We start from the raw sequence: 137692 nt of genomic DNA, 5'->3' as shown, positions 1-137692 counted from the left end.
ATTGGTACTGACTGATCTAAAAAAAACTTGGTGCCAAAAAAAGAAAAACTATGTCAAATTTACTCTGTAATGAAAGAAGTGCTCTTGATGCCCTATCGGAAAAGAAGGATTTAGTGTTCAAACCATCTGACAAGGGGGGTAACCTGGTAATTTTGGATCATGGTAACTATAGAGATATGTGTCTTAGGATACTGAGGGATGAGTCAACATATGGGCTATTACGTAAAGACCCCACTGAGAAATTCAACTCTGAGTTGGGCTGTATACTGGATGAGGCTTTGGAATCTGGGTTGATATCCAAGAATGAGAAGGACTTTATGACACAAAAAATACCAACAATACCTGTGTTTTATGCCCTTCCGAAGGTGCATAAAGGACTAGTACCCTTGAGGGGACGACCGATAGTTTCGGGAAATGATTCCATCACACAGAATTATGGCATATACATTGACAAAGTCTTAAGGGAATTCGTGACAGCCCTGCCATCCTATATACGTGACACCTCTGATTTATTGTTAAAAATAGAGGATATTACAGTTGGGGAGGATACCTTGTTGGCATCGATAGATGTGGAGGCCTTGTATAGCAGCATCCCTCATGACGCGGGTCTACGAGCTGTTGACTTTTTTCTAAAATCCAGGGGGATCCAGTTTGCTGAACATAATCAGTTTATAGGTCACCTTCTTCATTTTATACTAACCCATAATTATTTTCTTTTTGACGGGAAGTTCTACCACCAGCTCAGGGGCACGGCTATGGGCAGTCTATGTGCCCCCACATATGCCAACTTGCTCCTGGGCTAGTGGGAGGACACCGTGCTTTTTGATGAAGAGAGGTTGTCCTGGTGGTGGCCCCAGATATTATTCTGGGGGCGCTATATTGATGTTTTGATCCTATGGACAGGTGATGTCACCTCCTTCAATACCTTTTTTCAAGACCTAAATACCAATGATATTGGGCTTAGGTTCACATCAGAAATTGATAAAAATACCATCAATTTCTTGGATGTTACAATCAGCAAGGATAGTGAAGGTCGCCTGGGGACCACTATATATATAGAAAACCTACTTCTACAAATAATTTGATTAGATGGAACAGTCATCATCCTTATGGGCTCAGGAGGGGGATACTCAAGGGGCAATATATGAGGGCTAGGAGAAATTGCTCCTCAGACTCGTCCTTTTATGTGGAAACATGGGATCTAAGGAATAGATTTTTGGAAAGGGGTTATCCGAAAAACATTCTTCGGGACACATTTAAGTAGGTGGAATCAATTCCAAGAACTAGCCTCCTGCAGCCCAAGAGTAAGGAGGAATCAGACCCCCTTGTGAGACTCATTGGTAATTTTGATGACTGTTCCCAGGAGGTGAGGGACATTGTCAATAGATATTGGGACATATTAATGGCGGATTCAGATGCAGCGTCCCAGGGTCCTGGTCGTTGCAGTAATATTCTTCTCCACTAGGGGGAGTGATGTTACGTTTGGAGGCAATAAAGGAGATCTTACTGCCAGGTAACACCAACACACAACACATTTCACACTCCAGTCCACCACCAGGGGGAGCTATGCTCCTATTTATTAGGGCACTCTTCACAATTAGGTAAAACTGGTGGTCTGGATAGGAAGTTAGTCAGAAGTTGGCTGGGCTTCTCCCAGACAGTTGCTATCTGAGCTCCGCTCAGGTAGTTGGTCCCTGACAGGGACAGGGGTGGGATCCTGTCAGAGGCCTAGACAGAAGGCCACAGAGCTGTGCCTGCCCCACGTGTGGCAGCCCCTAAGAAAGAGACACAAACAGAGAACTGTATTGTAAAGCGTGAGAAGAAGTCATAGCAAGAGGAGAGGAAACCAGAAGGAGTTCTGCCCTGCACAGGCTGCCTCCTTCTGAGGCGCAGGATCCGGTAGCCGGAACACCGAGGGAGCAACAGTCCTTTATGCCTTGCTCCGGAGATCGGCAGGACAACTAATTTCAAGTTACTGATCCGCCCTATACCCAGGAGGCACAGTGGCAACTTGTAGGGGCCGGGGCGTGCTAGAGTCCCTGTAAAAAGCCTCAGGCCACCAGTCATATGGGTTTGTCCTATCCATCTGGGGGACAGAGAGTAAGACATAACATCTAGAACACCACCAATAGTTGTGAGGACCTTATGAGAAGCTCAGCAGTAAGGGACTACAACATCCAGGCGCTAGAGGAAGGCTACTGATTTAAGGGGACTCTGGATTTGCCCCCAAACCAGCCGGACTCTGCCTGCCCTGTGATCTGGTGCTCTGGACTGTGGATGCTGAAGCCTTCAGTAAAAGGTAAAGAGACTGCAACCTTGTGTCCTCGTTCTTCACTGTGCCTCACACCATCTACACACTGGAAAGCCCTGGGGACACACTTAACCTGTGGGAAGGTATACCATCTAGCTGCCATAACATAACCCCAGCGGACCCCTAAGCAGTGTCGGTCACCCTGACCAAATACCAAAGGTGGCGTCACGAACATTTTCCCTTTAAAGACCTTTCCCCCCCTTTTACAACGGACCTCCCGAGGGCCACCGTGACATCCCCCTTGAGAACCGAAGGACCCGGTACCGAGTACCCCACGGCCCATGGGGGCGCTCCACAGACATAAAGGAATTCCTGTCTGAAACACCCACAATCACCTATAAAAGGGGGAGGTCCCTAAGAGATCAACTTGTACATAGCACCTTTACTCCCCCCAATAAAGATTGGCACTTGGCTTGACAGAAGACAGCTGGGTACATTCCATTGTGGCGGCTGTTCTTTCTGTGGTTATATATCAACAGGAAATTGTTTTTCCAGTGTGAGTACAGGCCAAGTGTTTGAGAATAGACACTTTGCCAACTGTTAGACAAGTGGTTTGATATATCTGCTTAAATATACTTGCCCTATGAATTATGTGGGAAAAAAACAGAAGGGAATTGAGGAGGATAGGGGATCACCTGGGGGAGATCAGGCATGCCAGGGACACTCCTATATTGAGACATGTCCGTGGTGTGCACCAAGGAGACTTCAGCTCCTTCTCCTTTTGTGTTATAGAAGTGGTGGCCCCATCAATTCGGGGTGGGACTTGGGACAGAATTCTACAAAAGGAACTAAAATGGATCCATAGATTGGACACGGTCTCCCCAAGTGGGTTGAATGAGCAAATGAACTTTGGCTGTTACCTATGAGTTGTCCTCTGTTGATAAAAGATCGGCAATAGGTTTACCTGCAACATTGACCCGAATGGGTTAAATATTGTGGTGAAATATGTATATATATATATATATATATATATATATATATATACATATATATATATATATATATATATATATATGTGTGTGTGTGTAGTGACATATGTCTAGGGTTATATGTGTGACTAGTGATAATGTAACATCTGTCCTGAAGGCAAGTCGCACCTAGGTGTTAATAGGTACTTCCTTGAGACTAGTAGAAATTGTGTCTCCATATCTCACCAGGAGGTCTGGCTAGGGCCAAGAAGAAAGGAACACTTGAAACCTCCTAGTGCTTGGAGGGGAGCTGGTAATTGCGGCCTGAGGTTAGCTATTCCTGGGAACCATCTCACAAGTGTCTCCAGAGGAAAATAATATATATTCATTAGTAGAGCGGCCGTGCCAAATCAAACAGAGCGCAATTATGATATTAACCTGGGGGGCCGGTCTAGAAACCTGACCTCCAGACCAAAGTTACAAATTTAGGCTGCAGACAGAGAATTGTGTTCACATGATGGGGGCAGCCTGAGAAACTGGTGTGATCCAATCTAAAAAGAGAAAGAAATGTCCAGCTTCACCGAGTCCGTAAAAAAGCGTTTTCTTTATTCACAAACTTTAAACATGGAGGATACAGACTTCAGCACAACCATATGGGTAAGAATCTCAACGCGTTTCTGGAGACTAGGCTCCCTTAATCATGACATTCTAAAAGACCCATGTATCCCACTTAAATAACCCTACACCAGAAAGCACACCGGTGGGATAAGTGATTGACGTAACTGATTTAAAAAGTGGGCGTGAGATGAACATGTATTGAATGTTGCCCAACACAGTAATCTATCTGAACAACATACATATATAAAACAAAAAATGACAACAAAGCAAAAATATACAAATGATTGTACAAATTTAAAAAGATTTACACAATGAAATCTATAAAAAATAAAATGTACATGAATAAAAAATTATTATTGTAAATTTGGACAATTATGCCTACATTTGTACATAAACCAATAACTTTATTACAGCAGCAAATGTAAACTAGCAAAATTACAAAAGAAAAAAGAATAAAAAAATTTAGTACAAGAGGCAAGAGCAAAAATGTTCATGAGTAAATATAATCGCAGGCTAGAGACGCAACAAGTGTGCTTGTGGCACTGAAATAATAGGTACTTGTATGTTTTGACATATACTAAGCTTACTCAGCTGGATCAATACAGAAATGATTTATTGACCGAGAAGGAGAGAGAACCACGGACTATTCTGAAGTGCGAAGATTTGCTTGAGGAGCACAAAGCAGAAAGAACACTGAAGATTGCGGTATTGTAAGACTGCATGTTATTGTCGGATCATTGCAAGCAGGGATTAGTGCAGAGACTCTATCCAAACAAGATGAATAAAGGCCCCTTCACATTAAGCGACGCTGCAGCGATACCGACAATGATCCGGATCGCTGCAGCGTCGCTGTTTGGTCGCTGGAGAGCTGTCACACAGACAGCTCTCCAGCGACCAACGATGCCGGTAACCAGGGTAGACATCGGGTTACTAAGCGCAGGGCCGCGCTTAGTAACCCGATGTTTATCCTGGTTACCATCCTAAAAGTAAAAAAAACAAACACTACATACTTACCTACCGCCGTCTGTCCTCCAGCGCTGTGCTCTGCACTCCTCCTGTACTGGCTGTGAGCACAGCGGCCGGAAAGCAGAGCGGTGACGTCACCACTCTGCTTTCCGGCTGACCTACGCTCACAGCCAGTACAGGAGCAGTGCAGAGCACAGCGCTGGAGGACAGACGGCTGTAGGTAAGTATGTAGTGTTTGTTTTTTTTACTTTTAGGAAGGTAACCAGGGTAAACATCGGGTTACTAAGCGCGGCCCTGCGCTTAGTTACCCGATGTTTACCCTGGTTACCAGTGAAGACATCGCTGGATCGGTGTCACACACGCCGATCCAGCGATGTCCACGGGAGATCCAGCGACGAAATAAAGTTCTGGACTTTGTTCAGCGACCAACGATCTCCCAGCAGGGGCCTGATCGTTGGTCGCTGTCACACATAACGATTTTATTAACGATATCGTTGCTACGTCACAAAAAGCAACGATATCGTTAAGAATATCGTTATGTGTGAAGGTACCTTTAGTCCACAGACACAGTACAAATAGTTGCTGAACATCAAAAGAAAGAGGAGATAAGAATCAAACTTCCCCTGCTCCGAAGCGCAGCCACAAGTAATACTAATAATAATAATAATTTTTATTTATATAGCGCCAACATATTCCGCAGCGCTTTACAAATTATAGAGGGGACTTGTACAGACAATAGACATTACAGCATAACAGAAATACAGTTCAAAACAGATACCAGGAGGAGTGAGGGCCCTGCTGCTCGCAAGCTTACAAACTATGGGGAAAAGGGGAGACACGAGAGGTGGATGGTAACAATTGCTTTAGTTATTCGGACCGGCCATAGTGTAAGGCTCAGGTGTTCATGTAAAGCTGCATGAACCAGTTAACTGCCTAAGTATGTAGCAGTACAGACACAGTGGGCTATTAACTGCATAAAGTGAATGAGAACATGATGCGAGGAACATGATTGTTTTTTTTTTTTTTAAATAGGCCACACAGGGATTGTTAGGTTAATGCATTGAGGCGGTAGGCCAGTCTGAACAAATGAGTTTTTAGGGTACGCTTAAAACTGTGGGGATTGGGGATTAATCGTATTAACCTAGGTAGTGCATTCCAAAGAATCGGCGCAGCACGTGTAAAGTCTTGGAGACGGGAGTGGGAGGTTCTGATTATTGAGGATGCTAACCTGAGGTCATTAGCGGAGCGGAGGGCACGGGTAAGGTGGTAGACTGATACCAGGGAGGAGATGTAGGGTGGTGCTGAGCCATGGAGAGCTTTGTGGATGAGGGTAGTAGTTTTGTACTGGATTCTGGAGTGGATGGGTAGCCAGTGTAATGACTGGCACAAGGTAGAGGCATCGGTGTAACGGTTGGTGAGGAATATGATCCTGGCAGCAGCATTCAGGACAGATTGGAGCGGGGAAAGTTTGGTAAGAGGGAGGCCAATTAGTAGAGAGTTACAATAGTCCAGACGAGAATGAATAAGTGAAACAGTAAGAGTTTTTGCAGAATCGAAAGTAAGAAAAGGGCGAATTCTAGAAATGTTTTTGAGATGCAGGTAAGAAGAGCGAGCCAGTGATCGGATGTAGGGGGTGAATGAAAGGTCAGAATCAAGGATGACCCCAAGGCAGCGGGCATGTTGCTGGGGAGTAATGGTCGAACCGCACACGGAGATGGCAAAGTCAGGCAAAGGTAGGTTAGTAGAGGGAGAGAACACGAGGAGTTCAGTTTTTGACAGGTTTAGTAAGCCGCTTGAGGGAAGAGTAAAAGAAACTGACAATGAAAGTAGAAAAAAGGTAGTCAATATATTGTGCAATATAAGCTTGGGATTTTAATAATCACAAAAGTGAAATAGTCTCATTCTAAAAATGAATTCCTGCAACTAAATGGATGTAAGTGGTATGTGCCAAACATGTAAAATAACAGAGTCAAACCTAAAAGAAGCCGTATGAAGGAAAACTCTGTGCACAATGTATGTATATTGAGTGAATATAAAACTAACAGTGTTACATAAATTAAATTAGACATGAAAATGAAAATAAATATCTATGATATAAATGTATGAATATATGAATGACCTTTTGTGAGGTATATATATATACAATATGTCTATTCTTTATTAAAATTTAAACTATTTATAAAAATAAAGTGTAAATAATAAAGAAAAAAGTGATGATTAATAAAATAACATCATGTCTTTTCTTTTATTTAAACCTGCTGGAACCCTGGTATTTAATTTTAACATCCACCAAGCTTCCCTGCTCCTCAATAAGGTTTCAACATCCCCCCCTCTTTGTGGTTTACCGTATATACTCGAGTATAAGCCGAGATTTTCAGCCCATTTTTTGGGGGGCTGAAAGTCCCCCTCTCGGCTTATACTCGAGTCATATACCCGGGTGTCGGCAGGGGAGGGGGAGCGGGGGCCGTGTAATCATACTTACCTGCTCCCAGCGCGGTCCCTGCAGTCCCTGGCTTCTCCGGCGCTGCAGATTCTTCCTGTACTGAGCGGTCACATGGCACCGCTCATTACAGAAATGAATAGGCAGCTCCACCCCCATAGCGGAGGAGCCGCATATTCATTGCTGTAAATGATCGGTGCCATGTGACCGCTCAATAACAGGAAGAAGCTGCAGCGCTGGAGAAGCCAGGGACTGCAGGGACCGCGCCGCAGCAGGTAAGGGGAGCGCAGCGCTATAATTACCTGCTCCTCGCTCCGGCTCCGTCTGCAGCGTCCTCTAGCAATGACGCTCAGGTTAGAGGGCGCTGTGACGTAGTCAGTGCTGGAGACGGAGCCGCAGAGGAGCAGGTAATTATTGAAAGCGCCGGCGTCCTGAGAAGAGAGGTGAGTATGTGATTTTATTTTTTTTTTATGGCAGCACCAGCAGCATTCTAAGGAGCACCTATGGGGCCATAAAGGTGCAGAGCATATAAGGGGCACAGCATTATAAGGAGCACCTATGGGGCCATAATGAACGGTGCAGAGCATATATGGGGCACAGCATTATAAGGAGCACCTATGGGGCCATAAAGGTGCAGAGCATATATGGGGCACAGCATTATAAGGAGCATCTATGGGGCCATAAAGGTGCAGAGCATATATGGGGCACAGCATTATAAGGAGCACCTATGGGGCCATAAAGGTGCAGAGCATATAAGGGGCACAGCATTATAAGGAGCACCTATGGGGCCATAAAGGTGCAGAGCATATATGGGGCACAGCATTATAAGGAGCACCTATGGGGCCATAAAGGTGCAGAGCATATAAGGGGCACAGCATTATAAGGAGCACCTATGGGGCCATAAAGGTGCAGAGCATATAAGGGGCACAGCATTATAAGGAGCATCTATGGGGCCATAAAGGTGCAGAGCATATAAGGGGCACAGCATTATAAGGAGCATCTATGGGGCCATAAAGGTGCAGAGCATATATGGGGCACAGCATTATAAGGAGCACCTATGGGGCCATAAAGGTGCAGAGCATATAAGGGGCACAGCATTATAAGGAGCACCTATGGGGCCATAAAGGTGCAGAGCATATATGGGGCACAGCATTATAAGGAGCACCTATGGGGCCATAAAGGTGCAGAGCATATAAGGGGCACAGCATTATAAGGAGCATCTATGGGGCCATAAAGGTGCAGAGCATATATGGGGCACAGCATTATAAGGAGCATCTATGGGGCCATAAAGGTGCAGAGCATATAAGGGGCACAGCATTATAAGGAGCATCTATGGGGCCATAAAGGTGCAGAGCATATATGGGGCACAGCATTATAAGGAGCACCTATGGGGCCATAAAGGTGCAGAGCATATATGGGGCACAGCATTATAAGGAGCACCTATGGGGCCATAAAGGTGCAGAGCATATAAGGGGCACAGCATTCTAAGGAGCATCTATGGGGCCATAAAGGTGCAGAGCATATATGGGGCACAGCATTATAAGGAGCATCTATGGGGCCATAAAGGTGCAGAGCATATATGGGGCACAGCATTATAAGGAGCACCTATGGGGCCATAAAGGTGCAGAGCATATATGGGGCACAGCATTATAAGGAGCATCTATGGGGCCATAAAGGTGCAGAGCATATATGGGGCACAGCATTATAAGGAGCACCTATGGGGCCATAAAGGTGCAGAGCATATAAGGGGCACAGCATTATAAGGAGCACCTATGGGGCCATAAAGGTGCAGAGCATATATGGGGCACAGCATTATAAGGAGCACCTATGGGGCCATAAAGGTGCAGAGCATATATGGGGCACAGCATTATAAGGAGCACCTATGGGGCCATAAAGGTGCAGAGCATATATGGGGCACAGCATTATAAGGAGCACCTATGGGGCCATAAAGGTGCAGAGCATATAAGGGGCACAGCATTATAAGGAGCACCTATGGGGCCATAAAGGTGCAGAGCATATATGGGGCACAGCATTATAAGGAGCACCTATGGGGCCATAAAGGTGCAGAGCATATATGGGGCACAGCATTATAAGGAGCACCTATGGGGCCATAAAGGTGCAGAGCATATATGGGGCACAGCATTATAAGGAGCATCTATGGGGCCATAAAGGTGCAGAGCATATATGGGGCACAGCATTATAAGGAGCACCTATGGGGCCATAAAGGTGCAGAGCATATATGGGGCACAGCATTATAAGGAGCACCTATGGGGCCATAAAGGTGCAGAGCATATAAGGGGCACAGCATTATAAGGAGCACCTATGGGGCCATAAAGGTGCAGAGCATATAAGGGGCACAGCATTCTAAGGAGCATCTATGGGGCCATAAAGGTGCAGAGCATATATGGGGCACAGCATTATAAGGAGCATCTATGGGGCCATAAAGGTGCAGAGCATATATGGGGCACAGCATTATAAGGAGTACCTATGGGGCCATAAAGGTGCAGAGCATATAAGGGGCACAGCATTATAAGGAGCACCTATGGGGCCATAAAGGTGCAGAGCATATATGGGGCACAGCATTATAAGGAGCACCTATGGGGCCATAAAGGTGCAGAGCATATATGGGGCACAGCATTATAAGGAGCACCTATGGGGCCATAAAGGTGCAGAGCATATATGGGGCACAGCATTATAAGGAGCACCTATGGGGCCATAAAGGTGCAGAGCATATATGGGGCACAGCATTATAAGGAGCACCTATGGGGCCATAAAGGTGCAGAGCATATATGGGGCACAGCATTATAAGGAGCACCTATGGGGCCATAAAGGTGCAGAGCATATATGGGGCACAGCATTATAAGGAGCACCTATGGGGCCATAAAGGTGCAGAGCATATAAGGGGCACAGCATTATAAGGAGCACCTATGGGGCCATAAAGGTGCAGAGCATATATGGAGCACAGCATTATAAGGAGCACCTATGGGGCCATAAAGGTGCAGAGCATATATGGGGCACAGCATTATAAGGAGCACCTATGGGGCCATAAAGGTGCAGAGCATATATGGGGCACAGCATTATAAGGAGCACCTATGGGGCCATAAAGGTGCAGAGCATATAAGGGGCACAGCATTATAAGGAGCACCTATGGGGCCATAAAGGTGCAGAGCATATATGGGGCACAGCATTATAAGGAGCACCTATGGGGCCATAAAGGTGCAGAGCATATATGGGGCACAGCATTCTAAGGAGCACCTATGGGGCCATAAAGGTGCAGAGCATATATGGGGCACAGCATTATAAGGAGCACCTATGGGGCCATAAAGGTGCAGAGCATATAAGGGGCACAGCATTATAAGGAGCACCTATGGGGCCATAAAGGTGCAGAGCATATAAGGGGCACAGCATTATAAGGAGCACCTATGGGGCCATAAAGGTGCAGAGCATATATGGGGCACAGCATTATAAGGAGCACCTATGGGGCCATAAAGGTGCAGAGCATATAAGGGGCACAGCATAATAAGGAGCACCTATGGGGCCATAAAGGTGCAGAGCATATATGGCATAGCATTATAAGGAGCACCTATGGGGCCATAAAGGTGCAGAGCATATATGGGGCACAGCATTATAAGGAGCACCTATGGGGCCATAAAGGTGCAGAGCATATATGGGGCACAGCATTATAAGGAGCACCTATGGGGCCATAAAGGTGCAGAGCATATAAGGGGCACAGCATTATAAGGAGCACCTATGGGGCCATAAAGGTGCAGAGCATATATGGCATAGCATTATAAGGAGCACCTATGGGGCCATAAAGGTGCAGAGCATATATGGGGCACAGCATTATAAGGAGCACCTATGGGGCCATAAAGGTGCAGAGCATATATGGGGCACAGCATTCTAAGGAGCACCTATGGGGCCATAAAGGTGCAGAGCATATAAGGGGCACAGCATTATAAGGAGCACCTATGGGGCCATAAAGGTGCAGAGCATATATGGGGCACAGCATTCTAAGGAGCACCTATGGGGCCATAAAGGTGCAGAGCATATATGGGGCACAGCATTATAAGGAGCATCTATGGGGCCATAAAGGTGCAGAGCATATATGGGGCACAGCATTATAAGGAGCACCTATGGGGCCATAAAGGTGCAGAGCATATATGGGGCACAGCATTATAAGGAGCATCTATGGGGCCATAAAGGTGCAGAGCATATATGGGGCACAGCATTATAAGGAGCACCTATGGGGCCATAAAGGTGCAGAGCATATAAGGGGCACAGCATTATAAGGAGCACCTATGGGGCCATAAAGGTGCAGAGCATATATGGGGCACAGCATTATAAGGAGCACCTATGGGGCCATAAAGGTGCAGAGCATATATGGGGCACAGCATTATAAGGAGCACCTATGGGGCCATAAAGGTGCAGAGCATATATGGGGCACAGCATTATAAGGAGCATCTATGGGGCCATAAAGGTGCAGAGCATATATGGGGCACAGCATTATAAGGAGCACCTATGGGGCCATAAAGGTGCAGAGCATATAAGGGGCACAGCATTATAAGGAGCACCTATGGGGCCATAAAGGTGCAGAGCATATAAGGGGCACAGCATTATAAGGAGCACCTATGGGGCCATAAAGGTGCAGAGCATATATGGGGCACAGCATTATAAGGAGCACCTATGGGGCCATAAAGGTGCAGAGCATATAAGGGGCACAGCATTATAAGGAGCACCTATGGGGCCATAAAGGTGCAGAGCATATAAGGGGCACAGCATTATAAGGAGCACCTATGGGGCCATAAAGGTGCAGAGCATATATGGGGCACAGCATTATAAGGAGCATCTATGGGGCCATAAAGGTGCAGAGCATATAAGGGGCACAGCATTATAAGGAGCACCTATGGGGCCATAAAGGTGCAGAGCATATAAGGGGCACAGCATTATAAGGAGCACCTATGGGGCCATAAAGGTGCAGAGCATATAAGGGGCACAGCATTATAAGGAGCACCTATGGGGCCATAAAGGTGCAGAGCATATAAGGGGCACAGCATTATAAGGAGCACCTATGGGGCCATAAAGGTGCAGAGCATATATGGGGCACAGCATTATAAGGAGCACCTATGGGGCCATAAAGGTGCAGAGCATAAATGGGGCACAGCATTATAAGGAGCACCTATGGGGCCATAAAGGTGCAGAGCATATATGGGGCACAGCATTATAAGGAGCACCTATGGGGCCATAAAGGTGCAGAGCATATATGGGGCACAGCATTATAAGGAGCACCTATGGGGCCATAAAGGTGCAGAGCATATATGGGGCACAGCATTATAAGGAGCACCTATGGGGCCATAAAGGTGCAGAGCATATATGGGGCACAGCATTATAAGGAGCATCTATGGGGCCATAAAGGTGCAGAGCATATAAGGGGCACAGCATTATAAGGAGCACCTATGGGGCCATAAAGGTGCAGAGCATATAAGGGGCACAGCATTATAAGGAGCACCTATGGGGCCATAAAGGTGCAGAGCATATAAGGGGCACAGCATTATAAGGAGCACCTATGGGGCCATAAAGGTGCAGAGCATATATGGGGCACAGCATTCTAAGGAGCACCTATGGGGCCATAAAGGTGCAGAGCATATAAGGGGCACAGCATTATAAGGAGCACCTATGGGGCCATAAAGGTGCAGAGCATATATGGGGCACAGCATTCTAAGGAGCACCTATGGGGCCATAAAGGTGCAGAGCATATATGGGGCACAGCATTATAAGGAGCACCTATGGGGCCATAAAGGTGCAGAGCATAAATGGGGCACAGCATTATAAGGAGTACCTATGGGGCCATAAAGGTGCAGAGCATATATGGCACAGCATTATAAGGAGCACCTATGGGGCCATAAAGGTGCAGAGCATATATGGGGCACAGCATTATAAGGAGCACCTATGGGGCCATAAAGGTGCAGAGCATATATGGCACAGCATTATAAGGAGCACCTATGGGGCCATAAATGTGCAGAGCATATATGGGGCACAGCATTATAAGGAGCACCTATGGGGCCATAAAGGTGCAGAGCATATATGGGGCACAGCATTATAAGGAGCACCTATGGGGCCATAAAGGTGCAGAGCATATATGGGGCACAGCATTATAAGGAGCACCTATGGGGCCATAAAGGTGCAGAGCATATATGGGGCACAGCATTATAAGGAGCACCTATGGGGCCATAAAGGTGCAGAGCATATATGGGGCACAGCATTATAAGGAGCACCTATGGGGCCATAAAGGTGCAGAGCATATATGGGGCACAGCATTATAAGGAGCATCTATGGGGCCATAAAGGTGCAGAGCATATAAGGGGCACAGCATTATAAGGAGCACCTATGGGGCCATAAAGGTGCAGAGCATATAAGGGGCACAGCATTATAAGGAGCACCTATGGGGCCATAAAGGTGCAGAGCATATAAGGGGCACAGCATTATAAGGAGCACCTATGGGGCCATAAAGGTGCAGAGCATATATGGGGCACAGCATTCTAAGGAGCACCTATGGGGCCATAAAGGTGCAGAGCATATATGGGGCACAGCATTATAAGGAGCACCTATGGGGCCATAAAGGTGCAGAGCATATAAGGGGCACAGCATTATAAGGAGCACCTATGGGGCCATAAAGGTGCAGAGCATATAAGGGGCACAGCATGATAAGGAGCACCTATGGGGCCATAAAGGTGCAGAGCATATAAGGGGCACAGCATTATAAGGAGCACCTATGGGGCCATAAAGGTGCAGAGCATATATGGGGCACAGCATTATAAGGAGCATCTATGGGGCCATAAAGGTGCAGAGCATATAAGGGGCACAGCATTATAAGGAGCACCTATGGGGCCATAAAGGTGCAGAGCATATAAGGGGCACAGCATTCTAAGGAGCACCTATGGGGCCATAAAGGTGCAGAGCATATAAGGGGCACAGCATTATAAGGAGCACCTATGGGGCCATAAAGGTGCAGAGCATATAAGGGGCACAGCATAATAAGGAGCACCTATGGGGCCATAAAGGTGCAGAGCATATATGGGGCATAGCATTCTAAGGAGCACCTATGGGGCCATAAAGGTGCAGAGCATAAATGGGGCACAGCATTATAAGGAGCACCTATGGGGCCATAAAGGTGCAGAGCATATATGGGGCACAGCATTATAAGGAGCACCTATGGGGCCATAAAGGTGCAGAGCATATATGGGGCACAGCATTATAAGGAGCACCTATGGGGCCATAAAGGTGCAGAGCATATATGGGGCACAGCATTATAAGGAGCACCTATGGGGCCATAAAGGTGCAGAGCATATATGGGGCACAGCATTATAAGGAGCATCTATGGGGCCATAAAGGTGCAGAGCATATAAGGGGCACAGCATTATAAGGAGCACCTATGGGGCCATAAAGGTGCAGAGCATATAAGGGGCACAGCATTATAAGGAGCACCTATGGGGCCATAAAGGTGCAGAGCATATAAGGGGCACAGCATTATAAGGAGCACCTATGGGGCCATAAAGGTGCAGAGCATATATGGGGCACAGCATTCTAAGGAGCACCTATGGGGCCATAAAGGTGCAGAGCATATAAGGGGCACAGCATTATAAGGAGCACCTATGGGGCCATAAAGGTGCAGAGCATATATGGGGCACAGCATTCTAAGGAGCACCTATGGGGCCATAAAGGTGCAGAGCATATATGGGGCACAGCATTATAAGGAGCACCTATGGGGCCATAAAGGTGCAGAGCATAAATGGGGCACAGCATTATAAGGAGTACCTATGGGGCCATAAAGGTGCAGAGCATATATGGCACAGCATTATAAGGAGCACCTATGGGGCCATAAAGGTGCAGAGCATATATGGGGCACAGCATTATAAGGAGCACCTATGGGGCCATAAAGGTGCAGAGCATATATGGCACAGCATTATAAGGAGCACCTATGGGGCCATAAATGTGCAGAGCATATATGGGGCACAGCATTATAAGGAGCACCTATGGGGCCATAAAGGTGCAGAGCATATATGGGGCACAGCATTATAAGGAGCATCTATGGGGCCATAAAGGTGCAGAGCATATATGGGGCACAGCATTATAAGGAGCACCTATGGGGCCATAAAGGTGCAGAGCATATATGGGGCACAGCATTATAAGGAGCATCTATGGGGCCATAAAGGTGCAGAGCATATAAGGGGCACAGCATTATAAGGAGCACCTATGGGGCCATAAAGGTGCAGAGCATATAAGGGGCACAGCATTATAAGGAGCACCTATGGGGCCATAAAGGTGCAGAGCATATAAGGGGCACAGCATTATAAGGAGCACCTATGGGGCCATAAAGGTGCAGAGCATATATGGGGCACAGCATTCTAAGGAGCACCTATGGGGCCATAAAGGTGCAGAGCATATATGGGGCACAGCATTATAAGGAGCACCTATGGGGCCATAAAGGTGCAGAGCATATATGGGGCACAGCATTCTAAGGAGCACCTATGGGGCCATAAAGGTGCAGAGCATATATGGGGCACAGCATTATAAGGAGCACCTATGGGGCCATAAAGGTGCAGAGCATATATGGGGCACAGCATTATAAGGAGCACCTATGGGGCCATAAAGGTGCAGAGCATATATGGGGCACAGCATTATAAGGAGCACCTATGGGGCCATAAAGGTGCAGAGCATATAAGGGGCACAGCATTATAAGGAGCACCTATGGGGCCATAAAGGTGCAGAGCATATAAGGGGCACAGCATTATAAGGAGCACCTATGGGGCCATAAAGGTGCAGAGCATATAAGGGGCACAGCATTATAAGGAGCACCTATGGGGCCATAAAGGTGCAGAGCATATATGGGGCACAGCATTCTAAGGAGCACCTATGGGGCCATAAAGGTGCAGAGCATATATGGGGCACAGCATTATAAGGAGCACCTATGGGGCCATAAAGGTGCAGAGCATATAAGGGGCACAGCATTATAAGGAGCACCTATGGGGCCATAAAGGTGCAGAGCATATAAGGGGCACAGCATTATAAGGAGCACCTATGGGGCCATAAAGGTGCAGAGCATATATGGGGCACAGCATTATAAGGAGCACCTATGGGGCCATAAAGGTGCAGAGCATATAAGGGGCACAGCATAATAAGGAGCACCTATGGGGCCATAAAGGTGCAGAGCATATATGGCATAGCATTATAAGGAGCACCTATGGGGCCATAAAGGTGCAGAGCATATATGGGGCACAGCATTATAAGGAGCACCTATGGGGCCATAAAGGTGCAGAGCATATATGGGGCACAGCATTATAAGGAGCACCTATGGGGCCATAAAGGTGCAGAGCATATAAGGGGCACAGCATTATAAGGAGCACCTATGGGGCCATAAAGGTGCAGAGCATATATGGCATAGCATTATAAGGAGCACCTATGGGGCCATAAAGGTGCAGAGCATATATGGGGCACAGCATTATAAGGAGCACCTATGGGGCCATAAAGGTGCAGAGCATATATGGGGCACAGCATTCTAAGGAGCACCTATGGGGCCATAAAGGTGCAGAGCATATAAGGGGCACAGCATTATAAGGAGCACCTATGGGGCCATAAAGGTGCAGAGCATATATGGGGCACAGCATTCTAAGGAGCACCTATGGGGCCATAAAGGTGCAGAGCATATATGGGGCACAGCATTATAAGGAGCATCTATGGGGCCATAAAGGTGCAGAGCATATATGGGGCACAGCATTATAAGGAGCACCTATGGGGCCATAAAGGTGCAGAGCATATATGGGGCACAGCATTATAAGGAGCATCTATGGGGCCATAAAGGTGCAGAGCATATATGGGGCACAGCATTATAAGGAGCACCTATGGGGCCATAAAGGTGCAGAGCATATAAGGGGCACAGCATTATAAGGAGCACCTATGGGGCCATAAAGGTGCAGAGCATATATGGGGCACAGCATTATAAGGAGCACCTATGGGGCCATAAAGGTGCAGAGCATATATGGGGCACAGCATTATAAGGAGCACCTATGGGGCCATAAAGGTGCAGAGCATATATGGGGCACAGCATTATAAGGAGCATCTATGGGGCCATAAAGGTGCAGAGCATATATGGGGCACAGCATTATAAGGAGCACCTATGGGGCCATAAAGGTGCAGAGCATATAAGGGGCACAGCATTATAAGGAGCACCTATGGGGCCATAAAGGTGCAGAGCATATAAGGGGCACAGCATTATAAGGAGCACCTATGGGGCCATAAAGGTGCAGAGCATATATGGGGCACAGCATTATAAGGAGCACCTATGGGGCCATAAAGGTGCAGAGCATATAAGGGGCACAGCATTATAAGGAGCACCTATGGGGCCATAAAGGTGCAGAGCATATAAGGGGCACAGCATTATAAGGAGCACCTATGGGGCCATAAAGGTGCAGAGCATATATGGGGCACAGCATTATAAGGAGCATCTATGGGGCCATAAAGGTGCAGAGCATATAAGGGGCACAGCATTATAAGGAGCACCTATGGGGCCATAAAGGTGCAGAGCATATAAGGGGCACAGCATTATAAGGAGCACCTATGGGGCCATAAAGGTGCAGAGCATATAAGGGGCACAGCATTATAAGGAGCACCTATGGGGCCATAAAGGTGCAGAGCATATAAGGGGCACAGCATTATAAGGAGCACCTATGGGGCCATAAAGGTGCAGAGCATATATGGGGCACAGCATTATAAGGAGCACCTATGGGGCCATAAAGGTGCAGAGCATATAAGGGGCACAGCATTATAAGGAGCACCTATGGGGCCATAAAGGTGCAGAGCATATAAGGGGCACAGCATTATAAGGAGCACCTATGGGGCCATAAAGGTGCAGAGCATATATGGGGCACAGCATTATAAGGAGCATCTATGGGGCCATAAAGGTGCAGAGCATATAAGGGGCACAGCATTATAAGGAGCACCTATGGGGCCATAAAGGTGCAGAGCATATAAGGGGCACAGCATTCTAAGGAGCACCTATGGGGCCATAAAGGTGCAGAGCATATAAGGGGCACAGCATTATAAGGAGCACCTATGGGGCCATAAAGGTGCAGAGCATATAAGGGGCACAGCATTATAAGGAGCACCTATGGGGCCATAAAGGTGCAGAGCATATATGGGGCATAGCATTCTAAGGAGCACCTATGGGGCCATAAAGGTGCAGAGCATAAATGGGGCACAGCATTATAAGGAGCACCTATGGGGCCATAAAGGTGCAGAGCATATATGTGGCACAGCATTATAAGGAGCACCTATGGGGCCATAAAGGTGCAGAGCATATATGGGGCACAGCATTATAAGGAGCACCTATGGGGCCATAAAGGTGCATAGCATATATGGGGCACAGCATTATAAGGAGCACCTATGGGGCCATAAAGGTGCAGAGCATATATGGGGCACAGCATTATAAGGAGCACCTATGGGGCCATAAAGGTGCAGAGCATATAAGGGGCACAGCATTATAAGGAGCACCTATGGGGCCATAAAGGTGCAGAGCATATATGGGGCACAGCATTATAAGGAGCACCTATGGGGCCATAAAGGTGCAGAGCATATAAGGGGCACAGCATTATAAGGAGCACCTATGGGGCCATAAAGGTGCAGAGCATATATGGGGCACAGCATTATAAGGAGCATCTATGGGGCCATAAAGGTGCAGAGCATATAAGGGGCACAGCATTATAAGGAGCACCTATGGGGCCATAAAGGTGCAGAGCATATAAGGGGCACAGCATTATAAGGAGCACCTATGGGGCCATAAAGGTGCAGAGCATATAAGGGGCACAGCATTATAAGGAGCACCTATGGGGCCATAAAGGTGCAGAGCATATATGGGGCACAGCATTCTAAGGAGCACCTATGGGGCCATAAAGGTGCAGAGCATATAAGGGGCACAGCATTATAAGGAGCACCTATGGGGCCATAAAGGTGCAGAGCATATATGGGGCACAGCATTCTAAGGAGCACCTATGGGGCCATAAAGGTGCAGAGCATATATGGGGCACAGCATTATAAGGAGCACCTATGGGGCCATAAAGGTGCAGAGCATAAATGGGGCACAGCATTATAAGGAGTACCTATGGGGCCATAAAGGTGCAGAGCATATATGGCACAGCATTATAAGGAGCACCTATGGGGCCATAAAGGTGCAGAGCATATATGGGGCACAGCATTATAAGGAGCACCTATGGGGCCATAAAGGTGCAGAGCATATATGGCACAGCATTATAAGGAGCACCTATGGGGCCATAAATGTGCAGAGCATATATGGGGCACAGCATTATAAGGAGCACCTATGGGGCCATAAAGGTGCAGAGCATATATGGGGCACAGCATTATAAGGAGCACCTATGGGGCCATAAAGGTGCAGAGCATATATGGGGCACAGCATTATAAGGAGCACCTATGGGGCCATAAAGGTGCAGAGCATATATGGGGCACAGCATTATAAGGAGCACCTATGGGGCCATAAAGGTGCAGAGCATATATGGGGCACAGCATTATAAGGAGCACCTATGGGGCCATAAAGATGCAGAGCATATATGGGGCACAGCATTATAAGGAGCATCTATGGGGCCATAAAGGTGCAGAGCATATAAGGGGCACAGCATTATAAGGAGCACCTATGGGGCCATAAAGGTGCAGAGCATATAAGGGGCACAGCATTATAAGGAGCACCTATGGGGCCATAAAGGTGCAGAGCATATATGGGGCACAGCATTCTAAGGAGCACCTATGGGGCCATAAAGGTGCAGAGCATATATGGGGCACAGCATTATAAGGAGCACCTATGGGGCCATAAAGGTGCAGAGCATATATGGGGCACAGCATTCTAAGGAGCACCTATGGGGCCATAAAGGTGCAGAGCATATATGGGGCACAGCATTATAAGGAGCACCTATGGGGCCATAAAGGTGCAGAGCATATATGGGGCACAGCATTCTAAGGAGCACCTATGGGGCCATAAAGGTGCAGAGCATATATGGGGCACAGCATTATAAGGAGCACCTATGGGGCCATAAAGGTGCAGAGCATATATGGGGCACAGCATTATAAGGAGCACCTATGGGGCCATAAAGGTGCAGAGCATATATGGGGCACAGCATTATAAGGAGCACCTATGGGGCCATAATCAACGGTGCAGAGCATATATGGCACAACATTATAAGGAGCATCTATGGGGCCATAATCAAAGGTGCAGAGCATATATGGCACAGCATTATAAGGAGCACCTATGGGGCCATAAAGGTGCAGAGCATATATGGGGCACAGCATTATAAGGAGCACCTATGGGGCCATAATCAACGGTGCAGAGCATATATGGCACAACATTATAAGGAGCATCTATGGGGCCATAATCAAAGGTGCAGAGCATATATGGCACAGCATTATAAGGAGCATTTATGGGGCCATAATCAACGGTGCAGAGCATTATATATAGCACAGTTGTATATGGAGCATCTATGGGGCAATAATGAACGGTATGGAGCATCTATTTTTATTTTTGAAATTCACCGGTAAATGCTGCATTTTCTACCCTAGGCTTATACTCGAGTCAATAAGTTTTCCCAGTTTTTTGTGGCAAAATTAGGGGGGTCGGCTTATACTCGGGTCGGCTTATACTCGAGTATATACGGTATATATTTTTTCTATAGCATAAATTTTTAATGATTCCAGATTGCCACTGTGGCAGTCTAAAAAGTGCTTGGAAACTTGTGAAATATTCCTATCAGAACTGGCATTTTCTACATCGTAGATGTGTTCCCTGATTCTGGTTTTGAGCTGACGCTTAGTGCTGCCGACATATTTCAAGCGGCAAAGTACACATTCCATTATATAGATTACATTGCAAGTATTGCAGTTCAGAAAGGTTTTTATGGGAAATGTGTGTTGTTCACTAGTATCCATAAAACTAGAGCATTTTAAAGAAAATTTACAAGTCTTGCAAACTTTATGTCCGCATTTAAAAAAACCTTTTGTGTGAAGCCAGCTCTGAGGATTAGACTGTGGAGATTTTAAACAATTGGGTGAGAGTGTTTTAGGAGTCTTTGCGTGATGAAGGGACCTGTGTAGTCTCGAAATCTTGCAATTTGTTACCATCTTATCAGTTAGCCATTAAAAGGTATCAACCACTGAGGACTCTCAATTCTAAATATTTACCTAAAGAAGGCGCTCTTCTTGAAACGATTCGAAAGCCTTTATTTAAGACATTTGCTATTTCGGGATCCTCTCTCAAAATATATAGATTATTTTGAAAGATTTTCCTAATCGCAGTAAACTGATTGTTATATTGTAAGACTAATGTAACTGGACCAGTATTAATTCGTTCTTTTCTTTTTGGTTTTGAATAAAAACGCGGTCTCCCCTCCACTATTTTCTCAGCTCGATTTAAATTCCAGTTGGTGTACCCTTTCTGTTTCAATCTTGCTTTAATTTGGATTACCTCAGTATTATAATCTGTTTGTAAGCTACAGTAAGGGTACCGTCACACTATACGATTTACCAACGATCACGACCAGCGATACGACCTGGCCGTGATCGTTGGTAAGTCGTAGTGTGGTCGCTGGAGAGCTGTCACACAGACAGCTCTCCAGCGACCAACGATGCCGAGGTCCCCGGGTAACCAGGGTAAACATCGGGTTACTAAGCGCAGGACCGCGCTTAGTAACCCAATGTTTACCCTGGTTACCAGCGTAAAAAAAAACCAAACAGTACATACTTACATTCTGGTGTCTGTCCCTTGCCGTCTGCTTCCCGCACTCACTCACTGCCGGCCGTAAAGTGAAAGCACAGCACAGCGGTGACGTCACCGCTGTGCTCTGCTTTAACTTTACGGCCGGCAGTCAGTGAGTGCGGGAAGCAGACGGCAAGGGACCTGACGGACACCAGAATGTAAGTATGTACTGTTTGTTTTTTTTTACTTTTACGCTGGTAACCAGGGTAAACATCGGGTTACTAAGCGCGGCCCTACGCTTAGTAACCCGATGTTTACCCTGGTTACCAGCGAACGCATCGCTAGATCGGTGTCACACACACCGATCTAGCGATGACAGCGGGAGATCCAGCGACAAAAGAATGTTCCAAACGATCTGCTACGACGTACGATTCTCAGCAGGATCCCTGATCGCAGTAGCGTGTCAGACACAGCGATATCGTATGGATATCGCTGGAATGTCACGAATCGTACCGTCGTAGCGATCAAAATGGCACTGTGTGACGGTACCCTTACGTTTAGCTCTAATTATTTTGCCCACCGGAATGCTTTTGATTGCGTGTTTAGGGTGATAACTATGGGCATGTAAGATAGTGTTACCTGCAGTGCTTTTTCTAAAGGTGGAAGTTGTGACTACATCTCCATGAATACCTCTTAATCTCAAATCCAAAAAATTAACCTCATTGAAATCCTGGCACACCGTAAATCTTAGATTGAAAAAATTACAGTTTAAATAAAATTCAAATGTGTCTGTAACAGAAAAATCAGGGCCACAAATTAAGATGACATTATCAATATATCTACCATACCACAATATGTGGTCTTTAAAGGGATTGTCAACAGTATAGATATATAATTCTTCCCACCAGCTCATAACGAAATTGGCGAGAGACGGGGAATACTTAGCCCCCATAGACACACCATTAGTTTGTCTGTAGAAGATGTCATTAAAGCAAAAATAATTGTTGGAAATGAGAAAAATTACAACATCACAAATATAGTCCTGAAGTTCTTGTGTAAAATTACTATATTTCTGTAGATGAAATTTTAATGCATGTAAGGCCACTTTGTGAGGTATAGATGTGTAGAGAGAAATCACATCTGTGGTGATCCAAGAAAACCCACTACACCAAGTGAAATCCTGTAAGGCATTAAGTACATCGGAACTGTCCCTTAAATAACCTGGAATCCTTTGAACAAAAGGCTGGAGAAGTGAATCCAACCACTCACCTAGTTTCTCACCCAAGGAACCAATTCCTGAGACAATTGGTCTCATAGGAGGGGGATTGATACCTTTATGGGTCTTGGGTAAGGCATATAGGATGGGAATTACAGGATTTTCCACTTTAAGGTATTCCATTTCTTTTTATAAAAATAAACTGACTATATGGAAGGGCTCTTTTCGTGTGCATAGGGTGAAAACTATTATAATGTAAGCCCCCCGCTCAGACAGCAGAAATATAGCGGGGATCCCATGTCCTCATAGGCCTGGCACATTCATTAATGCTATGTATATTGGGGGTCAAGTTGAGGTCAGGTTATTTACTGTTACTGTATGTAAAAGCAGTCAGATCTGGTTCTGACTGGCTTTTTGCCCGCCTAAATTTTTGATTGATGATTGGTTGTCAATCAGTTGCTGGGCAGGATTTGTTATTATATATACCTGAGCGCCGGCGTTGGATACTCAGTTCGCCGGCGCTTGAAGAAAAGAAGAGACCTCACCGAGTGATGGAGAAGCTCCTTCAGGAACTCCTATCAAGAGCCGGCGGGGAGGACGGAGAGGATTGGCTGAAGAGCTGCTTGGCTATGAAACCTCCATTAGCAGCCTCCGAAGCCGTCGCTCCTCCTCCTGTTCCGGAACTTGCGGTGCCAGCTGCGGGTCAAGAAATGGGAACTCCGGCTGCTGTGAGCCCTCCGGTGAGGACCAGAAGACAGAAGGCGGCTTCCTCCCCTGCTCCGTCTCCTGCGGCGTCCAGGCCCGGTCTGTCGGAAGCACGCGGGAAGTCACGCCGCCGCTGCGCTTCGAAGTCTCGCAGCCCTCTGCGAGATTTCGGTGGCCATCAGCTGGGTGAGCCGTCCACGTCATCAGGAGCGGCCGGAAGAGCCAGAAAGGGCACCGGCCATAAAAGCGCTGCGGTGCCCCTCTCCGCTGGCGCCCGGTCGGCTCCTGCAGCTGCTGCATGGGGCTCGAGGTCCGCTCCGCCCCCCCCCTGTCATCTGATGAAGAGGAGGATTGTGATCCAAGACTCGCCAGGCAGCTGCGCTCTCGCCCCATTCTGCGGGCTGGAGTGCAGGCTGTGAAAGAGGAGGAAGACCGGACGACCGACCTGCGAGGGGTGAGACTTGTAATGCCCCCTTGTCTGTCCCTCAGAGCCAGTTAAGAGATTTAATTAAGTCTGTAGTAGCTGAAGCGTTAAGCGAGGCTAATAACTCATCTCGGGCAGCAGCTTCTCCTGCTCCTTCTCGCTCAGAAGCTCCTGCCCTTAGTATGCCTCCTTTGAACCCTTTCAAGGAGGCTTTACCTTGTGAGCTTTCCCCACTGGGATTCCATCTGAGCCCCTCTGTGAAGAGGCTCATTTGGAACAATCAATTTGTCGATCTGTTTTCATTGTTACCAAGTAGGGATCATCCCCCTAAGTCAGAGAAGAAAGATGACAAATCTGAGCATGATGACCCTAAACGTGGTGTTAGGTCCTTTAATAACTGGGTCCAGGCGTTTGCCATCTATGCTGCCGTGTTGGGAGAGAAATCACCTAACCTTTGTAGTAGTCTCTTCCAACACGTTGACATTATTTTGGAGGCTTATAAGAATTTTGGTGGCTCCGCATGGCTCAGTTATGATGAGGCATTTAGACATAAGCTGTCAGTTCACCCAGAAGTAAAATGGGGCTCCAAAGATATTGGGCTATGGATTAATCTCATGCTTCCCATGAGGAATGCTGGTACTAGGCAGCCTTCTGTTTCAGTCAGCAAAAAAGGTGTTTGTTTTGCTTACAATGATTCTTTCTGTAAGTGGAACAATAGTTGCCGTTTTCGGCATGAATGTTCTTTCTGTGGGAATTCCCACTCAATGTCCAAATGCTTTAAAAAGCAGGCTGCCCAGCAATCCTCTAAGGAATCAATTTCAAAGGGCTCAATCGCCAGTGAGGCTGGAAAAAATGGTCCACTGGTTAAGCAAATACCCAGACAGGGAGATCAGTAGTTTACTATATGACGGTTTTTCTTTAGGTTTTCGTGTTCCTCAATTCAAAGGCTCTGGCTGTGTTTTAGTTAAAAATCTCCCGTCCATTTCCGACTTCCCTGATGTCGCTAGGGAAAAATTTTTTTCTGAAATTGAATTAGGCAGAGTCGCCGGCCCCTTTTTGTCCCCCCCATATTTAAATTTTCGCTTATCCCCCCTGGGTATTGTTCCCAAGAAGGAGCCTGGTTCTTTCCGGATGATTCACCACTTATCTTATCCAGTCGGCCGGTCACTGAATGATGAGGTGGATAAAACAATGTGTTCTGTCACCTACTCTTCCTTTGATGGCGCTCTGGATATGCTTAGAAAATTCGGCCCTAATGCCCTTATGTCCAAATCAGACATTAAATGTGCCTTCAGACTTCTCCCAGTTCATCCGGAGGGGTTTAATTCGTTGGGTTTTCATTTTGACAACTGCTTCTTTTTTGACAAATGCCTTCCTATGGGTTTTTCCCTGTCCTGTTTCTATTTTGAGAACTTTTCCCGTTTTTTGCATTGGGTCCTGGAATCTAGCGGTTGTGAAGCAGGTATTTTACACTATTTAGATGACTTCCTTTTTGTTGGCCCATCCCAATCTATGTCTTGTGAAAATACCCTTTCTAGGTTTCTTGATTTGTGCGCATTTTTTGGAGTCCCGATTGCCCATGAGAAAACAGTAGCCCCTTCTTGCTGCATAGAATTTTTGGGCATCACAATTGACTCAGCAAAAATGGAAACCGTCCTGCCTCAAGAAAAAATTGATAAGCTTCGTAGTTCCCTGGAAAACTTATTGGCGAAAGACAAAATCACTCTTAAGGAGCTTCAGTCCCTGCTGGGGCTACTGAACTTTGCTTTAGGGTTATTCCGATTGGCAGGGTTTTTTCCAGGTCGCTTTACGAAGCTACTAAGGGTTATTCTTCCCCTAATTCTCATATCAGATTGTGTTCTGATGTAAAGGAGGATGCCGGAATCTGGCTGTCGTTTTTAGCGGTTTTTAATGGCAGATCAATAATCCAATCTCCTTTTGTCTCTTCGGATTCTATTCCCCTCGTTTTTTCTGCAGATGCCACTCTACGAGTAGCTTGTTTGTTTCAATCTCACTGGGTGTCTCTGGAATGGCCTGTCATTTGGGTTTCTAGAAAATTAAACAAGAACCCTTTTATTACTGAGCTTTTATCAATCCTCCTATGTACTTTCTTATGGGGCCGTGAGTTGCGAAATTCCAGAGTTGTACTACATTCCATGAATCAGGCAGTAATTTTTTCAATCAATACCCTATCATCCAAAAATGCGAATGCAGCAAAAATTTTGAGAAAATTGGTTTTGGAATGTTTAAACTGCAATATTTGGTTAAAGGCAGTTTCGGGAAGTAGTAAATTTAGTTATTTAACTGATCTTATATTGCATCGTCAGTGGCTTGATTTTTATCTACAGGTCCCAATGGCAGACAAAGAGGCGTACGATTGCCCCCTTTCAATTCAGGATCTGATTCCGATATAATTCCTTATTTTATTCAGAATTCTTTATCAAACAGATCATGGGCTGATTACTCAGCTGCATGGAAGAAGTGGGTTGATTTTTCTGTGCTTTTCGGTTTTGATGCCTCTGTTCCTGACCCGACTTCGGCTTTGAAATTCGCAGGGTCTCTGGTCAAGCAAGGCTTATCTTACTCCGCAATAGCCAAAAGCTTTGCGGGAGTCTCTTTCTTTTTGAAATTGCATGGCGGTACTGCGTTAACGGAATTTTTCGTAGTTAAGCAATTTTTGAAGGGCCTGAAAAGGGAGAGGTTTTTTCCGGATTCAAGGTGCCCTATTTCTATTTCTTTGTTAATTGACATTTGTTCAGCTCTTGCGCATGTTTGTAAGAACTATGAGGAAGCGCTTCTGTTTAACTCCGTATTTTCTATCTCCTTTTTTGGGGCACTGAGGGTTAGTGAGGTAGTATCAGCCAAGAAATCTGTTTCATCCGGGCTCATGCTCTCGGACCGTCAGAATTTTTTAATCATTTCTTCTTTTGTTTATTAGGAAGTCTAAAACGGATCAGCTGGGGAGAGGATCTGAACTAAGATTGAATTCGTTCCCTGACTCTAAAATTTGTCCTGTGGCTAATCTGTCCAAATGGATTACATTTAGGCCTCCGGCTGAAGGCTCCCTATTTATTCATTCATCCCCAGTGACGGTTTTTCAATTTAATTTTATTTTGAAGAAGTGTTTGTCATTTTTGGGTAAAGGTCATCTCAAAATTACTTCCCATTCTTTCAGAATAGGAGCGGCTACAGAAGCCTCAAGAGCCGGCTTATCTGATAATAGAATTAAGAAAATGGGAAGATGGGAGTCGAAAAGATTCAAAATTTATGTTCGTCCTGATTTATATCCCGATTAATTTTCATTTCTCTTATACCCTGCAGTTATTTGGATCGTTGGGCATTCATTTGTCTTCTGGGCTCAGAAGAGGGCCAGCCTTCGATCATATTCTGAAAATCTGTCGTTCCATTCTTCTAAAGTTCAAGTCTTTTGGCACGGCATTCGCGGCCTGAATTGGCCTTCTTTGGTGTCCGAGGTAAAGAGTTGTTTGGAGAGGTTCCCTTATCCGGATTTAATTATAGTGCATCTCGCTGGGAATGATTTAGGAAGAATCAACACTTTGAATTTGCTGGCCATTATGCGGTCAGATCTTACTTATTTAAGACAGACTTTTCCGTTGTCTGGTGTCGTTTTTTCAGAAATCATTCCCAGGCGTGCTTGGCACTGTAATCAGCTTTCATTTTTGGATAAAATCCGGAAGAGGGTTAATTTCTCCATGAAGAAGTTTTTACCTCTTATCTCTGGGTTTTCTTTTAGACATACAGACTTAGAAGGTTTTTTTACCAGGAATGTTCAGAAATGATTTGGTTCATTTGTCCGATATCGGACTTGATATATTTAATCTTAACATGGGCAATATAATCGAAAAATGGCTGTGTGGTTTGGGGGGGGGCCTCAGCTCTTTGAACCTTGGCCTTTTGGGTAAAAATCACTCAACTTTGGGTGGATTTGGTTTCTGGAAGTTTATGGACATTTAGACTTATGAACTTATGGATATTATTTATTGGTTATTTATTTAATTAATTGGATTTTGTAACCCAAAATAAAACCTCACGGCCATTTTATTCCAACCATTAAAGGTGTCTTGTGATTATTATAGTTATAGGCCTTATGGGGACATGCATCATTGTGTTAGCTGCTACCGGCTTCCGATAAAGTGGCGTACAGATCTTACCTTCTCTTATCTCCACTAGGACGTCCAGGAATTCTAGCCTTTGACCTCCGAACACGGAGGTAAAGGCCATATTCATATTATTGACCTGATTTAACTCTGTCACAAATTCCTGGAAAACGTCCACCGTGCCATCCCAAATCACTACTATGTCATCAATATATCTTTGGTGAAATTTGATGTGCTGCAAGAAGACATTTTTACTAGAATAGATGTATTTTTCCTCAAACATACCCAAAAATAAATTGGCGAAAGGCTAGAATTCCTGGACGTCCTAGTGGAGATAAAAGAAGGTAAGATCTGTACGCCACTTTAACCATGTCTTATATCCTGTCGGGTTTGTGAACATGACAGATCACGTTTTACACATGGGGGCTGTGGAACACACGGTCAATGGTTTTATCACATGTAGAACAAACCATGTGGTACATGTCATATTTTGCCCATGTAGATTGTATTATATCGGGAAGACAATTCGGCCACTGCATATACGTTTCTGCGAGCATTGCCGGTCTGTAGTGACAGGGAAGGGAGTCCCTCGGCTGATTGCACATGTTAGGGAGGAGCATAGCAGCGACGCACAATGTCTTACCTTCGCTGTGATAGAAAGGGTCGGCCTGCCTGCTCAGGGAGGTGATTGGAACAACTTACTCCTGAGACGTGAGGCAAGATGGATCATGCGCAGTAACGCGCTGGGTCCACTTGCCTTCAATGATCGAATAGACATGTCCATTTTTCTATAGGGATAAGTTGAGTGCCCTGGAGCCTGGTAGGTTATAGTCTCGGGTACATGTCAGTATTGTGGGTAGCGATATTATCATGATCATGGCTGTACTGATCTCTGTTATAGCTTTAGGAGTAATCTCGGAAATTTATGTGGATGTTTTTAAGTGTGCTTTTTATATTTTGTGTATTTCGTGATTTGTGGGAGGGTTTTGGTAGTGGGAGGTGTCATGGCCGGTACACTATTTCCGCTGTCTAACCTGAGCACAGATTGACCCGTAGAAGGCACAGCACGAAACGGCCGTCGTCCCCCTCTGCTCACACGAGCTTCGGCTCCCTCTCCCCCGGCCATGAATTTTATCTGGAGTTGGTATCAATAAAAGAACTATTTTGAAGACCGGTGAGTGCCTTTGCTTTTCTCTTTTCAAGATTTTTGTGGACAATAGACTGTTGTTTCTGAAGAGCACCCGAAGTCCCATGTTATAACGGTGTATGAGAGTGACATCTAGCAACACATTTGTGAACACCTGAAGTTGGTCTAGAAGAAACCTGAATGTTAGGGGCAGTGCCGCTCATTTCTCTTCTTTTTGGACTGTACTATATATATATATATATATATATATATATATATATATATATATATATTTCATACAGCACTAGATAGCAGAAAAGCCAGTAATTCAATTGTCAGCTTTTCCTATCTCCTTCACAAACCCGACATGATATGAGACCTGGTTACATACAGTAAACCATTTCATAATCCTTATTTTATTACATGTCCCTGACTATTAATATTCCAAGTGTCTGTGTGTAAAATTTGGGGGCTCTAGCTGTTAAAATGAAGGGTTAAATCACGGAAAAAATTGGCGTGGGCTCCTGCGCAATTTTCTCCGCCAGAGTAGTAAAGCCAGTGACTGAGGGCAGATATTAATAGCCTGGAGAGGGTCCATGGTTATTGCCACCCCCCCGGCTAAAAACATCTGCTTCCAGCCACCCCAGAAAAGGCACATCTGGAACCTCAGATGAACTCGAGCGTGGGAATTTTTCTGAATATTTTCTCACGCTCGAGTTCATATGAGTTTATACCAGCAGGGGGTGCAGCAGCGCAAGTCTAGGCAGCTACGTTCCCCTTCTTCCCATTCATTCCCCAGTTTTTACAGGCAGGGGCAGCTGCATTAGCAGAGCTCCTGCTTGTAAAATTATTTAACCCCTTCAGATGGAGTTACAGCGTGGGAAAAGACTGAATGCCGGAGAGGTATGGGATATTGTTGTTTTTTTATTTTAACTTTGTTTCAGGTGACAAGGGTCTTCAATTGGATTAACCATGGACCCTCTCCAGGCTATTAATATCTGCCCTCAGTCACTGGCTTTACTGTTATGGCTGGCAATCAGGCAACACAGCGTGCAGTAATCAGCGCACATACAGAGATCTGGCAATAACCAAAAACAATAGGACGAGCTCTGAGACGTGGAATCTCTGTAGACTGCAGTACCTGATCTATCCTCACACAACTATAAGCAGCAGTGGATTGCGCCTATCACTACCTATGCAACTCGGCACTGCCTGAGGAGCTGACTAGCCTGAAGATAGAAATACAAGCCTGACTTACCTCAGAGAAATACCCCAAAGGAATAGGCAGCCCCCCACATATAATGACTGTTAGCAAGATGAAAAGACAAACGTAGGAATGAAATAGATTCAGCAAAGTGAGGCCCGATATTCTAGACAGAGCGAGGATAGCAAAGAGAACTATGCAGTCTACAAAAAACCCTAAAACGAAAACCACGCAAAGGGGCAAAAAGACCCACCGTGCCGAACTAACAGCACGGCGGTGCACCCCTTTGCTTCTCAGAGCTTCCAGCAAAAGTTAATAGCAAGCTGGACAGAAAAAACAGAAAACAAACTAGAAGCACTTATCTAGCAGAGCAGCAGGTCCAAGGAAAGATGCAGTAGCTCAGATCCAACACTGGAACATTGACAAGGAGCAAGGAAGACAGACTCAGGTGGAGCTAAATAGCAAGTCAGCCAACGAGCTCACCAAAACACCTGAGGGAGGAAGCCCAGAGACTGCAATACCACTTGTGACCACAGAAGTGAACTCAGCCACAGAATTCACAACAGTACCCCCCCCTTGAGGAGGGGTCACCGAACCCTCACCAGAACCCCCAGGCCGACCAGGATGAGCCACATGAAAGGCACGAACAAGATCTGGGGCATGGACATCAGAGGCAAAAACCCAGGAATTATCTTCCTGAGCATAACCCTTCCATTTGACCAGATACTGGAGTTTCCGTCTAGAGACACGAGAATCCAAAATCTTCTCCACAATATACTCCAATTCCCCCTCCACCAAAACAGGGGCAGGAGGCTCCACAGATGGAACCATAGGTGCCACGTATCTCCTCAACAACGACCTATGGAATACATTATGTATGGAAAAGGAGTCTGGGAGGGTCAGACGAAAAGACACCGGATTGAGAATCTCAGAAATCCTATATGGACCAATAAAACGAGGTTTAAATTTAGGAGAGGAAACCTTCATAGGAATATGACGAGAAGATAACCAAACCAGATCCCCAACACGAAGTCGGGGTCCCACACGGCGTCTGCGATTAGCGAAAAGCTGAGCCTTCTCCTGGGACAAGGTCAAATTGTCCACTACCTGAGTCCAGATCTGCTGCAACCTGTCCACCACAGAATCCACACCAGGACAGTCCGAAGACTCAACCTGTCCTGAAGAGAAACGAGGATGGAACCCAGAATTGCAGAAAAATGGAGAGACCAAGGTAGCCGAGCTGGCCCGATTATTAAGGGCGAACTCAGCCAACGGCAAAAATGACACCCAATCATCCTGGTCAGCGGAAACAAAACATCTCAGATATGTTTCCAAGGTCTGATTGGTTCGTTCGGTCTGGCCATTAGTCTGAGGATGGAAGGCCGAGGAGAAAGATAGGTCAATGCCCATCCTACCACAAAAGGCTCGCCAGAACCTCGAGACAAACTGGGAACCTCTGTCAGAAACAATATTCTCAGGAATGCCATGTAAACGAACCACATGCTGGAAGAACAAAGGCACCAAATCAGAGGAGGAAGGCAATTTAACCAAGGGCACCAGATGAACCATTTTAGAAAAGCGATCACAGACCACCCAAATGACCGACATTTTTTGAGAAACGGGAAGGTCAGAAATGAAATCCATCGAAATATGTGTCCAAGGCCTCTTCGGGACCGGCAAGGGCAAAAGCAACCCACTGGCACGTGAACAGCAGGGCTTAGCCCTAGCACAAATTCCACAGGACTGCACAAAAGCACGCACATCCCGTGACAGAGATGGCCACCAGAAGGATCTAGCAACCAACTCCCTGGTACCAAAGATTCCTGGATGACCGGCCAGCACCGAACAATGAAGTTCAGAGATAACTTTACTAGTCCACCTATCAGGGACGAACAGTTTCTCGGCCGGACAACGATCAGGTTTATTAGCCTGAAATTTCTGCAACACTCTCCGCAAATCAGGGGAGATGGCAGACACAATGACTCCTTCCTTGAGGATACTCGCCGGCTCAGATAACCCCGGAGAGTCGGGCACAAAACTCCTAGACAGAGCATCCGCCTTCACATTTTTAGAGCCCGGAAGGTATGAAATCACAAAATCAAAACGAGCAAAAAATAACGACCAACGGGCCTGTCTAGGATTCAAGCGCTTGGCAGACTCAAGATAAGTAAGGTTCTTATGATCAGTCAATACCACCACGCGATGCTTAGCACCCTCAAGCCAATGACGCCACTCCTCGAATGCCCACTTCATGGCCAGCAACTCTCGGTTGCCCACATCATAATTACGCTCAGCAGCAGAAAATTTCCTGGAAAAGAAAGCACATGGTTTGAACACTGAGCAACCAGAACCTCTCTGTGACAAAACCGCCCCTGCACCAATCTCAGAAGCATCAACCTCGACCTGGAACGGAAGAGAAACATCAGGTTGACACAACACAGGGGCACAGCAAAAACGACGCTTCAACTCCTGAAAAGCTTCCACGGCAGCAGAAGACCAATTAACCAAATCAGCACCCTTCTTGGTCAAATCGGTCAATGGTCTGGCAATGCTAGAAAAATTACAGATGAAGCGACGATAAAAATTAGCAAAGCCCAGGAATTTCTGCAGACTTTTTAGAGATGTCGGCTGAGTCCAATCCTGGATGGCCTGAACCTTAACCGGATCCATCTCGATAGTAGAAGGGGAAAAGATGAACCCCAAAAATGAAACTTTCTGCACACCGAAGAGACACTTTGATCCCTTCACGAACAAGGAATTAGCACGCAGTACCTGGAAAACCATTCTGACTTGCTTCACATGAGACTCCCAATCATCAGAGAAGATCAAAATGTCATCCAAGTAAACAATCAAGAATTTATCCAGATACTCACGGAAAATGTCATGCATAAAAGACTGAAAAACAGATGGAGCATTGGCAAGTCCGAACGGCATCACCAGATACTCAAAATGACCCTCGGGCGTATTAAATGCCGTTTTCCATTCATCTCCCTGCCTGATTCTCACCAAATTATACGCACCACGAAGATCAATCTTAGTAAACCAACTAGCCCCCTTAATCCGAGCAAACAAGTCAGAAATCAATGGCAAGGGATACTGAAACTTAACAGTGATCTTATTAAGAAGGCGGTAATCAATACACGGTCTTAGCGAACCATCCTTCTTGGCTACAAAAAAGAACCCTGCTCCCAATGGTGACGACGATGGGCGAATATGTCCCTTCTCCAGGGACTCCTTCACATAACTGCGCATAGCGGTGTGTTCAGGTACGGACAAATTAAATAAACGACCCTTAGGGAATTTACTACCAGGAATCAAATCGATAGCACAATCACAATTCCTATGCGGAGGTAGGGCATCAGACTTGGACTCTTCAAATACATCCTGAAAGTCAGACAAGAACTCTGGGATGTCAGAAGGAATGGATGACGAAATAGACAAAAATGGAACATCACCATGTACTCCCTGACAACCCCAGCTGGTTACCGACATAGAGTTCCAATCCAATACTGGATTATGGGTTTGTAGCCATGGCAACCCCAACACGACCACATCATGCAAATTATGCAGTACCAGAAAGCGAATAACTTCCTGATGTGCAGGAGCCATGCACATGGTCAGCTGGGCCCAGTACTGAGGCTTATACTTGGCCAAAGGTGTAGCATCAATTCCTCTCAACAGAATAGGACACCGCAAAGGCTCCAAGAAAAATCCACAACGTTTAGCATAATCCAAATCCATCAGATTCAGGGCAGCGCCTGAATCCACAAACGCCATGACAGAATACGATGACAAAGAGCACATTAAGGTAATGGACAAAAGGAATTTGGACTGTACAGTACCAATAACGGCAGAGCTATCGAACCGCCTAGTGCGTTTAGGACAATTAGAAATAGCATGAGTAGAATCACCACAATAGAAACACAGTCTGTTCAGACGTCTGTGTTCTTGCCGTTCTACTTTAGTCATAGTCCTGTCGCACTGCATAGGCTCAGGCTTACTCTCAGACAATACCGCCAGATGGTGCACAGATTTACGCTCGCGCAAGCGACGACCGATCTGAATGGCCAAGGACATAGACTCATTCAAACCAGCAGGCATAGGAAATCCCACCATTACATCCTTAAGAGCTTCAGAGAGACCCTTTCTGAACAAAGCCGCTAGTGCAGATTCATTCCACAGAGTGAGTACTGACCACTTCCTAAATTTCTGACAATATACTTCTACATCATCCTGACCCTGGCATAAAGCCAGCAGATTTTTCTCAGCCTGATCCACTGAATTAGGCTCATCGTAAAGCAATCCGAGCGCCAGGAAAAATGCATCAACATTACTCAATGCAGAATCTCCTGGTGCAAGAGAAAACGCCCAGTCCTGTGGGTCGCCGCGCAAAAAAGAAATAATAATCAAAACCTGTTGAATAGGATTACCAGAAGAATGAGGTTTCAAGGCCAAAAATAGCTTACAATTATTTCTGAAGCTCAGGAACTTAGTTCTGTCACCAAAAAACAAATCAGGAATCGGAATTCTTGGTTCTAGCATAGATTTCTGATCAATAGTATCTTGAATCTTTTGTACATTTACAACGAGATTATCCATTGAGGAGCACAGAGCCTGAATATCCATGTCCACAGCTGTATCCTGAAGCACTCTAATGTCTAGGGGAAAAAAAAGACTGAAGACAGAGCTAAGAAAAAAAAATGATGTCAGGATTTCTTTTTTCCCTCTATTGGGAATCATTGGTGTGGCTCCTTGTACTGTTATGGCTGGCAATCAGGCAACACAGCGTGCAGTAATCAGCGCACATACAGAGATCTGGCAATAACCAAAAACAATAGGACGAGCTCTGAGACGTGGAATCTCTGTAGACTGCAGTACCTGATCTATCCTCACACAACTATAAGCAGCAGTGGATTGTGCCTATCACTACCTATGCAACTCGGCACTGCCTGAGGAGCTGACTAGCCTGAAGATAGAAATACAAGCCTGACTTACCTCAGAGAAATACCCCAAAGGAATAGGCAGCCCCCCACATATAATGACTGTTAGCAAGATGAAAAGACAAACGTAGGAATGAAATAGATTCAGCAAAGTGAGGCCCGATATTCTAGACAGAGCGAGGATAGCAAAGAGAACTATGCAGTCTACAAAAAACCCTAAAACGAAAACCACGCAAAGGGGCAAAAAGACCCACCGTGCCGAACTAACAGCACGGCGGTGCACCCCTTTGCTTCTCAGAGCTTCCAGCAAAAGTTAATAGCAAGCTGGACAGAAAAAACAGAAAACAAACTAGAAGCACTTATCTAGCAGAGCAGCAGGCCCAAGGAAAGATGCAGTAGCTCAGATCCAACACTGGAACATTGACAAGGAGCAAGGAAGACAGACTCAGGTGGAGCTAAATAGCAAGGCAGCCAACGAGCTCACCAAAACACCTGAGGGAGGAAGCCCAGAGACTGCAATACCACTTGTGACCACAGAAGTGAACTCAGCCACAGAATTCACAACACTTTACCACTCTGGCGGAGAAAATTGCGCGGGAGCCCACGCCAATTGTTTCTGTGATTTAACCCTTTATTTTAACAGCTAGAACGCCCAAATTCTGCACATACACACTACTAACATTAGTAGTGTGGAACATGCAAAAAAAATGGTGATATGAGATGGTTTACTGTATGTAACCATGTCTCATATCATGTCGGGTTTAGGAAGGAGAAAGCAAAAGCCGGCAATTGAATTACCGGCTTTAAAGCTATCTAGCGCTGTATTAAATATAAATATATATATAGATGTCTCAGTGACATAGAATACGTATATATATATATATCTATAATATAACGCTGGGAGCGTCACTCTGTCCGAAGCCTCTATAGACTGCGCAAGCGCAAGCGCCGGCGCAGTCTGGGCCTCACAGAGCGACGCTCCCGGGAGATCGCGGTATGCGTAAGCACTGAACGCATACCGCGATCTCCACCGGAGAGTCAGGGACCGCCAGGAGGGAGGGTAAGTATACTCACCTTTCCCGGTTCCAGCGCTGCTTGCGGCTCCGTCTCCCGGCTCCTCTGCTCCCGGCTCCGGAGGGCGCGGACTGCGCAGGCGCCGATTCCTGCTGCCGGAATCGGCGCCTGCGCAGTCCGCGCTTTCCGGCGCCATTTTCTTGAAGACACACTCCGGCTCCACTGCAGGTGTGTCTTCAAGAAAATGGCGCCGGAAAGCGCGGACTGCGCAGGCGCCGATTCCTGCTGCCGGAATCGGCGCCTGCGCAGTCCCTGCTTTCCGGCGCCATTTTCTTAAAGACATACCTGCAGTGGAGCCGGACGATAGGTGAGTATGGTATTTTTTTTTTTTTTATATGGCAGCAGCATTCGGGGGCATACACACTGGAGCGGGGGGCATATAATACAATGGTGGCGCAGGATGGGAGCAGCACATGACAGAACGGGCGCAGGATGGCAGCAGCACATGACAGAACGGGCGCAGGATGGCCGCAGCACATGACAGAACGGGCGCAGGATGGCCGCAGCACATGACAGAACGGGCGCAGGATGGCAGCAGCACATGACAGAACGGGCGCAGGATGGCCGCAGCACATGACAGAACAGGCGCAGGATGGCCGCAGCACATGACAGAACGGGCGCAGGATGGCAGCAGCACATGACAGAACGGGCGCAGGATGGCAGCAGCACATGACAGAACGGGCTCAGGATGGCCGCAGCACATGACAGAACGGCCGCAGGATGGCCGCAGCACATGACAGAACGGGCGCAGAATGGCCGCAGCACATGACAGAACGGGCGCAGGATGGCCGCAGCACAAGACAGAACGGGCGCAGGATGGCCGCAGCACAAGACAGAACGGGCGCAGGATGGCCGCAGCACATGACAGAACGGGCGCAGGATGGCAGCAGCACATGACAGAACGGGCGCAGGATGGCAGCAGCACATGACAGAACGGGCTCAGGATGGCCGCAGCACATGACAGAACGGGCTCAGGATGGCCGCAGCACATGACAGAACGGCCACAGGATGGCCGCAGCACATGACAGAACGGGCGCAGGATGGCCGCAGCACATGACAGAACGGGCGCAGGATGGCCGCAGCACAAGACAGAACGGGCGCAGGATGGCCGCAGCACATGACAGAACGGGCGCAGGATGGGAGCAGCACATGACAGAACGGGCGCAGGATGGCAGCAGCACATGACAGAACGGGGGCAGGATGGCAGCAGCACATGACAGAACGGGCGCAGGATGGCAGCAGCACATGTCAGAACGGGCGCAAGATGGCCGCAGCACATGACAGAACGGGCGCAGGATGGCAGCAGCACATGACAGAACGGGCGCAGGATGGCAGCAGCACATGTCAGAACGGGCGCAGGATGGCCGCAGCACATGACAGAACAGGCGCAGGATGGCAGCAGCACATGACAGAACGGGCGCAGGATGGCCGCAACACATGACAGAACGGGCGCAGGATGGCAGCAGCACATGTCAGAACGGGCGCAGGATGGCCGCAGCACATGACAGAACGGGCGCAGGATGGCAGCAGCACATGACAGAACGGGCGCAGGATGGCCGCAGCACATGACAGAACGGGCGCAGGATGGCAGCAGCACATGACAGAACGGGCGAAGGATGGCAGCAGCACATGACAGAACGGGCGAAGGATGGCAGCAGCACATGACAGAACGGGCGCAGGATGGCAGCAGCACATGACAGAACGGGCACAGGATGGCAGCAGCACATGACAGAACGGGCGCAGGATGGGAGCAGCACATGACAGAACGGGCGCAGGATGGCAGCAGCACATGACAGAACGGGCGCAGGATGGCAGCAGCACATGACAGAACGGGCGCAGGATGGCAGCAGCAAATGACAGAACGGGGACGCAGGATGGGAGCAGCACATGACAGAACGGGCGCAGGATGGCAGCAGCACATGACAGAACGGGCGCAGGATGGCAGCAGCAAATGACAGAACGGGGACGCAGGATGGGAGCAGCAAATGACAGAACGGGCGCAGGATGGGAGCAGCAAATGACAGAACGGGTGCAGGATGGGAGCAGCACATGACAGAACGGCGGCACAGGATGGGAGCAGCACATGACAGAACGGGGGCGCAGGATGGGAGCAGCACATGACAGAACGGGCGCAGGATGGCAGCAGCACATGACAGAACGGGCGCAGGATGGCAGCAGCACATGACAGAACGGGTGCAGGATGGAGCAGCACATGACAGAACGGGGGCGCAGGATGGGAGCAGCACATGACAGAACGGGGGCGCAGGATGGGAGCAGCACATGACAGGATGGGGGCGCAGGATGGAGCAGCACATACCAGGATGGAGACCATATACCAATATAAATGCTCGCCACCCGGGCGTAGAACGGGTTCAATAGCTAGTATATATATATATATGTGTGTATATATTTATTCTATCTTTTCTATTCTAATCTGTCAGTGTGATTTTACTGTACACAGCACTGATTTGCCGGCTTTTCAAAGGACACCGCTGCGTAAAAATCGGACAGCAATTCAGATGTCATACGGATGTTGCGATAAAAAAAAGCATTAAAATCGCACGGCAATCGCATGTTTTACCTCCGTTTTATTGGTCCGTAAATCGGACCGTTTTTTTCTCTCAAGTGGAAAAGAGCCCTTAGGGTTATAGCTAGAGTTCGGATTAGGGGTGTGTTGGGGATAGGGTTGCAGTTAGAATTGGGGGGGCTCTACTGTTTAGATACATCAAGAGGTCTCCAAACGCGACATGGTGCCACCATTAATTACAATTTTGCGTTCAAAATGTCAAATGGCGCTCCATCCTTCCCTTCTGAGCTCTCCCGTGCGCCCAAACAGTGGTTTACCCCCACATATGGGGTATCGGTGTACTCAGGACAAATTGCACAATAACTTTTGGGGTCCATTTTCTCCTGATACCCTTGGTAAAATAAAAACAAATTGGTTCTAAAGTACATTTCTTGTGAAAAATGGTCATTTTTTCCTTCCACATTGCTTTAGTTCTCATGAAGCACCTGAAGGGTTAATAAACTTCTTGAATGTGGTTTTGAGCACCTTGAGGGGTGCAGTTTTTAGAATGGTGTCACACTTGGGTAATTCTATCATATAGACCCCTCAAAATGACTTCAAATGAGATGTGGTCCCTAAAAAAAAAATGGTGTTGTAAAAATGAGAAATTGCTGGTCAACTTTTAACCCTTATAACTCCCTAACAAAAAAAAATTTTGGTTCCAAAATTGTGCTGATGTAAAGTAGACATGTGGGAAATGTTATTTATTAACTATTTTTCGTGACATATCTCTCTGATTTAAGGGCATAAAAATACAAAGTTTGAAAATTGCAAAATTTTAAAAATTTTCGCCATATTTCCGTTTTTTTCATAAATAATCGCAAGTAATATCGAAGAAATGTTACCACTAACATGAAGTACAATATGTCACGAAAAAACAATCTCAGAATCACTGGGATCCGTTGAAGCGTTCCGGAGTTATAACCTCATAAAGGGACAGTGGTCAGAATTGCAAAAATTGGCCCGGTCATTAACGTGCAAACCAACCTCGGGGTTTAAGGGGTTAAGCATTAAAAATGTAACGCTCAGGCCTTGTTCACATGTAGCATACACGCTGCGTTTGATCTGCAGAGATTCTGGGGATAGGGGACCGTGATTACCTCCATGCAGAGCAGTGCTGAAGCCCCGTCATGGAGGATCGCAGCTTCACGTCCCCTAAAGGGACTATAAAATACAGAGTAAAGTGGGAAAAAGTTTTTAAAAATATGAAAAAAAAACCCCACAACTTCTAGTGGCACAGGACAGCAATGAGGAGTCATAGCACTGCTGCTTGCTGTTCACTATTGTCACCAGCAGATGGCGAGCTGTACTTATTATATCAGCAAGAGGCCGCGCCCACCAACGTCATACGCCACGCCCACCGACGCAGGCCTAGCTCGTCTCTACCTAATGACGTCATCACGTCACTGCTGCCAGCACTAGGACGCAGGGCTACGAGGCACCGTACATCCGGGACACCGCACCGAGGCCGGACAGCCGGTCCCAGAGGGTCGTACAGCCTCACTCCTCACATGGGGATCTCAGGGAGTGACGACGTCACCGCCCAGGAGGAGGAGGAGCCCAAGACCGCAGCCAGGGTAAGGAGCTCGGAGCGCGGACACTTCCGGTGTGTCAGTGACGTCATTCAGTGCGCCGGAAGCTGGCGCCGTGTGGCCTTATGGAGCTAATCTGAGCACGTGACACAGAGGAGGAGTGCTGGGACTTGTGGTTCCGCCTCACTAGAGCAGTGTGTCAGCTGGATCTGCTCCTGGCAGCATGAGGGAATGGAAACTCCACGTTTATTAACCTCTTCACCCCCGGGCACTTCCCGTTTTTTGCTCCCCTCCTTCCCAGAGCCATAAGTTCTTTATTATTCCGTCAATAAGGCCGTGTGAGGGATTATTTTTTGTGGGACGAGCTGACGTTTTTAGTGACACAATTTTGGTGCAGATACGCTCTGTTGATCGCCTGTTATTGCATTTTACTGTAACCAAAAATCCGTAATCCTGGTGTTGTGACTTTTTTTTCATTCTGCCTTTTACCGATTGCATTAATTCTTCTTAAATGTTGGAAGATCGGGCGATTCTGAGAGGGGCAATGCCAGATACCTCCATGGCAGATTAGAGGCCGCGCTCAGCCCTGCTGTGTGTAACAAAGACACTTCTGAACGCCGGCCACAGGGTGGCGCTCACAGCAATGACAACCATAGAGGGCTGCGGCAAAGCTGGCATGGGACACGGGCACCGGTGGGCAGGAGGGGACGCACTTATGGCACTGCCATAGTCACTGCTGCATACGGAGACTGACAGCAGCATTTAACATGTTAACTGCGCCCCCTCTTTTATAGCTGTAGTGCACATATTGGGGTCGCTCCGCTGTTGGGGGACACTGCGTCCCCTCTTTTATAGCTGTAGTGCACATATTGGGGTCGCTCCTCTGTTGGGGGACACTGCGCCCCCTCTTTTATAGCTGTAGTGCACATATTGGGGGCGCTCCTCTGTTGGGGGACACTGCGTCCCCTCTTTTATAGCTGTAGTGCACATATTGGGGGCGCTCCGCTGTTGGGGGACACTGCGCCCCCTCTTTTATAGCTGTAGTGCACATATTGGGGGCGCTCCTCTGTTGGGGGACACTGCGCCCCCTCTTTTATAGCTGTAGTGCACATATTGGGGTCGCTCCTCTGTTGGGGGACACTGCGCCCCCTCTTTTATAGCTGTAGTGCACATATTGGGGACGCTCCTCTGTTGGGGGACACTGCGCCCCCTCTTTTATAGCTGTAGTGCACATATTGGGGGCGCTCCTCTGTTGGGGGACACTGTGCCCCCTCTTTTATAGCTGTAGTGCACATATTGGGGGCACTCCTCTGTTGGGGGACACTGCGCCCCCTCTTTTATAGCTGTAGTGCACATATTGGGGGCGCTCCGCTGTTGGGGGACACTGCACCCCCTCTTTTATAGCTGTAGTGCACATATTGGGGGCGCTCCGCTGTTGGGGGACACTGCGTCCCCTCTTTTATAGCTGTAGTGCACATATTGGGGACGCTCCTCTGTTGGGGGACACTGCGCCCCCTCTTTTATAGCTGTAGTGCACATATTGGGGGCGCTCCTCTGTTGGGGGACACTGCGTCCCCTCTTTTATAGCTGTAGTGCACATATTGGGGACGCTCCTCTGTTGGGGGACACTGCGCCCCCTCTTTTATAGCTGTAGTGCACATATTGGGGACGCTCCTCTGTTGGGGGACACTGCGCCCCCTCTTTTATAGCTGTAGTGCACATATTGGGGGCACTCCTCTGTTGGGGGACACTGCACCCCCTCTTTTATAGCTGTAGTGCACATATTGGGGGCGCTCCTCTGTTGGGGGACACTGCGCCCCCTCTTTTATAGCTGTAGTGCACATATTGGGGGCGCTCCTCTGTTGGGGGACACTGTGCCCCCTCTTTTATAGCTGTAGTGCACATATTGGGGACGCTCCTCTGTTGGGGGACACTGCGCCCCCTCTTTTATAGCTGTAGTGCACATATTGGGGGCGCTCCTCTGTTGGGGGACACTGCGCCCCCTCTTTTATAGCTGTAGTGCACATATTGGGGGCACTCCTCTGTTGGGGGACACTGCGTCCCCTCTTTTATAGCTGTAGTGCACATATTGGGGGCGCTCCTCTGTTGGGGGACACTGCGTCCCCTCTTTTATAGCTGTAGTGCACATATTGGGGACGCTCCTCTGTTGGGGGACACTGCGCCCCCTCTTTTATAGCTGTAGTGCACATATTGGGGGCGCTCCTCTGTTGGGGGACACTGCGTCCCCTCTTTTATAGCTGTAGTGCACATATTGGGGGCGCTCCTCTGTTGGGGGACACTGCGCCCCCTCTTTTATAGCTGTAGTGCACATATTGGGGGCGCTCCGCTGTTGGGGGACACTGCGCCCCCTCTTTTATAGCTGTAGTGCACATATTGGGGGTGCTCCGCTGTTGGGGGACACTGCGCCCCCTCTTATAGCTGTAGTGCACATATTGGGGACGCTCCTCTGTTGGGGGACACTGCGTCCCCTCTTTTATAGCTGTAGTGCACATATTGGGGGCACTCCTCTGTTGGGGGACACTGCGCCCCCTCTTTTATAGCTGTAGTGCACATATTGGGGACGCTCCTCTGTTGGGGGACACTGCGCCCCCTCTTTTATAGCTGTAGTGCACATATTGGAGGCGCTCCGCTGTTGGGGGACACTGCGCCCCCTCTTTTATAGCTGTAGTGCACATATTGGGGACGCTCCTCTGTTGGGGGACACTGTGCCCCCTCTTTTATAGCTGTAGTGCACATATTGGGGACGCTCCTCTGTTGAGGGACACTGCGTCCCCTCTTTTATAGCTGTATTGCACATATTGGGGACGCTCCTCTGTTGGGGGACACTGCGCCCCCTCTTTTATAGCGGTAGTGCACATATTGGGGACGCTCCTCTGTTGGGGGACACTGCGTCCCCTCTTATAGCTGTAGTGCACATATTGGGGACGCTCCTCTGTTGAGGGACACTGCGTCCCCTCTTTTATAGCTGTATTGCACATATTGGGGGCGCTCCTCTGTTGGGGGACACTGCGCCCCCTCTTTTATAGCGGTAGTGCACATATTGGGGACGCTCCTCTGTTGGGGGACACTGCGTCCCCTCTTTTATAGCGGTAGTGCACATATTGGGGACGCTCCTCTGTTGGGGGACACTGCGTCCCCTCTTTTATAGCTGTATTGCACATATTGGGGACGCTCCTCTGTTGGGGGACACTGCGCCCCCTCTTTTATAGCGGTAGTGCACATATTGGGGACGCTCCTCTGTTGGGGGACACTGCGTCCCCTCTTATAGCTGTAGTGCACATATTGGGGACGCTCCTCTGTTGGGGGACACTGCGTCCCCTCTTTTATAGCTGTAGTGCACATATTGGGGGCGCTCCTCTGTTGGGGGACACTGCGCCCCCTCTTTTATAGCTGTAGTGCACATATTGGGGGTGCTCCTCTGTTGGGGGACACTGCGTCCCCTCTTTTATAGCTGTAGTGCACATATTGGGGACGCTCCTCTGTTGGGGGACACTGCGTCCCCTCTTTTATAGCTGTAGTGCACATATTGGGGGTGCTCCTCTGTTGGGGGACACTGCGTCCCCTCTTTTATAGCTGTAGTGCACATATTGGGGACGCTCCTCTGTTGGGGGACACTGCACCCCCTCTTTTATAGCTGTAGTGCACATATTGGGGACGCTCCTCTGTTGGGGGACACTGCACCCCCTCTTTTATAGCTGTAGTGCACATATTGGGGACGCTCCTCTGTTGGGGGACACTGCGCCCCCTCTTTTATAGCTGTAGTGCACATATTGGGGGAGCTCCTCTGTTGGGGGACACTGCGTCCCCTCTTTTATAGCTGTAGTGCACATATTGGGGGCGCTCCTCTGTTGGGGGACACTGTGTCCCCTCTTTTATAGCTGTAGTGCACATATTGGGGGCACTCCTCTGTTGGGGGACACTGCGCCCCCTCTTTTATAGCTGTAGTGCACATATTGGGGACGCTCCTCTGTTGGGGGACACTGCGTCCCCTCTTTTATAGCTGTAGTGCACATATTGGGGACGCTCCTCTGTTGGGGGACACTGCGCCCCCTCTTTTATAGCTGTAGTGCACATATTGGGGACGCTCCTCTGTTGGGGGACACTGCGTCCCCTCTTTTATAGCTGTAGTGCACATATTGGGGTCGCTCCTCTGTTGGGGGACACTGCGCCCCCTCTTTTATAGCTGTAGTGCACATATTGGGGACGCTCCTCTGTTGGGGGACACTGCGCCCCCTCTTTTATAGCTGTAGTGCACATATTGGGGGCGCTCCTCTGTTGGGGGACACTGCGTCCCCTCTTTTATAGCTGTAGTGCACATATTGGGGGCGCTCCTCTGTTGGGGGACACTGCGTCCCCTCTTTTATAGCTCTAGTGCACATATTGGGGGCGCTCCTCTGTTGGGGGACACTGCGCCCCCTCTTTTATAGCTGTAGTGCACATATTGGGGGCGCTCCTCTGTTGGGGGACACTGCGTCCCCTCTTTTATAGCTGTAGTGCACATATTGGGGGCGCTCCTCTGTTGGGGGACACTGCGTCCCCTCTTTTATAGCTGTAGTGCACATATTGGGGGCGCTCCTCTGTTGGGGGACACTGCACCCCCTCTTTTATAGCTGTAGTGCACATATTGGGGGCGCTCCTCTGTTGGGGGACACTGCGTCCCCTCTTTTATAGCTGTAGTGCACATATTGGGGGCGCTCTGTTGGGGGACACTGCGCCCCCTCTTTTATAGCTGTAGTGCACATATTGGGGGCGCTCCTCTGTTGGGGGACACTGCGTCCCCTCTTTTATAGCGGTAGTGCACATATTGGGGGCGCTCCTCTGTTGGGGGACACTGCGCCCCCTCTTTTATAGCTGTAGTGCACATATTGGGGGCGCTCCTCTGTTGGGGGACACTGCGCCCCCTCTTTTATAGCTGTAGTGCACATATTGGGGGCGCTCCTCTGTTGGGGGACACTGCGCCCCCTCTTTTATAGCTGTAGTGCACATATTGGGGGCGCTCCTCTGTTGGGGGACACTGCGTCCCCTCTTTTATAGCTGTAGTGCACATATTGGGGGCGCTCCTCTGTTGGGGGACACTGCGTCCCCTCTTTTATAGCTGTAGTGCACATATTGGGGGCACTCCTCTGTTGGGGGACACTGCACCCCCTCTTTTATAGCTGTAGTGCACATATTGGGGGCGCTCCGCTGTTGGGGGACACTGCGTCCCCTCTTTTATAGCTGTAGTGCACATATTGGGGGCGCTCCTCTGTTGGGGGACACTGCGCCCCCTCTTTTATAGCTGTAGTGCACATATTGGGGGCGCTCCTCTGTGGAGGGACACTGCGTCCCCTCTTTTATAGCTGTAGTGCACATATTGGGGACGCTCCTCTGTTGAGGGACACTGCGTCCCCTCTTTTATAGCTGTAGTGCACATATTGGGGACGCTCCTCTGTTGGGGGACACTGCACCCCCTCTTTTATAGCTGTAGTGCACATATTGGGGGCGCTCCTCTGTGGAGGGACACTGCGTCCCCTCTTTTATAGCTGTAGTGCACATATTGGGGTCGCTCCTCTGTTGGGGGACACTGCACCCCCTCTTTTATAGCTGTAGTGCACATATTGGGGGCACTCCTCTGTTGGGGGACACTGCACCCCCTCTTTTATAGCTGTAGTGCACATATTGGGGGCGCTCCTCTGTTGGGGGACACTGTGCCCCCTCTTTTATAGCTGTAGTGCACATATTGGGGGCGCTCCTCTGTGGAGGGACACTGCGCCCCCTCTTTTATAGCTGTAGTGCACATATTGGGGGCACTCCTCTGTTGGGGGACACTGCACCCCCTCTTTTATAGCTGTAGTGCACATATTGGGGGCGCTCCTCTGTGGAGGGACACTGCGTCCCCTCTTTTATAGCTGTAGTGCACATATTGGGGTCGCTCCTCTGTTGGGGGACACTGCACCCCCTCTTTTATAGCTGTAGTGCACATATTGGGGGCGCTCCTCTGTTGGGGGACACTGCGTCCCCTTTTATAGCTGTAGTGCACATATTGGGGGCACTCCTCTGTTGGGGGACACTGCACCCCCTCTTTTATAGCTGTAGTGCACATATTGGGGGCACTCCTCTGTTGGGGGACACTGCGTCCCCTCTTTTATAGCTGTAGTGCACATATTGGGGACGCTCCTCTGTTGGGGGACACTGCGCCCCCTCTTTTATAGCTGTAGTGCACATATTGGGGACGCTCCTCTGTTGGGGGACACTGCGCCCCCTCTTTTATAGCTGTAGTGCACATATTGGGGGCGCTCCTCTGTTGGGGGACACTGCGTCCCCTCTTTTATAGCTGTAGTGCACATATTGGGGGCACTCCTCTGTTGGGGGACACTGCGTCCCCTCTTTTATAGCTGTAGTGCACATATTGGGGGCGCTCCTCTGTTGGGGGACACTGCGTCCCCTCTTTTATAGCTGTAGTGCACATATTGGGGGCGCTCCTCTGTTGGGGGACACTGCGTCCCCTCTTTTATAGCTGTAGTGCACATATTGGGGGCGCTCCTCTGTTGGGGAACACTGCGTCCCCTCTTTTATAGCTGTAGTGCACATATTGGGGGCGCTCCTCTGTTGGGGGACACTGCGTCCCCTCTTTTATAGCTGTAGTGCACATATTGGGGACGCTCCTCTGTTGGGGGACACTGCGTCCCCTCTTTTATAGCTGTAGTGTACATATTGGGGGCGCTCCTCTGTTGGGGGACACTGCGCCCCCTCTTTTATAGCTGTAGTGCACATATTGGGGACGCTCCTCTGTTGGGGGACACTGTGCCCCCTCTTTTATAGCTGTAGTGCACATATTGGGGACGCTCCTCTGTTGGGGGACACTGCGTCCCCTCTTTTATAGCGGTAGTGCACATATTGGGGACGCTCCTCTGTTGAGGGACACTGCGCCCCCTCTTTTATAGCTGTAGTGCACATATTGGGGGCGCTCCTCTGTTGGGGGACACTGCGCCCCCTCTTTTATAGCTGTAGTGCACATATTGGGGGCGCTCCTCTGTTGGGGGACACTGCGCCCCCTCTTTTATAGCTGTAGTGCACATATTGGGGGCGCTCCTCTGTTGGGGGACACTGCGCCCCCTCTTTTATAGCTGTAGTGCACATATTGGGGGCGCTCCTCTGTTGGGGGACACTGCGCCCCCTCTTTTATAGCTGTAGTGCACATATTGGGGACGCTCCTCTGTTGGGGGACACTGCGTCCCCTCTTTTATAGCTGTAGTGCACATATTGGGGTCGCTCCTCTGTTGGGGGACACTGCGCCCCCTCTTTTATAGCTGTAGTGCACATATTGGGGGCGCTCCTCTGTTGGGGGACACTGCGCCCCCTCTTTTATAGCTGTAGTGCACATATTGGGGACGCTCCTCTGTTGGGGGACACTGCGTCCCCTCTTATAGCTGTAGTGCACATATTGGGGGCACTCCACTGTTGGGGGACACTGCGTCCCCTCTTTTATAGCTGTAGTGCACATATTGGGGACGCTCCTCTGTTGGGGGACACTGCGTCCCCTCTTATAGCTGTAGTGCACATATTGGGGGCGCTCCACTGTTGGGGGACACTGCGTCCCCTCTTTTATAGCTGTAGTGCACATATTGGGGACGCTCCTCTGTTGGGGGACACTGCGCCCCCTCTTTTATAGCTGTAGTGCACATATTGGGGGCGCTCCTCTGTTGGGGGACACTGCGCCCCCTCTTATAGCTGTAGTGCACATATTGGGGACGCTCCTCTGTTGGGGGACACTGCGTCCCCTCTTTTATAGCTGTAGTGCACATATTGGGGACGCTCCTCTGTTGGGGGACACTGCGCCCCCTCTTTTATAGCTGTAGTGCACATATTGGGGGCACTCCTCTGTTGGGGGACACTGCGCCCCCTCTTTTATAGCTGTAGTGCACATATTGGGGACGCTCCTCTGTTGGGGGACACTGCGTCCCCTCTTATAGCTGTAGTGCACATATTGGGGGCGCTCCGCTGTTGGGGGACACTGTGTCCCCTCTTTTATAGCTGTAGTGCACATATTGGGGTCGCTCCTCTGTTGGGGGACACTGCGCCCCCTCTTTTATAGCTGTAGTGCACATATTGGGGACGCTCCTCTGTTGGGGGACACTGCGTCCCCTCTTTTATAGCTGTAGTGCACATATTGGGGACGCTCCTCTGTTGGGGGACACTGCGTCCCCTCTTTTATAGCTGTAGTGCACATATTGGGGGCGCTCCGCTGTTGGGGGACACTGTGTCCCCTCTTTTATAGCTGTAGTGCACATATTGGGGTCGCTCCTCTGTTGGGGGACACTGCGCCCCCTCTTTTATAGCTGTAGTGCACATATTGGGGTCGCTCCTCTGTTGGGGGACACTGCGTCCCCTCTTTTATAGCTGTAGTGCACATATTGGGGACGCTCCTCTGTTGGGGGACACTGCGTCCCCTCTTTTATAGCTGTAGTGCACATATTGGGGGCACTCCTCTGTTGGGGGACACTGCGTCCCCTCTTTTATAGCTGTAGTGCACATATTGGGGACGCTCCTCTGTTGGGGGACACTGCGCCCCCTCTTTTATAGCTGTAGTGCACATATTGGGGGCGCTCCTCTGTTGGGGGACACTGCGCCCCCTCTTTTATAGCTGTAGTGCACATATTGGGGACGCTCCTCTGTTGGGGGACACTGCGTCCCCTATTTTATAGCTGTAGTGCACATATTGGGGGCACTCCTCTGTTGGGGGACACTGCGCCCCCTCTTTTATAGCGGTAGTGCACATATTGGGGACGCTCCTCTGTTGGGGGACACTGCGCCCCCTCTTTTATAGCGGTAGTGCACATATTGGGGGCGCTCCTCTGTTGGGGGACACTGCACCCCCTCTTTTATAGCTGTAGTGCACATATTGGGGGCACTCCTCTGTTGGGGGACACTGCGCCCCCTCTTTTATAGCGGTAGTGCACATATTGGGGGCGCTCCTCTGTTGGGGGACACTGCGTCCCCTCTCTTATAGCTGTAGTGCACATATTGGGGACGCTCCTCTGTTGGGGGACACTGCGTCCCCTCTTTTATAGCGGTAGTGCACATATTGGGGACGCTCCTCTGTTGGGGGACACTGCGCCCCCTCTTTTATAGCTGTAGTGCACATATTGGGGGCGCTCCGCTGTTGGGGGACACTGCGTCCCCTCTTTTATAGCTGTAGTGCACATATTGGGGGCGCTCCTCTGTTGGGGGACACTGCGCCCCCTCTTTTATAGCTGTAGTGCACATATTGGGGGCGCTCCGCTGTTGGGGGACACTGCGTCCCCTCTTTTATAGCTGTAGTGCACATATTGGGGACGCTGCACTGTTGGGGGACACTGCGTCCCCTCTTTTATAGCTGTAGTGCACATATTGGAGGCACTCCTCTGTTGAGGGACACTGCGCCCCCTCTTTTATAGCTGTAGTGCACATATTGGGGGCACTCCTCTGTTGGGGGACACTGCGCCCCCTCTTTTATAGCTGTAGTGCACATATTGGGGGCGCTCCTCTGTTGGGGGACACTGCGTCCCCTCTTTTATAGCTGTAGTGCACATATTGGGGGCGCTCCTCTGTTGGGGGACACTGCGCCCCCTCTTTTATAGCTGTAGTGCACATATTGGGGGCGCTCCTCTGTTGGGGGACACTGCGCCCCCTCTTTTATAGCTGTAGTGCACATATTGGGGGCACTCCTCTGTTGGGGGACACTGCGTCCCCTCTTTTATAGCTGTAGTGCACATATTGGGGGTGCTCCTCTGTTGGGGACACTGCGCCCCTCTTTTATAGCTGTAGTGCACATATTGGGGGTGCTCCTCTGTTGGGGGACACTGCGTCCCCTCTTTTATAGCGGTAGTGCACATATTGGGGGCACTCCTCTGTTGGGGGACACTGCGCCCCCTCTTTTATAGCTGTAGTGCACATATTGGGGGCGCTCCTCTGTTGGGGGACACTGCGCCCCCTCTTTTATAGCTGTAGTGCACATATTGGGGGCGCTCCGCTGTTGGGGGACACTGCACCCCCTCTTTTATAGCTGTAGTGCACATATTGGGGGCGCTCCTCTGTTGGGGGACACTGCGTCCCCTCTTTTATAGCTGTAGTGCACATATTGGGGGCGCTCCTCTGTTGGGGGACACTGCACCCCCTCTTTTATAGCTGTAGTGCACATATTGGGGGCGCTCCTCTGTTGGGGGACACTGCGCCCCCTCTTTTATAGCTGTAGTGCACATATTGGGGGCGCTCCTCTGTTGAGGGACACTGCGTCCCCTCTTTTATAGCTGTAGTGCACATATTGGGGTCGCTCCTCTGTTGGGGGACACTGCGCCCCCTCTTTTATAGCTGTAGTGCACATATTGGGGACGCTCCTCTGTTGGGGGACACTGCGCCCCCTCTTTTATAGCTGTAGTGCACATATTGGAGGCGCTCCGCTGTTGGGGGACACTGCGTCCCCTCTTTTATAGCTGTAGTGCACATATTGGGGGCGCTCCTCTGTTGGGGGACACTGCGTCCCCTCTTTTATAGCGGTAGTGCACATATTGGGGGCGCTCCTCTGTTGGGGGACACTGCGTCCCCTCTTTTATAGCGGTAGTGCACATATTGGGGGCGCTCCTCTGTTGGGGGACACTGCGTCCCCTCTTTTATAGCTGTAGTGCACATATTGGGGTCGCTCCTCTGTTGGGGGACACTGCACCCCCTCTTTTATAGCTGTAGTGCACATATTGGGGGCACTCCTCTGTTGGGGGACACTGCACCCCCTCTTTTATAGCTGTAGTGCACATATTGGGGGCGCTCCTCTGTGGAGGGACACTGCGCCCCCTCTTTTATAGCTGTAGTGCACATATTGGGGGCGCTCCTCTGTTGGGGGACACTGCGTCCCCTCTTTTATAGCTGTAGTGCACATATTGGGGGCACTCCTCTGTTGGGGGACACTGCACCCCCTCTTTTATAGCTGTAGTGCACATATTGGGGGCGCTCCTCTGTTGGGGGACACTGCGTCCCCTCTTTTATAGCTGTAGTGCACATATTGGGGGCACTCCTCTGTTGGGGGACACTGCACCCCCTCTTTTATAGCTGTAGTGCACATATTGGGGGCGCTCCTCTGTTGGGGGACACTGCGTCCCCTCTTTTATAGCTGTAGTGCACATATTGGGGGCACTCCTCTGTTGGGGGACACTGCGTCCCCTCTTTTATAGCTGTAGTGCACATATTGGGGGCGCTCCTCTGTTGGGGGACACTGCGTCCCCTCTTTTATAGCTGTAGTGCACATATTGGGGGCACTCCTCTGTTGGGGGACACTGCGTCCCCTCTTTTATAGCTGTAGTGCACATATTGGGGGCACTCCTCTGTTGGGGGACACTGCACCCCCTCTTTTATAGCTGTAGTGCACATATTGGGGGCGCTCCTCTGTTGGGGGACACTGCACCCCCTCTTTTATAGCTGTAGTGCACATATTGGGGGCGCTCCTCTGTTGGGGGACACTGCACCCCCTCTTTTATAGCTGTAGTGCACATATTGGGGTCGCTCCTCTGTGGAGGGACACTGCACCCCCTCTTTTATAGCTGTAGTGCACATATTGGGGGCGCTCCTCTGTTGGGGGACACTGCACCCCCTCTTTTATAGCTGTAGTGCACATATTGGGGGCACTCCTCTGTTGGGGGACACTGCACCCCCTCTTTTATAGCTGTAGTGCACATATTGGGGGCACTCCTCTGTGGAGGGACACTGCACCCCCTCTTTTATAGCGGTAGTGCACATATTGGGGGCGCTCCTCTGTTGGGGGACACTGCACCCCCTCTTTTATAGCTGTAGTGCACATATTGGGGGCGCTCCTCTGTTGGGGGACACTGCGCCCCCTCTTTTATAGCTGTAGTGCACATATTGGGGGCGCTCCGCTGTTGGGGGACACTGCGCCCCCTCTTTTATAGCTGTAGTGCACATATTGGGGACGCTCCTCTGTTGGGGGACACTGCACCCCCTCTTTTATAGCTGTAGTGCACATATTGGGGGCGCTCCTCTGTTGGGGGACACTGCGCCCCATCTTTTATAGCTGTAGTGCACATATTGGGGACGCTCCTCTGTTGGGGGACACTGCGTCCCCTCTTTTATAGCTGTAGTGCACATATTGGGGGCGCTCCGCTGTTGGGGGACACTGCGCCCCCTCTTATAGCTGTAGTGCACATATTGGGGGCGCTGCACTGTTGGGGGACACTGCGCCCCCTCTTATAGCTGTAGTGCACATATTGGGGGCGCTCCGCTGTTGAGGGACACTGCGTCCCCTCTTTTATAGCTGTAGTGCACATATTGGGGGCGCTCCGCTGTTGGGGGACACTGCGTCCCCTCTTTTATAGCTGTAGTGCACATATTGGGGGCGCTCCTCTGTTGGGGGACACTGCGCCCCCTCTTTTATAGCTGTAGTGCACATATTGGGGGCGCTCCTCTGTTGGGGGACACTGCGCCCCCTCTTTTATAGCTGTAGTGCACATATTGGGGGCGCTCCTCTGTTGGGGGACACCGCCCCCTCTTTTATAGCTGTAGTGCACATATTGGGGGCGCTCCTCTGTTGGGGGACACTGTGCCCCCTCTTTTATAGCTGTAGTGCACATATTGGGGGCACTCCTCTGTTGGGGGACACTGCACCCCCTCTTTTATAGCTGTAGTGCACATATTGGGGGCACTCCTCTGTTGGGGGACACTGCGTCCCCTCTTTTATAGCTGTAGTGCACATATTGGGGGCGCTGCACTGTTGGGGGACACTGCGTCCCCTCTTTTATAGCTGTAGTGCACATATTGGGGGCACTCCTCTGTTGGGGGACACTGCGCCCCCTCTTTTATAGCTGTAGTGCACATATTGGGGGCGCTCCTCTGTTGGGGGACACTGCGTCCCCTCTTTTATAGCTGTAGTGCACATATTGGGGGCGCTCCGCTGTTGGGGGACACTGCGCCCCCTCTTATAGCTGTAGTGCACATATTGGGGGCGCTGCACTGTTGGGGGACACTGCGCCCCCTCTTATAGCTGTAGTGCACATATTGGGGGCGCTCCTCTGTTGGGGGACACTGCGTCCCCTCTTTTATAGCTGTAGTGCACATATTGGGGGCGCTCCGCTGTTGAGGGACACTGCGTCCCCTCTTTTATAGCTGTAGTGCACATATTGGGGGCGCTCCGCTGTTGGGGGACACTGCGTCCCCTCTTTTATAGCTGTAGTGCACATATTGGGGGTGCTCCTCTGTTGGGGGACACTGCGCCCCCTCTTTTATAGCTGTAGTGCACATATTGGGGGCGCTCCGCTGTTGAGGGACACTGCGTCCCCTCTTTTATAGCTGTAGTGCACATATTGGGGGCGCTCCTCTGTTGGGGGACACTGCGCCCCCTCTTTTATAGCTGTAGTGCACATATTGGGGGTGCTCCTCTGTTGGGGGACACTGCGCCCCCTCTTTTATAGCTGTACTGCACATATTGGGGGCGCTCCTCTGTTGGGGGACACTGCACCCCCTCTTTTATAGCTGTAGTGCACATATTGGGGGCGCTCCTCTGTTGGGGGACACTGCACCCCCTCTTTTATAGCTGTAGTGCACATATTGGGGGCGCTCCTCTGTTGGGGGACACTGCGCCCCCTCTTTTATAGCTGTAGTGCACATATTGGGGGCGCTCCTCTGTTGGGGGACACTGCGTCCCCTCTTTTATAGCTGTAGTGCACATATTGGGGGCACTCCTCTGTTGGGGGACACTGCGTCCCCTCTTTTATAGCTGTAGTGCACATATTGGGGACGCTCCTCTGTTGGGGGACACTGCGTCCCCTCTTTTATAGCTGTAGTGCACATATTGGGGGCGCTCCTCTGTTGGGGGACACTGCGCCCCCTCTTTTATAGCTGTAGTGCACATATTGGGGGCGCTCCTCTGTTGGGGGACACTGCGTCCCCTCTTTTATAGCTGTAGTGCACATATTGGGGGCGCTCCTCTGTTGAGGGACACTGCGCCCCCTCTTTAATAGCTGTAGTGCACATATTGGGGGCACTCCACTGTTGGGGGACACTGCGTCCCCTCTTTTATAGCGGTAGTGCACATATTGGGGGCGCTCCTCTGTTGGGGGACACTGCACCCCCTCTTTTATAGCTGTAGTGCACATATTGGGGGCGCTCCGCTGTTGGGGGACACTGCGCCCCCTCTTTTATAGCTGTAGTGCACATATTGGGGGCGCTCCTCTGTTGGGGGACACTGCGCCCCCTCTTTTATAGCTGTAGTGCACATATTGGGGGCGCTCCTCTGTTGGGGGACACTGCGTCCCCTCTTTTATAGCTGTAGTGCACATATTGGGGGCACTCCTCTGTTGGGGGACACTGCACCCCCTCTTTTATAGCTGTAGTGCACATATTGGGGGCACTCCGCTGTTGGGGGACACTGCGCCCCCTCTTTTATAGCGGTAGTGCACATATTGGGGGCGCTCCGCTGTTGGGGGACACTGCACCCCCTCTTTTATAGCTGTAGTGCACATATTGGGGGCGCTCCTCTGTTGGGGGACACTGCACCCCCTCTTTTATAGCTGTAGTGCACATATTGGGGGCGCTCCGCTGTTGGGGGACACTGCGCCCCCTCTTTTATAGCTGTAGTGCACATATTGGGGGCGCTCCTCTGTTGGGGGACACTGCGTCCCCTCTTTTATAGCTGTAGTGCACATATTGGGGGCGCTCCTCTGTTGGGGGACACTGCACCCCCTCTTTTATAGCTGTAGTGCACATATTGGGGGCGCTCCGCTGTTGGGGGACACTGCGCCCCCTCTTTTATAGCGGTAGTGCACATATTGGGGGCGCTCCTCTGTTGGGGGACACTGCACCCCCTCTTTTATAGCTGTAGTGCACATATTGGGGGCGCTCCGCTGTTGGGGGACACTGCACCCCCTCTTTTATAGCTGTAGTGCACATGTTGGGGGACACTGCGTCCCCTCTTTTATAGCTGTAGTGCACATATTGGGGGCGCTCCTCTGTTGGGGGACACTGCGCCCCCTCTTTTATAGCGGTAGTGCACATATTGGGGGCGCTCCACTGTTGGGGGACACTGCGCCCCCTCTTTTATAGCTGTAGTGCACATATTGGGGGCGCTCCTCTGTTGGGGGACACTGCGCCCCCTCTTTTATAGCGGTAGTGCACATATTGGGGGCGCTCCACTGTTGGGGGACACTGCGCCCCCTCTTTTATAGCTGTAGTGCACATATTGGGGGCGCTCCTCTGTTGGGGGACACTGCGCCCCCTCTTTTATAGCTGTAGTGCACATATTGGGGGCGCTCCTCTGTTGGGGGACACTGTGTCCCCTCTTTTATAGCTGTAGTGCACATATTGGGGGCGCTCCTCTGTTGGGGGACACTGTGTCCCCTCTTTTATAGCTGTAGTGCACATATTGGGGGCGCTCCTCTGTTGGGGGACACTGCGTCCCCTCTTTTATAGCTGTAGTGCACATATTGGGGGCGCTCCTCTGTTGGGGGACACTGTGTCCCCTCTTTTATAGCTGTAGTGCACATATTGGGGGCGCTCCTCTGTTGGGGGACACTGTGTCCCCTCTTTTATAGCTGTAGTGCACATATTGGGGACGCTCCTCTGTTGGGGGACACTGTGTCCCCTCTTTTATAGCTGTAGTGCACATATTGGGGGCGCTCCTCTGTTGGGGGACACTGCGTCCCCTCTTTTATAGCTGTAGTGCACATATTGGAGGCGCTCCGCTGTTGGGGGACACTGCGTCCCATCTTTTATAGCTGTAGTGCACATATTGGGGGCGCTCCGCTGTTGGGGGACACTGCGTCCCCTCTTTTATAGCTGTAGTGCACATATTGGAGGCGCTCCGCTGTTGGGGGACACTGTGTCCCCTCTTTTATAGCTGTAGTGCACATATTGGGGGCACTCCTCTGTTGGGGGACACTGCGTCCCCTCTTTTATAGCTGTAGTGCACATATTGGGGGCGCTCCTCTGTTGGGGGACACTGCGTCCCATCTTTTATAGCTGTAGTGCACATATTGGGGGCGCTCCTCTGTTGGGGGACACTGTGTCCCCTCTTTTATAGCTGTAGTGCACATATTGGGGGCGCTCCTCTGTTGGGGGACACTGTGTCCCCTCTTTTATAGCTGTAGTGCACATATTGGGGGCGCTCCTCTGTTGGGGGACACTGTGTCCCCTCTTTTATAGCTGTAGTGCACATATTGGGGACGCTCCTCTGTTGGGGGACACTGCGTCCCCTCTTTTATAGCTGTAGTGCACATATTGGGGGCGCTCCTCTGTTGGGGGACACTGCGTCCCCTCTTTTATAGCGGTAGTGCACATATCGGGGGCGCTCCTCTGTTGGGGGACACTGCGTCCCCTCTTTTATAGCTGTAGTGCACATATTGGGGGCGCTCCTCTGTTGGGGGACACTGCGCCCCCTCTTATAGCTGTAGTGCACATATTGGGGGCGCTGCACTGTTGGGGGACACTGCGCCCCCTCTTATAGCTGTAGTGCACATATTGGGGGCGCTGCACTGTTGGGGAACACTGCACCCCCTCTTTTATAGCTGTAGTGCACATATTGGGGGCGCTCCTCTGTTGGGGGACACTGCGTCCCCTCTTTTATAGCTGTAGTGCACATATTGGGGGCGCTCCTCTGTTGGGGAACACTGCGCCCCCTCTTTTATAGCTGTAGTGCACATATTGGGGGCGCCGCACTGTTGGGGCCCCCTCTTTTATAGCTGTAGTGCACATATTGGGGGCGCTCCTCTGTTGGGGAACACTGCGCCCCCTCTTTTATAGCTGTAGTGCACATATTGGGGGCGCTGCACTGTTGGGGGACACTGCGCCCCCTCTTTTATAGCTGTAGTGCACATATTGGGGGCGCTCCGCTGTTGGGGGACACTGCGCCCCCTCCTTTATAGCTGTAGTGCACATATTGGGGGCGCTGCACTGTTGGGGCCCCCTCTTTTATAGTTGTAGTGCACATATTGGGGGCGCCGCACTGTTGGGGCCCCCTCTTTTATAGCGGTAGTACATGTATCGTGTGTCTGACCCTCCTCCTCTCCACAGGAGCTGGTCGTGGCCCCGGGGGAGCACCCGCTGCAGTACCGCTACACCTTCTGGTACTCCCGGAGGACGCCCTCCCGACCCGCCAGCACTCAGAATTATGAGCAGAACATCCGGCAGGTGGGCACAGTGGCATCGGTGAGTAGCCCTCCTCCGTGTGCGGCCCCCCGGGGTAGCAGTGGCAGTACCGCCATCTCTTGTCCTGTAGGTGGAGCAGTTCTGGCGGGTGTACAGCCACTTAGTGCGGCCCGGAGACCTCTCAGGATACAGCGACTTCCACCTTTTCAAGGAAGGCATCAAACCCATGTGGGAGGTGAGTGCAGGCGAAACGGAGCCCTACCCCCTAAGGGCACTGTGCATGAAGGGGTTAATCCTGCCCAGGTGGGGTCTCCATACTTTCCTTGGATTCCCCCCATTTTCAGCATCTCTGCTTGCCGTCTGGGGATTTTCATCTACGTTTAGAGGCTGAGTCTTCCCCGTCCTGACTTCGTTCACCCCTGCGGGTTGTTACAATGTATCAGGCTCAGCATTGTAACAAGTGTTCCGCACAGGAGCCACAGTTGTGCTACCTTCCCAGAATATTTTAATACCCTGGATGCAATAGTAACAGACCCTCAGCCCCGGAAAGTATCAGGAGGGGTTTTAGCAAGCAGAGATTTTGAAAATTGCACAGGATAGAAACTCAGCCTTTTAGGACACAGCAGAACTTCTCATGGTCGTGCTGAAACGTCGAACTCGACCATTCATTATCCCATAACCTCTGTGATACCCCCCCCCCCCCCCCTTCCCAATCACGCAGGATGACGCCAATAAGAATGGCGGCAAGTGGATCATCCGCCTCCGGAAGGGGCTGGCGTCCCGCTTCTGGGAGAACATCATCCTGGCCATGCTGGGGGAGCAGTTCATGGTGGGAGAAGAGATCTGCGGGGTGGTGGTCTCCATACGCTTTCAGGTAGGTGACCCTCATTCCCTGCCCACTGTGTATGCGCTAGCGAATGTGGAGGAGCATGGCCCTCTGGCTCCTCCTCCTGACACTGAGCATTGCCTGTGTCGCCCCCTGCAGGAAGACATCCTCTCCATCTGGAATAAGACGGCCAACGACCAGCTCAGCACCATCCGCATCCGGGACACACTCAGGAGGGTCCTCAACCTCCCTCCGAACACCATCATGGAGTACAAGACTCACAACGACAGCCTGAAGTGAGTGTCCGCGCCCCTCGACTGAGCTTGGACTGTAGGAAAGGAGACATTTCAGTTTAGCCTATACTGACACGTGGTAACAAACCCTCAGCTGTGTGACCTGTACGTGTGCCAGAATTGTAAGATCCGTCGCTCTTCTGTTTTCCTGCAGAGACAACTCAAGTTTCAGGAACACGAAGCTCACGCTCTGAGGGCTATTCCACTCGGCGGAGGGTCCCATGGAAGGAAGTGACGGCTGGTCACAGTGGAGGGGTCCGCACTGGATGTCCGAGGCCAAGGATCGCATCGGCCAATCACGCTCTTCTTTATCATTGTTGTAGGGTTTTGTAACTGATACAAATCAGGACAATAAAATATTTTCCAGCAGTTTTCTGGTTTATTGCACAGATGACTCCGCCCCCCGAGGAGCAGAAAATATCAAAAATCAGCCGGCCTTGGTGGTACAAGGGGGAAAGACGTGATCGCCGCTCGGGAAGTAACGTTCCGGAGCATTGTTAAAATGTCCCATGAAAAAGATGGCCAGAGTCCCCACCACAAAGAGGGGGAGCGCCCCCCAAAAGCACAAGACGTCCAACACCTTCCCGATCAGGACCCAGTTCTCCATCTCCTGGAGGGAGAGAGACAAGAGTCACATAAGGCTGTGGAGAGGATGTGTCTACAGAGTTCAGCTCTGGAGTAATGTACAGAATAAGAAATGTACTGTATGTACACAGTGACTGCACCAGCAGAATAATGAGTGCAGCTCTGGAGTATAATACAGGATGTAACTCGGGATCAGTAATGTAATATATGTACACAGTGACTGCACCAGCAGAATAGTGAGTGCAGCTCTGGGGTGTAATACAGGAGGTAACTCAGGATCAGTAATGTAATGTGTGTACACAGTGACTGCACCAGCAGAATAGTGAGTGCAGCTCTGGGGTATAATACAGGAGGTAACTCAGGATCAGTAATGTAATGTATGTACACAGTGACTGCACCAGCAGAATAGTGACTGCAGCTCTGGAGTATAATACAGGATGTAACTCGGGATCAGTAATGTAATATGTGTACACAGTGACTGCACCAGCAGAATAGTGAGTGCAGCTCTGGGGTGTAATACAGGAGGTAACTCAGGATCAGTAATGTAATGTGTGTACACAGTGACTGCACCAGCAGAATAGTGACTGCAGCTCTGGGGTATAATACAGGAGGTAACTCAGGATCAGTAATGTAATGTATGTACACAGTGACTGCACCAGCAGAATAGTGACTGCAGCTCTGGGGTATAATACAGGAGGTAACTCAGGATCAGTAATGTATGTACACAATGACTGCACCAGCAGAATAGTGAGTGCAGCTCTGGGGTATAATACAGGAGGTAACTCAGGATCAGTAATGTAATGTATGTACACAGTGACTGCACCAGCAGAATAGTGACTGCAGCTCTGGGGTATAATACAGGAGGTAACTCAGGATCAGTAATGTAATGTATGTACACAATGACTGCACCAGCAGAATAGTGACTGCAGCTCTGGAGTATAATACAGGATGTAACTCGGGATCAGTAATGTAATGTATGTACACAGTGACTGCACCAGCAGAATAGTGACTGCAGCTCTGGGGTATAATACAGGAGGTAACTCAGGATCAGTAATGTAATGTATGTACACAATGACTGCACCAGCAGAATAGTGAGTGCAGCTCTGGGGTATAATACAGGTGGTAACTCAGGATCAGTAATGTAATGTATGTACACAATGACTGCACCAGCAGAATAGTGAGTGCAGCTCTGGAGTATAATGCAGGAAGTAACTCAGGATCAGTAATGTAATGTATGTACACAGTGACTGCACCAGCAGAATAGTGAGTGCAGCTCTGGGGTATAATACAGGATGTAACTCAGGATCAGTAATGTAATGTATGTACACAATGACTGCACCAGCAGAATAGTGACTGCAGCTCTGGGGTATAATACAGGAGGTAACTCAGGATCAGTAATGTAATGTATGTACACAATGACTGCACCAGCAGAATAGTGAGTGCAGCTCTGGAGTATAATACAGGATGTAACTCAGGATCAGTAATGTAATGCATGTACACAGTGACTGCACCAGCAGAATAGTGACTGCAGCTCTGGGGTATAATACAGGAGGTAACTCAGGATCAGTAATGTATGTACACAGTGATGGCACCAGCAGAATGGTGAGTGCCGCTCTGGAGTATAATACAGGAGGTAACTCGGGGTCAGTAATGTATGTACACAGTGATGGCACCAGCAGAATAGTGAGTGCAGCTCTGGGGTATAATACAGGATGTAACTCAGGATCAGTAATGTATGTACACAGTGATGGCACCAGCAGAATGGTGAGTGCCGCTCTGGAGTATAATACTCACCGCGTTGCTCTTGTTCTGCTCTTTGGTGCTGCTGTTGATGAAGTTGCACGCCTCCACACACTGCTTTATTTCTGGGGCACAGTGAGCCAGGTTCTTGAACAGCGGGGTGGTTACCCCAACATCGAAGCCGTCCACTATAACACGGGAGCAGAGTTATTTGGAGCCGTGTTATCTTCCCCAGCCCCGGTCATCATTTTGCTCCTCTCTAATGACTTCGCTGTCTCTGTAACTTCTCCACTTCCCTTCTCCTTCCAGTCGGAGACCATAGGCAGCAGCTCCACTTCACAGCATCATTGTAGGATGGTATATCAATCAGCCCAGTGCGAATGATCACCAGCAGAATTATGAGTGCAGCTCTGCTTGTTAGTGGAGCATAGGGATGATGTGCTGAGGTGGAGCTGTGCTGTAGGCTATGGGAACCTTCCTGCCGCCCCTTCCTTACCTATCTGCCACCTCCACTGCCCCTTTCTGCCTTTGGGCTCCTTTTCTTCACCTCTGTGGCCTCGGTCGTCCCTGTTCATCCCGTGTCGCTCTCTCTGCCGCTCAAACATCAGCTCGCTCCGCGGCTTCCTCAGGACGTACTCCTCCGCTTTCAGCATGATGCCGAGGGAGCTCTTCCTCCTCTCCCGCGGAGTCGCCTCCTCTTCCTCACAGGGCTCGATCTTCATTTGCAGGTAGCGTGGTAAAACCTTCAGTAGCCTCTGCAAGAGACCAAACCGGAGGAGCGCTTGTTTTTTGCGCCTTGAACTGTTTTATTGATACAATTATAGACATATAACTTTTTTTTTTGCATTTTGTGTGGGGTGCAGCAACCGAAAAACTGCAGTTTTGCCGATTTGATAATTTTTTCTTTTCGGAGCCTGAACGATTTCCTCACGTGTTTCATGGTCTCTGTCAGGTGGTGGGTGCTCGGCGTCCGCAGCGACACGTTGAGGACAATGACGCAACTTAAGACTATGATGGTCGACACGATCATCACAAAGATCAAGTACCTGCAAGGAAATCTCAATGTCATTACCCTGAACTGCAGGTGAGGGAGCTGCGCATATCATGGAATGACCAAGGGGTGGACCGACAGCATGGCGCTGACCAACTCCTGGTAGCAACCATTGTGACGGATTTATGACGTGTGGGGTCACTTACTTTCCAATTAGTGGAACACTCAGGGAAGTTTCTGGGACCTTCTGAGCTATCAGGAACAGAAACACAACCTGCGCCAGGAGGACGGAGATGGACAATGTGCACTTCTGACCACCAGCTGGACAACGAGAGACCAAGAATTAAATGGATTGTCCATTGTTTTATGGTAGGATGTACTGTTCCCAGTCCTAGCCATCTATGGAGATAATCCCTTTCACAGTATGTTCTGGGAGCCACCAGTCTTTCATAGAAAACTCTGTTCCCTGAGAACCCATGCGACAAATTAAGGTGAAGTTACCCTCTGTGAAACTTTTTTTAGCCTATGTTGCTCTTTGGTCACACGACAATTGACCATCGCCAATGAGTTCCTCACCTTTGGCTGGCAGAAAGTAGACGAGGACCACAAGCGAGGAGATAAGGACAACCGGCACGATGATGTTGACTATGTAGAATAGTGGCTTCCTCTGGATAATCAGGCCAAATATTACCTGCTGGTACTGGAGGTCGTCATCAGTGTAGAGGTTGTTCAGATATTTCCAGGCTGGGCAATGTTTGATCGCCCATTCACCATTTTCTGCAAGAGAGGGAAGTCATGGCAAACAACGATGGACAGATGTCAGCTGCCCATAAACATAAAAGCCAACACCTCTGACCTCATTGATTAACATCCCGAGGGGAAACCCCATTTTTGACCAAGACAAGATGAAGCAAGTCAATGGTCATAAGGCAGGTCTGAGTCTACTGTATCTTGACAGTACCTGTGAAAGCCTCAGGGTCAATATCAACCCTCTCCATTAGTTCTCCACTGTCGGTAAACGCAAGCTGCATGTCCAGTTCTTGGGCATTGTAGGTTTGAGACCTAGAGAAAGACAACATATTCAGAACTCCTTAAGATGTACATAAGCTATTTTGCCAAAGGTGTGTGAAACCTCGAGCCCTGATTTCAGTATGAGCTTGATGGACATCCCTTTATCGTTAGAATTAATTTGGGACACTTTTTTGGAAGAAAAATTTCAATTCATAGAAGGTCATCGATTTTGTATGAGCTTCATTAATATCTCATAGGTGTCCAATTCATGGAAGATCATCACTTCTGTGTGAGACTGATTTGCATTCCATGGTCAGCCAAGAAATACAGGTGGTGACCTTCTATAGGATGAAGATACTGTGGGCATCCAATTCATAGAAGTGATGACTTGTAAGTGCTTTATGGACAACCAATGGGCATTAATATGCAGTTGCACCACTTTGTTGGACGAGAAGGTCCAATTCATAGAACGTCATCACTTCTATATAAGCTTGATTAATATTCCATTGGTGTCCAATTAAGATCATCACTCCTATTTGTGCTTGATCAACATCCTATGGGCATCTAAGTCATTCAAGTGATGACGTTCAATAAGAGCTTGATGCAGTGATGACCTGTATGTGCTTGATGGACATTTCATGGGAGTTAATATGCAGTTGCACCACTTTGTTGGACAAGAAGGTCCAATTCATAGAACGTCATCACTTCTTTTAACAATTATATGGGTGCTAAGGAATCTGGTAGCATGGGATAAAACGAATCTGAGACCAAAGCTCAGGCAAACAAGTATTTTTAACAAAGTAACAAGTGGAACAAAAAGTAACCGAGATCTTCCTGCAATTGTAACACAGTGCGCTGCACAATATAGAAATGTTCAGCAAACTGAATAGTGGGGTGTGTCCGCAAATACAAACTAGTCCAGCAGTAAAATGACGCAGGAGTGCACACGGCACTTAAACGAGGAAGTCCAGCAATAATATGAGTGAGAATGCACACAGCGCTTATATGTGGAGGTCCAGCAATAATATGAGTGAGAATGCACACAGCACTTATGTGGAGGTCCAGCAATAATATGAGTGAGAATGCACACAGGGCTTATATGTGGAGGTCCAGCAATAATATGAGTGAGAATGCACACAGGGCTTATATGTGGAGGTCCAGCAATAATATGAGAATGCACACAGCGCTTATATGTGGAGGTCCAGCAATAATATGAGTGAGAATGCACACAGCGCTTATATGTGGAGGTCCAGCAATAATATGAGTGAGAATGCACACAGGGCTTATATGTGGAGGTCCAGCAATAATATGAGTGAGAATGCACACAGCGCTTATATGTGGAGGTCCAGCAATAATATGAGTGAGAATGCACACGGCGCTTATATGTGGAGGTCCAGCAATAATATGAGTGAGAATGCACACGGCGCTTATATGTGGAAGTCCAGCAATAATATGAGTGAGAATGCACACGGCGCTTATATGTGGAGGTCCAGCAATAATATGAGTGAGAATGCACACAGGGCTTATATGTGGAGGTCCAGCAATAATATGAGAATGCACACAGCGCTTATATGTGGAGGTCCAGCAATAATATGAGTGAGAATGCACACAGCGCTTATATGTGGAGGTCCAGCAATAATATGAGTGAGAATGCACACAGGGCTTATATGTGGAGGTCCAGCAATAATATGAGTGAGAATGCACACAGCGCTTATATGTGGAGGTCCAGCAATAATATGAGTGAGAATGCACACGGCGCTTATATGTGGAGGTCCAGCAATAATATGAGTGAGAATGCACACGGCGCTTATATGTGGAAGTCCAGCAATAATATGAGTGAGAATGCACACGGCGCTTATATGTGGAGGTCCAGCAATAATATGAGTGAGAATGCACACGGCGCTTATATGTGGAAGTCCAGCAATAATATGAGTGAGAATGCACACGGCGCTTATATGTGGAGGTCGAGCAATAATATGAGTGAGAATGCACACGGCGCTTATATGGGGAGGTCCAGCAATAATATGAGTGAGAATGGACACGGCGCTTATATGTGGAGGTCCAGCAATAATATGAGTGAGAATGCACACGGCGCTTATATGTGGAAGTCCAGCAATAATATGAGTGAGAATGCACACGGTGCTTATATGTGGAAATCCAGCAATAATATGAGTGAGAATGCACACGGCGCTTATATGTGGAGGTCCTGCAATAATTTGAGTGAGAATGCACAAGGCGTTTAAATGTGGAGGTCCAGCAATAATATGAGTGAGAATGCACACGCCGCTTATATGTGGAGGTCCAGCAATAATATGAGTAAGAATGCACACAGGGCTTATATGTGGAGGTCCAGCAATAATATGAGTGAGAATGCACACGGCGCTTATATGTGGAGGTCCAGCAATAATATGAGTGAGAATGCACACGGCGCTTATATGTGGAGGTCCAGCAATAATTTGAGTTAGAATGCACACGGCGCTTATATGGAGAGGTCCAGCAATAATATGAGTGAGAATGCACACGGCGCTTATATGTGGAAGTCCAGCAATAATATGAGTGAGAATGCACACGGCGCTTATATGTGGAGGTCCAGCAATAATATGAGTGAGAATGCACACGGTGGTTATATGTGGAAATCCAGCAATAATATGAGTGAGAATGCACACGGCGCTTATATGTGGAGGTCCAGCAATAATATAAGTGAGAATGCACACGGCGCTTATATTTGGAGGTCCAGCAATAATATGAGTGAGAATGCACACAGCGCTTATATGTGGAAGTCCAGCAATAATATGAGTGAGAATGCACACGGCGCTTATATGTGGAGGTCTAGCAATAATATGAGTGACAATGCACACGGCGCTTATATGGGGAGGTCCAGCAATAATATGAGTGAGAATGCACATGGCGCTTATATGTGGAAGTCCAGCAATAATATGAGTGAGAATGGACACGGCGCTTATATGTGGAAGTCCAGCAATAATATGAGTGAGAATGGACACGGCGCTTATATGTGGAGGTCCAGCAATAATATGAGTGAGAATGCACACGGTGCTTATATGTGGAAATCCAGCAATAATATGAGTGAGAATGCACACGGCGCTTATATGTGGAGGTCCAGCAATAATATGAGTGAGAATGCACACGGCGCTTAAATGTGGAGGTCCAGCAATAATATGAGTGAGAATGCACACGGCGCTTATATGTGGAGGTCCAGCAATAATATGAGTGAGAATGCACACGGCGCTTATATGTGGAAGTCCAGCAATAATATGAGTGAGAATGCACACGGTGTTTATATGTGGAAATCCAGCAATTATATGAGTGAGAATGCGCACGGCGCTTATATGTGGAGGTCCAGCAATAATTTGAGTGAGAATGCACACAGCGTTTAAATGTGGAGGTCCAGCAATAATATGAGTGAGAATGCACACGCCGCTTATATGTGGAGGTCCAGCAATAATATGAGTGATAATGCACACAGGGCTTATATGTGGAGGTCCAGCAATAATATGAGTGAGAATGCACGCAGCGCTTATATGTGGAGGTCCAGCAATAATAGTGAGAATGCACACAGCGCTTATACAGTTAGGTCCATATATATTTGGACAGAGACAACATTTTTCTAATTTTGGTTATAGACATTACCACAATGAATTTTAAACAATACAATTCAGATGCAGTTGAAGTTCAGACTTTCAGCTTTCGTTTGAGGGTATCCACATTAAAATTGGATGAAGGGTTTAGGAGTTTCAGCTCCTTAACATGTGCCACCCTGTTTTTAAAGGGACCAAAAGTAATTGGACATATTCAATAATTTTAAGTAAAATGTACATTTTTAGTACTTGGTTGAAAACCCTTTGTTGGCAATGACTGCCTGAAGTCTTGACCTCATGGACATCACCAGACGCTGTGTTTAATCCTTTTTGATGCTCTGCCAGGCCTTTACTGCGGTGGTTTTCAGTTGCTGTTTGTTTGTGGCCGTTCTGTCTGAAGTTTAGTCTTTAACAAGTGAAATGCTGCTCGATTGGGTTGAGATCAGGTGACTGACTTGGCCATTCAAGAATATTCCACTTCTTTGCTTTAAAAAACTCCTGGGTTGCTTTGGCTTTATGTTTTGGGTCATTGTCCATCTGTAGTATGAAATGACGACCAATCAGTTTGGCTGCATGTGGCTGGATCTGAGCACACAGTGTGGCTCTGAATACCTCAGAATTCATTCGGCTGCTTCTGTCCTGTGTCACATCATCAATAAACGCTAGTGACCCAGTGCCACTGGCAGCCATGCATGCCCAAGCCATCACACTGCCTCTGCCGTGTTTTACAGATGATGTGGTATGCTTTGGATCATGAGCTGTACCATGCCTTCGCCATACTTTTCTCTTTCCATCATTCTGGTAGAGGTTGATCTTGGTTTCATCTGTCCAAAGAATGTTCTTCCAGAACTTTGCTGGCTTTTTTAGATGTTTTTTAGCAAAATCCAGTCTAGCCTTTTTATTCTTGATGCTTATGAGTGGCTTGCACCGTGCAGTGAACCCTCTGTATTTACTTTCATGTAGTTTTCTCTTTATGGTAGATTGGGATATTGATATGCCTACCTCCTGGAGAGTGTTGTTCACTTGGTTGGCTGTTGTGAAGGGGTTTCTCTTCACCATGGAGATTATTCTGCGTTCATCCACCACTGTTGTCTTCCGTGGGTGCCCAGGCCTTTTTGCATTGATGAGTTCACCAGTGCTTTCTTTCTTTCTCAGGATGTACCAAACTGTAGATTTTGCCACTCCTAATATTGTAGCAATTTCTCGGATGGGTTTTTTCTGTTTTCGCAGCTTAAGGATGGCTTGTTTCACCTGCATGGAGAGCTCCTTTGACTGCATATTTACTTCACAGCAAAACCTTCCAAATGCAGGCACCACACCTCAAATCAACTCCAGGCCTTTTATCTGCTTAATTGAGAATGACATAATGAAGGGATTGCCCACACCTGTCCATGAAATAGCCTTGGAGTCAATTGTCCAATTACTTTTGGTCCCTTTAAAAATAGGGTGGCACATGTTAAGGAGCGGAAACTCTTAAACCCTTCATCCAATTTGAATGTGGATACCCTCAAATGAAAGCTGAAAGTCTGATCTTCAACTGCATCTGGATTGTTTTGTTTCAAATTCATTGTGGTAATATCTATAACCAAAATTAGAAAAATGTTGTCTCTGTCCAAATATATATGGCCCTAACTGTATGTGGAGGTCCAGCAATAATATGAGTGAGAATGCACACAGCGCTTATATGTGGAAGTCCAGCAATAATATGAGTGAGAATGCACACAGGGCTTATATGTAGAGGTCCAGCAATAATATGAGTGAGAATGCACACGGCGCTTATATGTGGAAGTCCAGCAATAATATGAGTGAGAATGCACATGGTGCTTATATGTGGAGGTCCAGCAATAATATGAGTGAGAATGCACACGGCGCTTATATGTGGAAGTCCAGCAATAATATGAGTGAGAATGCACATGGCGCTTATATGTGGAGGTCCAGCAATAATTTGAGTGAGAATGCACACGGCGCTTATATGGAGAGGTCCAGCAATAATATGAGTGAGAATGCACACGGCGCTTATATGTGGAAGTCCAGCAATAATATGAGTGAGAATGCACACGGCGCTTATATGTGGAGGTCCAGCAATAATATGAGTGAGAATGCACACGGTGGTTATATGTGGAAATCCAGCAATAATATGAGTGAGAATGCACACGGCGCTTATATTTGGAGGTCCAGCAATAATATAAGTGAGAATGCACACGGCGCTTATATGTGGAGGTCCAGCAATAATATGAAGGAGAATGCACTCAGCGCTTTTATGTGGAGGTCCAGCAATAATATAAGTGAGAATGCACACGGCACTTAAATGTGGAGGTCCAGCAATAATATGAAGGAGAATGCACTCAGCGCTTTTATGTGGAGGTCCAGCAATAATATGAGTGATAATGCACACAGGGCTTATATGTGGAGGTCCAGCAATAATATAAGTGAGAATGCACACGGCACTTAAATGTGGAGGTCCAGCAATAATATGAGTGAGAATGCACACGCCGCTTATATGTGGAGGTCCAGCAATAATATGAGTGATAATGCACACAGGGCTTATATGTGGAGGTCCAGCAATAATATGAGTGAGAATGCACACAGCGCTTATATGTGGAGGTCCAGCAATAATAGTGAGAATGCACACAGCGCTTATACAGTTAGGTCCATATATATTTGGACAGAGACAACATTTTTCTAATTTTGGTTATAGACATTACCACAATGAATTTTAAACAATACAATTCAGATGCAGTTGAAGTTCAGACTTTCAGCTTTCGTTTGAGGGTATCCACATTAAAATTGGATGAAGGGTTTAGGAGTTTCAGCTCCTTAACATGTGCCACCCTGTTTTTAAAGGGACCAAAAGTAATTGGACATATTCAATAATTTTAAGTAAAATGTACATTTTTAGTACTTGGTTGAAAACCCTTTGTTGGCAATGACTGCCTGAAGTCTTGACCTCATGGACATCACCAGACGCTGTGTTTAATCCTTTTTGATGCTCTGCCAGGCCTTTACTGCGGTGGTTTTCAGTTGCTGTTTGTTTGTGGCCTTTCTGTCTGAAGTTTAGTCTTTAACAAGTGAAATGCTGCTCGATTGGGTTGAGATCAGGTGACTGACTTGGCCATTCAAGAATATTCCACTTCTTTGCTTTAAAAAACTCCTGGGTTGCTTTGGCTTTATGTTTTGGGTCATTGTCCATCTGTAGTATGAAATGACGACCAATCAGTTTGGCTGCATGTGGCTGGATCTGAGCACACAGTGTGGCTCTGAATACCTCAGAATTCATTCGGCTGCTTCTGTCCTGTGTCACATCATCAATAAACGCTAGTGACCCAGTGCCACTGGCAGCCATGCATGCCCAAGCCATCACACTGCCTCTGCCGTGTTTTACAGATGATGTGGTATGCTTTGGATCATGAGCTGTACCATGCCTTCGCCATACTTTTCTCTTTCCATCATTCTGGTAGCGGTTGATCTTGGTTTCATCTGTCCAAAGAATGTTCTTCCAGAACTGTGCTGGCTTTTTTAGATGTTTTTTAGCAAAATCCAGTCTAGCCTTTTTATTCTTGATGCTTATGAGTGGCTTGCACCGTGCAGTGAACCCTCTGTATTTACTTTCATGCAGTCTTCTCTTTATGGTAGATTGGGATATTGATACGCCTACCTCCTGGAGAGTGTTGGTCACTTGGTTGGCTGTCGTGAAGGGGTTTCTCTTCACCATGGAGATTATTCTGCGTTCATCCACCACTGTTGTCTTCCGTGGGCGCTCAGGTCTTTTTGCATTGATGAGTTCACCAGTGCTTTCTTTCTTTCTCAGGATGTACCAAACTGTAGATTTTGCCACTCCTAATATTGTAGCAATTTCTCGGATGGGTTTTTTCTGTTTTCGCAGCTTAAGGATGGCTTGTTTCACCTGCATGGAGAGCTCCTTTGACTGCATATTTACTTCACAGCAAAACCTTCCAAATGCAGGCACCACACCTCAAATCAACTCCAGGCCTTTTATCTGCTTAATTGAGAATGACATAATGAAGGGATTGCCCACACCTGTCCATGAAATAGCCTTGGAGTCAATTGTCCAATTACTTTTGGTCCCTTTAAAAATAGGGTGGCACATGTTAAGGAGCGGAAACTCTTAAACCCTTCATCCAATTTGAATGTGGATACCCTCAAATGAAAGCTGAAAGTCTGATCTTCAACTGCATCTGGATTGTTTTGTTTCAAATTCATTGTGGTAATATCTATAACCAAAATTAGAAAAATGTTGTCTCTGTCCAAATATATATGGCCCTAACTGTATGTGGAGGTCCAGCAATAATATGAGTGAGAATGCACACAGCGCTTATATGTGGAAGTCCAGCAATAATATGAGTGAGAATGCACACAGGGCTTATATGTAGAGGTCCAGCAATAATATGAGTGAGAATGCACACGGCGCTTATATGTGGAAGTCCAGCAATAATATGAGTGAGAATGCACATGGTGCTTATATGTGGAGGTCCAGCAATAATATGAGTGAGAATGCACACAGCGCTTATATGTGGAAGTCCAGCAATAATATGAGTGAGAATGCACACAGGGCTTATATGTAGAGGTCCAGCAATAATATGAGTGAGAATGCACACGGCGCTTATATGTGGAAGTCCAGCAATAATATGAGTGAGAATGCACATGGTGCTTATATGTGGAGGTCCAGCAATAATATGAGTGAGAATGCACACGGCGCTTATATGTGGAGGTCCAGCAATAATATGAGTGAGAATGCACACGGTGGTTATATGTGGAAATCCAGCAATAATATGAGTGAGAATGCACACGGCGCTTATATTTGGAGGTCCAGCAATAATATAAGTGAGAATGCACACGGCGCTTATATGTGGAGGTCCAGCAATAATATGAAGGAGAATGCACTCAGCGCTTTTATGTGGAGGTCCAGCAATAATATAAGTGAGAATGCACACGGCACTTAAATGTGGAGGTCCAGCAATAATATGAGTGAGAATGCACACAGCACTTAAACGAGGAAGACAAGCAGTAATATGATCACATGTGCGCACGATACTTATATGTGGAAGTCCAGAAATACACAGGTGGAGCTTTAACAGGATAAGGTCTCTAAATGTACCTTTTGGGCTGAAAAGTCTCGCTCAAGTTCAGCACCGCAGCCTGTCAGACACAGTCCAAGAAGAGATAATGATGTCAGAAATTTCTTACTGACAACAGCAGTTCCAGAGGTGAGTAACTCCTCACTAGAAGTCCAGCCATTAGGTAAACCTGGTCAGGATCAAGGAGCTGCAGTGAGGACTGAAGGCAGCTGAATGTGGAGAGGTAGAGCACCGAGTAACGAGCAGCAGCAGGGAGTCCAGAAGCAAACAGGCAGAAGCTCCAGAGCCAATAGCAACAAAATACTCAGGCAAGGAGGATCTCCTGACCCAGACTAAAATAGGACAGACAGGAAGTTCAAGGGCAGGGCGACACACCAGACTCCATCTTGGACAAGGGCAAAACAGGCTCCAAGAAACATCTGGGACCCTTACACTTCTCTATGAGCTTGATTAATATTCCATTGGTGTTTAACCCCTTTCTGCCATCTGACGTACTATTGCGTCCATGTGGGGTGGGCCCTACTTCCCAAGGACGCAATAGTACGTCATGCCCTTTAATGCGACACTGCGACTTAAGTCGCAGTGATCGCATTAAAATTCCGACGCCATCTTACCTGCAGGAAGATGGTGTCGGCATCCTAGGGCCTGTCGCCGCCCCCCCGGCCTCCCGATCGCTGTGATTGGCTGCTCAATTCTGAGCAGCCAATCGCAGCCTTTCTCATTGTTTCAGCCAATCAATTTGGCTGAAACAGTGAGGTCCCAGCCTAGGATCGAGTACCGATGTACTCGATCCTAGGCCAGTGCCTGGCAATGCCAGGCATGTGCCCAAACCCCCCCGGGATTGGCGCGATTGCGATAGATCGATCGCGCCAATCGCAGGGCACAGCGGCGGTGTTACCGCTCTGTGCCCTGCCCCTATCTGCGCACTCTGCAGCCCCGGGCCATGGCTCCGGATCTCCTGCCATGGCTCCGGAGCATTCAACTCTGATTGGCGCGATCGACGATCACATCGATCGCGCCAATCGCAGGACACAGCGACGGTGTTACCGCCGCTGCTGTGTCCTGCCTACCTGCGCGCTCTGCAGCCCCGTGTTCCCAGTCTGATTGGCGCGATCGATGTGATCGTCGATCGCGCCAATCACAGGGCACAGCAGCGGTGTGACCGCGCTGTGCCCTGCCGGTGACCTGCCGGTCACCTGCCTGTCACCTGCCTGTCACCTGCTGGTGACCTGCCGGTGACCTGCCTATGATCGGAGCTGTGAGCTCCGATCATAGGCTGGTGCATAGCAACACCAGCGTCACCAGGGCCTTCTTTGATTGGTGGGATCGATGTGATCATCGATCCCACCAATCACAGGTCACAGCAGCGGTGTGACCGCTCTGTGACCTGTCTCACCTGCCCCTGACCTATGTAACTGCTCTGAAGGAATCCTCACACTTGGTGAGGATTCCTTCAGAGCGGTCACGCTTTGAGATCCCCTCCTGTGCTGAGACTTGTGGTGCCACAGTAGCCTGTGACACCACAATTCTAGCTAAAGAAAGAAGAGAGAAGAAAGAAGAGAGACTACAAACCGTAAGTGTTGATACCCCGATCCCGGCCCGATCTCTATTCATCCCCCCTTCTCCCGTCCCCCCTTCTCCCATCCCCCCTTCTCCAATCCCCCCTCCTTGCGCCGTATCCGTGCCCAAATTTAGCAGCCGCCGAGCGTTGATTGGTGACGCAGTTCACCTATCAACACTCGTGCTCGCTTTTTTTTTCCCATCCCCTTGCGCTCCCCCAGCTGCCGCGTCTAATCTGTGCCTTCCCTTTTCTTTTTTTTTTCTTTCCCCATCTCCGTGCGCTCCTCCAGCCGCTGCGTCTAATCCGTGCCTTTTCTTTTTTTTTTCCCCCATCCCCTTGCGCTCCCCCAGCCGCCGCGTCTAATCTGTGCCTTCCCTTTTCTTTTTTTTTTCTTTCCCCATCTCCGTGCGCTCCTCCAGCCTCTGCGTCTAATCCGTGCCTTTTCTTTTTTTTTCCCCCATCCCCTTGCGCTCCCCCAGCCGCCGCATCTAATCTGTGCCTTCCCTTTTCTTTTTTTCTCTTTCCCCATCTCCGTGCGCTCCTCCAGCCGCTGCGTCTAATCCGTGCCTTTTCTTTCTTTTTTTTCCCCCATCCCCTTGCGCTCCCCCAGCCGCCGCGTCTAATCTGTGCCTTCCCTTTTCTTTTTTTTTTCTTTCCCCATCTCCGTGCGCTCCTCCAGCCTCTGCGTCTAATCCGTGCCTTTTCTTTTTTTTTCCCCCATCCCCTTGCGCTCCCCCAGCCGCCGCATCTAATCTGTGCCTTCCCTTTTCTTTTTTTCTCTTTCCCCATCTCCGTGCGCTCCTCCAGCCGCTGCGTCTAATCCGTGCCTTTTCTTTCTTTTTTTTCCCCCATCCCCTTGCGCTCCCCCAGCCGCCGCTTCTAATCTGTGCCTTCCCTTTTCTTTTTTTTTCTTTCCCCATCTCCGTGCGCTCCTCCAGCCGCTGCGTCTAATCCGTGCCTTTTCTTTTTTTTTTCCCCCATCCCCTTGCGCTCCCCCAGCTGCCGCGTCTAATCTGTGCCTTCCCTTTTCTTTTTTTTTTCTTTCCCCATCTCCGTGCGCTCCTCCAGCCGCTGCGTCTAATCCGTGCCTTTTCTTTTTTTTTTCCCCCATCCCCTTGCGCTCCCCCAGCCGCCGCGTCTAATCTGTGCCTTCCCTTTTCTTTTTTTTTTCTTTCCCCATCTCCGTACGCTCCTCCAGCCTCTGCGTCTAATCCGTGCCTTTTCTTTTTTTTTCCCCCATCCCCTTGCGCTCCCCCAGCCGCCGCATCTAATCTGTGCCTTCCCTTTTCTTTTTTTCTCTTTCCCCATCTCCGTGCGCTCCTTCAGCCGCTGCGTCTAATCCGTGCCTTTTCTTTCTTTTTTTTCCCCCATCCCCTTGCGCTCCCCCAGCCGCCGCATCTAATCTGTGCCTTCCCTTTTCTTTTTTTTTCTTTCCCCATCTCCGTGCGCTCCTCCAGCCGCTGCGTCTAATCCGTGCCTTTTCTTTTTTTTTTCCCCCATCCCCTTGCGCTCCCCCAGCCGCCGCATCTAATCTGTGCCTTCCCTTTTCTTTTTTTTTCTTTCCCCATCTCCGTGCGCTCCTCCAGCCGCTGCGTCTAATCCGTGCCTTTTCTTTTTTTTTCCCCCATCCCCTTGCGCTCCCCCAGCCGCCGCGTCTAATCTGTGCCTTCCCTTTTCACATCCCCGTTCGCACACCCAGCAGCCACCGAACTCTGATAAGTGAACCGTGTCACTTAGAGCTCTCGTGCCTGGCGTTTTTTCCACATCCCCGTTCGTACACCCAGCAGGCGCCGAAATTTGACGCGGTTCACTTATCAGAGCTAGGGCCTGCTGTTTTAGACTTTTCCTTTCACAGGTATTTTTTTCTCCCCTTTACTTTTTCTTTCCCTTTAGCTTTTTCTTTTAAGAATAGTTTGCACCAAACACTATCCCCCCACACGTACACATAGTTCCCAATAAATTACACCCAAGCACCATACTCATAAAAAAAATGTCCCGCTCGTCCCGTTCGTCCCAACAGCGCTATTCAGCGGAGGAAGCATATGCTTTCCTTGCCTCCGACACTGATAGCGAGGGAGAGGATCCCACTTTTCATTATTTTTCTGATTCTTCCTCATCCTCTTCCTCCTCCTCATCTTCCTCCTCCGGCCCTGCGGAACCGCCACGCAGACGCCGCAGGACAGAAGTGCCCATCATTCATGAAGATGGAGATGAGGCAGGGCCCACTCCTGAAGATGAACCAGCGCGCCCCTCTTCGGACCCCGTATGGACCTCGCCCCCCGAAAATTACGAGCCACTGATTCCTGATTTTGTGGCAGAATCAGGAATCAGTTTTGACACCACCGGCCTCACAGAAATAGACTTTTTCAAAGTCTTTTTCTCTGAGGATTTTGTTAACCTCATGGTGGAGCAAACTAATTTGTATGCTCGTCAATTTTTGGAGCAAAACACCAGTTCATCATATTCTAACTGGTCTCCTGTAGACGCAGTTGAAATGATGCAGTTTTGGGGCCTGATGCTTCATATGGGGCTCCTGAAGAAGCCAGAAGTTCGGCAATATTGGAGTGTTGATATTTTATTCAACACTCCAGTGTTCCGAATGGTCATGGTCCGAACGCGTTTTGAGGCCATCCATAAATTCCTGCATTATTCCGATAATGCACAGTGTCCCGCACGAGATGACCCCAACTTTGACCGTCTGTTCAAAGTTCGGCCTGTCATCGAACACTTCAACAAAAAGTTCGGTGAAGTGTACGTGCCCAAACGGGACATCTGCGTGGATGAGTCCTTGGTTCATTTTAAGGGGCGGCTCAGATTCCGTCAATACCTGCCCAGCAAGAGGGCCAGGTACGGAATCAAACTCTACAAGCTGTGTGAGAGTACCTCAGGGTACACCTACAGCTTTAGAGTCTACGAGGGGAAGGACAGCAGGATTGAACCGCCTGAGTGTCCCCCTGTCCTGGGAGTGAGTGGGAAAATAGTGTGGGATTTGGTGCACCCACTGCTGGATAAAGGTTATCACCTCTATACTGATAACTTTTATACCAGCATCCCACTCTACAAATCCCTCTCTGCGCGAGGTACCGCAGCCTGCGGTACTGTCCGCAAAAATCAGAGAGGCCTCCCAAAGACGCTACTTGGGCAGATGCTCAGAAAAGGTGAGAGCAGAGCCCAATGTAGCGACCACCTGCTGGTGGTCAAGTACAAGGACAAGAGGGATGTCCTTCTCTTGACCACCATACACGGTGATGGCAGTGCCCTCAGCACTGTACGGGGTACCTCTACACAGGTCTGCAAACCGGACTGTGTACTGGGGTACAACAAAAGCATGGGGGGCGTTGATCTCTCCGATCAGCTCCTCCAACCGTACAGTGCTTTGAGGAAGGCCAAGGTGTGGTACAAAAAGCTGTCCGTGTACATCGTACAAATGGCAATGCTCAACGCTTTCCTGCTGTCACAATGTGCACGCCACAGCGATACGTCGTACCTTCAGTTCCAGGAGGTAGTGGTTAAGGCCCTGTTATTTGGCACGAGGGAAGGAGCGGGCCCCAGTACTTCCGGAACTGAAGGTGCTCGTATCGTACCAGGTCAGCATTTCCCGGGGGAGGTCCCGCAAACTGCAAAAAGAGGTAGGTCGCAAAAAAGGTGCCGAGTGTGTTACAAAAGGGGAATACGCAAGGACACCACTTATCAATGCGACACCTGCCCCGAAAAACCTGGCCTGTGTATGAAGGATTGCTTCAGATTGTACCACACCTCCATGCACTACTAATTTACTTTACAGGAAACAGTAGATTAGTTCCAAAAAGGGGGCACATTTATGTAAGTTCATTGGGGGTCTAGTTTACAAAATGTCACTTGTGGTTTTTTTTTTTACTGTTTGGGCACATCAGGGGCTGTGCAAACGGAACATGATGTCCGCGTACCATTCCATCAAAGTCTGCTTTTCAAAGCGTCATTACTTCCCTTCCGAGCCCCGAAGTGTACCCAAACAGTAGTTTTCTCCCACATGTGGGGTATCAGCGTACTCAGGACAAATTGGACAACAACTTTTGGGGTCCAATTTCTCCTGTTACACTTGGGAAAATTAAAAATTGGGGACTAAATGATCATTTTTGTAGGAAAAAATAGGATATTTTATTTTCACGCCCGGGCGTTATAAATTTAAGTGAAACACTTGGGGGTTCAAAATTCTCACCACACACCTAGATAAGTTCCCAGTTAGGTCTAGTTTCCAAAATGGGGTCACTTGTGGGGGATTTCTACTGTTCAGGCACATCAGGGGCTCTGCAAACGGAACATGATGTCCGCGTACCATTCCATCAAAGTCTGCTTTTCAAAGCGTCACTACTTCCCTTCAGAACCCCGAAGTGTACCCAAACAGTAGTTTTCTCCCACATGTGGGGTATCAGCGTACTCAGGACAAATTGGACAACAACTTTTGGGGTCCAATTTCTCCTGTTACACTTGGGAAAATTAAAAATTGGGGACTAAATGATCATTTTTGTAGGAAAAAATAGGATATTTTATTTTCACGCCCGGGCGTTATAAATTTAAGTGAAACACTTGGGGGTTCAAAATTCTCACCACACACCTAGATAAGTTCCCAGTTAGGTCTAGTTTCCAAAATGGGGTCACTTGTGGGGGATTTCTACTGTTCATGTACATCTGGGGCTCTGCAAACGGAACATGATGTCCGCGTACCATTCCATCAAAGTCTGCTTTTCAAAGCGTCACTACTTCCCTTCCGAACCCCGAAGTGTACCCAAACAGTAGTTTTCTCCCACATGTGGGGTATCAGCGTACTCAGGACAAATTGGACAACAATATTTGGGGTCCAACTTCTCCTGTTACACTTGGGAAAATTAAAAATTGAGGACTAAATGATCATTTTGTGGGAAAAAATAGGGTTGTTTTTTTTCACGCCCAGGCGTTATAAACTTTCGTGAAGCACTTGGGGGATAAAAGTGCTCACGACATATCTAGATAAGTTCCTTAGGGGGTCTAGTTTCCAAAATGGGGTCACTTGTGGGGGTTTTCCACTGTTTAGGCACATCAGGGGCTCGCCAAACGTGACATGGCGTCCGATCTCAATTCCAGCCAATTTTAGATTGAAAATGTCAAACGGCGCTCCTTTCCTTCTGAGCCCTGCCATGCGCCCAAACAGTGGTTCCCCCCCACATATGGGGTATCAGCGTACTCAGGACAAATTGGACAACAACTTTTGGGGTCCAATTTCTCCTTTTACCCTTGAGAAAATAAAAAATTGGGGACTAAACGATCACATTTGTGGAAAAAATAGGATTTTTTATTTTCACGCCCGAGCATTATAAACTTTCGTGAAGCACTTGGGGGATAAAAGTGCTCACGACACATCTAGATAAGTTCCTTAGGGGGTCTAGTTTCCAAAATGGGGTCACTTGTGGGGGTTTTCCACTGTTTAGGCACATCAGGGGCTCGCCAAACGTGACATGGCGTCCGATCTCAATTCCAGCCAATTTTAGATTGAAAATGTCAAACGGTACTCCTTTCCTTCTGAGCCCTGCCATGCACCCAAACAGTGGTTCCCCCCCAAATATGGGGTATCAGCGTACTCAGGACAAATTGGACAACAACTTTTGGGGTCCAATTTCTCCTTTTACCCTTGAGAAAATAAAAAATTGGGGACTAAACGATCACGTTTGTGGAAAAAATAGGATTTTTTATTTTCACGCCCAGGCATTATAAACTTTCGTGAAGCACTTGGGGGATAAAAGTGCTCACGACACATCTAGATAAGTTCCTTAGGGGGTCTAGTTTCCAAAATGGGGTCACTTGTGGGGGTTTTCCACTGTTTAGGCACATCAGGGGCTCACCAAACGTGACATGGCGTCCGATCTCAATTCCAGCCAATTTTAGATTGAAAATGTCAAACGGCGCTCCTTTCCTTCTGAGCCCTGCCATGCGCCCAAACAGTGGTTCCCCCCCACATATGGGGTATCAGCGTACTCAGGACAAATTGGACAACAACTTTTGGGGTCCAATTTCTCCTTTTACCCTTGAGAAAATAAAAAATTGGGGACTAAACGATCACGTTTGTGGAAAAAATAGGATTTTTTATTTTCACGCCCAGGCATTATAAACTTTCGTGAAGCACTTGGGGGATAAAAGTGCTCACGACACATCTAGATAAGTTCCTTAGGGGGTCTAGTTTCCAAAATGGGGTTCACTTGTGGGGGTTTTCCACTGTTTAGGCACATCAGGGGCTCACCAAACGTGACATGGCGTCCGATCTCAATTCCAGCCAATTTTAGATTGAAAATGTCAAACGGCGCTCCTTTCCTTCTGAGCCCTGCCATGCGCCCAAACAGTGGTTCCCCCCCACATATGGGGTATCAGCGTACTCAGGACAAATTGGACAACAACTTTTGGGGTCCAATTTCTCCTTTTACCCTTGAGAAAATAAAAAATTGGGGACTAAACGATCACGTTTGTGGAAAAAAATAGGATTTTTTATTTTCACGCCCAGGCATTATAAACTTTCGTGAAGCACTTGGGGAAAAAAGTGCTCACGACACATCTAGATAAGTTCCTTAGGGGGTCTAGTTTCCAAAATGGGGTCACTTGTGGGGGTTTTCCACTGTTTAGGCACATCAGGGGCTCGCCAAACGTGACATGGCGTCCGATCTCAATTCCAGCCAATTTTAGATTGAAAATGTCAAACGGTACTCCTTTCCTTCTGAGCCCTGCCATGCGCCCAAACAGTGGTTCCCCCCCACATATGGGGTATCAGCGTACTCAGGACAAATTGGACAACAACTTTTGGGGTCCAATTTCTCCTTTTACCCTTGAGAAAATAAAAAATTGGGGACTAAACGATCATGTTTGTGGAAAAAATAGGATTTTTTATTTTCACGCCCGAGCATTATAAACTTTCGTGAAGCACTTGGGGGATAAAAGTGCTCATGACACATCTAGATAAGTTCCTTAGGGGGTCTAGTTTCCAAAATGGGGTCACTTGTGGGGGTTTTCCACTGTTTAGGCACATCAGGGGCTCACCAAACGTGACATGGCGTCCGATCTCAATTCCAGCCAATTTTAGATTGAAAATGTCAAACGGCGCTCCTTTCCTTCTGAGCCCTGCCATGCGCCCAAACAGTGGTTCCCCCCCACATATGGGGTATCAGCGTACTCAGGACAAATTGGACAACAACTTTTGGGGTCCAATTTCTCCTTTTACCCTTGAGAAAATAAAAAATTGGGGACTAAACGATCATGTTTGTGGAAAAAATAGGATTTTTTATTTTCACGCCCGAGCATTATAAACTTTCGTGAAGCACTTGGGGGATAAAAGTGCTCATGACACATCTAGATAAGTTCCTTAGGGGGTCTAGTTTCCAAAATGGGGTCACTTGTGGGGGGTTTCCACTGTTTAGGCACATCAGGGGCTCGCCAAACGCGACATGGCGTCCGATCTCAATTCCAGCCAATTTTAGATTGAAAATGTCAAACGGCGCTCCTTTTCTTCTGAGCCCTGCCGTGCACCCAAAAAGTGGTTCCCCCTCACATGTGGGGTATCAGCGTACTCATGACAAATTGGACAACAACTTTTGAGGTCCATTTCATCTTTTTACCCTTGGGAAATTAAAAAAATTATTGCTGAAAGATCATTTTTGTGACTAAAAAGTAAAATGTTAATTTTTTCCTTCCATGTTGCTTCTGCTGCTGTGAAACACCTGAAGGGTTAATCAACTTCTTGAATTTGGTTTTGCGCACCTTGAGGGGTGCAGTTTTTAGAATGGTGTCACTTTTGGGTATTTTCTGCCATATAGACCCCTCAAAATGACTTCAAATGTGAGGTGGTCCCTAAAAAAAATGGTTTTCTAAATTTTGTTGTAAAAATGAGAAATTGCTGGTCAAATTTTAACCCTTATAACTTTGTAGAAAAAAAAAATGTTGTCTCCAAAATTGTGCTGATGTAAAGTAGACATGTGGGAAATGTTATTCATTAACTATATTGTGTCACATATCTCTCTGGCTTAACAGAATAAAAATTCAAAGTTGGAAAATTGCGAAATTTTCAAAATTTTCGCCAAATTTCCGTTTTTTTCACAAATAAACGCAAGTTATATCGAAGAAATTTTACCACTATCATGAAGTACAATATGTTACAAGAAAACAATGTCAGAATCACCGGGATCCGTTGAAGCGTTCCAGAGTTATAACCTCATAAAGGGAGAGTGGTCAGAATTGTAAAAATTGGCCCGGTCCATAACGTGCAAACCACCCTTGGGGGTAAAGGGGTTAATTAAGATTATCACTTCTATATGAGCTTGATAGACACCCTATGGGAATCCAAGTCATACAAGTGATGACCTTCTATAGGAGCTTGATGAAGACACTATGGGCTTCTAATACATTGAAGTGATGACCTGATGATGTGCTTGATGGACATATTATGGGGGTTAATATGCAGTTGGGCCGCTTTGTTGGATGAGAAGGTCCAATTCATTGAAGATCATCACTTCCATATGTGTTATGAACAGGTAATTCAGAACCCAAATGGACATTGAAGTTCAGAGCACACAAAGTGACCTGACAATTATCAAAAACAAAGGACGAGCTCTGAGACGTGGGAACTCTGCTGACCGCAATCCCTAATCCTAACACACCACACTAGAGGTAGCCGTGGATTGCGCCTAACGCTCCCTATGCAACTCGGCACAACCTGAGAAACTGACTAGCCTTGAAGATAGAAAAATAAGCTTACCTTGCCTCAGAGAAATTCCCCAAAGGAAAAGGCAGCCCCCCACATATAATGACTGTGAGTAAGATAAAAATACAAACACAGAGATGAAATACATTTAGCAAAGTGAGGCCCGACTTACTGAATAGACCGAGGATAGGAAAGATAGCTTTGCGGTCAACACAAAAACCTACAAACAACCACGCAGAGGGGCAAAAAGACCCTCCGCACTGACTAACGGTACGGAGGTGCTCCCTCTGCGTCTCAGAGCTTCCAGCAAGCAAGATAAACCAATAAAGCAAGCTGGACAGAAAAAATAGCAAGCAAAAATAACACAAGCAAAACTTAGCTTATGCAGGATAGACAGGCCACAGGAACGATCCAGGAGGAAGCAAGACCAATATTAGAACATTGACTGGAGGCCAGGATCAAAGCACCAGGTGGCGTTAAATAGAGCAGCACCTAACGACTTAACCTCATCACCTGAGGAAGGAAACTCAGAAGCCGCAGTACCACTCTCATCCACCAAAGGAAGCTCATAGACAGAACCAGCCGAAGTACCACTCTCGACCACAGGAGGGAGCTTGGCCACAGAATTCACAACAGTACCCCCCACTTGAGGAGGGGTCACCGAACCCTCACCAGAGCCCCCAGGCCTACCAGGATGAGCCACATGAAAGGCACGAACCAGATCGGCAGCATGGACATCAGAGGCAAAGACCCAGGAATTATCTTCCTGACCATAACCTTCACACTTAACCAGATACTGGAGTTTCCATCTCGAAACACGAGAATCCAAAATCTTCTCCACTATATACTCCAATTCCCCTTCAACCAAAACCGGAGCAGGAGGATCAATAGATGGAACCACAGGTGCCACGTATCTCCGCAACAATGACCTATGGAACACGTTATGGATGGAAAAAGAAGCTGGAAGAGTCAAACGAAAAGACACAGGATTAAGGACCTCAGAAATCCTATATGGACCAATGAAACGAGGCTTAAATTTAGGAGAGGAAACCTTCATAGGAATATAACGAGATGACAACCAAACCAAATCCCCAACACAAAGTCGGGGACCCACACAGCGCCTGCGGTTAGCGAAACGTTGAGCCTTCTCCTGGGACAAAGTCAGATTGTCCACTACATGAGTCCAAATCTGCTGCAACCTATCCACCACAGTATCCACACCAGGACAGTCCGAAGACTCAACCTGCCCTGAAGAGAAACGAGGGTGGAACCCAGAATTGCAGAAAAACGGTGAAACCAAAGTAGCCGAGCTGGCCCGATTATTAAGGGCGAACTCAGCCAAAGGCAAAAAGGACACCCAATCATCCTGATCAGCAGAAACAAAACATCTCAGATATGTTTACAAGGTCTTATTGGTTCGTTCAGTCTGGCCATTTGTCTGAGGATGGAAAGCCGAGGAAAAAGACAAATCAATGCCCATCCTAGCACAAAAGGCTCGCCAAAACCTCGAAACAAACTGGGAACCTCTGTCAGAAACGATGTTCTCTGGAATGCCATGTAAACGAACCACATGCTGGAAAAACAACGGCACCAAATCAGAGGAGGAAGGCAATTTAGACAAGGGCACCAAATGGACCATCTTAGAGAAGCGATCACAAACCACCCAAATGACCGACATTCTTTGAGAGACAGGGAGATCCGAAATAAAATCCATAGAGATATGTGTCCAAGGCCTCTTCGGGACCGGCAAGGGCAAAAGCAACCCACTGGCACGAGAACAGCAGGGCTTAGCCCGAGCACAAATCCCACAGGACTGCACGAAAGAACGCACATCCCGCGACAGAGACGGCCACCAAAAGGATCTAGCCACCAAATCTCGAGTACCAAAGATTCCAGGATGACCAGCCAACACCGAACAATGAACCTCAGAGATAATTTTATTCGTCCACCTATCAGGGACAAACAGTTTCTCCGCTGGGCAACGGTCAGGTCTATTAGCCTGAAATTTTTGCAGCACCCGCCACAAATCAGGGGAGATGGCAGACAAAATTACCCCCTCTTTGAGAATACCCGTCGGCTCAGACAAACCCGGAGAATCGGGCACAAAACTCCTAGACAGGGCATCCGCCTTCACATTTTTAGAGCCCGGAAGGTACAAAACCACAAAGTCAAAACGGGAGAAAAACAGCGACCAACGAGCCTGTCTAGGATTCAACCGTTTGGCAGACTCGAGATAAGTCAAGTTTTTGTGATCAGTCAAGACCACCACGCGATGCTTAGCTCCTTCAAGCCAATGACGCCACTCCTCGAATGCCCACTTCATGGCTAGCAACTCTCGATTGCCAACATCATAATTTCGCTCAGCAGGCAAAAATTTCCTGGAAAAGAAGGCGCATGGTTTCATCACCGAGCAATCAGAACTTCTCTGCGACAAAACAGCCCCTGCTCCAATTTTGGAAGCATCAACCTCGACCTGGAACGGAAGCGAAACATCTGGTTGGCACAACACAGGGGCAGAAGAAAAACGACGCTTCAACTCCTGAAAAGCTTCCACAGCAGCAGAAGACCAATTGACCACATCAGCACTCTTCTTGGTTAAATCAGTCAACGGTTTAGCAATGCTAGAAAAACCAGCGATGAAGCGACGATAAAAATTAGTAAAGCCCAGGAACTTCTGCAGACTCTTCAGAGATGTTGGCTGAGTCCAATCATAAATGGCCTGAACTTTAACAGGGTCCATCTCGATAGTAGAAGGAGAAAAAATGAACCCCAAAAATGAAATCTTCTGAACACCAAAGAGACACTTTGACCCCTTCACAAACAAAGAATTAGCACGCAGGACCTGGAACACCATTCTGACCTGCTTCACATGAGACTCCCAATCATCCGAGAAAACCAAAATATCATCCAAGTATACAATCAGGAATTTATCCAGGTACTCTCGGAAGATGTCATGCATAAAGGACTGAAACACTGATGGAGCATTAGAAAGTCCGAATGGCATAACCAGGTACTCAAAATGGCCTTCGGGCGTATTAAATGCTGTTTTCCATTCATCGCCCCGTTTAATACGCACAAGATTATACGCACCACGAAGATCTATCTTGGTGAACCAACTAGCCCCCTTAATCCGAGCAAACAAATCAGACAGCAGCGGCAAGGGGTACTGAAATTTGACCGTAATTTTATTTAGAAGTCGGTAATCAATACAAGGTCTCAGCGAACCATCCTTCTTGGCCACAAAAAAGAACCCTGCTCCCAATGGCGACGATGACGGGCGAATATGACCCTTCTCCAAAGACTCCTTCACGTAACTCCGCATAGCGGCGTGCTCAGGTGCAGATAAATTAAACAGTCGACCCTTAGGAAACTTACTACCAGGAATCAAATCGATAGCACAATCACAATCCCTATGCGGAGGTAGGGCATTGGACTTGGGCTCATCGAACACATCCCGGTAATCAGACAAGAACTCTGGGACCTCAGAAGGGGTGGATGATGAGATAGACAGAGATGGAACATCACCGTGTACCCCCTGACAACCCCAGCTGGACACAGACATTGATTTCCAATCTAATACTGGGTTATGGACTTGTAGCCATGGCAACCCCAACACGACCACATCATGCAGATTATGCAACACCAGAAAGCGAATATCCTCCTGGTGCGCAGGAGCCATGCACATGGTCAGCTGGGTCCAATACTGAGGCTTATTCTTGGCCAAAGGCGTAGCATCAATTCCTCTCAATGGAATAGGACACTGCAAGGGCTCCAAGACAAACCCACAGCGCCTAGCAAACTCCAAGTCCATCAAATTCAGGGCAGCGCCTGAATCCACAAATGCCATGACAGAATAGGAAGACAAAGAGCAAATCAAAGTAAGGGACAAAAGAAATTTCGACTGTACCGTACCAATGGTGGCAGACCTAGCGAACCGCTCGCTTAGTGCGCTTAGGACAATCGGAGATAGCATGAGTGGAATTACCACAGTAGAAACCCAGCCCATTCTGACGTCTGTGTTCTTGCCTTTCAGTTCTGGTCAAAGTCCTATCGCACTGCATAGGCTCAGGTTCATGCTCAGATAATACCGCCAAATGGTGCACAGATTTACGCTCGCGCAAGCGTCGACCGATCTGAATGGCCAAAGACATAGACTCATTCAGACCAGCAGGCATAGGAAATCCCACCATGACATCCTTAAGGGCTTCAGAGAGACCCTTTCTGAAAATAGCTGCCAGCGCACATTCATTCCATTGAGTGAGCACGGACCACTTTCTGAACTTCTGACAATAAATCTCTATCTCATCCTGACCCTGACACAGAGCCAGCAAATTTTCCTCTGCCTGATCCACTGAATTAGGTTCGTCGTACAGCAATCCGAGCGCCAGAAAAAACGCATCAATATTACATAATGCAGGATCTCCTGGCGCAAGGGAAAATGCCCAGTCTTGAGGGTCGCCACGTAATAAAGAAATAATGATCTTAATTTGTTGTACTGGGTCACCAGAGGAGCGGGGTTTCAAAGCCAGAAATAGTTTACAATTATTTTTAAAATTCAAAAACTTTGCTCTGTCTCCAGAAAATAACTCTGGAATAGGAATCTTAGGTTCTAACATAGGATTCTGAACCACTAAATCATGAATATTTTGTACATTTATAGCGAGATTATCCATCAAAGAGAACAGACCTTGAATGTCCATGTCCACACCTGTGTTCTGAATCACCCTGATGTAAAGGGGAAAAGAAAGACAGAACACAGTGCAAAGAAAAAAAAAATGGTCTCAGAACTTCTCTTTTCCCTCTATTGAGAAGCATTAGTACTTTGGACCTCCAGTACTGTTATGAACAGGTAATTCAGAACCCAAATGGTCATTGAAGTTCAGAGCACACAAAGTGACCTGACAATTACCAAAAACAAAGGACGAGCTCTGAGACGTGGGAACTCTGCTGACCGCAATCCCTAATCCTAACACACCACACTAGAGGTAGCCGTGGATTGCGCCTAACGCTCCCTATGCAACTCGGCACAGCCTGAGAAACTAACTAGCCCTGAAGATAGAAAAATAAGCCTACCTTGCCTCAGAGAAATTCCCCAAAGGAAAAGGCAGCCCCCCACATATAATGACTGTGAGTAAGATAAAAATACAAACACAGAGATGAAATAGATTTAGCAAAGTGAGGCCCGACTTACTGAATAGACCGAGGATAGGAAAGATAGCTTTGTGGTCAACACAAAAACCTACAAACAACCACGCAGAGGGGCAAAAAGACCCTCCGCACTGACTAACGGTACGGAGGTGCTCCCTCTGCGTCTCAGAGCTTCCAGCAAGCAAGAAAAACCAATAAAGCAAGCTGGACAGAAAAAATAGCAAGCAAAAATAACAAAAGCAAAACTTAGCTTACGCAGGATAGACAGGCCACAGGAACGATCCAGGAGGAAGCAACACCAATACTAGAACATTGACTGGAGGCCAGGATCAAAGCACCAGGTGGAGTTAAATAGAGCAGCACCTAATGACTTAACCTCATCACCTGAGGAAGGAAACTCAGAAGCCGCAGTACCACTCTCATCCACCAAAGGAAGCTCATAGACAGAACCAGCCGAAGTACCACTCTCGACCACAGGAGGGAGCTTGGCCACAGAATTCACAACACATATGAGCTTGATGGACATCCTATGGGTGTTAATATCGAGTTGGGCCACTTTGTTGGATGAGAAGGACAAATTAATCCTAAGGGTATGTTTCCACGATCAGGATGGCCGGCGGTATCGCCGGAGCGGCTTAGCCGCTCTGCGGTAAGCCCCGCCCCCTTTCTGGGACGCGATGATGCCGGATGTGTTCACAGCACACATCCGGCATCATCGCTCCCCATCATAGGGCCCTGTGCTATATCTTGCGGCGACGCAGCGTCGCCGCAAGATATACGGACATGCTGCGATCTGAAAAGACGCGCAGCATGTCCGGAGTCGCAGGGCCGCCGCGTGCGTGTTACCACGCATAGTGGAGACGGGATTTCATTAAATCCCCTCCACTATGCTGTAACATCTGGACGCTGCGTGTCTGACGCTGCGGCTCTATGCAGCGTCAGACACGCAGCGTTTCCTGATCGTGGAAACAGACCCTAAAGGTTTTGGGTGGGGTTGTGGTCAGTGTTGTGTAGCCACTTTATCCATACCTTGCTTTTGACAATAAAGTGTATCAATTGATGTATTATGTGAAGAAAACTTATTGGAAAAGGCTGCAAAAAGAAGACCAATAGCAAAACTTCAGCCGACCTGAACTTTCTCAAAATGGTGTTCCTCATGTGGTCACTGGTCACCAGAAGAACAAGTAAACATGAGTCCAGCAATATGTCCTCACCTGAACACCAAAGTGCAGTTTTGCCAGTCGAAGGGGAAGTAGGTGACCTTAATGCTACATGCGCTCCTGAAGATGGCAGGTGGAAGCCAATACATGTACCCGGTGTTACTGACTAGAACGTTGGCGTAGTACGCAACATCAAACTGTCCATCAATGCTGGAAGAAAATACGAGAATGGTTACTTGCCCCCTCCCTTAATGTATGTCATCTACCCTAAGAAATGATTAGGTGCCATCGTTAGTCTCTCTGAGATGTGAGCGCTGTTCTTTAGTAATAGTTGGGTAACGCATGATGCTCTTTCAAAACCAAATTCAAAAGTTTAGGTGATATCGATTTTTGGTACGTAATCATCATAGTGGTGCGCTCTTGTTTTTGAAAGAGGAGAGGTCAGGAAAAACTCACTTGGGGTCCTGAACAGTTACTTACTTGTTCTCCAGTACGATTTCCGGCAGCCACAACATGTGAGGTGGGACTCGCATCACCTCAATGCCACCATACTCTGAACTGTTCCATGTCATGCGAAAGTCATCCCACTCCTGATAGACAATATGGTGAAGACAATTAGTACAACCGCCACATTGTTACTCTACAAAATTAGGGAAAGAGAAATTCTGCCTCAGAATAAATCTCTGCCTGTTAATATGTAGATTTCAGTGGTAATTCACTTCCTAATGGCAAACCAGGTTGTATAGACTGTAAGGAGGCTGTTGGACACCTAGTGGTTGGGAGATAAACTTGAAGTTATTCTTTTGTACATATAAGAAAATGCTGACGAGTTGGGAGAGACGGTTTGTCAGGAATCCCACTGCGCTGCCACCAATATGTCACGGTTCACAGGGAGTATACCTTTATCATCCCCACCACTCACACCAATTTGTCACCAACCGGGGTTGTTTGGTTGACCCTGGTTCTTTCTGAAGGGGATTTATCTATATCCCAGTTCCGGATTGGAACTTGCAGCTCTCTGGCGCCCCCCCTTACCCTCAGGTCAGTCAGGGTACTGCACCTTGGGTAATTAGTCGCCAGAAAGGCTGCCTGCTATGTACTGGCTATTGGGCACGCTGCAGCGAGGGAGATATAACTACTCCCACTCAGGCGGGAACAATAATTATCAAGGCTGTCAGTCGCTACAAAGCCTCCCAATCACACAGGACAAATTCTGCTGCCACCAGCTCCGATTTCTTAATTATCAATGGGTCAGAAGCCAACCCAGATTAGTAGTGTAATTCCCTCCAGAGGACGTGACCGTACATTATAGAGCAAGGAGAGTCAAGCCAGTAATTTTATATTTTACTCCAAAAAAAGGTAGGCAGTGTTTACAGAGGTATAAAAAGATATAAAGAAAACAAATATCGTATGTACAATACAATTACAAATAAACTGGAATTATCGTTGAAAAATCACTTACATTTTGTTATGTCATATCATCTGATGGACGACCGTGTGCTGCGGAGGAGGGGTCACATCTAGATGCATAGCACACATCTGTATAGCAGCTAGACCCCAGACAAAGACATGTGAAGACAGCTGCTTCACTCACTTATTTCATAGCCCAAAACCCAGACACTCCCCGTCTTAACAGTATGAAAAATCATCATCCCATATATCTTGGCGTAGGAACCTCGTAGAAAGACGACACCCATGTCGTTATGCTCAGCGTGCCATAGGGATTCGTTTAAGTATAGACATGGGGTGGCTGGGTGACCCAGATCAGTAGTAATCTGTTTCTCAATGGTGCTGGTTCTGGAACCTAGAAAACTCACTGGCTGATAGTTCTACCGAAGCCCATGTCAAAAATGTATTTGTTCCACTTCTATCATTAATCGGTGCTATGATATTTACATTAGCAAAGACAAAGAAACCTGGGTTTTTTTCCCCATGTGCTTCTACTTGTACTTTCACTTTGAAGCCATATAAATTCTTGAGAGAGGGGGAAATGAGGGGTTTAGGGTTACACACATGCAGAGTGGGAAGAGGGGGTCGGAAAGGCCCACAGCGTGTGTCTGAAAAGCCAATGTACTTTGAGGTAGATACTCAAACATGGCTGCTCACCAGATCTCCATCCTGAGTGTGGTTTACTTGGTAAATTGAAAGCTGTTTCACATGGGGCTGTGTGTCTGGAGATGTGCAGATCTCCTGGACTGAGTGTGACTAAGGCTGGTTTCACATTTGCGTTTAAAAACGCAGCGTTTTAAACGCAAACGCATTTGGTGAAAAAACGCGTTTAAACGCTGTGTTTTTTAGGCGCATGCGTTTTTGCATGTTTTAACACAAACGCGGCGTTTTGACGCGTTTACATGCGTTTTTTCCTGCGTTTGCGTTTTTGAAACGCATGAGAAGTGTGTGACAGCTGCCAATCATCAAAATCAACTAGAAAACTCACTATAAACAGAAATACCTAGGGTTAGGGTTAGGATCGCTAGTAACACTAGGGATCCTAACCCTAAACCTAAAACACAAACTCTAACCCTAACCCTAAAACACAAACTCTAACCCTAAACCTAAAACACAAACTCTAACCCTAACACAAACTCTAACACAAACTGTAACACAAACTCTAACCCTAACTCTAACACAAACCCTAACTCTAACACAAACTCTAACCCTAACACAAACTCTAACCCTAACCCAAAAACACAAACTCTAACCCTAACCCAAACTCTAACCCTAACCCTAGGGACCCTAACCCTAACCCTAGGGATCCTAACCCTAACCTTAGAGACCCTAACCCTAGGGACCCTAACCCTAACCCTAGGGATCCTAAACCTAACCCTAACCCTAGGGATCCAAACCCTTATGGTTAGGGTTGGGGGGTGGCTTTTCAGTGTGTATTCTTCTATAAAAACGCATGCAAACGCATGTGCTTAAAAATGCATGCGTTTACATAGACATCAGTAGGGTTTTTTTGCGGCAAAAAAACGCCGCTAAAATATACATGTTGCATTTCTGCAACACAACGCATGCTGAGAAAAAAACGCATGCGTTGCAAAAACGCGTCAAAACGCATGCAAAAAAAGGCATGCGTTTTTAATGTTAAGTATAGGAAAAAAAAGGCATGCTTTTTTTACGTTTTTTTTGCGCAAAAACGCAAAAAAAAAAAAAACCGCAAATGTGAAACCAGCCTAACAGACTAAGAAGCTGGACTCTCAGCCAGGAGGGCTAACCAGCACTATTGTATATATTGCTTTATCTTGTGCCGGACAAAGGCTGTACAGTATTTACGTTTGCTGGTGATGTGGTTTATGAGGACTGAAACAAACTAGCCGGACTTTAAATAGAAACCGTTCCTGTGTCTACCTCTTTAAGAAGCCGAGCGAGTCCACCTACCACAAGACTTAGGGTATGTGCACACGATGCGGAAAACGCTGCAGATCCGCAGCTGCGGGTCCGCAGCAGTTTCCTATGAGTTTACATTACAATGTAAACCTATCGGAAACAAAAAACGCAGTGCACATGCTGCGGAAAAAAACACGCGGAAACACAGCGGTTTACATTCCGCAGCATGTCACTTCTTTCTGCGGATTCCGCAGCGGTTTTACAGCTGCTCCTATAGAAAACCGCAGTTATAAAACCGCAGTGAAATCCGCAGAAAAACCGCGGTAAATCTGCGATAAATCTTCAGCAAAAACGCAGCGTTTTTGCCCTGCAGATTTATCAAATCTACTGCGGAAAAATCCGCAGTGGACCATTTTACGTGTGCACATAGCCTTAGAGTTACATAATAGTTGCAGCCACACTAGAAAGAGCTCAGGAGCATACTGAATACCTTTCCACTAGAGGGAGCTCAGGAGCATACTACATAACATCCCAATAGAGGGAGCTCAGGAGTATGTAGTATACCGATCCACTAGAGTGCGCTCAGGAGTATACTGCATACCGATCCACTAGAGGGAGCTCAGGAGCATACTACATACCGATCCACTAGAGGGAGCTCAGGAGCATACTGAATACCAATCCACTAGAGGGAGCTCAGGAGCATACTGAATACCAATCCACTAGAGGGAGCTCAGGAGCATACTGAATACCAATCCACTAGAGGGAGCTCAGGAGCATAATGAATACCAATCCACTAGAGGGAGCTCAGGAGCATACTGAATACCAATCCACTAGAGGGAGCTCAGGAGCATACTGCAATCCAATCCACTAGAGAGAGCTCAGGAGCATACTACATACCGATCCACTAGAGGGAGATCAGGAGCATACTGAATACCAATTCTCTAGAGGGAGCTCAGGAGCATACGGAATACCAATCCACTAGAGGGAGCTCAGGAGCATACTGAATACCAATCCACTAGAGGGAGCTCAGGAGCATACTGAATACCAATCCACTAGAGGGAGCTCAGGAGCATACTGAATACCAATCCACTAGAGGGAGCTCAGGATCATACTACATACCATCCCAATAGAAGGCTCTCAGGAGTATACTGCATACTAATGCACTAGAGGGAGCTCAGGAGCACACTACATACTGATCCACTAGAGGGAGCTTACTGCATACCGTTCCAGTAGAAGGAGCTAAGGTGCATACTGCATACCAACGCACTAGAGGGAGATCAGGAGCATACTTCATACCGCTCCAGTTGAGAGCTCAGGAGCATACTACATACCGATCCACTAGAGGGAGCTCAGGAGCACTGTTATGAAAGGCAATTCAGTATCACAATGGACATGGAGGTCAGAGCACATACAGTGATCTGACAATAACCCAAAATCATAGAACGAGCTCTGAGACGTGGGAACTCTGCAGACCGCAATCCCTAATCCTCTCCAAACAACACTAGAGGCAGCCGTGGATTGCGCCTAACTCTGCCTATGCAACTCGGCACAGCCTGAGAAACTAACTAGCCTGAAGACAGAAAATAAGCCTACCTTGCCTCAGAGAAATACCCCAAAGGAAAAGGCAGCCCCCCACATATAATGACTGTGAGTAAAGATGAAAAGACAAACGTAGGGATGAAATAGATTCAGCAAAGTAAAAAACACTATTGTTAACGATACCAACATAGAAGGCATCCATAGAAATATTCATATCAGTAGAGACCCAAACCCAAAAGAAAAAAGTGTAGTGTCACCCCCTTTTCTATCTTTTCCTTTTTTGAGGGTCCGCTGTGTCACCTTGTGTAGAACGGGCATTATTCTGATTGCATTATGAATTCTTTTTTCTTTTGGGTTTGGGTCTCTACTGATATGAATATTTCTATGTATGCCTTCTATGTTGGTATCGTTAACAATAGTGTTTTTTATGGATAGTTTTCTTTACCCGTACATACTTTCTTCGGCTTTAGGGTATTTTCTACCCGTCCTATAATAGAAGGGGGCAGCATTGGTTGAATGGTTCACTACAGATTGATGACCATATATATGCGCCTCACTCCTAAAGAATACATACGCACATATCCCCGTGGTGCTATTATGCAGGAACAGCAAAGGTCCGGAAATGACGCTACTCTTTTTTGACTGTGAGTGTCTCGGTTGCCGGGGAGAATGTGCGCGTCACAATTTGGTGCATGCGCCTTGACATATCTGAGGTTGAATACGTCACGGGTTTTCTGGGGCCGGCCAGGCGTGTGCGCGCCGCCAGTTGGCGTGCGCGCCCGCCTGGACCGGAAGTGGGAACCCGGGCATCCGGAAGTGCGCGCCCATGAGTGCCGGCGCTCTCTTGTTATAAAGGTCGGCCGCCAGTAAGTAGACTAGCGATTGCTCATCATCATGCCATAATCCCCTGATGAATCCACTCAGGAAGAAACGCGTCGGGAGGCATACTTCTAGCCGGATATCATAGGGCGGATGTCTTAAAGAACCACTTGAGGGTCCGGCTATATATCTAACACCTGCAGGAGGACTGTGATAATCTTCAGTACCAGCAGATGAGTATATGAGCACATATTGATTGAGGAAATACAGGATTTAATCCCACTAGATGGTACTTTAGACACACACCGTGATAAGTTTCCAGCATTGGGAAACGGTGCTACTGTTCGTCTGGCCTTTTGTTTGGGAGATAACTGTCCCTCAGAATAACGTGCTCTTTACGTTGTGTTATTTTGTTTGCGGTATTTTTAGCATATCGTATGTTTACATTGCCATTCTGGGTTTCACCTATATTGGTCGTACACCCCCTATAGAGGAGCTCCGTTAAAAGTTTTACCCCGTTATACCTGGCACCCCGTGGTGTACTGTTCTCAGTGTACACGGTGCCATATGGTATCCCTGCTGCATTTGTTTTGGTAGGGGGAGTTTCCCGCTTATTCGGTACGGTGGACTCCATTAGTGGTCTGGTGGATTTTTCTCTCTGTATTAATTGGTGACCAGTCTGTGGCCCTAACTAAGGGGTCCGTGGCAAAAACTTTTTTATGGGGTGTTTGTTTCTGTGTTTGTTTGTGGTATATGTTAGCACTAGCACCTTAGTGGCACAGTTTGTCTATAATATTTTTTATTAAGACTATAGAGTAAAAGTTACGTTTTAACTTCTTTATTTCTGCAAAAACCTGCTGCCTATGGTGTCCCACTAAAGGGAGCCTAGGAGCATATTGCCTACCTTTCCACTAGAGGGAGCTCAGGAGCACACTGCATACCTTTCCACTAGAGGGAGCTCAGGAGCATACTACATTCCTTTCCACTAGAGAGAGCTCAGGAGAACACTGCATACCTTTCCACTAGAGGGAGCTCAGGAGCATACTGCATACCTTTCCACTAGAGGGAGCTCAGGAGCATACTGCATACCTTTCCACTAGAGGGAGCTTAGGAGCACACTGCATACAATTTATACATTGAATTCAATAATAACACTATATGCAGTAAGCTCCTGAGCTCCCCCCAGTGGTTGCAGGTAGTTAGGACTTTATTATGTAACAATGTCAATGCAGGGGATTTGGAGCTCTTTTTCAGGAAAAGACCGCTCTTACCCCTGACTGAAGAATATAGAAACCCATAATGCCTCCAGAGAGCATACATATCAGGGACTAAGCTCAGGTCGTCTGACTCCACAGGTGGTCTCCTTACCAGCAGCAGCCACACGTTGGTTGTCATCGTCTCTTCCTTCTCATTCTAGGAAAACAAGAATAGCAATCGTCAGTGCATCTTAGGCTGGAGTCACACACAATGTATAAAAAAATCTGTCCGATTTTGTCTGCTGAGAATCGCACAAATGTTCTCCCTATCTATGCCAGGGGGCTTTTTTTTCTCATCCCTACGGTGAGCTTTTCTCACACACTTGCAAAATGAGCAAATAATGGCTGAGCCTTTCCTGTCTCCTGCCCAATGCCTGATAATTTCTCGCAAGTCACACGCATGGTCCGTGTGCTGTGCGATTTTTTTCTCGCCCCCATAGACTTGCATTGGCGTTTCTCAGCTGAGATACGTGGACGATCGCAGTGTGCTGCAATTTCACTCGCATGCGTAATACGGACAAGGAAAAAAATGGATGATGGGAGCTGCCCCATAGATTAATAGTGGGCCGAGTGCTGTGCTGCTGGCCGGGCCTTGCTCTCCCCACTGTCTTACAGTCTGTGACCTCCCACTGAGCTGGAAGACATCTCTCCTGAAATACTCTGTGCTGCTGGCCGGGCCTTGCTCTTCCCACTGTCTTACAGTCTGTGACCTCCCACTGAGCTGGAAGACATCTCTCCTGAAATACTCTGCACTGCTGAGGACTGTACGCCTCCCCAGGGCCGGCGTCAGCACCCGGCATACCCGGGCAAGTGCCGGGGCCCTGGCGAGACAGGGGGGCCCATTCAGGGCCAGCGTTAGGGGCAAGCAGCTGCCAGTGCCTAGGGCCCCCGCTCCCCCAGGGGCCCTCAGCTAGCGGCACATCACGCAGCTGCTATGGGGCCCATGTGAGGCAGGGAGGCCCACCTGTCACAAACGCCAACTCCCCCGCCGCTGGCGTCTGCCGGTAAAGTTCAAAGCAAATGATGGAGGAGAGAGCATCACCTGACACTCCCTCTCCCATCATTCCCCACTCTTCCTCTGACACTGCCGCTGCGGGTGCGCGATGACTTCATCGTGCACTCACTGTGTGTCAGGCAGTGTAGCGGCAACCGCCGAGACCGGAGCAGGGAGGGAGCAGCGCAGCGCGGTAACATTGAGAGGTGAGGAGTGTTTTTTTTTTTTGTAACTATAAGAGTGAGTACTGGACTATAGGGCCATTCTTGGGTGGAGGGGGGCTGTGCTGTATACTGCATGTCTGTGCTATATACTGCATGTCTGTGCTATATACTGCATGGCTGTTCTATATACTACATGGCTGTGCTATATACTACGTGGGCCGTGTTATATACTACGTGGGCTGTTATATGCTACATGGGCTGTGCTATATACTACATGGCTGTTCTACATATTACGTGGGCTGTGTTATATAATATGTGCCTGTGCTTTACTATATGGGCTGTTATATGCTACGTGGGCTGTACTATATACTACATGGCTGGGTTATATGCTACATGGCTGTGTTATGCGATCATGAATCATGGCATGTGTTAAAGGGGGGGCCCACTGAGACTCTTTCGCCCGGGGCCCTGAAAAACCTGGAGCCGGCCCTGCTCCTCCCTCCATGGAAATCCCGACCTGGCATTTCCCTCTAGATAGCACACTGCTCTCCTTTAATACTCTGTGCTGCTGAGGGTTTTCTTTTCTCCACGGTGTACCCACCAGTTTGTGACCTCCCACTAGATCAGCACGTTCATTTCCTAAAATGCTCTGTACTGCTGTAGGGATGTTGTTTACTCGATCATCCTGATGATCATCCTACTGCCATAGCGAATAGCGATCATCGTACTGGACCAAAACTCTGCTTTCCTGAAATACTCTGTGCTGCTGATTGTAATAAAGAAGTAACGACTCACCAGGGAGATGAGGTTGGTCAGTGTGAGTTTCAGTCTGACTACGATGATGTCTTTGATGGATTTGACGGGTCGGGACATTTTATCATAATTTGAGAATAAATCATTAATCAGTCGGTTTTCCTCATTCGCCATAAAACCTGAGAGACAAAAAAGAGATGACTGATCGCAAGTCGCTGGGTGTGCATTATGGCCACGGGGTCTCAAAGCAGAATCTGTACCAGGGTCCCCGACTATTTATGGGGCATTTACAACATGGGGGTCTTATATGTGACAATCACAGATCCAGATGTTGGAGCTGGACTGACCAAACAAACGTACCTGGTAACAGTCTGGATTTTCCTGCAGTCTATGCCTCAATATCGATGTGTAACTGTGACGCCCCAGGGTCCTGGTCGTCACAGTGGCATTGCTTTCCTCACGGGGAGAGTGATGTTACGCTTGGAAGCGATGAAGGATTCCTATTATCAGGTAACCACAATGCATACAGCATGTTCACACTCCAGGCCAGAAGGGGGAGCTCTGAACCTGGTTTTCAGGAGAACTCTCTTATAGATGTATGGTATATTCTGGTTTTGGAGGGAAAGTCAGGCAGATTGTCAGAGGACAGTGAAGTGAAAGGACGTGCGCAGAAGGAGTTCCCTCTCAGAGGGGGCTAGAGGGCGATTGCCAGAAGGGAGCTTGTCGAGGAACTTCAGCTAGGTGGAGCTGGTACGAGAGGAGAAGAGCTGAGCAGACGTGGGAGTCTGCAGCTCCTGGCAGAAAGAGAGATATAGGACTGAGGGGCCGTACAGCCACGAGAAAGAGCTGCAGCTCCTGGACAGAGACACAGAAAGACGAACAGATTTGTGTGAGCGTGCAGGAGAGCGAAGCAGAGGCGAGTGACACCAGGGGAGGACAGTTGCGATTGGGCTATCTCCCTGCGAAGCGCAGATACCAGTAGCTGGAAAACTGAGGTTGTGAGGGACTCTAAGACTTACAGCAGAAACTGGCAGGACAGCTGGATCACCTGTCTGCCCCAATACCCAGAAGGCACAGTGACACATATAGCCCGGGTCGTGATAGAGACCCTATAAAAAGGCTCAAGCCACCTGTCATACGGCTTTGTGTCCCACCTTCATGGAGGACAGAGAGAACTGTGAAGACCTTATCAGAAGCCATAGTCAGTAAGGGACTACAACACAACCGCGCGGCAGGCCGCGACCAATCAGCAACAGGCTTAGTCCGGCCGCGAATTGGCTCCTCCAGTCAATGCCCCCCTCCCTACTCCCCTCCAGTCAGTGCCAGTGTGTCGCCCCATCCCGGACCAACTTTTTAGTGTTGATGCTGCCTATGCAGCATCAATAGTAAAAAGATATAATGTTAAAAATAAAAAATTGTGCTATTCTCACCTTCCGACGTTCACCGATGCGCGTGATGCTGCCGCCAGCTTCCGTTCCCAGTGATGCATTGCGAAATTACCCAGATGACTTTATGTCTCACGAGACCGCTAAGTCATCTGGCTAATTTTGCAATGCATCACTGGTAACGGAAGGTGGCGGCAGCATCGGGACAGCTTCGTTGGATGCCGGAGGGTGAGTATATACAGTAACTATTTTTTATTTTAACTTTTTTTAATAAGGATATGGTGCCCACACTGCTATATACTACGTGGGCTGTGTTATATACTGCGTGGGCTGTGTTATATACTGCGTGGCCTGTGTTATATACTACGTGGGCTGTGTTATATACTACGTGGGCTGTGTTATATACTACGTGGGCTGTGCTATATATTACATGGGCTGTGTTATATACTGCCTGGCTGCTATATACTATGTGGGCAGTGTTATATACTGCATGGCTATGCTATATACTACGTGGCCTGTGTTATATGTGGGGCAGTGTTGTATACTGCGTGGGCTGTGTAATATACTGTGTGGGCTGTGTTATATACTGCGAGGGCTGTGTTACATACTACGTGGGCTGTGTTATATACTACGTGGGCTGGGCTATATATTACGTGGGCTGTGTTATATACTGCCTGGCTGCTATATACTACTTGGGCTGTGTTATATACTGCATGGCTATGCTATATACTACGTGGCCTGTGTTATATACTGCATGGGCTGTGCTATATATTACATGGGCTGTGTTATATACTGCGTGGCTGCCTGTGTTACATGAGCTGTGCTATATACTATGTGGCTGCTATATACTATGTGGCTGCTATATACTACGTGGCTGTCCTATATACTACATGGCTATGCTATATACTACGTGGCTATCTGTGTTGACGCCTCCTGAAGAAGCAGTGTGAAACGCGCATCGGGGCAGAGGGACGCTGCGGCTTATCCCCATTGGACTGACTATCAGGTATATTTCAGACATTTACATCTTAATGCCTTTGTAGGGTCATCTTTGTCTTGTTTGGTCATATCACTAGGAGACATAGCGTTTAAGCCTCTCCTATATGTATATATCATGATAAGCTAAAAACCATACAGGCATCTTACTGTTTACATGTTTATAAAGCTATGTATGATGTTTTAGTATTATAAGAAGTTGGTCAGTTTATATGTTAGAGATAAGCCTATGGCAGATTCATCCCTCGTTTTTTGGTTCCAGCACCTTCCTTATTAGTAGAAACTTGTTGTTTTTAACATCATATAATAAATATTGTTTTTAATTTTGTACCATGGTCGGGGTCATTTCATTTACTGATCACGCCGGTGTGAAATAATATACTATGTGGCTGCTATATACTACGTGGCTGTGCTATATACTACGTGGCTGTCTGTGTTATATACTACGTGGCTGTGCTATATACTACGTGGCTGTGCTATATACTACATGGCTGGCTGTGCTATATACTACGTGGCTGGCTGTGTTATATACGGTACTACGTGGCTGTGCTATATACACTACGTGGCTGTGTTATATACTACATGGCTGTGCTAAGTGCGACGTACATATATACATACATATTATAGAATACCCGATGCGTTAGAATCGGGCCACCATCTAGTATGACTAATAATTGTGGACAGATTCTGAGACCTGAGCAGTGGATCTCTGCAGCTCCTCAGTGACCATGGGCCTCTTGTCTAATTAGTGCTTTCATTGCTTGAGATGTCCATTTAAGTGGACGGCCATGTCTTGCTACGTCTACAGTTATGCCATACTCATTCCATTTTGGGATGACGGATTGAACAGTGCTTCGTGAGATGCTCAGAGATTGGGCTATTTTTTATACCCTAACCCTGCTTTACTCTTCTCCACAACTTTATCCCTGACCTGTCTGGTGTGTTCCTTGGTTTTCATAGTGCTGTTTGATCCCTAATGTTTTCACACAATTTTTTTTAAATAATTAGAAAACCCTGTATCTTTTCCTTTTCACTACACAAATACTTGCTTCTTTGTGTTGGAATCACAGAAAATCCCAATAAAATATATTTAAGTTTGTGAATGTAGCATGAAAAAATGTGGAAACGTTCATCTAGTATGAGTACTTTTTCAAAGCACTGTAAGCTTGCGCCATCCATAGGGCATATAATCACTAAGCTCTGTCCCCCTATACAGTGTATAACTACTTAGCTCGGTGGACCTATATAGTATATAACCACTAAGCTCTGTGCCCTGTAGTGCAATGAGGTTGGTGCAGTGCTACAGATACGCAGGGACCACATAAAGTTCAACATAAATGGTGTCTATTTTCAGAACTCACACATAAGAGTGATTTCCTCCGGATCACAGCCGGGTTTCCATAAACACAGTCCAGAACTCAAAACCCATTGCCGTGGACAATGGCACCACTGTGTCTTCTGGGTGCGTCAGCTGCCTTGAGTTCCCTGGCTCCGTGTTAGCTTCACACAGTCCTGGGTGCACAGAGACACCTGCTCTGCAGCTTGCAAACTCCAAAATGACCCACCCAAAGCAAAACTGACAGATTTTAAATAGAATCTTGGCCATAGAGCCACTTCCAAAACCCGGTGTGGAGAGAGGGATGCACCCCACTACCAAACCTGCAAATCCCTCTAAAAATAAAAGCCCTCAATAGGTTTTCCTAAAAATCTGACTGAGTCACTATTTGAACCTAATCCACACTTTCTTTTATTTTGCCTTGGCCACATAGCTTCACCAGGTCCACACTTAGTTTTATTTTGCCTTGTGATGCACAGGCGTCCTGCTGTGAGCACAGGACACTCCTGCGGGTCTAATAGGACTCCATCCAAATGCTGGAGGATACATGTCGACCCTCGCATATGATCCCCCCCTTTTGTTCAAACTTGTGAGGTTGAACATTTGTCACCATACCGGGCATCCATATTCCCTTCCCTGCATGATGTTCCATGGTGAAATTGAAATTTTGCAGACAGGAACCATTGGGGGCCCAAGCATTCCTCTCCTTGTGATTTCTCTTTCAGACCAAGGGTGAATGATCCGTCACCAAGGGAAACGGTCGACCAAGCAAATAATAGCGTAGGGACTCCAAGGCCCACTTAATAGCAAGGCACTCCTTCTCCACTACGCTATAATTCTTCTCTGCCGGGGTGTTTCCTACTCAGGTAGGTGACCGGGTGTTCCTCTCCATTCACCTTCTGCGACAGGACTGCTCCTAGGCCGACATTAGAGGTGTCCGTCTGCATGACGAAGTCTCTCTTGAAGTTGGGGCTGATTAGGATGGGCTCTCCACACAGCACCACCTAGACTGATATTCTTCCTCCACTTGAGGGTTCTACCGCACCATGACCTATTTCTTTCCCTTTAGATCAGTTAGGAGTGTTGTTATCCAGAGAAGTTAGGTATAATGCTCCGGTAATACCCGATGATTCTGAGAAACGCTCTCAACTGTTTGCTGGTAACAGGTCGGGGCGAGTTCTGAATGGTCTCAGTTTTATTTGCTTGGGGTTGATAACCCCACGGCCGACCACATGTCCTAAGTACCGGGCTTCCTTGAGCTCTATCGCACAGTTCTTGGGATTCGCTGTCAAGCCCGCAGCCCTGAGCGAATTTACCACTGATTGTACCTGGGTCAAGTGGGTATGTCAGTCAGTACTAAAGATGATGTCATCCAAGTGACGCATACTTCCAATGGGGTTCCAGCAGTATTTCCATCAACCTCTGGAAGGAGGCTGGTGCCCCATGTAGTCCAAAAGGCAAGACTACATAGTTGTACAAACCATCCGGTGTTATGAACTCAGTCTTCCCATTTGCTAACTCCATGAAAGGTACCCGCCAGTAACCCTCGGTCAGATCGAGTGTGGTAAAGTACTGGGCCTGACCCAGTCGCTCGATCAGCTCATCCACCCAGGGCATTCGGTAAAGGTCGAACTTTGACACCTCATTCAATTTACGGAAATCATTACAGAACCGTAATGACCCGTCCAGCTTCGGGATTAGCAAAATGGGATTAGCCCAGTCACTCCGGGACTCCTCAATTACTCCCACCTGGAACATTTGTCTCACCTCACTGGTGACAGCTTGTCTCCGAGCCTTGGGCACACGATACGGCTTCATTCGTACTCTTACATGAGGCTCACTGACAATGTCATGCTGGATGACAGAGGTGCAGCCTGGTAGTTCCGAGAATGCATCCGTGTTCTCTTGTACTAGTTTCTGAACTTCTTGATGCTGCAGTTTCGAGAGTATCGCCTATCTTTACCGCTCTCTCGGCTTCCATCCAGGCTGCTATCAGAGGGTCCTCAGAAGGTACTTCTGGAGTCGTATCCGTAAGCACACACTCCCGTTCCTTCCACGCCTTTAACAGATTGATGTGGTACAGGTTTTCTCTTCCCAGCCTGGTAGTGATGGGCCAGTAGAATTGTTGCTTGGGTGATCTCTGAGTATTTTGGCGTGCTCGGAGATTTAGTTTTCGTTGTCTCAGCTGCATGATTTGTAACTTGTAGACAGGCTGAACACATGTGGGAATTCCTTAACAAACAGGCATTCCACGATGAAAACTAAATCTCTGAGTATGCCAAAATACTCAGCGACCACCCAAGCATGCTCGGGGAGACCCGAGCAACGAGTATACTCATCACTACTCGGTAGTTCACCTCCTCAGTCTTTTCCCGAACTTCTCATGGCCCTTGCCACTTGGCCATAAACTTACTTTCGGCGGTGGGTACCAAGACTGAAACCCGATCTCCTGCTTTAAAGGGGCACACCGTGGCCTTTCTGTTATAGGCGTGGCTCTGTGCCACCTGAACATCCACTAAATGCTCCTTGATGATAGGCATGACCGCTGCGATCCAGTCCTGCATATTGGCCACGTGCTCTATTACGCTTTTATGGGGCTACGTCCAGCAGACCCCTAGGATGCCTGTCATACAGTAGCTCAAAGGGTGAAAATCCTGTGGAAGTCCACTACTTGGACCAAATCCATACTTTCTTTTATTATTGTCAGGATTCACACCGTGCTACCAACAGTATGTCACGGTTCACTGGAAAACACCTTTATCATCCCCACCACTCATATTTGTCATGAACCGGGGTTGTTTGGCTACCCCTGGTTCCTTCTGAGGGGGATTTATCTATATCCCACTTCCCAGTTCCGGTTTGGAGCTTGCAGCTCTCTGGCGCCCCCTTACCCTCAGGTCAGTCAGGGTACTGCACTTAGGCTGCCTGCTTTGTACTGTCTATTGGACACACTACAGCGAGGGCAATATAACTACTCCCACACAGGTGGGAACAAAAATGATCAACGCCTCCGGACACTGCATAGATGCCTGATTGCACAGGACAAGGTATGCTGCCACCAGCTCCAATTAACGGGTCCGGAGCTAACCCAAATCAGTAGTGTAATTCACTTCAGAGGAAGCGACAGCAGGGAGGAACAAGTTAGTAAACTATATATTTTACTCCAGAAAAAGGAAGGCAGTGTTTACAAAGTATAAAAAAGATATTATAAAGAAGACAATTCATATGTACATTTCAGATTACAAATAAAAAAAGATTAACAGAAGAAAAAACACTTACAGTTCCTTATATCATGTCGGCTCATGGCAGACCATGTGGCTCGGGGATGAACGGACATCAGAATGCATTACAGAGTGTCTCTTAGCTAGCTTCTTGGTCAAAGGCTAGGAAAAAAACTGAGCTCCCAGGGTTTTTAGACCCCTTGGTCGTGACATCACTAAGTGGGCGGAGCTATAAAATGCTCCGCCCAAATACTCCTACTTTCTCAGATCGACTCCAAGGTATGGAACATTCATATCCACCGTAGCTCAAGGATGCAACCTCGTATAGCGATATACGGGGCACCGTATTGATCTTGTTTTGCGACTATCATACTATTGAGACCAAACATGATCTCTCCAGGCACAGCGAATAAGCAGTAATTCGTTTCTCCGTATCCGCTTGGTGCTGCGCCTAAAAAACACTATGTGATGGCCCAGCCGAAGCATGTACTCAATATATAACTGCCATATCTCTGTCACTAATTGGGGTCAAGTTATGCCTTACTGTTAAAGTTGTCCATGAGCATGAGAGCACATGGTATTTCAGACAAAAGGATTTGTACACACTCCAGCCTTTGAGAAGGAGGAGGGGGACAGAGCCCCACACTGAGGTTTCAAGTTACACAGTATCTGCCACAGGGCTTTGTTTGTTGTATTCAGGGGGGAGGGAGATGCCTGCAGGGTATCTGTGCTTAGCTTTAAGGGACATAGCAGACCTCAGCGTGTGGGATCATAGACAGCTAAATATCTCATGTTCCTGACAACTCCCCCTTTTGGACTGCGCTACGGAGGCAGGACCTCTCGGTACTCCTCTATGCGCACCTCAGCAGGTTCACCCAGGCGGGACAACCCATCTGCATTGCCATGCTCCCTGCCCGTTTTGTGTTCGATGGTAAAATCATACTGCTGGAGGACAAGACTCCAGCGTAGCAAGCTTCCGTTGGTTCCACACATGGCTTGTAGGCAGTGCAGAGGATTGTGGTCCATCACCAGTGAAGGTGCACCCGTACAGGTAGGGCTGCAACCGTTGCAAGGCCCAGACTATGGCCATGCACTCCTTCTCGATGGTGGAATAGGCCACTTTCCTCAGCAGAAGCTTACGGCTCAGGAATAACCCAGGGTGCTCTTGGTTCCCCGAGTCGACCTGGCTGAACACAGCACCGAGGCCAAACTCGCTGGAGTCGGTTTGCACCAAGATGGTCGACTGCTGTCGACTGCTTTCAACACAGGGTGTTGCACAGTGCTGTTTTCAACGCCTGGAAGACCTCCTAACAGCCGTCGGTCCAGTCGACTACGTGGGGTAGCTTCTTCCTGGTGAGGTCTGTCAAGGGTTTTGCCAGGCTACAATAGTGCTGTACAAAGCGCCTATAGTACCCTGCAGTGCCCAGGAATGACATCACCTGTTTCTTGATCCTGGGGGTGGGCCAGGACACGATCATGTCCACTTTCCCAGGCTCTGGCTTTATGGAGCCCCCACCTACCCAGTGCCCCAGGTAGTGGACTTCACTCCTGCCCATCTGGCACTTTCCCTGCTTGATGGTCAGACTGGCTCGGTGAATTCGCCTGAGCACCTCCTGAAGATGCTGCAGGTGTTCACACCAGGAGGAACTGAAGATGGCAATGTCATCCAGGTACGCCACTGCGTACTTCTCCAGTCCCTGAAGCAGGTGGTCGACCATACACTGGAAAGTGGCAAGGGCATTCTTCATGCCGAAACGCATGACCGTGGATTCGTACAGTCTGAAGGGTGTGATAAAGGCGGACTTCTCCTGCGCCTCGGGGCTCAGGGGAATCTGCCAGTATCCATGACTCAGATCCATAATGGTCAGATATTCTGCGCGGGTGCACGTCAGAGGCTGTGATGGCGTTGAGCCCCCTGTAGTCCACGCAGAACCGGGTGGTCCGATCCTTCTTTGGCACGAGAACTACAGGTGAGGCCCACGTGCTCATTGACCATTGAATCACCCCCAGCTGTAACATCTCATCGATCTCCTGGTGCATAACCTGCTGCCCCTCGTTGGAGATCCGATAGGGTGTTTGCCATAGTGGGGCATGATTCCTGGTGTCCACCTTGTGGACCGATAACATCGTCTTTCCAGGTTGGTTGGAGAACACAGCCCGGAAGGGTTCCAGCGTGGTCTGCAACTGCGACCGCTGGGGTTCGGTTAGCACGACGCTTATCTCCACCTCCATATCCTCAATGGGCCAGCAGGTCCAGGAGGGGGTCTTCCTTCCCATCTTCGGGCAGGCTACAGACCGGTAGGACGTAAGGTTTACGTTCGTGATGAGCCTTCATCATGTTGACGTGAAAGGCCTTTCGCCTACCCCGAGCATGGTCAAGCGTGACCACGTAGGCGACTGTGTTGAGCTGTTGGTGGACAACGTATGGGCCTTCCCAGGCTGCCTGAAGCTTATCCTGTGGTACGGGGACCAACACCCACACCTTTTGACACACCTGGTAGGTCCGTTCCCGGGTGTTCTGGTCATACCAGTGCTTCTCATCAGCCTGAGCCTGCGTCATGTTGTCATGCACCAATTGCGTCAAGGTCTGCATCTTGTCACGGAAGCGCATGACATACTCCACTATGGACACTTCAGAAGGGTTCGGCTCCTCTTCCCAGGATTTCCTTACCAACCCAAGGGGTCCCCGGACTCGCCTGCCGTACAGGAGCTCAAAGGGGGAGAACCCCGTAGAGGCCTGCAGAACCTCTCGGTAAGCGAATGGCAGGTGTGGCAGGTACCGCTACCAGTCGCATCCTTGGGTCTCAACCAGCATGTGTAGCATCTGTTTGAGGGTTCCATTGAAGCTCTCACACAAGCCATTGGTCTGTGGGTGATACGCACTCGATACCAGATGCTTCACCTGCATTCTCTGACAGAGAGCCTCCATTAGGCGAGACATGAATTGGGTCCCTTGATCGGTACGCATCTCCCTGGGAAATCCTACCTGTGAAAAGATGGCCAACACTGCATCCACCACCTTATCCGCCCTGGATGAGGACAGAGCCACTGCCTCTGGGTACCGGGTAGCGTAGTCTACCACAGTGAGGACGTATTGCTTTCCAGAGGTGCTGGGGAAGGCCATCTGGCCCACAATGTCCACTGTGATCCTCTGGAAAGGCTCCTCTATCACTGGCAAAGGGATCAGGGGAGCCTTAAGAGCAGGCCTCGCCTTCCCCACTCTTTGACAGGTGATGCAGAAGCGACAGTGGTTGGTCACATCTGTCCTCATCTTGGGCCAATGGAAGTGTTGAGACAGCCGGGTTTTAGTTTTGCTGATCCCCAAGTGTCCAGCGAGTGGGATCTCATGGGCAATCCGCAATAACTCACTCCTGAATTGGTGCGGGACTACCAGCTGTCTTTCCCCCAACCACTCCTTTTGGGATTTTACAGGTACTGTCTCCCGGTACAACCTCCCTCGTTCCCAGAACACCCTCTCCTTATCAGTCACGGAGGTGGGCATTTCGGCAAGGTGTCTCAAATTCTCCAGGCTCGCATCTGAGTGCAGAGCGGCCTAGAACTCCTGGCTAGGGGCAGCCAGAAGCGACGTCAGGGTCCCTTCCTCATGGGAACCCTCTGGGACCTGCTCCGTGTCCATCTCTGGTTCAGTCACGCCTGTGACTGAGGAGGGTTCAGAAGGCAGAACATTATCTGCATTCCGGGCACTCTGACTGCGGGTGACAACAGCTACGCAGGCTGTCTCCCCGGGGATTTCCACAGACCTATCAGCCGGCGCTGCTATGGGTAGTACCTCCCCATCCACCCCAACATTCCAGGAGCTGTGCTACTTATGGGGCAGTTACCTTCCTCTGTGGCACTGGTCAGTTGCACGGCATCACCCTCCTAACAGCTCCCATGCATCTCCCCATTTCCCTGAGCACCATCGCTTGCTCCTGTTAAGGGTTCCTCAGCCATCCCACCCCTCAGAGTGACGTGGCTACCACTCCTGCACTTGTGAACACATCATCCTTAGGACATAAATGGTTAGCAGGTAAAACATGCACATTTTCATCATCAGCATCATCAGTATTACCCTCTGTATTTTCAGAAAAATGGTTAGCAGGTTCAACATTAACCGGTAAAGCATTGTTAGTTAACACATGCAGTTTCCCATCGCTATCATCAGCATTTGTTTGGGGAGGGGAGTCAGGGACATAGTATGCAACCATCCTCCCGAAATCAGTCCCAAATAAAACATCAGTGGGCAAGTTATCGGACAGACCCACTTCCTTCACCCTGCTCCCGACACCCCAATCTATATACACCCGGGCCATTGGCAGGGGACAGCTGATGCCTCCAATCCCGGTGACAGTCAGGGTTTTCCCCGGAATAATCTCTTCAGGGGCCACCAGTTCTGGTCGGTTGAGGGTTCGTTCAGCCCCGGTGTCCTTGAGGCCCATTGTCACACACCCTCCCAACCACCCCACCCACCAAAAGAACTGCTGCATTAGGCCCTGGGGCCTTGGCTGGGGGGTTCTTCTGCTTATCTGGGCAGTGGGCGCTGATATGACCAGTCCGTTTGCAGAAAAAACACTGGCGAGGGTCAGTGGTAGGTCTGATGCTGTTGGCAACGGGGACAGGGACTCTGGTGATTTGGCTGGCAGGGGTACTGGCGTTGGTTGCAGGCTTACCCCCTCTCCAGCTGGCAGTGACTGGCTTCCGCACTTCCGATTTACAGTTGGCCTCATAGGCATCGGCAATCTGCGCTGCTTTAGTCACGTCTTTGGGCTCTCTGTCTATTAAGAACTGTTGCACCTCAGCTGGACAAAGAACTGGTCTTTGATCATCTGGTCCCGCAGCTGTGCAAAGATGGTCACTGACAGTCCTTGGGTCCACTGGTCAAAGTGGGTCCCGAGTCCATGCGCCACATCGCTGTAGCTGTTGTGTGGGCCATGTTGGCAGTCCAAAACTTTCTACGGTAAACCTCAGGAGTCAGTTGGTACTTTATCAGGGTCTGCTTGATGGCCTCATAGTCACCATCTTGATCTTGAGGGAGAGCAGCAAACGCCTCCAGAGCTTTGCCTCTTAGCTCTGGGGTCAGGTATCGGGCTCATTCATCATTCGGTAGCCGATACTGTCTGCAGGCCCTCAAAAAAGAGTCCAAATCCCCTTCCTTTTCAATCACGGGAAAGTGCTCTGGCCGGGGTTTGGGTAACTGATCATTGCTTGACTCACTGCTCCGCGTGGTAGATGGTATGGCTCTGAGTTGGGCCATCTGCAGTTCATGGTCCCTCCGAGCTTAGGCCTCCCGCTCTGCTCTCTTTTCCGCTTTCTCATGATATTGCTGGATCAGCTGCAGACGTCAATCATGGTCGTCGGCGGGGAGTTGTTCCAAGGCCGCCTGCAGGTGGGTGTCCAATCCGCCCTGGTTGCTAGTAGGGCCGGCATTCAGTGGTTGGACCTCTGCTACAGCACCATTTTCGCTTGGGCCGGTTTCTGCACCCATTGGGCTCTGAGCGATTTCCTGTTGCACCAAAGTCGCGACCAGTTGGCTTTTGTTTTTGCCTGTGGCATCAATCTGCATAAACCCTCAAAGGGCAATAAGAGTGTCCTTGTCATGCTGCTTATACCAGCCTTCTCCATTTGTGGCCAACATTGCCAAATAAAAGATAGGATAGAAAAACAAAGAGAAAGGGAGGGGGTAATCGCAAGTACGCACAATTGTCTCAGGACTAGTAAACACTGAGCTTGTTCTCCAAAACCTTTTTGCGCCAAGTCCTCGCAAGAACTGTGCAAGTTTTTAGTGAGAGGAATGATTGCTCAAACCAGATCTCTAATGCTCTATTATCCCACCGCTGCCAACAATGTGTCACGAATCCCACCAAGATCCCACCAATCTGTCACGGTTCACGGGGAAGATACCTTTATCATCCCTACCACAGTACCACTCACACCAATTTGTCACGAACCGGGGTTGTTTGGTTGCCCCTGGTTCCTTCTGAAGGGGATTTATCTATATCCCACTTCCCAGTTACGGTTTGGAACTTGCAGCTCTCTGGCACCCCCCTTACCCTCAGGTCAGTCGGTACTGCACCTAGGGTAATTAGTCGCCAGAAAGGCTGCCTGCTATGTACTGGCTATTGGGCACGCTGCAGCGAGGGCGATATAACTACTCCCACACAGGCGGGAACAATACTTATCAACGCCGCCGGTCGCTGCAAAGACGCCCAATTGCCACCAGCTCCGATTTCGTAATTATTAATGGGTACGGAGCCAACCCAAATCAGTAGCGTAATTCACTTCAGAGGACGCAAAAGTTTGTTATAGAGCATAGAGAGACAAGCTAGTAGTTTTATATTTTACTCCAAAAAAGTTAGACACTGTTTACAAAATATGAAAAGATATTATAAAGGAGACAAATCATATGTACAATACAATTACAGTACAAATAAAAAAAGGATTAAAATTGAAAAGAACACTTACAGGTCATTATGTCATTGCATCTTCATGGCTGGCCGTGTGCTGGAGAGGATGCACACATCTAGATGCATAGCCGGCATCTGTACAGCAGCTAGACCCCGAACAAAAGACTCCTGCTTCACACAGTTATTTCCTAGCCTGAAACCAAAGCCCTCCCCCTGTGATGACCTCACTTAGAGGCTGAAACCTCCCCTTTACTTAGAATATGAAAACTATTTTTATGCCTAGCTCGCTGTATGAATCTCGTATTTGAAAAACACGATGATCAGAATGAGCCCCACATCATGGGGATTTTTTTAAGTGTAAACACGGAGTAATTACATGAACTGCTTATGGAGAAACCTGCACTTTGCACTCGTTGGGTTTAGCTTCTATCGGTTTCAGGGGGTTATAAATCTATTGATGGACATCCAGAATATATAATTCTTATATCTCTAGCCCGGATCGGTGCCCCTATATATTGCTTTAATAGAATAAAAAAAGCTCATGGATTCTATAGACCAGTTCTAACCAGTACCAGTTGGGATGGGGAATGAGTAGTGTTCACAGAGTCTGGTATTTGCAGCATAAATCCATAAACTACTCAGTGGCTGCTACACATTGGTATCAACTTGCACACAGTGTGTCTGCCATAGGGCTTTGTTCTTGAATCAGCGAATGCAGTGGGGTAGAAAGGGGGGTCGAATCTGAAGCTTGTGTCTGTGCCATAGTACCTTCTAGAACGAAACTCACAATATGGCATATTCACATTATTGTGACAACACATATCTCAAGGACTTGTCCGGCAGCCATCCTACACCCTATACAGGGTGTAACCAGTAAGCTCTGTGCCCCTATACCGGGTGTAACTACTAAGCTCTGTGCCCCTATACGCGGTGTAACCACTTACCTTGGTGCCTCTATACAGTGTGCAAATACTAAGCCCGGTGCCCCTATGCAGTGTATAACCACTAAGCTCTGTGTACTCTTTGTATACACAAGGTTCTGTGCCCCTATACAGTGTGTAACCACTAAGCTCGATGCCCCTATACACTGTGTAACCACTAAGCTCTGTGTAGCCAATACAGCTTGTAACCACTAAAAACTGTGCCCCTGTACACTGTTTAACTACTAAGCTTGGTGCCCCTATGCAAGGTGCAACCACTAAGCTCTGTGTCCCTGTACAATGTGTAACCAATAAGCTCTGTGCCCCTATATAGTGTGTGACCACTAAGTTCTTTGCCACTAAGCAGGGTGTAACCACTAATTTTGGTGCTCCTATACAGGGTGTAACAACTACACTCAGTGCCCCTATACAGTGTGTAACCACTAAGCTCTGTGCCCCTATACAGTATGTAACCACTAAGCTCTGTGACCCTATAGAGTGTGTAACTACTAAGCCCTGTTACCCTATACAGCGTGTAACCACTAAGCTCTGTGCCCCTATAGAGGGTGTAACCACTAAGCTCTGTGCCTCATACATGGTGTAACCACTAAGCTCTGTGCCTCATACATGGTGTAACCACTAAGCTCTGTGCCTCATACATGGTGTAACCACTAAGCTCTGTGCCTCAAACATGGTGTAACCACTAAGCTCTGTGCCTCATACATGGTGTAACCACTAAGCTCTGTGCCTCATACATGGTGTAACCACTAAGCTCTGTGCCTCATACATGGTGTAACCACTAAGCTCTGTGCCTCATACATGGTGTAACCACTAAGCTCTGTGCCCCTATAGAGGGTGTAACCACTAAGCTCTGTGCCTCATACATGGTGTAACCACTAAGCTCTGTACCTCATACATGGTGTATCCCTCTTCTAACTGCTGGTATGTGCAAACTGTCTCCTAATCTGAACTGGCCACTGCACCCCCTGAAACCCATGTACTTCTATCCCTCTTCTAACTGCTGGTATGTTGCTGCTTTGTCCCTGACTTTAATTCCATGTATCATACTTCAAGCTTGCTGAATGCATATTGATATGCACATGTTCCTCACACCTAGCTCTATTCCCCCATCTTACCTATCCTTCACCAATCTTGATGCTAATCAAATATACGATTAAGTGCAATCTGTGAATTGCTCCCTGCTGTGAACTGTCCCCCACCCTCTTCCTCTCTCACCTGGCTTCATTTCATGGACTCTTCAAATGATATAAGTTTGCATGCTGCGGGTCAGATATGGCCTTGGTCAGATGTGACATCATCTGAAGTGACATCTTTTTAAGTGTCATCAGAAATATAGCAGAAATAGTCCAGAAATCGGCCAGACGGTAAGACTATTCACTATCTTCTAAATTTATTTGCCTTTCTTTTCCTCCCCTGCTTTCTAACCATGCTCACATTTTCCCCACCGTTTTTGCTCCACTAATCATTACTTTCCTTCACCCACCTGCTTCCCTTTCTCTGCTTATTCTAACTGCTGGCGACACATCCTCCAATCCTGCAACCACCCTCCACCCTCCCCCCCCCCCCCCCGCTTCATACATTACTAACCCTCACTTTATCCTTCTCACACTATGAGAAAATTTTCCTACCCCTCACACTTAAAACCTGTGCCACTGTCCCTCACCCCCCTGCTTCCCCTCTCTGGGGCACTTTGGAATGCCCGCTCTGTCTGCAACAAGTTCCACATGGTCCATGATCTCTTCACTTCCAGCAACCTTTCCTTCCTGGCGCTCACTGAGACCTGTCTGACGCCCCCTGACACGGCCTCGCCTGCAGCACTGAGTTACGGTGGCCTCCAATTTACCCACACTCCTTCTTTCTAAAAACTGCTCCTTCAACCCTATCCAACCCCCACCCTCCCTTATCCTCCCTTCTTTCGAGGTTTACTCTGTCCGCATTTACGCTCCCTCCAATCTCCAAATGGCTGTCATACACTGACCACCTGGCTCAGCCATTGCCTTCATCGACCAATTCTCCACCTGGCTCCTTCACTTTCTCTCTGCCGACATCCCCACCATCATCATGGACGACTTTAATATCCCTACTGACACCCACCAGCCAGCAGCCTCCAAACTACTGGCCCTTACTTCATCCTTTGGACTCACTCAGTGGTCCCCCACAGCCACCCACCTAGACAGACATACACTACACCTCATCTTCACCCGCCTCTGTTCCTTATCTAATCTCACAACCTCTCCCCCCTATCTGACCACCATCTACTCACCTTCTCATCCTTGTCCTCCTCACCTGCCCCCCAGGCAGTGGCGTAGGAAGGGGGATGCGGGGGGGGGGGCGGTCCGCCCCGGGTGGCACAATGCGGGGGGCGGCCGGCGCTGCAGGAGAAGAAAAAAAAAAAAAAAAGACGCCCCTTTAAATCTACGGGCGGGGCCGTCCGCCGCCACGACCAGGGCCAGTTCCCCCCGCCCCCGCCCCCCGCTCTAATACTCACCTCTCCTGGTTCCTGCGGCTTCAGCGTCCTCTGACTCTGCGACGTCTCAGAGCAGAGGGCGCGATGACGTGACTACTGTGCGCGCCGCTCTGCCTCTCTGTCCTGAGCGTCGCAGAGCCGGAGAGACGCTGACTGGCTGCACCGGACCTGCGCTAGGAACGGGAGAGGTGAGGATTTTACTTTTTTTTTTTCTTTATGTCTGACTGTCTGGGGGCAATGCTGGACACACTGGGGCAATACTGGAGACCATGGGGCAGATTGCTGGACACACTGGGGCAATACTGGAGACCATGGGGCAGAATGCTGGACACACTGGGGCAATACAGGAGACCATGGGGCAGAATGCTGGACACACTGGGGCAATACAGGAGACCATGGGGCAGAATGCTGGACACACTGGGGCAATACAGGAGACCATGGGGCAGATTGCTGGACACACTGGGGCAATACTGGAGACCATGGGGCAGAATGCTGGACACACTGGGGCAATACTGGAGACCATGGGGCAGATTGCTGGACACACTGGGGCAATACTGGAGACCATGGGGCAGATTGCTGGACACACTGGGGCAATACTGGAGACCATGGGGCAGATTGCTGGACAGACTGGGGCAATACTGGAGACCATGGGGCAGAATGCTGGACACACTGGGGCAATACAGGAGACCATGGGGCAGAATGCTGGACACACTGGGGCAATACAGGAGACCATGGGGCAGAATGCTGGACACACTGGGGCAATACAGGAGACCATGGGGCAGATTGCTGGACACACTGGGGCAATACTGGAGACCCTGGGGCAGATTTCTGGACACATTGAGGCAATGCTGGAGACCCTGGGGCAGACTTCTGGACACACTGGGGCAATGCTGGACACTGGGGCAGATTGCTGGACACACTGGGGGTAATATGCTGGACATACTGGGGCAATGCTGGACACTGGGGGTAATATGCTGGACACACTGGGGAAAGGCTGGACACTGGGGCAGATTGCTGGACACACTGGGGGCAGTGCTGGACATACTGGGGCAGATTGCTGGACACACTGGGGGTAATATGCTGGACACACTGGGGCAGATTGCTGGACAACATGGGGGCAATATGTTGGACACACTGGGGCAGATTGCTGGACAACATGGGGGTAATATGCTGGACACACTGGGGGCAGGACTTGAGGCATGGGCAGAATGTAGATACGGGGCATGATTGGAGACACGGGGCAGGATTGGATCATGGGGCAGGATTGGATCATGGGGCAGGACGGATACGATGGAGGCTGGTGGGGCAGGATGGGGAGATCATATGGGGTAGAATGGATACTCATGAGGGCAGAATGCGAGAACATATGGCTGGAGCCAGGAATGAGACACACGGGGCCAGGATGTGGAATATTATTGCCATAGGGGATAATTAAGGGATATTATTACTGCAGTGATGTATTTATTTTGTTTTTTGAGTATACTGTTTTAAATGGGGGGGCGGTCCTGTTACTGTGCAGAGTGACACTATATCACCTTTTTTTCTTCATGTGATGTAATGTAGAAGTTGTGAAAAATTAAGTAATGTGTTCTGCAAGCGGAGCTCGAGATAACTGTTATTTCCTGCAGAAACGAGTCCTGGCTGGAAGGAATGATGGCGGTCTGTGCTGGATGAAAGATGAAGGACTTCACCTAGAGACGTCACTGGTGAGTCAGTGTTACCTATACACTGACACTATACACTGTATACTATATAGAGGTCCTGTGTATAATGTCACCAGTGATCTCTGTATTACCTCTACACAGACACTGCATACTAAGTACAGATCTCCTGTGAATACTGGCACTTATGGTGATAGTATTGTGGGTTTTTTTTTTTTTATTACTGATCAGTATTGTAGTATTCAGTCACTATGTGGTGGTAATATGTGGTCTGGAAATGGTGTTGTGGTATTTGTCCCTTGTATGTAGTATTATTCGGTCACTATGTGGCCTGGTCATGGTTTGGTGGTATTAAGTCACAGGTGTGGCATGTGGGGGTGACACCATTAGGCCCAGTTTAAGTTTTACAAAACAGGAAAACCATTTTTGGTAACCTTTGTGTGTATTGAGCCGGGGGAAGGGGGGGGGGCGCCAAACTCGGGAACAGCCCCGGGCGGCAAAAGCTCTAGCTACGCCTCTGCCCCCAGGTCCAGCCATTACCACATCCTCGCAGAATCCTCGCAAACCTAGACATTCACAGACTTTCAGACTCTCTGCTACTCCTGTCCTCCATATCTTCACTCCTTGACACGGACAGAGCCACCGCTTGCTATAACACCACCCTCACATCAGCCATAGACTCAGTCGCCCCTCTCATGCATGGCAAAGTGCGACGAACCAATAGGCAACCCTGGCATAACAATCTCACAAAAAAACTTCGACAAGCATCCAGGGTCACGGAGCAGCGTTGGAAGAAAACACGCCTGCCAGGCGACTTCACTGCTTTCAAACAAGCTACACTTGACTTCAAATCAGCCTTCACCTCTGCTAAACAGACCTATTTCACTAACCTTGTATCTTCACTATCCTACAACCTAAAACAACTGTTCAGCACAGTTAACTTTCTCCTCCGCCCACCACTGCCCCCTCCAACTCCCTTCATCTCTTCCGAGGACTTTGCCACCTGTTATGAAAGGCAATTCAGTACCACAATGGACATAGCGGTCAGAGCACATACAGTGATCTGACAATAACCCAAAATCATAGAACGAGCTCTGAGACGTGGGAACTCTGCAGACCGCAATCCCTAATCCTCTCCAAACAACACTAGAGGCAGCCGTGGATTGCGCCTAACTCTGCCTATGCAACTCGGCACAGCCTGAGAAACTAACTAGCCTGAAGATAGAAAATAAGCCTACCTTGCCTCAGAGAAATACCCCAAAGGAAAAGGCAGCCCCCCACATATAATGACTGTGAGTTAAGATGAAAAGACAAACGTAGAGATGAAATAGATTCAGCAAAGTGAGGCCCGACTTTCTTAACAGATCGAGGATAGAAAAGGTAACTTTGCGGTCTACATAAAACCCTAAAGAAAACCACGCAAAGGGGGCAAAAAGACCCTCCGTACCGAACTAACGGCACGGAGGTACACCCTTTGCGTCCCAGAGCTTCCAGCAACAAATTAGACAAGCTGGACAGAAAAAATAGCAACAAATAGCAAAGAAGAACTTAGCTATGCAGAGCAGCAGGCCACAGGAATGATCCAGGGAAAAGCAAGTCCAACATTGGAACATTGACAGGAAGCCAGGATCAAAGCATTAGGTGGAGTTAAGTAGAGAAGCACCTAACGACCTCACCAGATCACCTGAGGGAGGAAACTCAGAAGCCGCAGTACCACTTCCCTCCACCAACAGAAGCTCACAGAGAGAATCAGCCGAAGTACCACTTGTGACCACAGGAGGGAGCTCTGCCACAGAATTCACAACAGCCACCTACTTCAAAAACAAGATCGACCAAACAAGGCAAACCTTTACTTGTCCACCACCCCAACCACTCCATATACCAGACCTCTGCCCTTCCCTAATAACCTCCCTCTCCAACATCACTGAAGGAGAGCTTACTCGCCTCTTTTCCAAATCACACCTCACCACCTGTGCACTTGACCCCATCCCTTCCCACCTGCTCCCCAACCTCACTAACACGCTCATTCCAGCCCTAACCCATGTCTTCAACCTATTGCTCTCTTCTGGTACCTTCCCCTCTGCCTTCAAACAAGCCACCATCACACCCATCCTCAAAAAATCTAACCTTGACCCAACTGCTATGCCCAGCCATCGCCCCATATCACTGCTCCCGTTTGCTTCAAAACTCCTTGAGCAGCATGTCCATGCTCAACTTTCCTCCCACCTCTCATCTAACTCTCTCCTTGACAACCTCCAATCTGGCCTCCGCCCCAACCACTCCACCGAGACTGCCCTGACAAAAATTACTAATGACTTAGTCACAGCCAAAGCTAACAGACAGTTCTCCATCCTCCGCCTTCTTGACCTGTCCTCTGCTTTCGACAGTCGATCACTGCCTACTGCTACAGATTCTTTCTTCCCTTGGCATCAAAGACCTTGCCCTGTCCTGGATTGCCTCATACCTTTCCGACCACACATTTAGCGTTTCCCACACCACCTCCTCATCCCGTCCTCTCTCTGTTGGAGTCCCTCAAGGCTCTGTCCTAGGGCCCCTACTTTTTTCCATCTATACCCTTGGCCTAGGACAACTCATAAAGTCCCATGGCTTCCAGTACCACCTGTATGCAGACGACACTCAGATCTACCTCTCTGGCCCAGATGTCACCTCCCTGCTGTCCAGAATCTCAAAGTGTCTGTCAGCCATATTCTCCTTCTTCACCTCTCGCTTCCTAAAACTCATTGTAAACAAAACCGAATTCATCATCTTTCCCTCACCTCACATATCCCCCCTACCTGATCTATCTATTATGGTAAATGGCATCATGCTCTCTCCCGCACCTGAAATCTGCTGCCTCGGGGTAACTCTCGACTCTGCCCTGTCCTTCAAACCTCACATTCAAGCTCTTGCCACCTCCTGTCGCCTCCAACTCAAAAATATTGCCAGAATCCGTTCCTTCCTCAGCCCACAATCTACCAAAACTCTTGTGCATGCTCTCATAATCTCCCGCCTCGATTACTGCAACACCATCCTCTGTGGCCTCCCCGCTAACTCTCTTGCACCACTCCAGTCTGTCCTCAACTCTGCTGCCCGGCTAACCGACCTCTCTCTTCGCTACTTCCCTGCTTCTCCCCTCTGCAAATCCCTCCACTGGCTCCCAATTCCCCAACGAATCCAGTTCAAACTACTAACACTGATCTACAAAGCCATCCACAACCTGTCCCCTCTCTATATCTCTGAACTAATCTCCCAATATCTTCCCTCAAGTAATCTTCGATCCTCCCAAGACCTCCTACTCTCCTCCACACTTATTCGTTGCTCACACAACCGCCTCCAAGATTTCTCCCGAATATCCCCCATCCTCTGGAATTCCACGCCTCAACAAATCCGATTATCCACCACCCTCGGATCCTTCAGACGGAACCTGAAAACCCATCTCTTCAGGAAAGCCTACAGCCTACAATAACCATGCCGCCGCCTCACCGCCGCCTCACCACTGCCAGAGTCGCCGCCTCACCACCACCAGAGCCGCAGCCTCACCATCGCCAGAGCCGCCGCCTCACCACTGTCAGAGCCGCCGCCTCACCCCTACCTTCTGTCTCTTCCCCACTATCCCATAGAATGTAAGTCCGCAAGGACAGGGTCCTCTCACCTCTGTACCAGTCTGTCACTGTAAACCTGCTTACTATAAATGATATCTATAACCCTGTTTGTAACCCATTTCTCATGTACAGCACCATGGAATTAATGGTGCTATATAAATAAATAATAATAATAAAATAATAACCACTAAGCTCTGTGCCCCATACATGGTGTAACCACTAAGCTCTGTGCCTCATACATGGTGTAACCTGTTATGACCTGGTGGTTAGGAGCACCCAGAATGACCTGATAGTTAAACCTCATACAGGACGAGCTCTGGGATGTGGGAGCTCTGCTGACCGCAAGCCCTAATCCTATCACACACACTAGAAATAGCCGTGGAGCGCTTCTGACCAGACCTAGGCGCCTCGTCACAGCCTAAGAACTATCTAGCCCTAGAGATAGAAAATAAAGCCTACCTTGCCTCAGAGAAATTCCCCAAAGGTAAAGGAAGCCCCCCACATATATTGACTGTGAGTAAAGATGAAAGTCACAAACGCAGAAATGAAACAGGTTTCAGCATAGGGAGGCCAGACTTACTAAATAGACAGAGGATAGGAAAGGTAACTTTGCGATCAGCACAAAAACCTACAAAAGACCACGCAGAGTGTGCAAAAAAGACCTCCGCACCGACTCACGGTGCGGAGGGACCACTCTGCATCCCAGAGCTTCCAGCTAGCAAGACAAAAACATGAAAACCAGCTGGACAAGAAAAGAATGAACAAATAATGACTATCAGGAACTTAGCTTCTGCAGGAGAAGGCAGGTCACCAGAGAGATCCAGGAGCGAACTGAACAAATGCAAAAACATTGACAGCTGGCATGGAGTAACGATCTGAGAGGAGTTAAATAGAGCAGTCAACCAAAGGATAAACCACGTCACCTGTGTAAGGAACCTCAGAAGCAGCAGCTTCACTCACAGCCACCAGAGGGAGCCCATAGACAGAACTCGCCGAAGTACCACTCACGACCACAGGAGGGAGTTCGACAACAGAATTCACAACAGTACCCCCCCTTGAGAAGGGGTCACCGAACCCTCACCAGAGCCCCCAGGCCGATCAGGATGAGCCAAATGAAAGGCACGAACAAGATCGGCAGCATGAACATCAGAGGCAAAAACCCAGGAATTATCTTCCTAACCATAACCCTTCCACTTGACCAGGTACTGGAGTTTCCGTCTCGAAACACGAGAATCCAAAATCTTCTCCACCACATACTCCAACTCCCCCTCGACCAACACCGGGGCAGGAGGATCAACGGAGGGAACCATAGGCGCCGCGTATCTCCGCAACAACGACCTATGGAACACATTATGGATGGCAAAAGAAGCTGGAAGATCCAAACGAAATGACACAGGATTAAGAACTTCAGAAATCTTATATGGTCCAATGAAACGAGGCTTAAACTTAGGAGAGGAAACCTTCATAGGAACGTGACGAGATGACAACCAAACCAAATCCCCAACACGAAGTCGGGGACCAACACAACGCCAGCGGTTAGCGAAACGTTGAGCCTTCTCCTGGGACAATGTCAAATTTTCCACCACATGAGTCCAAATCTGCTGCAACCTGTCCACCACCGCATCCACACCAGGACAGTCCGAAGGCTCAACCTGCCCTGAAGAGAAGCGAGGATGGAAACCAGAATTACAGAAAAAAGGAGAAACTAAAGTAGCCGAGCTGGCCCGATTATTAAGGGCGAACTCAGCCAAAGGCAAGAAAGACACCTGATCAGCAGAAACAAAGCATCTCAGATATGTCTCCAAAGTCTGATTAGTTCGTTCGGTTTGGCCATTAGTCTGAGCATGGAAAGCCGAAGAAAAAGACAAATCAATGCCCATCTTAGCGCAAAAGGACCGCCAAAACCTCGAAACAAACTGGGAACCTCTGTCCGAGACGATGTTCTCTGTAATGCCATGCAAACGAACCACATGCTGGAAAAACAATTGCACCAAATCAGAGGAGGAAGGCAGTTTAGATAAGGGTACCAAATGGACCATCTTACAGAAGCGATCACAAACCACCCAAATGACCGACATCTTTTGAGAAACAGGGAGATCAGAAATAAAATCCATGGAAATATGCGTCCAGGGCCTCTTCGGGATCGGCAAGGGCAAAAGCAACCCACTGGCACGAGAACAGCAGGGCTTAGCCCGAGCACAAATCCCACAGGACTGCACAAAAGAACGCACATGCCGTGACAAAAAAGGCCACCAAAAAGATCTAGCCACTAAATCTCTGGTACCAAAGATTCCAGGATGACCAGCCAATACTGAACAATGAATCTCCGAGATAACTCTACTAGTCCATCTATCAGGGACAAACAGTTTCTCCGTAGGACAACGGTCAGGTCTATCAGCCTGAAACTTTTGCAGCACACGCCGCAAATCAGGGGAAATGGCAGACAAAATTACCCTTTCTTTAAGAATACCCGCCGGCTCCGGAACACCCGGAGAGTCAGGCACAAAACTCCTTGACAGGGTGTCAGCCTTCACATTCTTAGATCCCGTAAGGTATGAAACCACAAAATCAAAACGGGAGAAAAAGAGCGACCATCGAGCCTGTCTAGGATTCAACCGTTTGGCAGACTCGAGATAAGTTAAATTCTTGTGATCCGTCAAGACCACCACGCGATGTTTAGCTCCTTCAAGCCAATGTCGCCACTCCTCGAATGCCCACTTCATGGCCAACAACTCCCGATTGCCCACATCATAATTGCGCTCAGCAGGCGAGAATTTCCTAGAAAAGAAGGCACAGGGTTTCATCACCGAGCCATCAGAACTTCTTTGCGACAAAACAGCCCCTGCTCCAATTTCAGAAGCATCAACCTCCACCTGAAAAGGGAGCGAAACATCTGGCTGGCACAACACAGGGGCAGAAGCAAAACGACGCTTCAACTCCTGAAAAGCCTCTACAGCCGCAGAGGACCAATTGACCACATCAGCACCTTTCTTGGTCAAATCAGTCAACGGCTTAGCAACACTGGAAAAGTTAGCGATGAAGCGACGATAAAAATTATCAAAGCCCAGGAACTTCTGCAAGCTCTTCACAGATGTCGGCTGGGTCCAATCGTAAATGGCCTGAACTTTAACAGGGTCCATCTCGATAGTAGAAGGGAAAAAAATGTAACCCAAAAATGAAACCTTCTGAACTCCAAAGAGACACTTTGACCCCTTCACAAACAAGAAATTCGCACGAAGGACCTGGAACACCATTCTGACCTGCTTCACATGAGATTCCCAATCATCCGAAAAGACCAAAATGTCATCCAAATATACAATCATGAATCTATCCAGGTACTCTCGGAAGATGTCATGCATAAAGGACTGAAACACAGATGGAGCATTAGAAAGCCCGAATGGCATAACCAGGTACTCAAAATGGCCCTGGAGCGTATTAAATGCTGTTTTCCATTCATCATCCTGTTTAATTCGCACAAGATTATACGCCCCTCGAAGATCTATCTTGGTGAACCAACTAGCCCCCTTAATCCGAGCAAATAAATCAGACAGCAGCGGCAAAGGATACTGAAATTTGACTGTGATCTTATTAAGAAGGCGGTAATCAATACAAGGTCTCAAAGAACCATCCTTCTTGGCCACAAAAAAGAACCCTGCTCCCAATGGTGACGACGACGGACGAATATGACCCTTCTCCAAGGATTCCTTTATATAACTCCGCATAGCGGCGTGCTCTGGCACAGATAAACAGACGGCCCTTAGGAAACTTACTACCAGGAATCAAATCAATAGCACAGTCGCAATCCCTATGAGGAGGTAGGGCACCTGATTTGGGCTCTTCAAATACATCCCGGTAATCTGATAAAAACTCAGGGACTTCAGAAGGAGTGGAAGGTGAAATTGAGAGCAATGGAACATCACCATGTACCCCCTGACAACCCCAGCTGGACACAGACATAGATTTCCAATCCAACACTGGATTATGGACCTGTAGCCATGGCAACCCCAAAACGACCACATCATGCAGATTATGCAACACCAAAAAGCGAATATCCTCCTGATGTGCAGGAGCCATGCACATGGTCAATTGAGTCCAGTACTGAGGCTTATTCTTGGCCAAAGGCATAGCATCAATTCCTCTCAATGGAATAGGATACTGCAAGTGCTCCAAGAAAAAACCACAGCGCCTGGCAAACTCCAAGTCCATCAAATTCAGGGCAGCGCCTGAATCCACAAATGCCATAACAGAATAGGATGACAGAGAGCAAATCAGAGTAACGGACAAAAGAAATTTAGTCTGTACTGTACCAATGATGGCAGACCTAGCGAACCGCTTAGTGCGCTTAGGACAATCGGAGATAGCATGAGTGGATTCACCACAGTAAAAACACAGCCCATTCCGACGTCTGTGTTCTTGCCGTTCAACTCTGGTCAAAGTCCTATCACACTGCATAGGCTCAGGCCTATGCTCAGAGAATACCGCCAGATGGTGCACAGCTTTGCGCTCACGCATGCGCCGATCGATCTGAATGGCCAAAGACATAGACTCATTCAGACCAGCAGGCGTGGGAAATCCCACCATGGCATCCTTAAGGGCTTCAGAAAGACCCTTTCTGAAAATTGCAGCCAGGGCACATTCATTCCACTGAGTAAGCACAGACCACTTTCTAAACTTCTGACAGTACACCTCCGCTTCATCCTGACCCTGACACAAAGCCAGCAAGATTTTCTCTGCCTGATCCACTGAATTTGGTTCATCATAAAGCAATCCAAGCGCCAGAAAAAAACACATCAACATCACGCAATGCCGGATCTCCTGGCGCAAGGGAAAATGCCCAGTCTTGAGGGTCACCACGCAACAAAGAAATAATGATTTTTACCTGTTGAACGGGGTCACCAGAGGAGCGGGGTTTCAAAGCTAGAAACAGTTTACAATTATTTTTGAAATTCAAGAACCTAGATCTATCCCCAGAAAATAAGTCAGGAATAGGAATCTTAGGCTCTAACATAGGATTCTGAACGACAAAATCTTGAATGTTTTGTACCCTTGCAGAGAGATGATCCATACAAGAGGACAGACCTTGAATGTCCATATCTACACCTGTGTCCTGAACCACCCAAAGGTCTAGGGGAAAAGAAAGACAAAACACAGTGCAAAGAAAAAAAAATGGTCTCAGAAGTTCTCTTATCCCTCTATTGAGATGCATTAATACTTTGGGCCAGCTGTACTGTTATGACCTGGTGGTTAGGAGCACCCGGAATGACCTGATAGTTAAACCTCATACAGGACGAGCTCTGGGATGTGGGAGCTCTGCTGACCGCAAGCCCTAATCCTATCACACACACTAGAAATAGCCGTGGAGCGCTCCTGACCAGACCTAGGCGCCTCGTCACAGCCTAAGAACTATCTAGCCCTAGAGATAGAAAATAGAGCCTATCTTGCCTCAGAGAAATTCCCCAAAGGTAAAGGAAGCCCCCCACATATATTGACTGTGAGTAAAGATGAAAGTCACAAACGCAGAAATGAAACAGGTTTCAGCATAGGGAGGCCAGACTTACTAAATAGACAGAGGATAGGAAAGGTAACTTTGCGATCAGCACAAAAACCTACAAAAGACCACGCAGAGTGTGCAAAAAAAACCTCCGCACCGACTTACGGTGCGGAGGGACCACTCTGCATCCCAGAGCTTCCAGCTAGCAAGACAAAAACATGAAAACCAGCTGGACAAGAAAAGAATGAACAAATAATGACTATCAGGAACTTAGCTTCTGCAGGAGAAGGCAGGTCACCAGAGAGATCCAGGAGCGAACTGAACAAATGCAAAAACATTGACAGCTGGCATGGAGTAACGATCTGAGAGGAGTTAAATAGAGCAGTCAACCAAAGGATAAACCACGTCACCTGTGTAAGGAACCTCAGAAGCAGCAGCTTCACTCACAGCCACCAGAGGGAGCCCATAGACAGAACTCGCCGAAGTACCACTCACGACCACAGGAGGGAGTTCGACAACAGAATTCACAACAGTAACCACTAAGCTCTGTGCCTCATACATGGTGCAACCACTAAGCTCTGTGCCTCATACATGGTGTAACCACTAAGCTCTGTGCCTCATACATGGTGTAACCACTAAGCTCTGTGCCTCATACATGGTCTAACCACTAAGCTCTGTGCCTCATACATGGTGTAACCACTAAGCTCTGTGCCCCATACATGGTGTAACCACTAAGCTCTGTGCCTCATACATGGTGTAACCACTAAGCTCAGTGCCCCCATACATGGTGTAACCACTAAGCTCTGTGCCTCATACATGGTGTAACCACTAAGCTCTGTGCCTCATACATGGTGTAACCACTAAGCTCTGTGCCCCATACATGGTATAACCACTAAGCTCTCTGCCTCATACATGGTGTAACCACTAAGCTCTGTGCCCCATACATGGTGTAACCACTAAGCTCTGTGCCCCATACATGGTGTAACCACTAAGCTCTGTGCCTCAAACATGGTGTAACCACTAAGCTCTGTGCCTCATACATGGTGTAACCACTAAGCTCTGTGCCTCATACATGGTGTAACCACTAAGCTCTGTGCCTCATACATGGTGTAACCACTAAGCTCTGTGCCTCATACATGGTGTAACCACTAAGCTCTAGGCCTCATACATGGTGTAACCACTAAGCTCTGTGTTCTCTTGTAACCACATAAACCTGTTTTGGTCGGTTCTGTCATTCTCAAATTGTAAACAAGGTGTGAAGTCAGGGGCCCCTCACCATATAAAGGGCCTACAAATACTGTGGGGTATAATCTATATACCCCTGATGTGTAGGAAGGTTGGATATATCCCCCAATGAGGTGCGTCCCCTTATATAAATCTGCACACGACCACTGTCCCACCTCTGGGACCCCACGGATTACATGTAACCCCCACACATAGAGACTCACAGCTCAGGAGGGGCAGCAGGACCAGGATGCAGAGCCTCCAGCCCATGTTTAGAGCGCCAGCTCCTGGGTCGACCTCTCAACGACTGGACGGAGACGACGCTCACAACCATGGAGTTATTTAAAGACAGGATATGTTATTTCCGAAGGGAGGAGACTGTTGTTTTCCAATACCTCTTCACCCCCCTCTGTGTTTGGTGCCAACTGCCCCCCTCCACCGGCCACATAAGGATCCCCTACAGCTGTCACCAACTAGTGCCAACAAGACCCCTTATATTTAACCTCTTCCTGACGCCTCTAGCATCATCTCCCGGCACCAGAGACTTCCTCCGGACAGTCGGGATCGTACACTGCAGCCCATCGACCTGCTCCCTTCGACCACCAAGGTCACATGGTTATATGGTATTAGAATTACTAAATATTTCTTTATTTTCCACTTATGATTAATTACCATAGACCCCCTTCCCCGCTGCTTCCCAGGATCACAATTGTTCTTCAAACTTATGCGGAATTTAGTTTATTAACAATAATATTTCTTTCTGGCAACTTCATGTCTTCTTTCATCTCTATCCGCCCCTCGGTGCATTCACCATTCCATAGCAGAATACTCACTCCTATTCTTATACTGCCCAGCAGCAACATGAGAGGAGCGATGTACTGCAGGATGGGCTGTATACAGGGGCTGAGAGGAGCGATGTACTGCAGGATGGGCTGTATACAGGGGCTGAGAGGAGCAATGAACTGCAGGATGGGCTGTATACAGGGGCTGGGAGGAGCAATGAACTGCAGGATGGGCTGTATACAGGGGCTGAGAGGAGAAATATACTGCAGGATGGGCTGTATAAAGGGGCTGAGAAGAGCGATGTACTGCAGGATGGGCTGTATACAGGGGCTGAGAGGAGCGATGTACTGCAGTATGGGCTGTATACAGGGGCTGAGAGTAGCGATGTACTGCAGGATAGGCTGTATAAAGGGGCTTAGAGGAGAGATGTACTGCAGGATGGGCTGTATACAGGGGCTGAGAGGAGCGATGTACTGCAGGATGGGCTGTATACAGGGGCTGAGAGGAGCCATGTACTGCAGGATGGGCTGTATAAAGGGGCTGAGAGGAGCAATGTACTGCAGGATGGACTGTATACAGGGGCTGAGAGGAGCAATATACTGCAGGATGGGCTGTATAAAAGGGGCTGAGAGGAGCGATGTACTGCAGGATGGGCTGCATAAAGGGGCTGAGAGGAGCGATGTACTGCAGGATGGGCTGTATAAAGGGGCTGAGAGGAGCAATGTACTGCAGTATGGGCTGTATACAGGGGCTGAGAGGAGCGATGTACTGCAGGATGGGCTGTATAAAGGGGCTGAGAGGAGCGATGTACTGCAGGATGGGCTGTATACAGGGGCTGAGAGGAGCGATGTACTGCAGGATGGGCTGTATAAAGGGGCTGAGAGGAGCAATGTACTGCAGGATGGACTGTATACAGGGGCTGAGAGGAGCAATATACTGCAGGAAGACCCCTTATATTTAACCTCTTCCTGACGCCTCTAGCATCATCTCCCGGCACCAGAGACTTCCTCCGGACAGTCGGGATCGTACACTGCAGCCCATCGACCTGCTCCCTTCGACCACCAAGGTCACATGGTTATATGGTATTAGAATTACTAAATATTTCTTTATTTTCCACTTATGATTAATTACCATAGACCCCCTTCCCCGCTGCTTCCCAGGATCACAATTGTTCTTCAAACTTATGCGGAATTTAGTTTATTAACAATAATATTTCTTTCTGGCAACTTCATGTCTTCTTTCATCTCTATCCGCCCCTCGGTGCATTCACCATTCCATAGCAGAATACTCACTCCTATTCTTATACTGCCCAGCAGCAACATGAGAGGAGCGATGTACTGCAGGATGGGCTGTATACAGGGGCTGAGAGGAGCGATGTACTGCAGGATGGGCTGTATACAGGGGCTGAGAGGAGCAATGAACTGCAGGATGGGCTGTATACAGGGGCTGGGAGGAGCAATGAACTGCAGGATGGGCTGTATACAGGGGCTGAGAGGAGCGATGAACTGCAGGATGGGCTGTATACAGGGGCTGAGAGGAGCGATGTACTGCAGGATGGGCTGTATACAGGGGCTGAGAGGAGCGATGTACTGCAGGATGGGCTGTATACAGGGGCTGAGAGGAGCGATGTACTGCAGGATGGGCTGTATACAGGGGCTGAGAGGAGCGATGTACTGCAGGATGGGCTGTATACAGGGGCTGAGAGAAGCAATGTACTGCAGAATGGGCTGTATACGGGGGCTGAGAGGAGCGATGTACGGCAGGACTGGCTGTATACAGGGGCTGAGAGGAGCGATGTACTGCAGGATGGGCTGTATACAGGGGCTGAGAGGAGCGATGTACTGCAGGATGGGCTGTATACAGGGGCTGAGAGGAGCGATGTACTGCAGGATGGGCTGTATACAGGGGCTGAGAGGAGCGATGTACGGCAGGACTGGCTGTATACAGGGGCTGAGAGGAGCGATGTACTGCAGGATGGGCTGTATACAGGGGCTGAGAGGAGCGATGTACTGCAGGATGGGCTGTATACAGGGGCTGAGAGGAGCGATGTACTGCAGGATGGGCTGTATACAAGGGCTGAGAGGAGCGATGTACTGCAGGATGGGCTGTATACAGGGGCTGAGAGGAGCGATGTACTGCAGGATGGGCTGTATACAAGGGCTGAGAGAAGCAATGTACTGCAGAATGGGCTGTATACGGGGGCTGAGAGGAGCGATGTACTGCAGGATGGGCTGTATACAGGGGCTGAGAGGAGCGATGTACTGCAGGATGGGCTGTATACAGGGGCTGAGAGGAGCGATGTACTGCAGGATGGGCTGTATACAGGGGCTGAGAGGACCGATGTACTGCAGGATGGGCTGTATACAGAGGCAGAGAGGAGCGATGTACTGCAGGATGGGCTGTATACAGGGGCTGAGAGGAGCGATGTACTGCAGGATGGGCTATATACAGGGGCTGAGAGGAGCGATGTACTGCAGGATGGGCTGTATACAGGGGCTGAGAGGAGAAATATACTGCAGGATGGGCTGTATAAAGGGGCTGAGAAGAGCGATGTACTGCAGGATGGGCTGTATACAGGGGCTGAGAGGAGCGATGTACTGCAGTATGGGCTGTATACAGGGGCTGAGAGTAGCGATGTACTGCAGGATAGGCTGTATAAAGGGGCTTAGAGGAGAGATGTACTGCAGGATGGGCTGTATACAGGGGCTGAGAGGAGCGATGTACTGCAGGATGGGCTGTATACAGGGGCTGAGAGGAGCCATGTACTGCAGGATGGGCTGTATAAAGGGGCTGAGAGGAGCAATGTACTGCAGGATGGACTGTATACAGGGGCTGAGAGGAGCAATATACTGCAGGATGGGCTGTATAAAAGGGGCTGAGAGGAGCGATGTACTGCAGGATGGGCTGCATAAAGGGGCTGAGAGGAGCGATGTACTGCAGGATGGGCTGTATAAAGGGGCTGAGAGGAGCAATGTACTGCAGTATGGGCTGTATACAGGGGCTGAGAGGAGCGATGTACTGCAGGATGGGCTGTATAAAGGGGCTGAGAGGAGCGATGTACTGCAGGATGGGCTGTATACAGGGGCTGAGAGGAGCGATGTACTGCAGGATGGGCTGTATAAAGGGGCTGAGAGGAGCAATGTACTGTAGGATGGACTGTATACAGGGGCTGAGAGGAGCAATATACTGCAGGATGGGCTGTACAAAGGGGCTGAGAGGAGCGATGTACTGCAGGATGGGCTGTATAAAGGGGCTGAGAGGAGCGATGTACTGCAGGATGGGCTGCATAAAGGGGCTGAGAGGAGCGATGTACTGCAGGATGGGCTGTATAAAGGGGCTGAGAGGAGCAATGTATTGCAGTATGGGCTGTATACAGGGGCTGATAGGAGCGATGTACTGCAGGATGGGCTGTATAAAGGGGCTGAGAGGAGCGATGTACTGCAGGATGGGCTGTATACAGGGGCTGAGAGGAGGGATGTACTGCAGGATGGGCTGTATACAGGGGCTGAGAGGAGGGATGTACTGCAGGATGGGCTGTATACAGGGGCTGAGAGGAGCGATATACTGCAGTATGGGCTGTATACAGGGGCTGAGAGGAGCGATGTACTGCAGGATGGGCTGTATAAAGGGGCTGAGAGGAGCAATGTACTGCAGGATGGGCTGTATACAGGGGCTGAGAGGAGCAATGTACTGCAGGATGGGCTGTATAAAGGGGCTGAGAGGAGCAATGTACTGCAGGATGGGCTGTATAAAGGGGCTGAGAGGAGCGATGTACTGCAGGATGGGCTATATAAAGGGGCTGAGAGGAGCGATGTACTGCAGGATGGGCTGCATAAAGGGGCTGAGAGGAGCGATGTACTGCAGGATGGGCTGTATACAGGGGCTGAGAGGAGCAATTTACTGCAGGATGGGCTGTATACAAGGGCTGAGAGGAGCGATCTACTGCAGGATGGGCTGTATACAGGGGCTGAGAGGAGTGACATAGTGCAGGATGGACTGTATACAGGGGCTGAGAAGAGCAATGAACTGCAGGATGGGCTGTTTACAGGGGTTGAGAGGAGCAATGTACTGCAGGATGGGCTGTTTACAGGAACTGAGAGGAGCAATGTACTGCAGAATGGGCTGTATACAGGGGCTGAGAGGAGCGATGTACGGCAGGACTGGCTGTATACAGGGGCTGAGAGGAGCGATGTACTGCAGGATGGGCTGTATAAAGGGGCTGAGAGGAGCGATGTACTGCACGATGGGCTGTATAAAGGGGCTGAGAGGAGCGATGTACTGCAGGATGGGCTGTATACAGGGGCAGAGAGGAGCGATGTACTGCAGGATGGGCTGTATACAGGGGCTGAGAGGAGCGATGTACTGCAGGATGGGTTGTATAAAGGGGCTGAGAGGAGGGATGTACTGCAGGATGGGCTGTATACAGGGGCTGAGAGGAGCGATGTACTGCAGTATGGGCTGCATACAGGGGCTGAGAGGAGCGATGTACTGCAGGATGGGCTGTATAAAGGGGCTGAGAGGAGCAATGTACTGCAGGATGGGCTGTATAAAGGGGCTGAGAGGAGCAATGTACTGCAGGATGGTGTGAAGAGCAGAACAAAAAAGATTACAAATATTGACCTGTCCATTCAAGGACATTTTAGCTATAGTATGAAATCCTGTTTTTCCTGTCTGTGGAATTGTTTGTTGTGAAACTGCCGCCCACGAAACTGTTTTCTTTTCTCTTTTTTCTTTCCTGTTTTGTCTCTTTGTTTAAACATGCAAAACTTGTATAACCACTAACCCTGCTGAAACAACTATATAAAGAAGGGATAGGACCTTGAAGGCAGGCGTGCTTCAGAGAGACTTCCCAGTGATACACTATACAAGACGTGTCTTGTGTATTATTTCTGGTGATTCTCCACTTCCAAAGGCTGCTCCGACTGAGTGTGATCCCGACATTTCCTGGCGCCTGAACAGGGACCCGAGGTCTGTGTATTCCTTCAAGAACACCGGCAGAATACGAACGAAAAGAGAATCTGGGATAATGGACGGCAGATGAACAAAAACCTGGCCAGGTAAGAGACACTGTTAGATCTCTTATATCTGCCCTGCACTGTCCGTAAGATTTTCTGTGTCGTGTTCTTTAGCGGGTAGTTCTAGTAGAGGAGGATACCTATAGCTCGGGTTCTTGAACTATTTAGGAATTGATCACCTCACGGAGTACGGCATTGAATGAGAGTGAATGTGAATAGAAGGTGTGTGGAAGTTGGGAATAGCCCTATAAGCCGCCCAGGGGGTTGAAACAGAAGAAGTGACTGTCCCACTGGGCAACGTGGTTGCGTCCTTTCGGGGAGACCTCCGCGCCTATGTTCAATCTCTGATCCTGTCTTTTACAAAAACCTGGTGACGGATAAGTGTATGATAGTATGAGCCCAGGACAGATAAATTAGCCTGGGACAAGAATACGTTGTGTGTGATAGTATAAGCCCAGGACAGATAAATTAGCCTGGGACAAGATACGTTGTATGTTCTTTTTCTTTTTCTGTTTGGTTGCATTTGTGTTGTTTGCTATAGGTGTAGGAATCAGGATTTTCTTACATCAACACAGTTTAAACATCCTAGCTCCTTAGGAAGAAGGTAACGAGGTATTCTCATACCCAAACGCCACCTAGGGCAAGAAAAAGACATCCTAGCTCCTTAGGAAGAAGGTAACGAGGTATTCTCATACCCAAACGCCACCTAGGGCAAGAAAGCTCAGTATAAGAAAATGGGGAATAAGCAAACAAAGTCGGAACCAGAAGAATTAGATATCTATACTATCATAAAGGAGAGAAGTGGTGAAGATGCCACTAAGGGGCTGAAAAAGATTTTTAGTAAGTTTGGAGTTACTAGGGCAGAAGCTTTTAGTAGAAAACTATGGGAAGGAATTCAGGAAAGGAAAAAAGGCATAATCAGAGACAAGAAATGGATAGATCAGATCCAAGCATTGATTGATGTCTCTAGGGTAGCAGAAAATGAGGGATGGACATATAATCAACAGAGTAAAAAGTGGTGTATTAGACCCACAGGCTGTGGAGAAAAACAAAATGTGGAATCTAAAAATACCCCACCCCCATACCTTAACCCACATGCCCCATCTTTTCTCCAAACACCACCTCAAAGTTTAGCCGGACCAGGAGGATGGGTATGTCCGCACTGTGGACAACAAAATCCAGACTGGAGAAATGATTGCCTAGCCTGTGGTACACCTAGACATGGCGCTGTACTTGCCCCTGTTAGGGTAGTACCAAGACCCTTTAGGGAACCTGGTGCTGACGGAGTAATGGGAACTAGATATCACCAAACTCGACAATATTTCCCTTGGTCCCCCGCTGAAGGCATGTCTCTCTTGCATAACGCACCAGATCCCACCCAGTGTCCAGTTAGATTTGCACAATATATACAGCAAATTATGCAGACTCACGCTGGAGTTTGGGCAGATGGAGAAGAATTATGTAGAATGAAAATGACTCCTGGACTCTTCCAGGAGCTATTAGCAAATCTACAGGTACATAGGCCCCAAGCAGGAGATGGTGCCTTACAAACGATAGAATCAGGTACACAATTTGTAGATCACTTAATGGTTTTCATGAGGGAGAGACAGAGGCAGAGAGGAACAACGGGAGTGGTGGCTCAGAAATCTGGACAATCAGTAGACGAATATTATCTAAGTGTAGAAAATAATTTCAGAGATGAAGGCATGGATCTAACCGCTCCAGGAATGATGAGGTTAGTTACAAAAACCTTTATAGATGGATTGTCTCCAAAAGTGAAGGAAAAGCTTAAGGCCGCAACCCCTGATTGGAGAACCTTGGAAGACCCACACCTGGCTAGACAGAAAGCTGTAGGGATAGAAATGGGCTTAAGAGAAAATTCTAAGCCAGTAAGAATTGCACAGGCTAATACTGGCTCTGCTAATCAAAAGTTTACTTGTCATTACTGTAAGAAGCCAGGACATTTCCAAAGGGAATGTAGGAAGAGAAAAGCAGATATAGATTCAGGAACCTTTGTACCCAAAAATAGGATAAATAACCCAATGCCTGATCAAACAGACAGCTCAGAATGACTGAAAGTTATGCAGGTCTCTCTTCCTTCTAGAAGACCAATAATACAAGTTGAAGTTGAGGGTAAAAATGTACCTTTTCTGATAGATACGGGAGCAACATCCTCCATTTTAAATCAGGACTTTTTACCATATCCTGACAATATATCCTCAAAGGTTACATATGCAGAAGGGTATGATGGTAAAATTCAGGCGTTGCCCTTTACAAAACCTTTAAATGTGAGCTTTGGCCCTAAAACTTTTGTATCCAAATTTTTATTTGCTAAAGGTGCACCTACCTGCTTGTTGGGTACTGATGTCTTAAGTAAAATGCATGCAAACATCCATTTTAGAGAAGATGGCACAGTTATGCTGACCATCCCTGAAGATGCAGAAACTCTGGAACCATATGTTAGAATACAGGCAATGGAGGATTTTCCCGAAATTTACACTCAACAACCAAAAATTGACTTGTCTCGGGTTCCTGACAGCCTATGGGCAAAAGGAGACACTGACGTAGGATTTTTATCAGTAGCTCCTATACTGTTAGAAACTGCCCCGGGAACCATATTACCTCAGCTTAGGCAATACCCCATCAGCGCCCAGCAAGAACAGGCGATTTCTCAACAAATTCAGGATTATGTGTTACAAGGTGTTTTGGTAGAAATCAGGTCACCCGCCAATACACCCTTATATCCTGTTAAAAAGAAAGTGTCCTCCAAAGAAACTATGGTGAAATATCGCATGGTGCACGACTTACGGGAAATCAATAAGGTTTTGGCATCGGTCACCCCTGTGGTACCGAATCCTCATACCTTACTGTCTCAAATTCCCAGCACTGCTGCATATTTTACGGTAATTGACTTATCAAACGCATTTTTTTCTGTGCCACTACATAAGAACTGTTGGCATTTGTTTGCCTTTACATTCAAGGGTAAACAATTAGCATGGACAAGATTGCCACAAGGTATGGTACACTCACCAACTTTGTACTCTGAAGCAATCCAGACCATGCTAAAAAATGTCATCCCAGAACCAGGAGTAGTCATTCTACAGTATGTAGATGACTTACTTATTTGTTGCCCTGATGAGCAGACGGCAGTTACCTCAACTGTTAATTTCTTAATTTTCCTAGCGCAAGAAGGCTGTAAAGTAAATAGACAGAAACTCCAGGCTTGTCAACAAACAGTCGTGTTTTTAGGTCACTGCATATCACAGGGCATCAGACACCTCACACCTCAACGTACGGAAGCCATACGTAACATGCTTGAACCCAGGAATCACAAACAGCTGCGTGCTTTCCTAGGTATTGTTTCACACTGTAGACAGTGGATCATACATGCAAGTCAACTCATGCAGCCTTTATATGACTGTATTGCCAACACACCATATTCACTCAGTGAAGAGGCTAAACAGTCATTTTCCTCTTTGAAAACAGCACTGGTATCAGCTCCGGCTTTGGGACTCCCAGACTACACTAAACCTTTTCAATTGATGGCAGCTGAGATATCCTCACATGCTACAGGGGTGCTCACACAAAAACATGGAAACAAACAGAGACCTGTGGCATACATATCAGCTCATCTGGACCCTGTAGCTAGAGCCGCACCTTCTTGTGTAAGAGTAGTAGCCGCAATTTCACTGTTATTAGATAAAGCTTCTGAGATTGTTCTTGATCACCCACTTCTAGTTCAGACCACTCATGATGTACATGGCATTCTTAACCAGGTCCAACCTAAACATATTTCAATGGCCAGACACCTCCGTCTCCAATGTTCCCTACTACTGCCGCCCAACATTTCCTTTGCCAGGATTCAGACTCTTAATCTCGCGTCTTTGCTCCCTTTAGAGTCTGAGGGGGGTACCATACCTGAGGAAACTGCACTCTCCAACTCCTTTGACCCATCAAAGTCAATGCATGATTGTGTACAATTAATGGAACAAGAGACTCAGGGCTTATGTAATGTACGTGACAAGCCACTCTGTAATGCTACATTTGAACTTTTCATAGATGGCAGTAGATATGCAGATATGAATGGACAATTTCATACAGGTTATGCGGTAGTAACTCAGCATGAAGTGCTGAAAGCAGAACCTCTCCCTGCTAATCAGTCTGCACAAGAAGCAGAACTTACGGCATTAGTTGAAGCTCTAAAAATAGCCAAAGATCAGACAGCAAACATATACACTGATTCTAGATATGCACATGGCATTATTTTCGATTTTGGCGTAATATGGAGAGCCAGAGGTTATATGACTGCTTCAGGCCAACCTGTTAAACATGCCTCCCTCATTAGACAGATTCTGGAGGCAGCACAAGAAACTAAAGAAATAGCGGTGATAAAGGTAGCTGCACATGTGAGACTCGACACCGAGGAAGCCAGGGGTAACGATAAAGCCGATAAGGCAGCAAAACAGGCAGCACGTAAACCCTTACATCATGCCCACACACTAGATAGCTCTGAAGATGATGAGGAAAGATTGAAGGAAGCTCAGAAACAGGTAGACGACGAAGAACGAGGGCAGTGGCAGAAAAAAGGGGCAGAAGATCAGCAAGGATTATGGAAAAAAGGAACTTTGTTGTGTTTACCCAGAGCCTGGTACCCCGCAGTGGCAAGTGACCTCCACCTACCCACGCATGTGTCGGCAAATGGTATGACGCTCAAGGTAAAAGAAAGGTTGTTGGCTCCAGGTTTTGGTAATTTTGCTCGGAACATGTGTGCTGCATGCGCTATATGCCTGGCACACAATCCAGGTCAGGCCATTAAAACCCCAACCAAGCATCATGTAAGACCACTGTATCCCTTTCAAAGACTCCAGATCGACTACATCCAACTTCCTAGGTACAATGGATACGAATATGTGCTTGTGTGTGTGGACATGTTCTCAGGGTGGCCAGAGGCTTATCCAGTTCGTAGAGCCTCAGCAAAAACTACTGCCATTAAAATAGCACATGAACTGATACCCCGTTACGGCATGCCTGAGGTGATCGAGTCAGATAGAGGTACCCATTTTACTGGGGAAATATTCCAGAATGTTATGAAAATGTTGGGAGTAGAAAACCAGTTTCACACTCCATATCATCCACAGAGTTCAGGTAAAGTGGAAAGATTAAATGGGACAATAAAATTAAAAATCCAGAAGGCCATGGCAGAAACAGGAAAGCCTTGGACCGAGTGTCTACCACTTGCCCTGTATTCCATCCGAAACACCCCAAGGGGGAAGGCTAAGCTGTCACCACATGAGATTCTTTTTGGTAGAGCAGCAAATTTGGGTTGTTATTTTCCACAACAACTGATGTTGAATACTGAGACTTTAACTGCTTATGTACAAGAATTACAAAAACGTTTAACTAAAGTGCATTCGCAAGTTTTTGCTTCCCTTCCAGATCCAGAAAATCTCGAAGGAGGCCACAAGTTGGAACCTGGTGATCAAGTCTACGTGAAAAGACACACCAGAAAGACTCTGGAACCGAGATTTGACGGACCTTTCCAAGTCCTGTTAACAACTCCAACAGCAGTCAAGCTTGAAGGAAAGGCATCATGG

The 137692-nt window shown here is 48.3% G+C and overlaps 2 protein-coding genes across 4 annotated transcripts; one reads left to right on the top strand and one right to left on the bottom strand.

Moving 5' to 3' along the window:
• Positions 1-40736: 40736 nt before the first annotated feature.
• On the top strand, positions 40737-59503 carry LOC138677370 (eukaryotic translation initiation factor 4E type 2-like). Of its 2 annotated transcripts, none has more exons than XM_069767441.1 (6): positions 40737-40939; positions 57941-58075; positions 58146-58250; positions 58737-58889; positions 59001-59137; positions 59289-59503. In XM_069767441.1, the coding sequence occupies exons 1-6, from the start codon at positions 40874-40876 to the stop codon at positions 59326-59328; spliced, it is 636 nt and encodes a 211-aa protein (XP_069623542.1). In that variant the 5' UTR covers positions 40737-40873; the 3' UTR covers positions 59329-59503. The 2 variants fall into 2 exon arrangements, with proteins under 2 accessions (XP_069623542.1, XP_069623541.1); XM_069767440.1 differs by having other exon boundaries at positions 40751-40939; positions 57941-58057.
• Positions 59494-126612, bottom strand: LOC138677369 (acetylcholine receptor subunit epsilon-like). Of its 2 annotated transcripts, none has more exons than XM_069767437.1 (12): positions 126525-126612; positions 97615-97751; positions 95774-95818; positions 89198-89307; positions 88772-88927; positions 63412-63512; positions 63027-63227; positions 62657-62771; positions 62391-62505; positions 61956-62214; positions 61514-61647; positions 59494-59744 (listed from the first exon to the last, which is right to left on the bottom strand). In XM_069767437.1, exons 1-12 carry the CDS (start codon positions 126568-126570, stop codon positions 59562-59564), a joined length of 1602 nt encoding a protein of 533 aa, XP_069623538.1. In that variant the 5' UTR covers positions 126571-126612; the 3' UTR covers positions 59494-59561. The 2 variants fall into 2 exon arrangements, with proteins under 2 accessions (XP_069623538.1, XP_069623539.1); XM_069767438.1 differs by having other exon boundaries at positions 62007-62214.
• Between the last annotated feature and the right edge of the window lie 11080 nt (positions 126613-137692).

This window comes from Ranitomeya imitator, chromosome 4, assembly GCF_032444005.1.
Source record: "Ranitomeya imitator isolate aRanImi1 chromosome 4, aRanImi1.pri, whole genome shotgun sequence".
Lineage (NCBI taxonomy): Eukaryota > Metazoa > Chordata > Amphibia > Anura > Dendrobatidae > Ranitomeya > Ranitomeya imitator.
The sequence above is the reverse complement of the archived record's forward strand: the minus strand, read 5'-3'. Positions and strand labels throughout refer to the sequence as shown.

Excerpts from the sequence above, each read along its gene's own strand:
- LOC138677370 (XM_069767441.1), top strand. The coding sequence starts at position 40,874 with ATGGGGATCTCAGGGAGTGACGACGTCACCGCCCAGGAGGAGGAGGAG. Across the intron at positions 58,076-58,145 it reads AGGTGGGCACAGTGGCATCG|GTGGAGCAGTTCTGGCGGGT; the intron begins GTGAGTAGCCCT and ends CTTGTCCTGTAG. Across the intron at positions 59,138-59,288 it reads ACTCACAACGACAGCCTGAA|AGACAACTCAAGTTTCAGGA; the intron begins GTGAGTGTCCGC and ends GTTTTCCTGCAG.
- LOC138677369 (XM_069767437.1), bottom strand. The coding sequence starts at position 126,570 with ATGGGCTGGAGGCTCTGCATCCTGGTCCTGCTGCCCCTCCTGAGCT. Across the intron at positions 89,308-95,773 it reads CCAACGTGTGGCTGCTGCTG|GAGTGGGATGACTTTCGCAT; the intron begins GTAAGGAGACCA and ends ATTGTCTATCAG. Across the intron at positions 63,513-88,771 it reads AACTGCACTTTGGTGTTCAG|GTCTCAAACCTACAATGCCC; the intron begins GTGAGGACATAT and ends GTCTTTCTCTAG.